Source organism: Gambusia affinis, linkage group LG15, assembly GCF_019740435.1.
Source record: "Gambusia affinis linkage group LG15, SWU_Gaff_1.0, whole genome shotgun sequence".
NCBI lineage: Eukaryota > Metazoa > Chordata > Actinopteri > Cyprinodontiformes > Poeciliidae > Gambusia > Gambusia affinis.
The window spans coordinates 15,295,695-15,417,590 of record NC_057882.1 but is presented as its reverse complement, the minus strand read 5'-3'; the positions used below and the strand labels follow the sequence as shown (position 1 = coordinate 15,417,590).

Below are 121,896 nucleotides of genomic sequence, written 5' to 3'. Positions count from 1 at the left end.
TGAGCTATTTTTCAAAAAACAATGACAAAACAGAAGCTGTAAAGAATGAATCAGAGGAGCTGAAAACAAATGCCTGCTATATTTTTATGACTTGTACCTTAAAAAAGAGAGAAAAACTAAATATAATTTTTTTTAAACTTGACATTCCTGCAGGTCTTTGTGCTGATCTGCCACATAAAATCTCAATAAAACACACTGAAGTTGGTGGTAGTAGCAGGGCAAAATTTGAAGAGATTTAAGGGGAGTAAATATTTTTGCAAAGCAAACGCACATTTGGAAGTGCAAATGTGGCCATGTCTGACTTTTTCTTTTTTCTTTTTTCCTTCTTTGTGATGAGTGTTTTCACCAAGGCACGTATATTATCTGTCGTTGAACATAATCAGCCAGTTAAAACAATAAGAGCCAGTGGACTAGAAAATGTACATGCAGCCCTTCGAGGCTGCATTGTGTGTGCTGAGCTTCAGCAGGAGCTGAAGGCCAGACTCTGACAATTATTAATGATGTTCCTATAAAACTATACAGGCTGCCCCAACCAACAGAAGCACAATAAAGCGGCCAGAGGATGGCTTTCCTCGTGTTTTCGGCGGTATCGGTGTGTGTCTGTGTGCGTGCGGCCTGTCGGCGCCTTATCACTGGTAATGAGTCGCGATGAGAACAGAAAACGCATGCGTGTGCTGACTTATTATAAGCAATGAAACACCAACAAAAAAACAAACAAACCCAAAACATGTCAAAACAGGGGGGCGCACAATTCGACTACTGTACGAAATGGCAAGCAATCGAGATACAGCAAGGGATTAAACCACAACAGGGAACAGGGCCAGAGCTGAGTGTGGGGTGGAGAAAAAGAAACGCCGCGCAAAACACAGACTGATGAGAAAATGTGCTTCCTCCGAGGCCCGCCGCCGCACGTGAGTTTAATGGAAACCAGATTTGCCTCCCAACAATAACAGCCGTGCAAAAAATATCAAACTTTAAGAAAAAAAAACCAAAAAAAAAAAACAGACACACGAGACATGCGCGCACACACACACCCACACACACGAACACACACGTTAAGATGCGATGGACTTGGCTTTTCCTGCACCTACCTACCTATCTATCTAGCTATCTGTCTTCCGAAAGCCAACAGTCGGTGAAATTCAGTTTAGGTTGTTTGCCTTCATGATCGCGGGCTTTCTGTTGACATACGTAGCCCAGTAGCCCAAGTTGAAAATGAAGAACAGCACTGGGAAGATGATGCGCGAGATCTTGTCCACTTTGCTGACGCGGTTGTAGGATTTCTTGGCCTCTGTGTAGGGGTCGTCCATTTTGTGCAGAAAGGAGTGTTTGATCGACGGTCCCGGGGCGCTTTTGGAAATGGTCGTCAAGCCTTGGTCTTTGGCTACGTTGATGCCGTAGGTGGTGCCGACAATGTTGAAGGTGTTGTTGGCCTTTTTAGTCAGCGTGGCCGACTCTCTTCTCTGGAAAGGAAGAAGGCAGTTAAGGTCGTGAGTCGCAGCAGGGCAGTGGACTAAACAATACTTCCATTTGAACTCATAAAGAGGAAATAGAAGCAACACCACGAGACACGAGACACACACAAGAACAAAACAAAAGCCTAACCATATCTTTAATCCTGGCCATGTTAGCCTGAAACGGTTCCTGAAAAGAAAAGTAGAAAAGAAAAAAAGTTTACCAATTATATTAGAATTACCCAACTTACAGAATCTATTCATCACTATCTAGCTGGAGGTGACTTTCTTTTTTATGTTATTTTACTACATTTTTACAGCTCTTATAATGTCAAATCAATAGTATATTACACAAATCTGGATTGCAAGAGGAAAATGTCATGAGTGAAAATATCATGACGAGAATATTGAGCTTGTGAGATAAAGAGTGCAGAAAATTGGAACAGTTCTCATGGTTTTATGTTATTTGTTTTTAGGGGGCCCGTGGGAGGGAGAACCAGGCTGGACTGGCGTCTGGTACTGCTAGCAGTAGCAGTAACAGCACAGAGCAGGATTAGAAACAAAGCAAAAAAATAAAAAAAACAAAAACAAAAAAACAAAACAAAACAAAACAAAAAAAAAAAAAAACAGCGCCTGAAAACATGTCTGACAAACTGCATCAATGAAGGCAGCCAGGCCTCTTCAGGCAAACAGCTAGTGATAAAGCAAACATGACAAAGGCTGTGTGCGATAGAGCAAGCTGGAGGGTCCGCCGTCTTCCTGCTTCTGGAGCCGTGCGATTGCGGCGCCTTTCACTTCGGAGAAGACACAGTTTTATTTGCCACATTGGCACTCTCACATAACCAAACTCGCATCTCTGGAGGATCCTGCCAGTCTGACGGCGCACAGTGCAACGAGCAATTTGGATGTGGGGAAAACAAGTAGGGCAGTAAGATGGATTACTGAGCTCACTTCTGGTTTCCTGTGTGGCTCGCGCTGTGGGTTTGTACTGCGATCATTTCCTGTGCACCAGTCATTCTCACTGCGACCTCTTTCAGATCAAGACTGGAAGAGTGCAGAGTTTCAGATCCAGTGCTCCTGTTTTGTGTGAAGCGATTTATTTTTCTAACTGCATCGTCTAAGACAAAGCTATTCGTACCGCTTAATGTTTCCACAAAATTTCGACGTACTTTCTTCGGTGACGGTGTAAAACAAAGTAGTGCATATTTGAAGACAATATGTACACTGTGTTTGGGGATATATCTAACAGGTGTGAACATACAGTCACTGAAGCTCATTCAGATTGGATGGAGAGCAGCAGCGGCATATGGACATAAAATTTAAGTTTTATTATGATATTTTGTAGTACTATTGTGACTTGTGTCGCAAGCAGCACACAGCAACTATAGTAAACATATTTTCAAATGTATTGATACTTCTTGATATTTTCATTGAACAAAAAATAGGAAAAACAAAAGTAAAACCAACAATCCTAGCAGCACTGACAGCCTTTGGAGGTTTTTAAACATCATTAATCAGGATTTATTGTGAGTATAATAAATCAGAATTCTTATCACGATAAGAAATTTATCGCAATAAATGATGAATGATACGATAAATGCCCACCACTAATGGAGAGCATGTGTAAGTGTAAATATTTTAGTTCGCAGTCTCGGTTATTTTATACACTCTAGCATGTGTAAAGGTAATAGCTCTTTCAACCTTGTTAGCATAACTCTGTTTCAGACAGATTAAAGGGGACCGAATACAACTGAAAGGATTCTCTGACTTCTATTTGCAAACAAAAGTGTAAAATCCAAGTTTCCTTTTATTCCTATTGCGATTATGCGCCACTCTTTGTTGGTTTATTAAACAGAATCCCTAATAAAACACATTGAAGCGTCAAAACGGTAGAAGGGTGTAAATACTTTGCAACTAACGTCCTCGTTTCCCTTCCAAACTTTCTGCACACAGTTCTTTAAAAAGTAAGCACAATACTGTTTTCATCTGGGACGTATGTTTAAGCAAAGTGCACGGGCAAATGTCAGTTATGACACAAATATGAGCAATTGTGGATCTGTTAAAAAAACACAGTTTTTGACGACACATTGACTTTAGCTGAGGAGGAAATGTGTGTGAAACAAGAAGAGCTACGAACAGAGAATGATCCCCGGTTTGCTTGGGCAGCAAATCTTGTTGAGGTCTAATGAAGCTAACAGGGTTGCAGTGATGCTCCCAGATAAATGGACGTTTTCCCATCTATCCCCCGACGAGGCCCCTTCATCACAGTGACAGCTTGGATCAGCAGGAAAAACTAATTACGACATTCAAGTGTCGTATGACCTTAATCAAAGATCATTCAGCTCCCTGGTCTTTAGCGTTAAGGATGTTCTGTGCAGCGCTAACCTGACAAATGAGCTGTACAGAGTTGTTTTCTGTTGCTTTTTAGCTGGGCTGTCATCTGCGCTAATTTATTGGGCCTAATTATTGGGGAAACCATCTGTGGCATTGGGCTGGATGCATTTTGTTATGAACCTAATGTGTCACAGCACATAATTTACTTCTGCTTAAAAGATCTGCATGCACTAGTCCAAGTAATTGGGCTGGCCGAAGGCAAGAAAACATCACAATGCATCCGTTGACCTTGTCCTCATAACTTTGGCAAATTGTTGCTTAAGAATTGAAATGTGTCTCAGGGTGATTAAGCGATTGTGCTGCCCTGTGCTTCACTGCTTGCAGCTGGGAGTGTGCTTGTGAGCAAACCTTGGGACAGTCGCCACCCCCTCTATGTTTGGAGATGAAATGTTGGCATGTCTAATAGCCTGAAGTGAGTAAGCATGTGGGGGAATGAGAGTGTGGGCAGCACATGGAGAGACATAATGACGTCGCTTGTGCCTGTGTGGTTCTGGAATGACTGTTTTTATTTAGATGTAGGTTCAATGGACGACCTCTATTAATCCTTTATCTGCATGTTTTATTGCATGTTTTGTCGCTTTGTTTTAAAACCTCCTTCCTGGTTCATTAGTTGGATATTAGGCGCCATATTAAGACAAAAAGACGTTTTGTTGGAGTAGCTTTAGTAAAAATCTTTTTTTTTTTTTGCATAAAAACTGTCACTATGTTTTCACATTATGATATGAGACAGATAATCTGTTGAAAAAACATCAAGATCCTCCTTCTTCTCCCTGTGCTATTGCTGCCATCTGCCAATCAGAGCCAGGAGGAGGGTCATAGCGCTGTCAATCACCCTCAGGCTAATTCCTGAGATGAGCCCACCTTCAGCTGTAAAGGGGAGAGCTAATTAGGCGCACGGCGTGGCAGACAGAAAATAAGGTGACGAGAAAGTAAGAAGCACAAAACGACATTAAAGTAAACCATTTCACATGGGTTTGATAACAGTCGGGGATGTGAAAACAAATATTAAAAATAATTGTCTGCTACTGGGTGTACGGCTCTTAGCCAAAGTATTCATGCCCCTGGATGTTTACTACATGTTGCAATGTTGCAGCCATGAGCCTCAACGTGTTTTTAACATCATTTACCATTCAAAAAATTCAAAATAACTGAGAGGTGCAAGGACTATAACAAGACGTTTTCAAAAAAGCATTCCTTGTCAAAGAAGAGTCTGGAATTAGCTCCAACCATTTTCCAATAAACTTTGCTGTTCCCACAGCATGATGCTGCCGCCAAACCACAGCAGATTGTGGCTTTCTTTATGTTTTCTTTTACATGAGTGTGAAGTAGTTCTGCCAGAAAACTGTCACACCTATCAGTGACTTTTCTGTCCAACACATTTTGCACTAAAAAAAAAAATAAATCCTACAAAGTATTTTAGGACTAATTTTTAATGCAAATATCATCATACTCTTAAAATAACACAAAACAAACTTACAAGTAACTTTTCAGCAAAGTATAGGAACTTTTATATCAACAATTCTTTAATATTGATTTTTTTTAAATCAATGTCAAGATAAAAAAAAAAAACATTTATCTTGACAAAGATAAATTTTCTGATCTAGTATTGTAAAGTGCAGTAGAGCTCCTGCACTTTACTGAAAAGTTACTTATAAGTTAGTTTTGTTGAATTTCAAGTAAATTGAGATTTTTGGACTAGAAACTACACAAAACAATATATGGTAAAATTATGTGGTTTTTTAATTTATTTTATTTTACTTTTTTTAGTGTAGCTGCAGTTTTTGCAGCTGTCGGTTTCTGTGAACGCTCACATCTTGGTAGGTTTATGGTATCCAAATTAAGGAGGCTAAATTCAAATGAAATACCACAATTCTCATGTTTTTACTTGTTAAGTCCTTCCACATCACAATTATGCACCATTTTGTTCACCTATTGCATAAAATCCCAATAAAACGCAGTTTTGGTCGTAATGACAAACGTTCAAGTTGAGGGTATACTTGTCGCTAGACGCCACGGAGCTTCAAAGTCCACACGACAACCTGACTCTAAACTCCATAGAGACGCTCTTTCGTCTGACGGTTTATTGCATTAGATCAAATCTTTTGCTCCATTTGTCATAAGGCTGCGCATTTAAACTCCGATGCCACTGCTTTCCAGTTGTTTATATCTGTAGGAAACGCGACGGCAGAGTCTTGTATGTCCGTGTGACCCCGTTCCGTTTTATCTATCATGACAACTGCGTGCTCAGCAGAGCCCCTGAGAACGCAGCCCAGGCTGTCGCCATTAAATTCAGCCTTCAGAGAGGAAGGAAACTCTCCCCGCTGACTAAAAAAGTTCCACTGCATTTCGGCCTGTCAGTCTCAGGGCCAGATGTCACGCTATAGAAAAAAAAAGGAAATAAATAAATAAAAGCGCAGAGGCGCCATTGATTGGGTCAAACACTTTGCACATATGCAGCAAAAATAGATTTGTGACAGTCTGTCGCAGCTGAAATGAGTTTCGTTGTGTTTCTGACTGATAAGTGTTTTGATGTGCTTTGTCAGCGACTCTTGAGACAGTTTCATGTTTACTGTGGGGTTTTTTTCTTTTTTGTTGGTTTTTACAAGCATTCTGTAAAGCCATTTTGTCAATACAGCTGTTAGTTATTTGCATATCTCAGGAGATTAATTGCTCTCATTAAAGCTAAAAAAAAAAAAAAGAAGAAAAGAAACAGAAACAGCTTCAAAATTTAGATGCCTGATCTATTTATTTTATTTTTCATGTGTTAAAGTATATATTCAGTGGTGTGTTAAAATGTGAATGACTTCAATCCTGCCTTGTTCAAGCTCCGTTAAATATAGTTTCAGGATCCAAGTTGACAATGTGAGAACAGCTTATGCTGGCATACATAAAAAATTTAAGGAAACCAGAAATAACACTGTAAATAAAGCATTAAGAGCAATTACATCGCAGAAAGCGTTACCACAGAAGTTTAATCATGGCTTTAAACACTAACCATGCAGTGTGTTTTGTGGGAACATTTGTTCATACAAGACAAAACATTTCACCGAAGTGAAAAGATAATCAAAGGAGGAGAAAATCTTTTTCCAAGTTCACATTTGTCAGCCTTTTCTGCCGTGTTATGCATCTGAATTTATTGTATTCTGACATCTCTCCGACGCTTTGCGTGGATCTGCTAGGAAGTGCCGACGCTGATCTGAAAGCCAAAATTAATTATACACTGGAGTATGTAGATCTAAATCCTGTTTTTGGGAGGAGGACGACGGTTTGTTTACATTCCGGATGAGATTTCAACGCTGCAAATTCAATCAAAGCGAATACTTGACATCTGACTCTTAACATGCTGAACCAGAGAAAACTGTCAAAGAAACATGTTTTATTTTTATTTTTTATGAAGCTCTCATTGATGGAGTTCCAAACTATGTAGGACTTTTTTTAAATTATTTTTTTTTATTTGGTTTGGCATTTTTCCACTGAAATTTCTTCCAGTTTGGCTTTTTTTTTCCCCACCTCACATGTTTCAAATAATCACACTCATTTTAAAATCAGACAAAAACACAAAATGCAGTTTTTAAATGATACTTATTGGAAGGGGAGGCTGTCCAAACCAACCTGGACCCGTGTCAAGAAACTGACCCCCATGTCCCTTGTTTTTGTGAAGCAACTAATTAACCACATTTAATGGAAAGCTAAATTCGTTTTCCCTCAACTAAATACAAAATAAATAAAACTTATCAAGCAGTTTGAAGTAGACTCAAAGAAATAAAAAAAAAAAAGGAAAGTTTTGGGTGCTACAAAAACCAAACAGAAAAACCCCACATTCATTTCTTCTTTTTTACATTTATGTTCAGATTGAAGAAGAGGTCTTTGCATGAACTGAGCGTGATTCAGCCAGAAATTGTCCATTCAAAGCCACTCCAAAAATGTACTTTTACGTAGAACCAGGTGGGTTTGGAAAGCACTTTTCCCCTTAATGAATAAAAGTGTCATTTGTTTCTCTGTGTCTCATATGAAAATAGATGTGATCATGTGAAACGGAGGTGAAATCTATTTAAGCAGGTTATGCTCATATTCATATTAAGCTGTATGCTCCGACTGCAACCAGTACTTTAAATGGGTCACATGCAGAAGAAAAAAGTACTAAAACACCAAAGTTATATTTTTGTGGCACAACTTTATCGGAAATGTACTCTTTGTTTTTTTGTATCTTTGTAAACAACGCACAAACGCCCCTGCTGTACCGGTGAATAGAAACTGTACAGGTTCTGATTTATCTTGCTTTCATACGGAGGGAAAGGGTAAAACCTGAGGTGATTCATTTGAAGTGAAGCACGCTCTCTCTCTGATCAGCATGCAAGATGTAAGGATGGAGTCTTTTTTCTTCTTCTTCTTTTTTTTTTTTTTTTTAGCGAGCGCGAACGCACGCTGCCTTTTTAAAATGAGCACTGAACATATGCTGCGATTGTAAATCAGGGCCAACGTCTCTGGGAGTTTACTCCTGCTTTTGCTCTCAGTGTTCCTGTTCCATTTGGCTGCTAATGAATAAATAAAAGGCCTCTTTAAAGTCTTTAAAGAACACTCAAGGCTGTGTTTTTTTATTTATTTAAAAAGGAACCTGCTATGTGTGGCCAAAACTCTGAAGATTATTTTTAACATCGAGGTCAAAATCCAAGTTAATGATATGTATTAAGTGCAAACCCCCCCTCCCACCCCGACTTATTTTTAAAAAGCATTCTCGGATTCCTCATGCTCTTGCAGTTGATAGATCCATGTATGCCGTGTCGATTGTTTCATCACTCACCCTTATTTCCATGCCCTCTCTTTTCCCATCCCACGCCCAGCTGCGTTTGGTGAAGTAGTTGACTGTCGCAAACTCTATCAGGGCAGAGAAGACAAAGGCATAGCACACTGCCATGAACCAGTCCATGGCAGTGGCATAGGCCACCTTAGGGAGGGAGTTTCTAGCACTGATGCTCAGAGTGGTCATGGTTAGGACCGTGGTGACCCCTGAGGACAGAAGGAAAACACAAACGAAGAGGTTCAGGGCAGCTAAGAGTTTTTCCTGTACAATATTTGTAACTTTTAATCGGTTCAGAGTAGGGCCGAAACGATTAGTCGTGATGAATCGATTAGTCAAATAGTCGTCAACTAATTTAGTAATCGATTGATCGTTAACTGGAGTATATAGACCTAAAAAAAAAGAAAAAAAAAAGGCAGCACTGACCCTGTGCACTGAAAAATCTATTCATTTTGCATTTAGAATAAAAAAACCAAACAAACAAAAAAACTACTTATTTGTTTGTAAATACGTTCAGAACTCCTCAAGAGCAATAATATCATGATTCATATTCTGCAAAAAAATAAACACAACAAAAAAACCCTAATAATAATAATAATAATAATAATAATAATAATAATAATAATAATAATAATAATAATAATAATAATAATAACAATAATAATAAAAATCTCCTATTAAGCACCCTTTGCATTACAATTGTGAATACAAAAAATGAAAAAAAATGTTCTCATTAAAAGAAGTAATGAAATTGTTTACTTGCATTTTCTAATACTGTGTAAAAAGCTTCAATGAAAACTCTGCCGAATGTGGCATTTTTAAAAATCCAATTAATCCAGAATAATCCACAGATTGATCGATAACTAGATTAGTTGCAGTCCGGGTTCAGAGTGTGCGTTTAAAATCAATGATCTAACTTGAATTTGGACTTTTAGATGAAATTGGAAGTCGAAGGTCTTACATAAGCGGCTTCATATAAATCAGAAATCAGATCGCAGCGCTTCGTAACGCTGACACAGTTCACTGACGTGTAAACATCACAAGTGCACAGGGTCAGTACATCGAGTTCAGACGACCAGAAACCAGCATTACACTGCACTACAGCATTACAAGGCATCTATTGTTCTGTGTTCCTGTCCCTTTTATTCTGTCTTAAACAAATCTGATGCAAGAATTGTTAAATTAATGATAAATGGATAAGTGGAGCCCTCTATGGCGGTGAGTGGAGAGGAATTTGAGAGAATAAACCATCTATTTGCAATAAATAATTAAAAGAAACAAAAACAGTGTTGTAGTACCATTATATAACCACATTTTATGTTGGCTTCCGTTGTTCAGAAAGAAGGGAGCTTTCTGCTGGTTTGGCTCAGAGCGATTCACTTCTCTGGTAGATTTAGCTTTAAAGGACTCTTTTACTTTTGTCAAATTGTTTATTCTGACTGGAAGTAATGTTGACGCTTTTGAGCGGCGCAGAGTTGTGACATGAATCTGATGTTGAATCTGTGGAGGGAGCTAAAGATTAAAAGGTCTTCCAACCTTAAAAACTGGTGAAATAGTGAAATATAAAAGCTGGTCAGAAATAACAAGCGCTTGATTGGTGTGATAACGTTTCCGTCTGACTTTCAACACGACATTTCTTTTCTTAAAATGTGAATAAAAAAAAAGAAGAATTTTCTTCCTCACATCGATTCCCCTTGTGTCATTTCCAATCAGAAACAAGATTCTTGGAAGAATAAAAATAAGACATGAGTCTAAATTTGATCGGGATGTGGGTAACGTCGAGCCCGACTGTACACTTGGTGCAAGCGGCGTCATTAACGGGCCCGTGTTATCGTCAGCAAAAAGTTTAGACTGTGAAAAGCGAACAGCAGATCTCTGTCTACTAAAATGACATTAATTGGGAAATGAATCCACTGAGGTGTAAGCTGAAAATTTCACAGATCATTTCGCATCCCAGCCTTTTCACTTAGCAGTGGCGGGAATGAGATTTGGCTCGGACAACGGCTGCCCATCCAACCACACAAAAACAATCCTGTCTCCGTTACAATCTATCTTATCTCATAAAAATGGACATGTATGGTTGAAAAAAGAGGCAGAGGGGATGATTGAAATCGAAGAGCAAGGGAGGTCAACCCGTTTCAGTGAGACACGACTGAGGAATCATAAAAAACTTCCAGATACAAAGAATTATATTAAGTTAGTTACGGTGTTTTGCTAAGAGGAAAATAGTTTTTGTGAGCAGAGTGATTATTCATTCTCAGAGCTATGTAATAATAAGAAATTCCTACATTGATTGAATCATACTTAATGATAAAAACCTGGTAAAAGCCCATAAGAGAAGATAAAAAGTAAATAAACGCCATATTCTTTAGGAAGACCACTTTTTAGTCGAATCAGTATGTGATGGTTGATTATAAGCCACTTGGAGGAATGCTGGATAGTGTGATTACAACTTTTATTTCATATTTTCCAATGCCTCTCCAATAAAAACAAACTGTAAATAAATATATGGTAATTCGTTTATGTTCTGATGGATTCAAGCTTGCTACCTCTGTCAAGAGTCATATTCAATTTTTTTTATGGCTATAGTTCTTGTATTTATATGTTTTCTGCAATAGAGGAAAAGTGGGAGAAATTAATTCAACCAACGTAACTGAACTGCTTCAAGTAATTCAATTAGGTTTATCCAACTCAATGAATTAGGTTATAAAAACTTAGTAAATTGAGTTGGAGAAACTTAATACAAGGTTTGCCTCAGAAAACTTGCTAAGCCCAGTGTTGGGAAGCTCAGCAGTTATTCACTTAGCGGCCAGCCGTGTTTTTTAGTTAAAAAAACATTTAAAGTTGACAGGAAATTTGAAAATATCACTTGATAATTACGTGTTATTGGAAGATTGGAAGATTAAAATGCAAGCGTTTTAAAAAAACTTAAATAAATAAGCAATGCTTAGCCTGGTGGGGGCACAAGTGAAGCCTGGTGGCCCGCCAGGCTTATAATACTGTTCACTGGGGGAAAACCTGTTAATGGACTGAGTTGGATGATCACAATATATTGATATATAGGATATGAAACTGGCATTGAACTCAATTGTTTTGAATAAAGTCAAAGTAAAAAGTACTTGTAAGTTAATTAAGGTCATTTTAGTAAGTTAGATCTGTAACTTTCAAGCTAATTGAACACAAAAAAGTAAGTTGTCATCACTGAACCAAATACAGAAAGTGAGATTAAAGTAAATAGGTCCATAAAATGAAATACAACTAAAAACACTTTTTAGAGTGCAGATTTTCTACAGGATTTACTCCTGGGAACTGAGATCCTCAGAAGAAGGCTGACTTTGTATCTATGAACCATTTTCTATTGATTTTACCACGTTTTGGTTTATTAGCATGCAAAACCGACCAATGCTAACCCACTTTTAGCTTACTGCCACCTACTGACTGTTTCAAATGTCCTGGTGAAACAGGACCACAGTATCACAGATCCTCCATGTCTGCATATTTTTTTAGTTTTTTTTTTTTTTTCATACTAAGCTCACCTCAAGGTTTTATAACCAAAACATTGTCTCGTTTGACCAAAGGATTCAGCTAAAGTCAAAATGTGGGTTCACATCTGCAGGACGGAAAAGCGTTTTTTCTTGGCATGCTTCCCTAGCAACCAGCTGGTTGGGTGTTAGGTAGCAGTAAATATCAGTAAAAACAGACTAACTAAACTGTAGGATAGATAGAAAATTAGTGCATATTGTTTTGTAAACCCAATAATTCGGTTTTTCCAACTTTTATTTTCATTCTTTTCCCCCATTTGTTCCTCATTTTGGGAAAAACTTTTACAATGTGGACATTTTTCTTTTCTTCAAATTTGAATCCCCTCCTATGATGCATTCCGTGCCACTTCCTATAATTTCTAACATCAAAACAATAATAAATATATTAATTACCTAATATTCTCATTGATATTAGTAAATGTCTTCTCATTTTCTGTTTAGTTGCTTGTAAAATAGCACATTTTCTCTCAAAAACACTGAACTTCATACTGAGAAAAGACAAGTTTCTGCAAGAAACGTCCCAAGTTTATTTTTCTCAGAAACTGAAAATATGCAATCTTGCCCTACGGGATTATTTTTGTTGTTAAAATGTATGTGCTCCGATTTATCTAAATTACCCAAAACTCACTTTAAGCAAGGGGAAGGAAGTCGTTGCATGTGGGTTTTTTTTTTTTTTTTTGCATTATATGGAAACTCAGTTTAATATTCTTAACTGATCAAGAAACCAAGCAGCAATTAGTGGCACTCACCAAACACAGTGCGGGCAGGAACCGATTCCCTGTTAAGCCAGAAGGAGACCTGAGACAGTATGACTGTCATGATGCACGGAAGGTAGGTTTGAATCACAAAATAGCCAATTTTCCTTTTCAAATGGAAATATGTCGTCATCACTACGTATTCTCCTGAGGGAAACAAAAACAGGGGCAGAGAGACAAAACAAGTTGTAAAGACCTTTCTTCAGACGTAGTTACAGCACAAAATTATTAGACTAAAATCTTTAAAATAAAAAAAAACAAACAGTAAAAAAGGATTTGAATACAACCCTAATTAAAGATCGAAATAACTTGTAAATTAAGCTCGCTTGTTGAAGATTTTGATGATTTCAGATGTGTTTAATTAGTCGCCATGGCCAAAAAAAAAAAAAAAAGAAGAAAAAATAGCCCCACAAAACAAACAAACCAAAAAAAACAAAAAAAGAAAACATGTGTGCCTTTCCATTTCAACGAGAGAAGTGCAATCAAGCATGAGTGGGGAAAAACATCCAGCCGAAGAAAGATGTTTTCATGGACTTTTCATTTTCTGCACATTAATTTGAATTTTAAAAGCCTCCTGGTACATTTGGGTAATATCAGAATGCAGCGTGCCGCATCTCAAGGAGATTCAAAACCACAAGTAAGTCAGTAGTTATTCAGGTGGCTTAACCCGTTTACAGAACATTGACATTTTCCTTTCTGCCACTCCTATCTGTAGATATATATTTGTATGGAGAGTGTGAGCCTGCATCGCTCTCCAGTGTTTGTATTTGCCACTGATGGCAGCAAACGGCCAGATTCACACTTTCCCTAAGCGTTGGCTCTCACTCCCGCTTTTGCAATCTGTGCTGCAGAGATACGAGAGGCTCCCGCTTCCCTGAGGTGGTTTCTCTGACCAGAATCCGACCACGGCTGAAGAGGCTCAAACTTCCCTCAGCCCCTCTCTACAGATCATTAGAAACTAACTCGAATAAAAATTAGCTTTTTTTTTTTATTTTATTTTTTTTAGACTAAACCAGTTCAACAAATGTAGTTTAGGCGTTCCTGAAAGTTCCTTGTGTTTTCGAAGCATTGAAGAGCCGCCGCGGTCAAATCGACTGCGCAGGACGTTGTCAGAAGTACGGTTATTTAAAAGTCTTGCTCTTGAAAGTGCGAGCGAAGCACGGGTGTGCTTTGTTTGTGTTCTGTCACACATGAAGTCGCAGCGAGTCGCCTCCTGAGAGCTACGTCACATGACAGCTGTGGTTATACGGGATGTCAAAATCCTGTATAAGTGTTATTAGATAGTTATAGCACATATTTAAGTGAAGTCTACAAAAAAAAGAGAGAAATAAAGTGCTCTCCACAATTTTAATTCCGTCCCCAGGGCACAACATGGAGGTGGCAGTATCATGCTGCGGGGAGATTTTTCTTCTCAATGCACAGGAAACGGCTTCAGAATTGATAGTGAGAGATCAAGCTAAATGCAGAGGGATTCTGGCAGCAAAGGCGTAAAAACCAGAACCAGGCATAGAGACATTCAGCTTCTATGCACCGTAGATCTGGAACAAACTTCCAGAAAATTGCAAAATGAGCTGAAACGCTGAGTTCCTTTAAGTCTAGACTGAAAACCCGCCTGTTTAGAGATGCTTCTGGAACCCAATCAATGAAACACTAATCAACAATCTGATGTGATTGACGGCACTTGACAAAATGTAATGTTTTAAGTGTTGACTCTGTTCTACGACTTTGTGTTTTTATGATAAAAATCATTTTGAAATGTCTTGTTGATGAAAGGTGCTATAAAAATAAAATGTGACTGATTGATTGATAAAGGTCATTTTGATTATTGGGTCATTTTTCCCCCCCTCGATTTTAATCTTCTGATTTTTTTGTTTTGTTTGATTCACCTTGGAGTGCGCATCTCCCCGCTTAATACAGCGGCCATAAAAACTGTGAAATGTGACGAAAACAGCAACTCATCTCAGATTGTTTTCTGGTTTCAAAGCCGCAGACTGCCACTCCAAACAGGGTGGAAATGTGCAGGTAGAATCCTCTCTTTCAGCTTTTCAGCTATCTGAAGACACAATTTATCAAGATTTCATGGTCTTTAAGCAAAGAAACTGAATAAAAACCGGTCTCAGCACTGAATAGGTAATTCTTTGAGATTTCCTGTAGGAGTTTCTTTCACATGCTGCTGCAGCTTGTGGGTGTCTCCAATCACACTTACAATCCTGGGGCATTGCAAAAATGCTAATCTTTATCTCAGAACATGAACACTTAAGAATATTTTAATGTTTCCTGTAAAATATCTTAAAAAGGCTTTTATGAGTTCATTATTCATCCTCTCTGTGTCCATGGAGATGAAATTGTTGTACGTCCAAACTCCCATAAGGATGAGTATTTTTCTAAATTTATTTAAATGCAAGCTGCTAAGAATCAAGATGATGTTTAATTGCAAACCATGATGTAAAACATTCTTGGCAGCCATTCTTAGATTTGTACCCACTTTTGTCTGATTCTAATTTGGTTTCCGCAGTGGAAATGAACCTTTAAGAGGCTGAAAATATAAACCAAGCAAAGTTTTAACTGAAGCTATTTTAAGAAAACGGGGTTAAAAAAAGGGTTTTGTGTCGAGAAGTATGGAGCTGTTAGAGGTACAGAATATCGACTCAGGTGGGCTGAATCCAAATACACCCCACACTTTTCAGATTTCCTTGCGTTGGTCTATCACATAAAATGTAAAATGCTGTAATTTGTTTATTAAACACTGGTGTTTGCTTGTGTACAGCTCTGACTGTATACAGATGTTAAGATGATTCCCTGAGAAACCTCACAGACCATCAGTAGACTCCAGGCTTTCATTGATCCCGGTTTTAACAAACAGCAGGTTCACCAGGTTGTTCGGCCTTCAGCTGCCTTACACTGCAAGCTAACCTCACAACACAAGGAAGAATCTATTTCTATACCCACGAGTGTTGACCAATATCACACTGAGTCATTGACTATTGCCTCAAGACTTAACGTTTTCTAAGGGTTGCATTACATCCCGGGTTCCTTCAGGTCTCTTCCCTTAAGCAGGATTAAGATGCAGACATACAGAAAACACAGAGATTTCCATGCCAACCGTGGAAATATAATCACAGCAAACATTTTTAAACACAGCAGAAGACATGATTAAAATTGCATGTTGTTTACTTTTGGGAGTGTGGGGGAAAAAAAGCGGCATATTTTCAAAAGGCACTTTTGAACAGATCCACACCAATTATGTATATTTCATAAACCTTGACATCGGCATCACTGTTGGCACAGCTAATTCGATACCTTTGCCTTAATTTGCTGTAATAAACTTTATGTCCTCTAGTGTTAGAATAAAAGCGTTTGTGTGTGAAAGATAAAATGACCCCCGTAGTGTGATGAAGAGATACACATTTATACACCAACGAGCTTAGGCTAGAAGATATTTACATTTAATTTGAGCAATTATTAAAGCTGACTCTGGACTACGGGCCTCAACACATTTGAGCAAACCTTCACCTCTGGCACACTTTCTCATATTATCTTTGCAAATATGCTGAGCAGTTCGCCTGGGAACCCCCCCCTCACCCCACAAAAAACTGGTAACAGTCATCATTTTCACAGTATACCCAAACAATTTAAATAATTCAGAAATAACAGAAGAAAATAGCAGAGCGTTCGGTGGAAATAGTGCCGGCCGAAGCTGACATCAATGAAACGGTTGAAATTACGGCAGAACGAAAGCAGAAAAACAAAACTTTTCTTTTTTTTTTTTTTTCTCGACGGAAGCGTCTTACTGTGACTCATCCAGTGTTTTTAACCTTTTCACCTCATCAAAACGTGGAATCGTGTGATGAACTAGTTTGAAATTCTACCTGACCTGCCTGCAAAACGCTAATGCTTTGCACAAAATACCAAAAAAAAAAAGAAAAAAGATTTTCATTTAGTCTGTTACAGTGTGGCGTGGTGTGGTATATACCTGTGCTGGAACTGATGGTTTCTTTGCCAATGACGTGACCCAGTAAGTCATACTGGTTGAGCCGTGAGCCGTCCTCTGCCACAGCGACAGATCTCTCGTCTCCCTGAGTCCACAGGTAGATCACCTCACTGTTGGTGTACGCATCTGAGTCGAAACGAAAGGATAAAAAAACCCCAGCAAAGATGAATTAGACGTCAAAATCTAATTGTAGCAGTCTATAGATAACTATAGTTACTACATATTACCACATTGATGGCCATATGTTATAATATGTTTGCACATATTTCCACACGTGTGATAATATGTGCAAACATATTACCATATATTCAACACATATTGCCTATGTGGTGACTATGTGGTAATATTTGTGTAATTAAGATTTCTACCTCTTTCGTAATCAGTTATGATCATGTGTTTTATTTAATCAGATATCCAGGATGAAAGATATTTTTCTTTACCGGTATTTGCTATCTAGCTAGCTTTAGCCATTTATTTATTTTTTTGCTAATTTTGAGAAATCTATTCCCCATTTTAGCCGTGCTTGCACAGCTTTTTCACTCTACTGTGAAACATTTTGTCAAAGTTTCCAAAATGCAAACGAAACGGCAATTTGATTTCCCCCCCCCCTTTCTTAATCAGAACTTTTAATTGACAGCCCAAAGTGCAAGAGAAACTCTTCACTTACAAGCTCCTTTGCGAGTGTAAGAAACAAATCGTTACATAAAACAAGGTATAACAGACTTTTTTCTCTCTTGTCTAATTTTTCTCTCGGTGATAAGACACATTTTTAACTGGAGACATATCGGGATTGCAAGAAAGTCGCTCAACGCAAACGATGCAAACGATATCATGTTCTATTTAAGTCATGCACAGCTTCTCTGATAAAAGCCTGGTTGGTCTTTCCTAACCATCATATCTTGTAACGAAAAGCAAGCAGAAATGTGAACCACAGGAAGCGTGTTAGCCGTCTTTCTGTCCATCTTAGATAAACTCGGTCAGAGCGGGCTGGACTGAGCTTCGCTGCTGCACGGCACCCTTCCCCAGTAATACGGATTTATGGTAAATTTCCTGACTCAGGGGGCAGACTGTGTTGAGTGACAATTGTTCTCTAAGGCACCACTGAGCCCATGTGGCTATAATGATCACAGTGATTGTTTCTCACGCGGCGCAGCCTGAGGACTCAAAGGTCACGCGTGTCCAGCAGCGGGTTTCGTCTCAGCTGGGATGAGCTGAGAATGCACAGGCTTTCCTGCGGCCGATGAAGCGTTAGGCTATCCAGAACTACAAGAACTTATTTTTTGTTTTACATTTTGATACCTTACTAACACAATCTTTACATATTAGTTGAATTTTATGTGATAATAGTAGCAGTGAAGTGGAAGAAACAGCTTAAATAATGTAGAGTAGATGCATAGTTGTCTTAATTCAATTGAATGCTTTGGTTTTCCCCACAATCACCAATGATTCTCACTAGAATTTAGGTGAGGACTTTGACTGGGCCGTTCTAAAACACTGAATGTGCTTCGATGTAAACAGTTTCACGTCATATGTTGGGGGGTTTCTCTGCTGTAAGGTGTCACATCTTTAGACAGGTTACCTTCCACTGCCCTCTCCCTCCTGAAGGAAAGCTTTGCCACAGCATGCTGCTGCCACCACTAAGTCTCACAGTAGGAACGATGTGCTCAGGTTTTTCTTAATGAAATCCAGTACATGATGACACTCATCATGTACTGGATTTCATTAAGAAAAATTTAAATGAAAGAAGCTTAATGCCACGATGTCACGTATTAAAGATTTAATTTGCAAAAGCAACATGTCCTTCAACTTCCACTTCACAGTTATGCACTACTAATAAAATACAAAGACATTTATGGTTGTAATGTGAAAATGGACAAGGCCTAAAATGCTCTGGAAATATCTTTACTTTCTTACTAATTTAAAAACAAAATCTGACTTTGTTTGCATTATGAAACTAGTTGATTATGTGTTTTGATATTAATTTGAACATAAGTGGATGGGGTGGAAGTAAAATTTTCCAATCCAAAGTAACTGGATTTAAGACCGCGCAGATAAACCCACCCCACTGCAGCGATTCTCTTCTTCTGCTTCTAATCCTGCCAGCGGGTTAGACGTTGCAATTAGAGAGAGAGAGAAAAAAGACCTTAATTATGGCCGTGTAGACCTGCTGCTGTGACTCCAGTCTTGATTTGCAGCGGCGCATGCATGCATTTATGAATCCAACACGCTGCCAGACGGTGATTTGAACAGGTTTATGGTGAATTTCTTGCTCTGAAATTTAACCTGCAGATTTTTCAGTGGGCCAATGCCCGGAGAATGTGTTAACATTAACCTACCTCTTCTATTGCTGTGCTGAACTACAATAAAGCTTGACATCTGTTCTACGGTAAAGAAATATCTGGAATAAGCTGCTTGCTGCTTGGCTAATGTTTGCCCAGGCACTTTAACTCTATTATGCATTAGAGTAATATTCCCTCTTTAATGGCGTTTAAATCTCGGTCCTTATGTCGTAAACCTTTGGCTAGGCAGCGGCCGGGTTAAATACATGGGTATTTTTCCAGCTCCTCACAGCATATATTTCATTACAAACAATAGTGGCTCGAAGTAGTTTGTTATGCAAACAGTTCTGAAGAACAAAAGGTAATCAATATCTCCTGAGGACAATAAGTTTTGTCTGTTTGCTGTGATTTTTTTCTCTCCACTGAGCTCTGGACTCGAACACGCGGGGCTGACTTACAACTTCCGAACTTCAAAGGACAGGCGTGTGCATCCATCGGGAAGTCCTCCAGGTGCATGGGGCACTCTGCATGGATGGTCAACCTGAAAGAGCAGAGACACGTTTCACACCTAACGGGCAGGGTGGATGCGGCAAACCCTGCAACAAGAGTGGAAGCCCGCGGCTGCAAACGCAGTGGGGAGAGTAAGTGTTTGATACAATGCCGATATTGCAATTTCTCCACTTGCAAAGAGTGAGGAGATCTGGAATTTGCATTGAGACGCAATATCTAGAGATACAAATAATAGGGTTTGATTGTCTTTTAATAATTAGTTCACAATTTGTTGTTTCCTGTAATTCTTGACCAGGTTTTCACTCACTGGGGCTTCAGCCCACTCCTCCACGACACATTAAATGAGCATAATCAAATACTTCTGTTCCCCACTGTACGTCATGACAGGTTTCACTTTTCGGATAGAGAGATATTGTGTCATTAAGTCCCCCGGCCGAAAGAGAAGCGTCAAAGTCCGAGCTTCAAAAACGCCCCCTGAGCAAAGAGAGAAACAGCTCATATTGTCTTATTCATGAATGTTTAATCACAAATCAAATCCAAGTGATTCAGAGACTCATAAAACCATTCCTCAGCTGACTGGGTTGGCCATAAATGGACCCAGAATTAGGTTATTCTAACTGAGTTACAGCATTTGTAGTCCATACATCAACTCAGGATTGGGTTACTTGAGAAAAAAAGGAAAAGAACTGTAAAAAATTACAGTGTGAGTAAATGCTGCATTTTAAGCACATTTCTTATTCCTTAGCCATGCTGGAACTGTTGCAGAGGAAACGCTTTGCACTGTAAGGATTCAGTGCGAAATGTTTTGCTTGTTTAATCTTTATACGTGAACAGATACATTTTTAATTTCTTTGTGGAACTTAATAAAACAAGTCAGGCAATGAGAAGGTTACAGTAATTTGGTGGGTTTACTGCGGCACACCGTTCCACACGTGAAGTTCATTGTGGCCTGAGATAAAGAACTTCCACCTTTACTGCAAACTTTATGTTTCTCATTAGATCCCCATGTTGCCTTAACAACAACCCTGTGGCCTCAATTTTCCTCTCACCCCACTGGCTGCTATCTGGCACTACCTCACTCACTGATAAGCGTCTCAACAACTACCCCCAAATTAACTCGACAGAGCATAAATCAGAAGAAAGAATCGCACCATTGCATATCGCCCAGCTCTTACATCAGCGTCTAATTGATGTCATTCATCCTGCGCCTGATCGCAGTTCATATTCTCCCAGAAACAAAGGTGGTGGCAACGCCAGAGTTACTTTGATCGCAAACAAATAAACGAGATCTCTGCGAAACATAACTTCACGCAAAGGTACTAAAAGGAACATCGCCGGCGAGCTCAGAGAGACTCGCTGAGATCACAGCTGCTCCTCCAGCTAAACGTAACAGCTGACTGCTGACGTCTGGTTTTAACTTTTTTCAAGGTATCAAGTACAGCACATCTAATGAACGTCTGGGTGTGCTTGTCTCAAACCTCAAAATTAAATTCAGAGAACACAAACATGCACAACACAATGCCCTTCAGTGCATTAATCCTCTGTAATTAATCATGGCAGTCAAGGCGGATTGGCTCCTTTAACAGTGTAGGAATATTCTTCTGTACAATTCGTTGGATATAACAGACAGACCACTCATTTGCGTTTTCCACATTTTACTTTTTAATTTTTTTAAGTAATCTTGCTTGCGCAGCTACGCAGCAGTGAGTTTACGGCTGGGACTCTTTGGGTCATTGGTGTACTGAAATTCAACAAAGTACCTCTCAGACGTCTAATTCGGTGCCTTGCGGAGGTACTCGTCTACCTTGAATATTTTCACATTAACCTCATCAGACAAGGGCAATCCCTCCATGTGAGGGGCTACATCCCAGACAGAGCTCAGTCCGGACTCTGTGACCCACTGTCAAAGCCCAGAGAACCGTAGGTGGCCAGCCAAGAACCCATCATGCTGAAATGTGGCCCAAGCCCCTCCACTGGGGAAACTGCCACAGTTCCCAGGATAATCCCAGCACCACCAGTTCCAACTGAACAGACAGGGACACAGAGGCAGGGGCAATAGTGGAACATTGCTTTGCCACCTCTGCCCAGGTCTTCCCTTTGGTGTGTCCATCCATGACTATAATAATGCAGCATGGTGCAACAGTCTAATGCACCATACAGGTAAATCCTTAGAAAAACTGTTTAACCTTTCCAGACCAAATGGAGCGCTGGTGATACAGGCAAATTTTTAGTACTGTAATAATTCTGCCACACTTTGAGCTATCTGAAAAATTTAAATGGTTTCTGAAAAGGGGAGACGTTGCGCTTTCTAGCCAATATCGGGTCATTACGGTAATTTCACTCCCCGCCGTAGCAGGGAGTGAAATTAATCTGAGTGGCGCTTAAAATAGACGGTACATTGTCAAAATAACTTGCTAGACATTGAAAGTTCCAGTTTTTATGGACAAATGGACAAATATATATCTACTCACAGGACATTTAAAGAACTGCGTACATTTAAAATAAGCAAGAATGTCCAGGCGAAGATTTTAAATTTTAGGTCATAAAGAGTTAAGACTGCGAAAGACTCAACATCCCTGCACACGCAAGCAGAGCTGCAACAAGACGGTTTAGATCGAAGCGGAGTGGCTCAGTCAAAGTTCAGACCTAACTCCAACTGAGAATACATGGAAAGACCAGCGAAAGGCGGCTGTGCAGACACCCTCTCTTCAATCCGACAGAACCTGAGCTATTTTACTGACGTGTGAAGGCAAACCCTTTGACACTTGCTGCTACAATTGGAAAGAAAGAGGGTGGCTTTAAAAATTGATTAATGGGGTTTGAATGCAACTCAAAATTTCCACATGGGAAGAAACTTATGTTGGTCTATTACATAAAATACACTGAAGTGTGTGTGCATAACATGACAAAATGTTAAAAAGCTGCTTGATCGCATTTGCAACACATTGTTCCTACACTGTTAGCCTTTGCTGTATTTTCTACAGCTAAATACCGCAAAATGCCCAGTAAAACTAACATAAAACATCTTTACAATTAGTTACTGTAATTTGCATTGCATTATGGGTAAAGGACATAGTATTACAGTAACTTACTGTATGTTTTGAAGTTGCAGTAATTTACTGTTTACACATTGCAGTAGTGGTACTGTATTTATAATATCTTGCACTGTTAGCCTTTACTGTATTTTTTTACAGCTAAATACCGCAAAATGCCCAGTAAACTAACATAAAACATCTTTACAATTAGTTACTGTAATTTGCATTGCATTATGGGTATAGTACATAGCATTACAGTAACTTACTGTATGTTTTGAAGTTGTAATTTACTGTTTACACATTGCAGTAGTGGTACTGTACTAATAATGTCTTTGCGCTGGCCATGTAAGAATTCTATTTGATTTCCAACGGTCATCATAGATGTTTCATCGTGGTTCCCTGTTTCTGTATTTTTACTCCTTTAGTGGTTAACATATTTTAAGGCAGAAAGAGAGCATGTATTTTTGTTTTTTTCACATCCTAGCTAACATTAATATGCAGTTTATCTAGCTACGTCATCAAGGGTGGCTTCGCTTCCAACGTTTTTCTGATGACGTTTGTTTTAAACTCCGAAGCTTTTTCCGTCCAAGTGCAAGTGCAGCTCTGTCGCTGTGGGCTCACACTGCTTCAGCTCTTCGCAAGACAGGTAAAAAAAACACTTAGAAAACTGTTTGAAGCCAATGTATATTTTAGATGGAGCTAACGTAACTTATAGCATCATGCTATAATGCTATAACTTAGCATGAGGTGAAAGATAGAAAAATATGATGGTGTTATTTTTTGAGCTGGTTCGGAATTAACGTTAGCTAAGGTGCTAATTTTACCGAAGGTTTTAGCTTGGCTTTTGCCGCTAAATCTTCCTCGGCGACTAACGACTAGCTTTGGGTTGAGATAAGCTCAGTGTTGAGTGTCTGTTAGCATTGTTGTTACATCCTTTGTCGAACAATATAACGTTAACTGATAATTGATCCCCCCCCCCCTTTTTTTTAAAATACATCTAATAACTGTTCATTTGTTTAAACCATGACCTTGCAAATGTTAAGAGTGCAGATTAGCTAGGTCAACAAGGATGAATTCTAACGTTGTTCTTTTTTTTCTTTTTGTCAGATGACTTTTTTTTAACTCCCAAGCTTTTTCCCTCCAAGTGGCTGTGCAGTTTTGTCCTGCTGAGTGCTAACATAGTTTCAACTCTTGAAAAGACAAGACAACAGGTAAAAAGACAGCTCTTCAAACATATTTGAAGCCACAAAATAATCTGGAAATTTAGAGGAGCAGCTAACCTAATCTATAACTTTGAGCTTGCTACAGCTAGTTAGCCTGCTAAAGTATCATTACATCTCCAACATAGTGTATAAGAGTCTGTAAATGAGGACAAAGGTGGAAAACATTCAAGTGGTTTCTGTTATTTTTTGAGTTGGTTCAGCCACAGTGGCAGGTGGACAAAAAAGTTAATTTCCAACCTGGTTCCATATAAGGACTGTTCACCTGTTTAAACCATGCTCTTGCAAATTTAAAGTTAAGTCAGTACTAACAGGTGCAACTATGTACAGGTGTAAATTCTGCAGCATTTGTACTTCAGAATTTAGAGAATTTTGTACTCATGTGAAGAAACATCAACACACAGCTAATTATCGGTTTCGTTGTGGAATAGAGCAATGTCCTACTTCCGTCAGAGAAAAATAAAACATTTAGAAGAAAAAGAGGACTCAATCTTCATCTTGGTTGATGTAATTTTATATCGACTCTTAACTTAAAACACACATCTTAAATCAGAATTGTTCAATTAATTTGTTAAAGGGATCAATTCACCCAAATTACAAACATTTTGTTAACCCATATTGTACTTAGCCATTCAGATACTGTATTTGTGGAATGTAATGCTTTAAAAAATCCGTTTAGCCTCACAAACTGTCATTCACATCCGCTGTTTCAGAGTGGTAGCAGGATGTAGGGGTAAAGTCTAGTCTAGTCTCTGGGGTGAGGTTCTCAAAAACCTGTTGTAATCTGGGTGAACTGGCCCTTTAAATATAAATTACTACCAGTAATTCATATTTAAGAGTTTTCCTTTTATGTTTCAAAGGTATCTTCCACCAAGATGTCTGTTGAGATGGAAATGACCGTACCTACTACACCAAGGGTAATCATGCTTGGTAAGAGGAATATTTTCTATCACTATAATTTTTTGTAGCAATGTATGTAATAGTTATGGTAGTCTGTACTTTTACTCACTAGCGTTAGCCTGACAAGGGTTTGTCTATTTTAGGAAATAGCTTGATGTCTGCAACCCGGTGGATGGTCAGTATGGAGGAGAAGGTATTTTTCGAACCTGAGCAACTACATGACTTTGCGTCCTTGCTGTCTTTTTTGGGTCATATTATGACTTCAATCTGGAGTATCAGGAGTCAGCATCCACCACGCTGGAGATGATACAACGGTAAGTACTCTACACCAAGCCATTTATGAATTAAATTTAATGACAGTTTGACTGATGATGAAGAACCATAGCTGATTGCTGTATTGTATGTCTTCATTTTAAAAAATACAATTAATATATTTTATTTCTGTTAAAAGATTTTTTGTGAGGATCAATCCAGATGTTGGTACCAAATGCACAGCCAAAGTCAGTACAAGCTGCAAGACGGGAAGTCAAGAGGAAAGTAGTCAGTGTCAACTCCCGGATCAACACCTTCCTCAAATGACTCGCTGAATTTGAATGGAGGACTTCCAACTAGGTAAGCATTTTACCAAATGTTTATTATTTTATTGTCTTTTCCTCCTATCTTGCATGTTCTGACTTTACTTTAGGCTTTTTAATATAATTTTAATGATTATTTATAAATGGCATGTGATTCCTACACAATAGCCCTTTAGAGTAGCCTGCATCTTTTCTGTGTCCGTGGTAAAAAGTGGATGTCGCTGCATCTCTTACTAAATCACAGAAATGTATAAGTGTGTAGTCGTTTAATTGAGGTGTTTTTTTTTTATATTATGCAGTTTTCAGTTTATTAGGCACACCTTTGCAGTAATCCGTCAGCACCAACAAAATGACTGAAAAGATTGTTATGACATGTTGTATTTCATCGTCTCCTTGGGGACATTTGCAGGGTCTCAATACAGCATAATCGTTTGAATTAGTGAAGACTGACTGACTGCTTTTGCCATAAACAATCCAAAAACCTGAAGTGAAGCCAGTCCTGCTCATTCTTTATGCAGCTTCTATTATCACTTCAGTGTAATTGATTTTTTTTTTAAAGAAATTATCAACTTAATGCTGCTTTATGCCAATGATTTTATGCATTTGGACATTGTCAGTCAGCTTAATTTGTCAGCCTTCCTGTCGATTTGAAAATGTAGATAACTTCCTGACCATCTCATGACCTCCCACATCGTCTGTCTTATTCTTTACAGTTCAGCTTCCACAAGATGGATCCCACTGATTTTGTTTGACAAATGGAATAAAAGTTCTTCTGATGTAGGAAATGCATCTGATATAACAATATTTATTGATATGAATGCCTACCATATAGTACATTATCGCACTTGCACTGTTTTTGTGATGTATTGTGTAACAGAGCACATTTAAGCTACTGTTTTCTGACAATGCAGCCTCTGCTGGTTTTTTAAATGAAGTATATTCTATATATTTTTTAAAAGTCAGTCTTTAATAGTTTATGGCTGGTACTTGATGCACACGTTCATGTTGCTACATACATGTGCCATAAAAAATATTGACATGACCTGTAGTGTGTTCTATGGTTTTGTTGTTTTATAGCACATTATATTGTATTGTGACATTGTTCTTTATGACATTGCGAATATATAAATGGATTTTATTTCAACAAATCTGCTGAAAATAAATACCTGTTTTTATTCACAGTACTTGGACTAAAATTTCTTTTGTGAAACTTTTCGGTTTATGGTAAAATATTCTTGTATTAAAAAATGTAAACTTTAATTTACAGTAAAACTGACATTATGTTGTGAAACAAGTTTACAGTAGACCAGCTTTACTATAAAATACATTTACAGTTTTATGCTATAAACTACATTTACAGTAAAGCAGTTATAACTGCAAAGCACACTCACAGTAAAAATTAACTGTGAAATATCATGACAGTAAAGGTACTGTGGAATGGTAATTACAGTAACCTACTGGCAACACTGTTGCCAGTAAGGTACTGTAGAATGTCAATTACAGTAACTTACAGGCAACACTGTTGCCAGTAAGTTACTGTAGAATGGTGATTACAGTAACTTACTGGCAACACTGTTGCCAGTAAGTCGCCAGTAAGTTACTGTAGAATGGTGATTACAGTACCTTACTGGCAACACTGTTGCCAGTAAGTTACTGTAGAATGGTGATTACAGTACCTTACTGGCAATACTGTTGCCAGTAAGGTACTGTAGAATGGTAATTACAGTACCTTGCTGGCAACTTACTGGCAACACTGTTGCCAGTAAGTTACTGTAATTACCATTCTACAGTAACTTACTGGCAACAGTGTTGCCAGTAAGTTACTGTAAAATTACAATGAAAAGTCTAACAGTGTATGTAGGTTGTGCTGGTATTCATAAGATGCCGAATTTAGTTCATTGCCACTCATTTACGTCTCATTTATTAATTTACTTTAACCGCAATCGCGCGCGTTTGTGTTAACGAAGACGATTTAATTCATTCAAAATTCACATTCACTCTCAGGGACAAAGTTTGTTGTAGAAAAACCACAGCTCGAGTTGTACTGTTGCGAGCTGACAGTGAGTGATAAATGCTCTCCGACAAAAAAAATAAGACTGCAGCAGCAGCTCTGGCAGACAATAGCAGCTCCCCTCCATTCAAAATAACGACGCAAGCCAGCAGAGCCGAGGCCTTCTGAGCCGCTGCAGACGTGCTGATTAACTGGATTTAAGCGGTTGTCTAGTGAGAAGTGCCAATCAACACCGAGTGCCAAGTCAAAGCACTCCACATTTTATATACGATGGATTTGCATTCTAAAGCCTAACACTGTACCTGCGCTGTGAGCAAAAAGTGATACGAGTCTCTACTTTGGAGTGTTACACACTGGGGTTAAACGGGGATTTGCGATGCGTACGGGCTCTGTTGGGTTTGGGTTGCAGCAGGTAAATCCTCTTTGAGTGTATAAACAACAAAATCCAAGTGTCATTATCTGACAAACCGATCTGCACCAACAAAATCCAGCGATGAGCAACATGAAGAGCCTCAGTGGAAATTGTGCAGTAGTTTAGCACAGATAGGCTACGATCACTCAGCAGGGAAACGCAAACCAAATCCGCTGGGTTTTTTTGTGTTTTTGTTTTTTTTTTTTTGCACAAATGCGACCGATATCAATCTATCCAAAAAATAAATCCACTTCCATAACGTGGTACTAAATCTGACATGTATTACAGTTTTATTCAATTCTGAGAAAAAAAAAAGAAAATAAATTTTCTCATTGTTATTCCATTTTATTTCCTTTCAAAATACCAAAATAAAATACCAAAGTACGTGCAAACTCATGCAGCTACACCACTGCCGATTTTATATTTGCTTACTTTTTATATCAACCCCGAAAGTTTTTTTTTTGTTTGTTTTGATTTTTAATCAAAACACATTAGACACATTTCAACTTCCTGTTGGGAAAAGTTTGGAAATGTTATGTAACTCTAAGTTTCTCCAGGAGTGTGTAGACTTTTGAGACATTATTTGGGAAATGATTTGTATCTTACTTTACTATAAAACATGTTTTGTTTTCTTGTTTTAACAACAACAACAAAAAACTTTACAAAGCTAGGTGTGTGAAAAAAAACTATACAATATGATTCAAAAGTATAAGAGCATTTTTCACTTATTTACATAAACACATTCTAATTCTATTAATGTTATTGTTAAAAGCTGACCATGCTTGAATATATAATGCTTAGGAATTTTTGAAGTTAATTTAATTTATACTTTATTGTGAACCTGAATGCAGCACGGGGTTTTAAGTGGTTAATAGAGGAAAATAGAAAAAGTCTAAAGATTTTTTTTATTTATTTTATTTTCTCCTATTCTCTTTCTGTTTCGTTGTTCGGTAGTGGGGATGCAGAAAAAGGGCATAAAGTGTAAGTAGTCCAAAACTTTGGCTTTTTCACTTGTTCTGACAGAAGCTGGTAACAGAAGTTTTCAGAGAAGTTATTGTTGTTTCTCTGAGCCTGCTGAACTCCTCTGTCCAAGGACACAGGTGCAGCCGGAGTTGTGAGAGAACTGTGTCTTCTTTGTTATGAGCTGGTGGGAAGTCCCATCGGCTCACAAAACTGGTGAATATTAAAGAGTGATGCATCTTTTCTTTCTTTACTCTTGGATTTGCATACAGTCTCCACAGTCATGTTGTTTTCTTTGACTCTTGATTAAAATAATGACAGAATGCATTCTGGGTGTTATGCTTGATTCATTCTTATTAATTGAACTAAGATTAATTCATTTATCTCCTTTAACATATTATCAAACTTTGCTTCATCACTTGATTATGAAACCATGTCGATGCTTGTTTTTTTTTGTTTTTTTTTTTCACAATCAAAGCACACATTTCTTTGCTGGTGTTGACAAAACAGTCACCACATGTGAGATCACAGAACTAAACTCCACTTCATCTCGACTGAAACTTAACAGAGAACAAAGGGATAACAGTGAGCATTATAAGAACCGTTTCTTCTAGACGGTCTCATGGAAAGTTGCCTCAAAGATTGAACGCTAGGATTAGATGGTATCAATTAATTCTTCCTGGTACGGTACGGTTCTACTCAGTACGGGTGTTCCCTGCCTCATTTTCCACTGCAAACAACACCCGCTCAACACTGGCGGCGTCAGATGTTTATCGTTGCAGTGCGTGAGGCTTCCGAGAAACACACCCCCACACTCCCCATCCTTCTCTGTGTGCTTGAGTTAGGCTGCACTACGCTGAATATACAAATACTTTTACAAATACTTTAAAAAAAATAAAACCATGATACTCTGCACTAATACCCCTGTGGAAGTATGACTAGCGAGTGTTGTTTCTCTCCTTTTGCTGAATTTTTTTTTGATATATTGTAGTCTTTTGTTCAAAATGTATGTTAATGCCATGACATCAGCGTTGCACAAACAGAGAAACAATATGGCAATATAATTCCTTCATTTTGAAAATATGCAATTCATTCATTTGTGAGCTTTACCGTCGTAGCCACATAAAATATACATCAAGTTGTCAAAACCTGGGCTGTTTTGGGGTTTGATTTTGTTATTATTCTGTGTTCTTTAGTGTCTTTCTTTGATTAGATCAGCTTTGTTTTTGCTTTATCTTAGTTTAGTCCTTTAGTTTTATTAATTCTAGTCACCCAGTTTGTATTTTCTCTCTCTCTCCCCTCACACCTGCAGCTCGTTTCTAATCAGCCATCTGTTCCTTGTTCAGTAACCCAGTATACATGCAACTCCTTCTCAGTCACTCCTTGCTGGTTCCTCCTGGTATCTCCCACCTACTTCCATGTTAATGCCCTGCTGTGCTTTTCTGTTTGTGCTCTGTTTTTGCTCACTGTGATGTTTGCAAGTTTTATTCTTAGTTTTTCATTAAAACATTCATCATCTACTCAACGCTGCTCTGCTTTTGGGTCCACCATAGTTGCCACAAATCACCACAAGTGTGGCCATCAGAGAGAATGGAAGTTTATCCAACAAGTCAAATTCAACATTGGCTACAATATTTGCATGTGTGGCTCTTGAAATAAGGTATCCTGCTAAATATTCATTCCAAGATGTCCTTGATTGCAGTATTGCACCTGCTGATGCTGTTATGATGGTCATAATTAATAAATTGTGCAGCTCAGAGGGATAATGAGGAAATTTATTCAAGGTCTTCATAAATAGAGATATTGCAAGGAATCAGATGTCGTTTATGTTTTTAAATTGTAGTAAGTGATTTTATGGTTTACAGTTCAGTTTTCAAATAGACTTATGACAACAAATTATTTTTAGAGATTATTTCCTCTTACTGACTGACTATAACTGACTGTGTGCAGTTATAGATTTTAAAACAAAAAGACAGAGTTTTTTTATCTTCATTGAAACAAATACCAGAAAATATTGAGAGAATTGTAAGTTCATATTCTCCGTCCTTAATCAACATTCTCAAAAATAAACACACAGACTAAATGTACTTATAAACACAAGCAGTGCGATTCCATCCATCTGTCAAACTTCACACACTCACCGATGTTTAAACACACAGTCTCACCTCATTGTATAGAGAAGCGTGCCGTTGTCAACTAGTCGTAGTAGTTTGTTTGGAGTTGTCATGTTGTGGGCCACAGATTTCTTCCCGTTGTGAAAGAAGGTATCGGGCGTCCAGATCTTACTGGCCAGTAGGTTGTTAAGCGGCAAAACTTGCATTGGACCGTCAAACTTAAGCCTCTCGTCCCTCCAGCTTTGACGGAAGAAGACATCAATGGTATACTCCTACATGGAGGACATCGGAAACAAAATAGTTAAGAGAAATGTCTACAGAGCTGGAGTATAAAGCTGATTACCGCAATTACATGGAGCAGTTAAACCACAGTGTAATTAAGGCTAAATTACACTTTGACTAGAATGGACTGGGCCTACGGCATCGTGTGTTCAGTGGCATATAGTTCTTTCATCTGGTTATTATGCTTATATTGGGATAGCAATCTGTTTTTCTTTCAACAAAAAGGCCTATCTTATCTGTAAAAACATCTGCCTCTAATCCAACAGAATACATTAGAAACTAGATTTGTAGTGATGAACTCTCTGAACCTTCAGAGACACATAAAGACAATTACACCGTCAGTCTTCTATCAAGAGCCTTTCTGAAATTAAGGGACTAATGTCAATAATGTCAGAAACTCAAACGTGTTTGTCTTTAGTTGAATTAATTACTTCAACGGTCTTCACGGATTCTTCTGAACAGTCAACTGGACAGCTGCTAGCATTTTCACTAAAACTAGAGTCAAAATGGTAAAACTGCTGAAATGCTAAGTTCTTTTAAATCATCCCCCTTTGTTCAGGGTTTGCCTTTGATTAATAACAACTGGAATGTCGATTATTTCTAGTCTGGATGGTAACTTTTTATTACTTCTCTTTATGTCCCCACTGTGATGTAATGTTTTGCACTTTGAACTGCCTTGTTGCTGAGACGTGCCATACATATAAACTGAGTTTATTGCATAGCCATAGACATAAATAAATAGCCTTTTTAGTGCTCATTTTGCATAAAATTACCATATTATAAGGACTGTAATATTAGGCACTGATTAAATTCTCTAAAACACGGTTTTGGATTTGCGAAAACTAAATTGCTTCATTAACTTTGCTTTCATAACGACATACTGCAGAGAAATACATTTAAAAGAGAAATAATTGATTGATTATTTGAAGACTTGTGCAACAAAATATCTTTACTGCTGCCTCCACGGAAAACAAGATTATGAGGAGAAACTGCAAGATGTCAGTAGTCGTAAATTTATTTCTTATTAATTACAAAGGCTTAGTGTCCTAGTAAACAGCTGTGCAGCTTGGACCGATTGTTTCAACACTTGTTTCTCTCTAATTATCTGAGCATTTCTTATATATATATATATTTTTTTATTTATTTATTTTTTTACTCACAACAGTAGCAAACTTCACACTGCGCAGAATTTAATCGTCTATCCCCTTGGTGAAAAATCTAATAAATTAATTTCTCAATGGCTTTAACGACAGGAAGTAATCACGCACAGCAGGAGGGCAGTACCACTTCCACTCAACACATCAACGGGGGCTCCTCTAAACAACGCTAATTGATTTCAATAACCTCTTGACGGCATGACAACCTAGAGCACAACCAGACAGACTGCATCAGAAGGACCTTTTATAACAGGGCTACAGAGAGCGTCACTGAAACAAAAAACCAAGAAGCTGACAAACATCCCCCCCCTCTACTACTTCCATCTGTTTGTCTTGGATTTTTCGGCTTAATTCTGTTCTAAACACACAATTCTGTAAGATACTCAAACAAATCCAGAAAGGAAATAAGCAATGCTTTTGATTGTTTGTTTAGTCATGTTTCACGGAGAAAACAAAGAATTAACACAGGCTGAGATGACAATGAAATAATAATAATTTTAAAAAATCCCAACCCTTGATTGCTTTCTGATCTGCACAGAACAATTTGACCAGAACTTTCCAGCAGCACCAGGTAATTTCCTGTGACCACGGGTATTCTCATGTTGTTCATTTTCCATGAAATGGCTGCTGGTGAATAAACATAAAAGGAATGTATTTGACGAGGATGAAGCCATTATTTGCTTTGTCCCCCGTGGTCAAAAAATCTCCTGTAAGCACTGAGAAATAATTTAAAGATTGAAAGGCAGGAATGAGGAAAAATGTAGCCAATCTCCACAGGGCCAAATGGCACAGCCGGTTCAGAAGCCAGCTGGTGTTCTGCAGGGACTGAGTGATTGATTTCCCCTTGACGGAGGAGACGGCAGGAGCCTTCTATCCCACCATCATTTTTAAATCTCTCTTCTTTTACAGGGAAGAAAATCGGGAATGGATTCGCCCCCATAAACATCGGTATTCTAGGCTGCATTTAAGAAAAGAAAAATCTTCCCTTTTTTATCGGCGTAATATGTTTACAGTTTTACAGAACCTATTTAACCCTTCACAGATGTCTTTGTTGTTTCTTAATGCATAACAATGCCATGCAATAAATAAAAAAAAATAAAAAAAGTTAAATTTCATAAATGCTTGTGCCGCCTTTAGCACTAACGACTGACATCAAGCATTTGCAGCAACTGGCAATACTTGTTTTTCATCTCTGTTGAGGAAATTTGGCACCAGTTTTCTTTTCCACAACTGGCTTTTCTGCAGCCACATCGTCATCAGGATGATGATTTACCTTAAAACTGTCCTCCTGATGCAATTTTTATCCAGTCTGTTTCTTATTGATGAAACCTGAACACTGACTTTAACTGAGGTAGATGTGCGCTTTAGAAGTTGTTGTGGGTGAGTAATTTTTGCAGGCTGGTCACTCCTGGTAAGCCTCCCCGCTGCTCCACGCTTCTCCGTTTGAGGATGAGGATTCATCTTGGTTTACTGGCGTCTTAAAAGCCCAAAGCATTTGTAACCTTTTCCACACCAAGAGATGTTTTCTCGATTTTTGTTTTGGAAATTGTTTAGCCTACTTCAAGCTGTCAGACAGGTTTGTATTTAGGTGATTTTGTGATCACACAGATCTGAGAGTGATTTGTTAATTGTGCTTTCATATAGAGCCAGTTTGGTTTGGGTGTCTTTTGTTCCTTAATTTAACTTGCGTGGATATATATATATATATATATATATATATATATATATATATATATATTTTTATATTTATATATATATATATATATATATATATATATATATGTATGTATGTATATCAGTGACGTGCGGTGAGGTTCATAGCTGGTGAGGCACTGACGTCATCAGAATCAGATTTGCAAATAGATGCATAGATTGACAGCAGTTTACAGGTTATGTTTCACTTCTGCATCCTTACACATACAAACTGTAGCTCACAAAACACACATATTATCTCCTGCTTCGATTGAAAGTCCACTTGAGAAAACTTTTTGGTGTTGTAATGTAGTCATCCATGTCGAAAGTCGGGATAAGCGAGAGGAAAAAATCACTATCTCTATTATAATCTATCGCTGCACTTGACTTGCTTCGAATCGTTTAGCCTAGCTCGCTGTCACTTACTCGGCAGTTGAGGAGTGAACAAGGCGAACGTCTGGAATCTTGAGCGCCCCTGCCATGAGGCAAGAGAACTGCCTGCCTCACCTCGAACCTGTTCTCTGCCGTTTATAATCGCTCATTACGAAACACGTTACACAAACACAGTTGGTGACAAAAAGCACTGTACATTATATACATAAGCTAAATTATTGGAAATAAGTTCACATATTAAATTTGTTTAAACCATTTTATTGACGCCGTACAGCAACATGCTCTCTCGCTTAGCAGCCAGCAGAGCCAGGGGTTGCGCAATCCAAGGTGAGGCAGCTGCTGCCTCACCGGCATCTCGAGCATTTGAATGGGAAAATAAGAAAATTCAGCGATTTTGAACAAATAAAAATCGAAATTGGTGAAGCTACATGAAAAATAAATATTTTTTAGTACAAACGACCGGATGAATATAACAATTTAAATTACTTTATGATTATATATTTTCTTTCTTTCCATGATGGCTGGTGAGGCACTGCCTCACCTGCCTCCCCTGACCGCACGTCACTGATGTATGTATATCTATGCTAACTGTAATAATAAAACTACTTACATGATGTGAAGTCTTTAAAATGAAAAAAAAGAGCAACAAGAGAATACTGGAAGGGAGCATAATTTTTTCATATCACTCATTATGAGAGTTTATTATGAAGAATAGAGGAGATTTGAAGGGGATTTTACATTTAGAAACCAGCAAAGTAGAAAGTAAAGAAGATAAATAATATATACTATATGTTTACATACATCCATAGGCTACCGAGTCAGCCAGGTTTCATCTGACAGAATATGATTTATACCCCCAGATGCCCTGAATGCAATAACAACGCGTTTGTTTTTAATCATTTTTATGATGCGTAGCTCGGAAGTAACATCTGTTTGTTCACAACTTCAACCCTGATTTCATTTAGTATGATAATGACTCCCAGATACGTTCCCCTTATATGCAGTTTCAGGATCCCACCTTCTTAGTCACTGCATACAAACATAACACTTCAAATGATTCTCATTTAATTAGAATACAATGCTTCCATTTACAGTGGGCAGCCAAATGAGCTGAAATGAATAATAATAAAACATACAGTGGAACAATATTGCTTTTCTCTTGACTGGAGGATGTTTTAGGTGTCAGACATCAAGCAGCACTCAGTAACAGTGACATCCACAAAGAACTGGGTTGTCTAAAAAAAAAAAAAAAAAACTATGTCAGTGAAGAAGTTTGTATCCAGGCAGGACAACTTGAACAGTGACATTGGGTTTTAAATTGAACATTTACCACAGAATCATCCGAATATCTCACATTGTATGTATTGCTTTGTCATCTGGGCAAAAGGATGTTAGCTGGAGCTTACTTCCTGTTGGAATTAGCAACATGGCTGTCGAGTCGGTCAAAAACAAAAACACAGCCGTCTTTAACGTGTGGTTGTAGGCACTGCGGTGTGGACTGGCTGTAAATGATCCAATCCACAATTTTCATGATAAACATTTGCAAGTTAGTACAGAGGTGCAGCTTTAACCCTCAGTCTGACGATAACTTTTGACCCCATGAGATATAATGGAAGGTTTTTCCGCCCCCAAACAGAGGCTGTTCTTTTTCTACATCCTGCAGACAAGAGGATATATGTTCAGCTGTGGAGTCAGCCGTCTTCCACAAGCTGTCTACTATCGTCCGTACGTCGACCAAAAATTTACCGAAGCACGACAAAGGCCCGCAACCATTCTCCAGTATGTATCACAAAGAAGTATAAATCTTTAGTCTTGAACAGGCCTTTCATGTCTGCAAGTTGGGATTATCCTCTGAACACTGTCCGCAGACGCTGCTGGACCGTTATCGCAGCGTCTTGCATGAACAAAAGTGCAGATGGAAAAAAAGAAATTAAAAATCAAAGGAAAAAGATGTGAATATCACACATCTATAAACGCCTCCTTTATAGATCCTGGTCAAAGTTGGAAAGCAGCCGCTGGTGGCGAGGCCGAAACTAATGAGGATGAAAGGAAATGATGAAAACGACTGAAAGGCCTGATAAGATGGCAGTTAAGGTAGGATGTACAGCAGACTCCACCAAAAGAGTCTGCACATTAAACAAATGACAGCGGCCGATTATGGCAGGAAGGTTGTGTCTGATAGAATATTAAAGGAGCTTTTTATCTGGAATAAAGGAGTTCATGAAGTTTAACTGTTACATCTCATTTAAATAATGCCACCATCTCTCTGCTTTAATGCTCTCTGTAGATCTGAAAGTTGTTTCTACAGCTTGGGGTTGTTTTTTTAAAAAAAAACATTTCAAATTATGCACCAAAGTTCTAGCTTGTTTTATTTATTTATTCATTTATTTTTGGAATCTATTTTTGAAACCGCTGAAGTTTAGGAGCAATTTAAAAAAAAAACAAAAAACATTTTATTTTACACCTTGCAGATTTGACGCATCGCTCTTGACGACGTATTGTGTGGAGGAAAAGAAACCTTCCAGCTGTTTTTCCACGGAAATAGTTTGGGTGACAAACGATGCCTTGTTTGTATCTGCACACAGCAGGCCAGGGTTACCATTGCGGCTCGATTGTGCGGTAATGACACACATCACTTCAGGGGAGCCTGCACGTCTATCGGACCTGGCTCTGCCGGGTTTCGCACTCTGGGTATTGCAATCATCAGTCAGACTTTATCAATGTTTTAATTACAACTCCTCCTCATTCCCCCGGCTGTAAATCATCCTCCCTCGCTCCACTTCTCGTGTGCCGTTCGCTTTTCCCTGCTGGGAGAGCAACCTGTGTGAGATTCGCAATGAGCTGTGAATCCCACAACTCCAATTATTTTCACATGCATCCCAGCGCTCTAAGGTTCGAGTTTGTTTATCGTTTTGCCGTGCTGCACGTCACACGCGATGCATCTATGTGCAAAATGTTCAAGAAAATGGAAAAGCTCACAGTGAAATGGAGATGTTTTGAATTAGTCATAAGTCTCAAATTAATAAAAGAATGAGAAACAGAAGAAAATATATATTTAATCATTTACATAAATCTATTTGGTTATTCTTCTCCGTAAAACTTTTTCTTCCACTTTGACCATTTCCATTTGTCTTTCACGTTTTCTTACCTAGCAAATTATTTTTGACCTTTTCTCCCATAATCTTCTTTCAGCATTAAAGTGAGGTTGTCAGATAATGAGCTTTTCAGTCTCTACCTCTAAAAATCCAGATTATACCTACCAGCCAATTGTAAAACCCTGCATGTGTAAAAAATGACTTCACAGCTCAACTCTTTTTCTTCCTCTGGCAAAAAAAATAAAATAAAATTTAACACAAGGATAATAAAGTAGGGGACAGTGGTTTAACGTGATATCGTTAGTGCTATCAAAATCTTTCCACAGGAAGGAAGAAAGCGTTTGAACCTACACTGATGTGATACTCGTCCTAAGTGAACGGCTTTTAAGGTAGACATAGTTTAGCGATCAGCCTCATTGGCTGGAAAATGAGACGTTTCAGATTTGTGCCTTGGATCTTATTTAGTCTAGCTCTTATACAAGAGTAGAGCGAGCAGCATGCAGGAGGGAGGTTGAAATACAGAACAGCAAAACGCTAGCGTACAGAAAGGAAGACATAGGGAAGCAACAGAAACGTAATCAAATAAATTATCTCTTGTCTGTTGCCTAATGGGATATACACAAGCACACCAAGCGCCTACACGTTGAGTTGTAGAAAAAAATGGATAGAAGGGCACATAACACAAAAGAAATCATGAATATTAAACAAATATTTCTAGACGTATTTAGAAATGTGCGCTTATTTCTTGTGTTTACACCAGTAAAACAGTAGAGATGTACTCAGAGTAATAACAAAAGATTTCTAAGTGTGACAACTTCTGGACCTACAATTTAAACAATCAACGAACACGCCGTTATATTTCGGGAGTGCAAACAGAAGTGTATAAGTTACACAAATTACATCATAAAGAATCGGCACAACGGAAAAACATGACTCTTATTGACTTGGAAAACTCACATTCTCAGAGTTAATGGAGCAAATAATCCATCAGTGCAGTCAGTCCACTGCCTGCTGATTGCCTGCTCAGTTTCTACGTCCTACCAAGTATCAGCCAGCACAAAGTGGAGTCACTGTTTGGTGTTTTTAGCTGTGGTCAAACATTCCAGCCTGGTGTCAAAGAGGTGAGAATAACAAACATAGACGGTGCACCACTCAGCATATTTCTAGTACTTGTCTGTTTTGGTAAGCATGAAGGTTAAAGTTCGCCCTCCTTCAGTTTTAGGTTTTATTTTTCCCGACATAAAGCTCACCTAGATATTTCCAGGCTCTAAAGTTACTTCTATTTGACCTACAGTGGCTAGATTACATACTGTCATTATTTATTTAAAATTTTTAATTTTTTTCTCCGAAGAGCTTTTACGGCGCTCGTGGCTCGTATTTTTTGCGACAGTAGGCAGGGTGAGGAGAGGGGGGAAGACATGTGGCAAAGGTCGCCGGGACCGGGAGTCGAACCCGCGGCCTCCAAATGCTAACCCCCTGTGCCACCACAGCACGCCCCAATCATTTTAAAAATTAGCCTAAGCATACCTCACGTTTCGTTAGCTTGTAGAATCAAAGTGTAGCTAGCTAATCAAAGCTACAAATCGGCCAAGATCATCGTCCCTCCACCACCATGTTGGTTCAACATGTTTGTGAGGTAATATTGTGATCTACTTTGGTTCCATCTTGTTCACTCTGATGTCTCTTTGCAAGCCGTGCCAGATCCTGATAAAGTAATCCTTCTCTATGGAGAAGTGGTTTTCTTTTGGCCACCCAAGACAAACCTGTTCATACATTCTCTCGCTTTATGACAGAAATAATGTCAGTCATTTTATCAATCTGTTTGATAATGGTGACCGTACTTATATCTAAGTTTCAGCATAAGTTTGAAGTAGGACGTCAGAGTTGACATTTCCTTGAAAAAGACATTTGCTGACGTCAATTACTCCTGGATTATCCCTTCTCCATAACTGCTTAGCCTTCAATCTCTGACCTCATCAGTGAACAGCTGAATGTGATTGGTTAAAACTGGCTTGCCCAGTGGAAATCTGTAGCTACAATTTTAAGAGTAAATGGCAGACTTTAGTTTTCAAAACAGGTTAAAATCTAAATGACGACCAAACTCGCAGTTTCTTCTACACATTTGGAGAAGTCAAGAAAAAGGGAAATTTTGTTGGTTATGTCCCTACGAAACAAAGATTAAGCTTCCATTAGAATGAAACACATTAAAAGTTAACACTTTATGTCTTGTTTCATTGTTTTATATTAATTAAGTCTGTAAGGTGTAATTTGAAGTTAACGTCTTGGTCCTTAGCTACTCAGTGACTTTGCGTGAAGTCCTATTAGTCCTATTAGCTGCTGTTTTCCAGAAACTACTCTGCTTTCAACTTGTTTGTAATCGCACATAAATCACTCTCAGACATCGGGGGAAACTATTACTTCCATTGTGGATGATAAAAACAAACAAATCTAACCCTACATTAACTTGTGTATTGTATGGGAAAGGGCGTAATTGCTCTTACCAGCCTTTGAACAAGGACAACATGATTGATATGGAAACCTGGAGTTCACCTCCAAACGTAAGTGGCAGAAATATCCATCTTCTCGGTAAACACCTGGAGCGGAGCAGGGATCCTGAATTTTGGGCATACAAATGTATCATGAGCGTCTCATTTCTCAGGGGTGTTTGCACCCAGAAAATGCGCACACCTGGGGAGATTAGGCCATCGCTGACATCTTGTCAAAACAAGCTGGAGCGCGGCACACGTGACAGCCTGAACTGCTTCATATCAGCGCAGGCCTGTCAATGCCCGCCATGAGACAGGTACATGTGCTGCAACGCTGCACGCATGCGAATGAGACGCGACTCTGCAGGCTTGCAGAAGATGAAGAGAAACACGTTCAGCTTTTAAAAAAAAATTCTTTACCAAAGAAGGGGATGTAGGTTTAAAAATGTGGATATTTTTGTCCAAGACAGCCACATAGTAAAGCGTAGCTCCTGTTGCCTTATGGGATACTAAAGGAAGACATGATATATTGAAGCCAGAGTGAAGACTCGATGAGAGGCCCCAGGGCTGAGAGAAGAGCAGACATTTCTGGGACACTTGATGTTACAGTGAGGGGTAATTGAACCATTGGACGTACACAACATAAAAGTTTGACATGCCGAGGGTATAGCATGTGCACTGTCTGGGAACATTTCAGCTTTAATATTCTCTTCCAGCGTTGCAGTTTTTTATGGACACGCTAGCAGCATGACTCCCGGGATACGAAGATCCCCCAGCTCCATCCTTTGGGCCACCATGAAAAATCTCACTGTGCCCTGAAAGGATCACCATTAAAATCTGATGTATGCTCCTTTTTCTCTGACTGTGGAACCCGCTTGACTTTAGTTTTCTTCTAACTCTCTTCTGTCGTCTAACATGTTGGACCATATTACGGATTGTCTCGCTTTCCCCCTCTAGTATTGCGTTTGCGGTTATTCTCAGTGTATCTTCACGTATCAGAATTGCAACAAATTTGCATAAATATGCATGCACTCTTTCTAAAAGCCTCCGATTATCCTCCGAAATACAGTTTGGATTGTCCATTTTCTCTCCGTTCAGCTGATCGACAAAGAGCCTTTACGTCCCAGAACAGAGCAGTAATCTGTGCTGCTTCCTACTCAGGCACTGCAACGGTCCACGTTTATGTAGCCTGAAAACCCGTGATCTAGAAAACACATTAACATGCCCTGTGCACGACCCGCTGTAGATATGCTTTTATCAGCTCTGAGTAGGAGGTTGTTCCCGTAGGCACATCGAATTTCTTTCTTCCCCTAATATGTACCAATAAACGTGGTCCAATTCATGCGGCAGTCTTTTCAAATTATTCTCTACAAAACTCTTATTCAGAAGGAGCCCAACTGGTTTGTAGACAGTTACTGATGTCAGTGTTTCAAATCTTTAAGTCTGGGGTCAAGACTCACTTTTTGGTGTTTACACTATTCACTTTTGCTACTTTTACCACTGGCTTTGCCTTCCCTTCCCTTATTTAACTGACCAAGAGGTCATGCAATCGTGTGCAATGGCCTCAGATTTAACTGCTAAAAAGGAAAACAAAAGCAAATTCAGTGGGAGGAGTTATTAGAGAGCAAAAGTAAAGACAAACACATATTCTTACATATACATCTATTAATTAAGTTAGTAAAATGTTTACTGGAAAGTTGCACAAAATGTAAAATGTGTCCTTCTGTTTTTGAAAATCTTCAAAACAATTTTCCCAAAAATATTTCATTGAATACATAAGCTGATATATATTGGAGGGTAATTATAAGCACTGAGATCAGATGGAAACGTGATACTAAATCTAAAGTTAGTTTAGCGCACATGGGATTCAATGATACCTTAACACCTACTTTATAAGAAAAGACCACAAAGCAGACATTTTGTATGTGTGTGCGTGGGTGCGTGTGCGTGTGTGTGTGTGTGTTTGAGTGCAGTTCTTGTTTTGCCTTTGACGACCGATAGGACATACCTGCGCCGACCTCGCAATCTTTTTATCTGGCCAAAACATTATCACAAGTGAGACTCTGTGTCCCAAGCTGTTTCCACTTGATTCATGCTCCTGCCAAGTGAAGCATGTGAAAAAAAAAGATAAATAAAAAATTCTAGATCCATAACAGAGCTTTGAGAGACCCCAAAGGTGATATGTCCTGAAAAAGATAAAGGACTGTCTATTAAAATAACTCAAGTGAGCCAACATTCTTTCACAAAGCAAGTTGGGAATAGAGTGTTTCACATATGGAGTCTTCCCAGCGGCGGGGACTGGCTCAAACCGAGGATTCCTGTAATGAGGACAGATGAAAAATATGATACAACACTCCTGGACGAAGTACTGTTTCACTTTAAGTTAGATGTTCTTTACTTTTTCTGTAAAGAATATGTATGATGTGGCCAAAAATGCTGCAGGAGGATTGTAAATGTCTTTTTAGAGGTATTTTTCAGGAGGGAATAAATAAAGATAAAATATTATAAGTTGATGGAGTATTTTTTTTTCTATAGGAGAGAATCCCGAAAGTTAGCACTAGAGTGTCAGTTTTGCACTGCAGATTTCCACATAATTAAATTCCTCATATACGGTAATGAATAGCTACATTATTGTTTGCTAATAATATGCCAATTGTTGTCTTGGTCATGTGCAAATATAAAAAGAAACAACCAATCATTTCTTAGTTTACAGATGGTGTGTATTTAGGACATGAATACAGGTAAGAAGTGCTACATGACAGCAGCAAGGATTGCTTTCTGTCAGATTAAGTGTTATCCAGTGGCAGGTTGTACGTAAAATAAATAAGATGTCGTAAAATTGTGTACTCCAACGAGCTGCCTGATTCTGGACAGATGCTCCAGCCAGATAATTTGTTAAAAAAAATCAGTCCTGAGAGAGATTTATAAAACACTATCAGGAAAGAAATTCCACTGAAAAAAAACATAAAACTAACAGATTAGGTAAAATAAAAAACAAAGAAATCTGTAAGAGACATTTCTTTTAGACATGTTACTTTTGTCATATTTTCAATTTTGCCATGTAATTTGGTGTATTAAATAACATGTCATAAAAATCTAAACATGACTAAATGAACATACTTTTTTGGAAAGTCAAATCCTGTATTTTACTGAATTGTACTTTCATTTAGGTTTTCCACAGCTTTTTTCCCCACTGTTTCTAGTTTTCTATCTTTCTGGTCATGTTCTTAAAGCATGTTTTTATGAACTGCTATTTTGTAAAGTGAATGTTTACTGAAATGGAGTGTGTAGGATTCAGTGTACCACAGTGTCAGGACAGAGAACGTTACTTTGCAGTGACTTTACCATGAGGACACACTGGCATTCTGGAAATTGAGATTAAATGTTGCAAGTGTTGCACCCTTAAAAAGAACTAAAAAACTCAAATAGATTTTTGCTTTTATGCAACTTTACTGAACAAAATCCACGGTTTGAGCATACAGCGTGTGTAGTTTTCTCTCTTTCCGTATATATTCACAGGTCATGAACTTTCAACTCCCATTATGCATTGTGTCCTTCTTAAAGGGGAATTATCATGACAGAAATATCTGAACTAAAAAAGTAAAGTAGTTTGAACATATATTTAGCCATAAACCCAATGAATTGTTCAAACTAACTACTAAATCAAATAAATGATTGCCCAATAAGATAATTATACCTATTAATTTAACATTATCACGTTCCTAACATATTTTCAGGGCTCTACACAAATGCCCCATAATAGGATACTAGTAAGGCATAATTACCAAACAGATTATTTTGCCATCTGTTCAAAAGTCAAGTGTGGAGGTGAGTAAATCTTCACTGGTGCAGACAGAGAATCTGCATAATGCCGCATGAGAGTAACATTTTCTGTATGCATGTGTCTCTGAATTGTGACTATGACCTGGATTAGCTACTGATCAAACATTGTTTGCTACAGTGACAAATCAAGGTGATGCTAAAATGTCATTGTTCTGAACCTCTGTCTCGCTCTACTCTGTTCAAACACAAAGCATAAAGATGAATAGAGTGCCTCCTAAAACGATAGCCATGTTTTATTTGCTTCTGTTCTCCCTCTCATTACAGTCTTTGGTTTTCATTTTAAGTTTAACAGAAACAGAGTCGGGAGGAAGTGAGGCAGATGTTGAGTAACCCATTAAAACGGCTCTGCTGTTGTTGTGGTCTCTAGCATGGAAAACAACAGTGTGTATGCGCAAATTGGGCCTCTGTGTCATTATTTTTAATAATCGCCTTATCTTCAGTCTACAAATGGCGTTTAAAAAAAAAACTTCATTCTGGAAAGCATTATTACAAATCCCAGTGCTCCTCATGAAAAAAACTCTTTGTGTGGACGAGAAATGGAAAGAGAGCAGAAAAGCAGAAGGTCTCCGTTTTGTGAAACATGTTCGTGAAGACGAGGCCTCAACCTGGAGTAGGTATCTTGAAATGAAGATCACCTGGCTGCATGATGTAAGCATCGGCAGAATGAAGAAAGATAGATGCACTGAGTGTTGCGAAGCTCAGCTAAGCTAGATTTTTTTTTTAACAACCTTGGCCTAGCATAACGTTATGTAAGCTGGCATAAAGCAAATGTGGTCAATTTTAACGATAACACAAAAAGACAGCTACGGTGGTGTTAACATAAGTCGGTGAGATCCTCAGGAGATCCTTGCCGGCTCAAGGAAATCACAGTCTGACAGAGTGAACGCGACCTGCTCCAAAGAAACCAAGAGCTGAACCACTGTACATGAACGAGCTGCGTAGTGAAACCACAATGTTCCTATCTTGCTGTGTCACTCAGGCTGACAGAGCAGCTCAGAAGCAGGCAAAAGAAACAACCTGAAGCCCACAGTGGGCAATTAGAGCTGCATGATCAAATGTGTCAAAAGCTGCAGGGGGTCCCAAGATTAAACAGAGGTCATCCGGACTGGCTTGAAAGGAGCTTTTGACTCTATTACACATTCTTTGGTGCTATATTGTGCAGCAGCAGAACTGTCATCATCATTTAAAGATAAAAAAAAAAAATCAGCAAAAAAAGGGGAAAGGTTTCTCTTTTTTGAGGTACTTTGTGTCAAACGTCAAGTCCGCTTTAATCCAACTTTTAGTTGTTTGGTCTAGAAAGTCCATCTCAAAGAATTGAACTCTGGTCCGTCTCTGCTCGGTTCAACAGAAGCAAATTATAACGCGTGGCATTCTGGGTAAACGCAGCCTAAACAAACATGTGAGTCTAACGATAGCGCGGGGAAACGGCTTGTGGTTTTCTACCAAAGAGAAGCGAAATCCTACAACCACTAAAATCTAATGCCACTCCATTTTTGTTTACATTTTGTGAAGAACTAAGTTTTGCTCAGTGTCTTCAGAGGCTTTTCAAATGGTTCGGATTGTTTGACAGAATGCAGTGTGAAGACAAACAGCACCAGCTGACAATGTAACAAATATTGCAACTTTGGTCCCCTATTGAATACAATCTACTGGACTACAAGATGTAAAAACACCCTTAAACTTCACTGCATTAGCATGTTTTAAAATATGCTTTTTCATACATAGTTTATATTTTGACCAATGAGCTCGGACATTGATTACTGGATAAAGAAAACTAAAGTAAAGCCAAGTAAATTACCATTGTTTTTTTTCAGCTGCTGTTTCAATCCAAACTACTTTGGCTTATGGAGAACTTTCTTTAATTTGTCCATTTAGAGTTGAAACTAGAGATGGAAGATGAAAAGAAGAAGGAAACGCTCACCATGTCTGTGTCCGACACCGGCCCAAAACTGGTCACGTAGATGTTTGTCCTCACTTCTGTCACGCTCTCTGAGAACAGAGACAAAAACAACAGCACATCGCTATTCAAGTTCAGGTTTTGAAAATAAAGATTCCTCGCACCATAAATGAATCATGTCCAGCTCTGGTTATATTTGCCTAAAGCTGGCAAAAATAGTTATTTGAATTTTCATTTGAAGGAATGTATTTTTTTTTCTTTAGTTTAGTGCTGAAAAGGAGTTTGCTGCTAAAACACCGGAGCAATATTTAAGTCAGCGATAGGACTATGGACAGCCTAATAATGTACTCTAACAAAAGCAAAGAGTTTACCATAAATGAAAAGTTGGTCATATTATAATCTTCACAAATCATTGTAATGCCTCAGATAGTCGGCAGAAGCAAACTTTCAAATCATTTCTTTAGTAGGATTAACTTATAATTTATCTAAAGTAATAAGGACCTCAAAACCTTCCAATAAATGAAACCAACAAAAGGGTTTATCAAATAGCTTCTAGTTCAAGATGAAAAAAAAAAAATCACAAGCTTTTGCATATCTGCTGGTGAAGTTACAGACAAAAGTCTGTGAGAAAAGAAAAATCTCCTTCATCTCTCCAAGACAACTGGACCCACTATGTTTACTTCCTGGTTACTCAGTGCGATTGATGAGCGTTTGTGTCTGACTGTATCCTGGTTGATCCTCAGCCTTAGACGCGACTTTTGCACTTTTCTTCTTTTGGTACTGGAAACAAGAGTGTTCAGATCCAGAGATCTCTGTAAATATATTCAGTACTTAAAAACATTGCACTATTTTAAGCAATAATCCGGGGCCTTAACAGACTTTGACTTATGTATGTAATATTGGCTCACATGGTGCAGAAAGGCAAAGGAAAGCTGTGCAAAGCCTACTGAGTTATCGGCGTAAGTATGCTCTGTGAATACTTTGGGTATTTCTCTGCAGCTTAATCCATGGATTCAAAGTGTCTTTGTTCCTAATCTTGTCCGATCCATATCTTTCTTGTTAAGCTACACAATGCAAGTTTCGGAACATAATGTTGGCTTAATAGTATTGCAGATTTGCTCGTATGCATCCTCCAGTGGTGCTAAACAGCATTGGTTATAACAAAAATACTTGACAAAAAATGTTTAAAAAATAAAAAAAAATAATAAATAAATAATAATAATAAAATATATATACCCTGACCTCAATTCATATGCAAGATGTTGCTTTGAGCAACTTCTTAGGCTGCTGCTGAGTAAAACGACCATTTGTTTGACTGAAGCTCATCCACCAAAGCATAAAAAAAACAAAGAAAAAAAAACAACCCGCTCTGGGCTACTCTGGAGCCTTTGGAAAGACGTCTTTGGAAAGAAGACATCCCTTTTGACCCAAATTAATTTGAGCTAGCTTGCCCCAAAAACATTTAGCAGTACCTAAGGGACTGGTGATTCAGGAAGCGAATGCAGCTGCTCGGCATCCAGCATATGTCAGAGTGTACGCTTTGTTCCAAGCACTTTGCACATCTTTTCACTCATGTTATCCACATTAGAATTTGATTGGAGGACTTTTTCTCTGTCTTGCAGTCACTTTTTAAGTTGTTTTTTAAGCCATAATAGAGCTATTGCACGTTGTGTTAAAACAGTATCCTGCAAAAGTATTCACACCCACACAACGTTTTTCACTTAATTTATCGGGTTACGGTTAAAGACTGCACAGCGGCACATTTGATAGCGCAGTTGCCTTTCTGCATGGAGTTTCCATTTATTCGTTGTAAAAGAATTTCAAAGACAAATATTTCATTGCATCCACTACCCAGTTACATTTTACTTTGCGTGTTACTTTATTGCAGCAACAAAAAGCCTCCAACGCCAGCATAATCCACTGAGTACTACAAACATGAAAACGTTCTGGGTGCTTCTGCAAAGTACAGTGAATTTATGTGATGATGTGTAATTTATGTGGTCTGATGAAACAAAAATGTAACATGGACATCAAAATGCATCAGCACACGACTAATAGGACACCGTAACCCACTGTGAAGTAGGGTGGTGGCACTGTCATGCTGCGGTCACTTTTGTATAGATGGCACTAACGTATTTGCTAAAATGGATAAAATCTTTAGCAAATTTAAACACAATTCGCTTTGCCTCAAAATTTTCACATCTCTGTCATTTTAAAAAAAGAAAAAAGATGAAATTTAAATTATTTTTCATTTTAATCAGCCTGACTCCAAATCTATGCAGATTCATCACCAAAAGAAAAATTCAGCTCAGAATTAAATCTGACTGAATATTTGTGGAGAACAGATGCTCTCACAAATTTCTCTCGTTTAACAAATGATTGAATTAAACAAGAGGTTCTCACAAATAATCAGTCCAAAGGTGCGAACTCTTACGCAGTCAGGCTTCTGCTGCTGCTTCTTCTTTCCCTCTGACGGATTTGTCCATTTTTAGACGTCACGTCAAAGGTCGAAAAGGTTTCGAAGTGATTCGTCAAGGCGTTACATTTTAAAACACAGGAACATTTTAACAGGGCGGCAAGCGCTGTATAAATGACCCAGTAGTGAGGGACGTTTTCTGAACATTTAATAATTCCTCTAAATGCAGCAGTAAGTAGGACATGCGATAACAATCACAGCAGTCAAAAAGTCGCCCTCTTCAGTGTGGGCTGAATCAGCTCCTCTGGGGCAATCATGCCAAGCAGACTCTTGGGCCACTGGCGAGACAAATTGCTGTTCCCAGTGGAGCAGCAACAACCAGAGATAGATGAGCCCTTTCTCCAGAAGTGAATGGATCCTCAGCTCTAGCTGTGTCCCAGATCTGAGCGACCACCCACAGGTAAGTCTCTAATCCTTTAGCAAAGGGCCCCACTGTGAGAAAGGACCCACTGCCACATTAATCATTTCTGCAACACAAATGGCTCTTCCAAATATGTGATTATCGCAACACAAAGTCAGCAGTTTGCATGGCAGGTTTAGGCATTAGCAGAACAAGTCGCCCTCTTTCTGTTCATGCCGGAGCCGGGCAGCTGAACAACAGATGCAGACGCTCCTGAAAACAAAATGAGATTGCGTTTTCTAGTTTTATGTTTTTTTTTTGTTGTTGTTTTTTTTTAAGAACCTACGACAGACATAAACTCTGGACAGCAACGGAAGTAATCTGTAGCTATTCTTTCTTTCGTTTCAGAGAAAAGCTGATTTAAATTATGTGTGGACATCCTCACAGAGAAATACCAGATGTATTTATATAAGCAATGGTTTATACTGGAGAAAAAGATTCATTTATGCAATTATTGTTGAAGATCTGTTTTAGTGTTCTTCATTTGAAACTATGTGTGTGTATGTTTTTAAATGTCAACTTTCCTTAAAAAAAATAAGCAGGAATAAAAGTAAGAGTAAATATTCAATCAGACGTGGTAAGAATATGTAAAAATTTGAAGTCTTTAATATAAGTACAATTACTTAGTGGGAAAAAGAAATCAGTGAGATTATAATTGGTGACCTTAACATTTACTGTGAAATCATTTTAATTCCAGGAAATCCAACGAATACATATATTAAACAAAATGTTGAATTTCCACCCATGGGTGCCAACAAATGCGGCAGACACTTATTGACTCTAGAAAGAAGAATAAAATGACTTTAATAGGCAGGAAAAACAACATTGGCCTTAATATTTGTAGATTTGTTCCCTTAACTCTGCTTATTTCCAGAAAACACATCAGGTGAGAACAGATCATTCACATAATTCTAGCGAGAAACGGTAATGACCTGCATGTTCACAGAGACCAGGTTATCCAGCCTGGTGACTGGATAACAGGCAGGCTTTGGGCTTGAGCGACAAGCAATAGAGCAGAAATAGACATTCCAGCTGGCTGGTCGAGAAATGATGAAGCCCGCTTGATGAGCATGTGGGCTCACTGTTATGCAGTGTGTTGTCCCTGGAGGGATGAATATTTGGATCAAATGGCCTCAATTAGTGGGACTTTCACTGACATATATGCTTATTTGCCATTTGGGTGCGACTGAAGAAAGACTTTCACCCAGAGGAAAATAAATTTCCATAGCGGAGCCGCACAGAGTGACCTGACTTCATCATTGTCTCTCCCAGCTAAAGCGCCCCGGATAGAGGGAGACGCTTCGGATTGATGGGAAACAAAAAAAACAAAACAAAAAACCCCCCAAAATTACAAAAAGACTAATCTGTAAGGTACAGCCAAAAATTAAATGGACCTTTATGGAAGACAGAAGTTAAATGTTTCAGCGTACATTCAAAAGGCTGCATTTGGCAGTATCATGCTGTGGTGGAGGTCCTTCTTTAGCAGGGTCAGAGAAGCTTGGTGAGAACAAAATATAGGATGAAACTGAAAAAATAAGAATCCAGACTTAGTAAGACGACCGTGCAACCAGAGCTCAAAGGGAATGGGTTTAGAGCAAAGCATATTTTATGTTTTAGAACGGTCTAGTTAAAGTCCAGAGCAGAATTCATTTGAGAATGTGTACAAATGCATGCCACACCATGGTCGACCCTCGGCTTAGGCAGTATAAACAAATGTTAAAGGTGTCCTAAAAACGGGGATAAAACTTTAAAACAAAAAACTAATCGATAATAACATGATTTCCTAATACGAAGTATACTGCACCAATCCAAAAAAAATATTCTATACTCCATCTAAAATGAATCAAACTTTGCTTAGCTCTGAAACTCCACATTTTCTCCACACGGTAAACACACAGACAGCGTCCTCCATGGTCAAGGCGACACATTTTGTTTGCATTAGGCTGCAGTTGTGCCAAAACATTTACAACGTGAAAAAATAAATTAGTAAAAAAAAACTTTGCCTTCGAACAACAAAACTTACAAAGATTAGACAACAAAATGCAGCATTCAGTGCACCAACGCTGCTTGTCGTTGTAGTTTATCACATCGCTTTCATGCCAGTGCCACTTGTTGTCTTCCTAGGCTGAGCCACATTTTCCTACTTCCAAAAAAATTGGATCCAGAATCAGAAATGCTTTGATGCAAGTTCTGTTGATGTCATTGCATTTTTGTAAACAGTGGCAATATTGTGAACATTACCTAATGCTGTAAAAACCTACCAGAGGATGAGAATTAGAATCACGCAAAATTCTGCAAAGGATGCCAAAGTGGCTCGGGCCAGCCCTGTTTCGTCCTTTCTGATTTGTACTAATAAAGAATTATTTAGTATTATTTGATTACAATATTATATTAGTATTTTAGATCACATGCTGTCTGAATTTTTACTATGCTATTTCGATTTGCTTAATTTACCAGTTGTGATTAATAAAGAGCAGTGAGCCTAAACATATAGCTGTAACGCTCACCATGTGAAATCCATGAGTGCTAAACTGGATTTCGGAGCGGCATCACTCTTTTAAACATGGCCCCATATTCGTGAAAAATTACAAAACGGGTGGTGACGAATTTTGGGGGGATTTGTGTAAAATATCACACTATAGAGCAACAAACCAGCACAAATAAACACACGTTTCCAGTGATATAAAAATAGATGCGTCATAGAAAATATTGTTTTGCTGTAACACAGACAGACGGTGTGGTGAAAATTAAAAGTCCTGTTTGGACTCTGCATGTGCCTTCATACAGCATGGGAGATCACGCTGCAGCCGCCTGAGGCTTTAAAGTACCTTCAAACCTATATAACCTTCACAAGCTTTGCCAAACTCGACTGCGGTATCTGCTGACTGCGTCTGAGCGAGAGCAACACGCCAACCTCAACTTACTTCCTCATGTTTTAAGGACATCTGCGTTCACATGTAACTGACCTTGAGAGTCCAATCGCTCCCTCCACCCCCGTTGCTACTGCAGCTGATTTTTTATTTTTTATTAAAATGAATGGAATTAAATCAGAAATGATCTAAATCATCTAAATCACAGGTGTCCAAAGTGATTTGGACACCTGCAAATGTCCCGGGGGCCATTTGCCGACCCCGGACTGATTTTTGTGCGTCCCCTGATTTTGCAAATTTAGCCCTGGTGGTTGATGCTGATGGAACGTTTTTAATTTTTAATTGGGACAAATAATTATTATAGAAATTTGAAATGCAAAGTAACCACATAGTTTTGCATTCTTTTGCAAGAATGAAGTGACTTCTTATTTATTTATTTATTTTGCCATTTTCTCTCAATAAACACTTGAAAAATATTTCTTTTACGAGGACAAACCCACAAAACTCTTTGTGTTTGCTCTCCAGTAGTAGACTACTTTATTTGTTTAGTAAAACTATTTAGGGTTGAAATTATTAATCACATTAATTCTTATTAATCAATTACTCAAGTAATTGATTAATTAGTAGTCGATTAATCATTAACTTGAGCATAGATTCTCCAAAAAAGGCCATTTCCTGAAGGAACACACAAAAACTCAAATACTATTAAACCAAAAATGCACAAAATATATACAAACTTTGCATTTAATTTCTTATTTTTAAAAGGAATTAAATTTTTTGCTTCTATGTATCAGATAATGTTTTTCTAATATTTTATGAAAAGGCCAAAGAGGTTAATTTAAAAATCGGAAGAATGTGCCAGGTTTGTTTTTAACCGATTAATTGATCGGTTAAAAACAATAAACAATAGATTAATTGATTAGCAAAATAATTGTTGGTTGTAGCCTTAAACTACTACATTGTGGAGTAGATAAAAACAGTATGACGGTTTTTTTGAATACATTTTGTGCTAAAGAAATATTCCTTTCTTTTTGCCCCACGAGTCCATTTGACTTGACATTTTTAGTCCAAGTGCCAAAAAATTTAGACCCAGCGAAGAACAGCAACTTTAAAGCATCTCACGGTGCTAATATTCTTTTAGGAGAGCAATAAATGAAGAGTAACATCTCAGACACCACAAACTAAACGTACATGAATATGCATCACCTCTTATAATGCCTGACAATCGTGTTTGTGAGCCACGTTATCTTCATGCTTGTTTCTCAGTCTGAAGCCGTCAACATCATGGCTGAAAGCGCTTGTCTGTGTGTGTGATTTATCTAACAAATATCACCGGTTACCTCCGAGCCCGGGACGTAGTCTGTTGTCGTACCCATCCAACAGCCTGTCGAGGATCCGGGTGAAAATGGTAATGTTGTCTTTGCTGTCATCAGGCAGCGGCTCTCTGTGTCCAACGACTGCCCTGCTTGGGAGACAGAAAAGACAGAGGTGGAGTCGCAAAAGTGAAGCAATAAAAGACGCAACAATTACCAACGAGGGCAGATATCTGGAGCGTTAGTCTTTAGTTTTGACGGGAAGCCTCCCGCTTGCCTCGCTTTCTGTTTTCGAGGCCGTGCAGATTAAATAACCGTTACACAAACAAACGGCATCTATTTATTCACATGTTCTGGGTAGAGATCGGTCAGTTTGTTAAGGATGTTTTTGTACGTCACTGAGATTATCTTGGATCAACAACGACTTTCCCCACCAGCGATAATCAGTATTTGATTATCGGTGCCATTTTGTTTTTGTAACGTTTTCACATGGCTGGCGTTATTGTCAAAACGCAGAACTCGTGGTGAGGAAATGCTTCATAAAAAAAAGAAAAGAAAATCAAGAGTTTTTTCATTAGAATATGTTTCATCCAGTTGTAGCTCTAATCGTGTATTTAGTGTTATTTTCCAAGAAGAAGGTGAAGCGGTTTTTAATTTATTATTATTATTATTTTTAACTTTAACCATCTCATTGGTTCCCTGTCTAAGCTGAAGAAAAGCATCTCCACTACATCCACTTTCATACCTCTGGTTTTGGTCGTTCTGGACCTGATGTTTTCTAGGGTGAAATGTGGATGTCTTCCAGGTGACGTTTCACACCAGACCTGCTTCCAATCCCCACCTGTCAGGCTCAGGGTTATTTATTTTAGGAGCGCCTCCGGTCCGACAAAGCAAATTCAAATGATTCATGTCATAGGGTCAGAACCAGAACCAGAGTACACTGAAATGGGGTGTATTACAACTTTTTCTGAAAATAATGCGCGCTTAAAATAAGTAATTTCCTGTAAGATTTAACAATAAACTGATACACGATGCTTCAAGTACACAGGTGTGAAATTGTTTCTTCGTAGGTACCAAACGGATTTAGGATACAATGAAATGAAAAGGTATGTCCATGGCATTTCGCAGTGCTGGTGTGGCGTTCGATGTGATTTCCAGTGTACCTGTACTGCACATCTTGGCAAAAGAAAAATATTAAAAAAATAAAAAATTAAATTTTAGTCTCAACCTGTGAAAACCTTCAGTAGCAATTCTTCCTGCCACTCTTCTATCACAGCTAGAAGAGTGATGGTCTGTGCACGACGGTTCTATCGACACCCCGGACTTCTTACGGATTTTATTTCATTTTTTTTTTTTTTCAAATCACGGCTTTCCTTCCTGCCACTCTTCCACAACAAAGTCCAGGTCTGAGCAGTGCTTTTATTAGCGAACCCATCACATGCCATAAACCACTCTTAATAATTTATATCGCACCAAATCTCCAGCAGAACAATAATGAGTCAAAATGAAAAGGCGAGTATAATGCAGGTGGAACACTGATGACTTAATGAGTACCATCTTTAATTAAACCAAAATGCCCCAAGGAGCTGACCTATAATATCCCGGTAATCCTCGTGGAGAGCAGCGCGATGCGCCGCCGCTCTCTCCCAGATCCGGCCTTACATCATCTCCTATCGAAGGAGCTTTAAAGGAGTTTAGGAATTGAAGAGCAGCCTATGTACGTTTCCTCAATTCTGCAAAAGTGAACCGCCACTCACAACAAATCTGTCCTTTCCTGTTACGAAGGCTTTCTGTAACTTAACAAGCCCAATAATAACAGTGAGAATCCACCCAAGCCGTAGCCATGCACACACACTGGCTGCTGATCCTATTACTTACAGGCAGCGTCCATTGTAATCAGCTCAGTGTGTTCGAAATGACAACAGAGTGCCCGCGGCGTCTGGGCAAGGACTTCAGCTGAAAAACAGTCTTTTTATTGATTTCTAAAAGATGTTGACAGACGCAGTGCAAAAAAAAAAAGAAAAAAAAAAAGGAAAAACATGTACCAAAATCAAATTTTAAGTTTTTAACTTGTCCCCAAGTCCCCAAACAGAAGACACCCTCACACAAAACTAAACCGAGGAAAAATAAATGACTTGGACAAAGTAGAAATAAGATACAACAAATAAAAATGCATGAAAACAAAAAAGTGCTGGGTTGCGTTAATCGCACATTAATGACTGATGTTTTCAGACTTTCCTATAAAGTTGTAACCGGTTCTTATCTGTACAAGTAACACAATCTACTATGTGTTTGAAAATTGAGTATTAGGGGTGGTGGAGGCAAACAAGCTGTCCAGATGTAAGTTGTACCAATCTCTGCTATCAACTGATTTGGGGAACCAGCTGATTGCAAGTCCCTTGAGCTTGTGGCATGTTCCCAAACCAAGGAAACACACCATACATCACCATTCATGCTTAGGTATGTTCCCAAGGAATGGGAACATCCCTTGTTTGGTGCTGATGGACAACTAATCCAATACAAAACTCAGGTAGAAACCAACCTGAATGAAAGCCAGTTCATCTCTGTAAAAAACAAAAAAAAAACATGGTTCATAATTTTCTTTTGGTCAAGTTGAATCAGCAACTCCAACACTTTTTAATGTGTTCATTAAAAGTGTTTTAACGAACTCATTAAAACACTTTTAACGAACAAATTACTGTCCCCAGTGTGTTCATTAAACACATTGGGGACTTTGTGTTAGTTAGTATCCCCACCCAGATGGGTGGAGATACTGGGTTCACTATCTCCACCCAGGTGGCATGCACCTTTAGAAGAATCAAGTGCACCCATACCTTTCACTGCTCAAGCTCAGCAGCCACATTTACAAGCTAACCTGGTTCACCTGTGCTCACACCATGACCTCTCCTCAGACAGAGAACCTCAACTGAAAGCTTCCTCAAAGACACCACTGGTAGGAAATGGACAATTTTCACACTTTACATGATTCAGATTGAATTCGGAAGACTAAAATAGATTTACTGTTTGATGCAATTTTTTTCCCCCATGTGTTTGAAAACAGATTAGCTGCACTGTTTGGAACATAGTTTGCTCATTTATTAATTTAACTTAAAGGTAAATTATAAAATCCTTACTTGTGAAACTAGTTGATTAGCTAAAGGTAAAATGAACTTATCTGTAATTAATATTTCTCCTGTTTGTAGGTTTTCAACCTACTCATATGAACGATACATGTTGCCTGTTCATATGCTGCTGCTGCTAAGATTAATCTGAAAAGGAAAAGATGTCACTAAGATGAGCTGTTCCTTCATCTCTTTGAAGTAAGCAAGCCTTTTTCAACTTGAGGTGGTTTAAGAGGGTAAAAACCTTGACACTTTTGAATATCATTTTCAAAATTGTTCCATTTTCTGGCTTTGTTTCGAGCTAACAAACTCTTCCTCACTCAGTAACAACTCTCACGCTGAAGGGTGTTGTGCTCAAGGGGGCAAAATGGTGCGTCTTAAGAGTAACATGCTTCATTTTAAATAAGCAATGAAGAAAAACAAGTTGTTACCATTACAAATGTCTGAATAAAAACCATGATCTCTGGCATATTTTGCATCAGTTTGACGTAGTGAAGAAAGCAGCAGAGCTGCGATGGAGGCTGCTGGGAGAAAAGCAGCAGGGTGCACAGACTGCACACCTGCACTAGGTATGCAGACAAAGCTGACAATTATTTTTGATTGACTTCTTGAAACATGTTTTGTTCAGACGCAGAGCCAAGACGCACCAGTTTTCAAGCTGGAGTTCTGACAAAGAAGCCCAGAGTGCCATTGGTTTGGTATCGAGCTCTTCAGAGCAACGCAGACAGTCGGATGCTGCTGAATCAGGCAGGACTTCACTCTTTCTAGCAGTAATCAGCCAGATATCAGCGACGCCACTTAAAATAAGCCTTTTAACACCACTTTTATCTCTTTGACCAACGCATTCTACGAAAGCGGCTCAAAAAAAAGGCTTCAGAAATGTCAAGTTAATATCCCACTCGCCATGAATCATGTGTCAAACCAAAACCTCTCTGACCTCCCAGTCAGTCCCTGCGCAAATTCAAAAATTAATGAGAAACCTTCAGTCCCTGCGAAACCTTTTCAGCTATGCCTGCTCTTCACTAGAATATGCATTTCGGAAAAACAAAACACTCATGTATTGAGTAGCATCTGCGTGTTTTCACTGGAGTGATATATACACACACACACACACACACGATATTTTCCAGTAGGAACCAGATGTTAAAATTCACAGATGAGCACAGAAAAAAAATAAATAAAAATGGGACACTCTCTGAATTGGTCTTCATTTCTGTTCTAACACAGGGAGTTTATGCTTCTTCCAGCTGCTAGTTTTACTTTTCTTGGTTCTATTCGAGACGCATCAATTTATTCTGTCTGCGGCTGACATTTTGAAATGTCTGAAAACTGCCAACGAGTACTGGAGAAGATTCAGGCACCCACGTGACCACCGCGGCTCGAGAAAGACGTACACACGTTTCCTCCGAGGTGATTTGTCTCATTTAATTGTGACGACAGGTCTTAGATCTTATTAAACGTTTTTACGGATTACGTATTTTGCACATGAATGGTCTTCATTGTTAATAAGTGCTAGGCTCTCTAACTGCACATTCTGCTCTCACAGAAGCTATATTGTCAAAGCTAAGAAGTGAATAGTGGGGGATTTGATCATTAGTGATACGCTTGACTGTGGCTGTTAACGCCCGAGGAAGAAAAGATGGTGAAATCCGCCTGTTTACTTTTAGCAATTCAACACCGTTTGATGTGGAGCAAAAATGGTGGAAGCCCACAATATGGTGATTAAAATACAAATCACTGCAAATTTAATAGACAAACATGTGGAGAGTTAAAACAATGTTAATGAATTGTTAATAAATCCATTTTTTTTTATTGCAGTAGCTTTATTTCACACAGAAAAAGTGAGAAAAAAAATCCCTGCTGCAGAAATAATTACTTTCCAGATTATGCGTCTTGTGTTTGCTTCTCTTCAGTTCACACCAAGAGTTATCTGCAGGATCAATGGTCTGGATCTGGGATTTTCACGCTCCACAGCGTGAGAAAGGGGGAGAGAAAAAGGAAAACAAAGTAACTGTGGACGTTTGGTCGACTTCACCGACCAGTTCTTTCATCCAGCCCCTGGTGGCGCCGTTTAAAAGTTAGCTGGAGTGGAGGTGGTTCTTTCATCCCAAAATTAGCTGAAAACTTAATACGGAGTTACAAAATTCAGCAGTGAGTTGCTTGACATTCATATTGTTTTCATGCTTTTGACAAGGGTTGCTAATTTTACCTGTATAAACCTAATTTTAGCCTGAGGTTTATACAGGTTCTGTTTTTACATCTTTTTGTCTGTTTTACCACTTCTGCATGTGGAATGGAACTCCATTGTGAAGTTTGGTCATTTTTTGATAAGTTTGTGTATAAAACTATGTAAGGTACTAAAATGGGACTACAGATTATTTGTTCTAAGGCTCCTTAGCAATTCAGATAAACTGGCCATGACCCAATTATTTACTTTTATGGTGGTTTTGACATCTTTTGAAATGCTTGGGGGCATTATTTCGGTCATTGGTATAAGTTTTTTTTATGCGACGTTCATTTATTAAACTATTTCTTGAATATATTTTTCTCAATTTAGAGTTTATTGATTTGTCTTTTCATTCCCAAGTAGTTAATAATACAAATCTAAAGCAGGTTTACTCCACAACATCAGTGAAACATCAAACTTAGGGACACGGAAACGTTTAATCAAGTCGATTTGTTCCATAAACGTGGAGTAGCTCTACCAAATATTGAAGTTATGGAAGAAGATTGATTTTTCATTCTTTTCCACCATTTTTGTGTAAATTTAGCCTTGGGTTTGTACTGCTATAAAACAAAAAAGGCCCAATTATCATACATTTTCAGAAGATTTTAATTTAATATCAAAGGGTTTATGACTCAGTCTAGTGTCTTACATCATCATCAAGTTCAAAAAGTCTACATTAAAAACACCCAAAACCTTTCAGTTAGATTAATTTCAAGGAGATTGCTAAAGATACCAATAACTGTGCCACGTCAGCCAATGTTGCAAATTAACTCTTGGCACAAAATTGCCAGTTGCCATAGGCTGCAAACAAGGTTGTAGAGATTTTCCCACACTTACAAGAAAAACAAAACAAAAAAACGCTCGAATGAGACATTTGGCAGCAGTGAAACTGTCAATCCAATCCTCAGCTTAGTAAAACATTGATTAATATTCTGAATAATTTATTTGCTATTTTGAGATAGCTGTCATCGCTCAGCTGTTGATTCATGAAGCTGGAAAGTAAAATAGAAAAAAAGAGACAAATATAGATGCAGGTAGTTTAGTTGGGGCGGAATAATACAAGCCTGCAGCCACCCTCAGCTCTAAGTAGTTTGCGCTGGCAGCAGCAGCAGCAGCTGTTAAGAGAAAAGCAAACAAATAGTCGACTTCTTTGGCATTTGTGACACAAAAATGACCACTTCCAACAACAGCATGGCCTTAATGAAGCAGGAAATAGTCAATGTTAACCCGATGATCTCTCAATCATCTCTCTTTGATTGAGAGATGATGAAAAACAGATCTGAGTAAAACCTGCAACACACACTCGTTCCCATTCCCTAACACACTGGCGTTGCGCTGGGTTTCAGCTGCATCTTGAAGGCAAATCGCTTTTAGCTCAGCTTCATCTGTTTGCTAGCAGTCTAATATATATTCAAACATTTAGCCCCCCTTAATGTAACAGTTAGGCTTTAATTTTGCATTCAAATGTGCAGGTTTGTTATGCTCAGAAGGCAGCAGAAATTAGGCACAATAAACACCTTCACAATCCCCTGATGGTTTAATTAGACAGGTTATATATTAAGTCAGGGATAAATGTCCCAGGACACAATTATGCAACCTAATAAAGTAAGCTCAAACTTTGCATGAAATTTCTCCCCTCTGATGAAGACGCTGTGTGAAATGTGATATTACCTTGTGAAAATGAAGTTGCCTAATTAGCTGTATTCTCTCAACATCACAGCTTTAATTAATTATTCCTTGCTTGTTTTACTGAAAGGATCCTGTGCAAGTTTATTCTTTTTTTAATTTTTTTTTTTAGATTTTCGGATCAATATTTAACAGATGGTGTCAAAGGCCCTTTGATCCCGACTTCAACAAACAACTGCTCCCTGTGCCTTTATGCCGCTGGATGGATTTGGTGATGTCGATTGATGCTGTGGCATGCATTGCGAACAGGAAACGCTAAACCTGTGGCAACAAATGTGTGCGTGTGCGTGCGTGTGTGTGTGTGGTCTGAGGACCCCAGCGGGCCGAGTTAGCGGACCGGGCTTGCTCTGAGTGAGTGGTCTGGCACCGATCCAGGGTTAGTGCGCTGAACCGATCTGACAGGTGAAGGATTGCAGGCTTGGGAGGTTGTAGGTAGCGGAGGTCCGTCAGGGCACGCAGGTGCCAACAAGGAGGTGCGGACTGAGCCGGAGGAAAAGTGAGCAGTAATGAAAGCTGCTTTGGTGGCAGTGGGAGGCGAGCGTGCTTTTTATGAGCTGACAGCGTGACGGCAAGTGGAACTGAGCGAAGAGGGGTAATTATGCAGACGAAAGTTCAAATGCAAATCACTGTTTCATTCAGTAACTGATCTGTCTTGTTACATAAGGGAAGTTATGTCATCCGACAACCTGCGTGTTGAATATCTAATGCCGTTAAGGGCAATCTGATTTCACCGCCATATTTTATTTCCAGTTTTTCGCCTGGAGGTAAAGATGATCTAGTGAGATCTTATAGAGAAAAATTGCTGCCAATATGGTGAATAAAGCTATAATCAACCTGTGGGTGCCATGAAACACCAATATGTTCTTCAAATGGGAAGCATTTCCTTGGAAAACAGGTTCTCTAAGCAGTTGGGAATATTTAAGTGCTACAGAATGGGCTCTGGAAGCAGGAAGCCCATTCTGTAGGGCTACAGTGTTCAAAGCTAAAGTATTCCAACCCCGTGAGGTTACAACCACAGGCTTCCATGATTTTATGTGAGAAATCAACACAATTTAGTTAAAGATGATGATTTTTGACAAAAATCTGAAAGTGTGGCAGGTATTTGTATTTACTGCTCTCTGAGTGAACTTTTTTTTTTTTTAACCGGTGAAATACTTTTCAGGCTGCATCTTGGCATATCTGGATACTTCATTTGTTGTTTATGCTAATTGACTTAAGCTCAGTCAGATTGGATGAAGACTTCATGTGAACAATTTCAGGTCTTTCCACAAATATTCAATTGAATTTGGCTCTCGACTTTGACTAGGCCATTGTGTCATTTCATCATAGCCCTGACCTTTAGCGTTGTTTCTTTCAGGAACTTCCTGAATTCACCTTCATCTTTCTTTCCATGAACTCATACCAGTTTGTCTTCCACTGCTATAAAAACAAAGCATCCCAAGTGCATGATGCTGTCACTCTCATCCATCTCCGTGGTAACGGTGCGTTTAGTATAAAGTTCAGTGTTCCTTTTCCACCAGAACATATTTTTTATTTAAGCTAGAAAGTTGAACTTTTTCCCCTTCTGAGCTGAGTACCTTCTTTAATAAGTTAGATGTTTTTTTTCTGTATGGCTTGGTTCAACTGTTTCATTTTGAATATAAATGCACACCACACTTTTAAAATTTTTATTAAAAAAAAAAATAATAAAAATCTAACTCATGTCTGTTTATTTCCACTATTATTCACCGTGTTGTAAAGTCTCAAAATGTAGAAAGCTTCAACTGGTAGAAAGCACTGTGAGGACGGTACTGAAACACTGTCGTTCACAATGCCACATCGCCTCTTATACATTCATGAACACTGTCCAAAAAACAATAAATTGTAGTTCTTTTAATCGCCAACACTGAAATGTTAACTAAGAACCACAAGAGAAGATTCAAACTGAACAACTTTGGGGATTACTTTTTACCCAAACAACTCAAAATGGCTGCCTCAGGAACCAGCCTGGTCTCCTTTACCTCGTCTGAGGTGAAATTACAGCGAAAACATGAAATCGCACCACTGCTAACGACCCTGATCATGCAGTCAAATGCTCAAATGGAAGCGACACACCGCTCTGAGTGTTCACATTTAGATGCTTGTTGGTTTCTACTCCAAGTTACAGACAAACCGCTTTATTTACCCAAGTAAAAAAAAAAAAAAAACCCAAAAACTTTCCGTATTCCCAAAATCTAAATCCCACAAAGGAGAAGAAGCCAGAAAGCGTGGAATTTCTAATTAGCATTCTGTTGATTAGATGGTAAATTTGGAGCTTGTATTTATTCATGAGGTAACCTTTGCATCACAACTAATCTTCCTTATACCAGATCCTCCCACTCGTCGCTCGAAAATTCCTCCAACAATATATTGATAATGCTGTGCAGCGGGGCGTTTTTGCGGCAGATTGTTTCCTACCAGAGGATGCCTTGTATCGCTCACAGGCCTTACAATGTGACTGATTTTTCTTTGTGAGCCTCTTTGTTCTGTCTTCCACTTGTCTGTTTGTTGGCAGATAATGTGCACAGGAGTGAAGCCGGAGCGAGCGGGCGGAGGCGATGGGGAGACGGCGGGGGTTTGCTGTTAGCAGGAAATCTCCCAGAACGCGTTCCTCAGGCAAAAAATAAAATAAAATAAAATTCCCGTGTCTTTCTTCTGCTTTGATAGATGCGTTCAGCAGGACCTGCTCTGGATTGAGAATCTGTGGAAACATCGGCGGTGAGAGGATTGATGCAGGAGTTGGTTTCAGCAGAAATGGGTTTCGCATTTCCTCCCTAAGGATGAACTTTTACAACTCTTTGCGGTTTCCTCCTCTACGCTGGGCGCGACATGGATTGGCTTTGCTTTTATTCCCAATTGTTTGACAAATCAATGCTTTATTTTGTCTTTGTTAATTAAAAACACTAGCATTTAATTCACAAGGGACAGGTATTGATCTACTTTGTAGCAGGGCTGTGCAATATGCCTTGAAAATAAAATCTGATATGTTTCAAGCTAGATGCATCACTTTCTTTTCTTAAAAATAATTTTAAAAAAATCACAAAATATTTTACAAAAATGTTTGTAAAAAAAAAAAAAAAGTATTTTAATCATACAGAGAATTAGGGTCAGGCTATGAGAATTTCTGTTTGATTACGAGAATATAGTAAGAATATTGGCCTTAAAAAAAGATGCAATGTGACCAGAAAAAAGAAATTAAAATGACCAGAAAAAAGCTTTATCAGGAATTGATGTGAGCAACTCGCTTCATGTGGTTCTTTCCTCAAAATAGAAAATTGTTTACACAATCGTTTGAAATCCCCTCATTGGATGAAGCCACATAAAGTTGATCTGAATCCAAAGTTAAAATAAGTAGAAGCTGCAGAAAATGCTTGCTGACATAACTCTGAATTATGAAAACTATAGAAATGAATTGGTTAAATAAAAACCCAACTAATTTCCAAAAAATGTAATCTTAAAACACCAAAATTTGATTATTCCATAAAATTGATCACCCAGCCCTGTGCCAGGTTTTTATTTTTATTTTTATTTTTTACAGTTTTTGGTTTTAACCTGTGAAAATACTCAGTGAATAACAGTAAGCTTACACAGGCATTTTGTTGAAACCCTCACAAAAGGAACATTTCAAAATAAGAGCCCCACAGCATGCGAGGTTATGCAGATTAGTTGTCCTGAACTGCTGCATGACCTTTGGGTGATATCTTGACTCATTCTTACTCAGAGAGGCAAACCGGGCCGATGCACGTGTAACATTTTCACTGGAGCAGAGATTTCCATGGGATGATAAATATTTATCACTGCAGCTCTGTTAAAAAGTTAGGTTCTGCTTCCCTGCGGCAGGTCGATCTCACACCTAGCTGAGCCCCACAGCTCAGAACCTGGGTCTGGATGCCAGTGACCCAGATTCAGTTCAGTAAGGTTAACTTTTTTTTTTTTTCCAGGCACACATTTCTTTTTTTGATACAAAGTCTCTGACTGTATTGAATTAGATTGTAATTAGTTTGAGTTGAAATGCAGGGAATTGGAATGAATAGACTTGAATTGTAATTGTATAACTTCATGAAACTCTAAATGTGTAATTTGTTTAAAAAATAATAATTTGAGTGAACCGGATTGAAACTTACATGCATATCAGATTATTGTGTTTTGGATGCAACAGTTTACTGTTTTTCTGAAGACTTTGTTTGTAAATCCGTCTCTTTAAATGGTCTCACACTTTGTCAAATTACAGATTGAATCAGCAATTTTCAGGTGATATCACAGATTTCTAATTGGCTGGAATTTGACTGGTCCACTGTAACACTTTGAAGTTCTAGTTGTGTGTTTAGGACGGACCAGACAGACGTCTGTTGAATGTCAAAACCAGAATTACTCAACTCTGCCTTAAACTTCTCCACAACTTTTTACCTGGCCTGATATCTGCTGCTCCTTGGACTTCATGATGTTCACTAATGTTCTCAAATAAATGTTAGTTTTATGTTATTTGGGGAGCAACTCATTAAAATGCCTGTTGGTCTTTACAGATCCATATTTGTGAGGATCTTTTCACACCTAACAGTCCGATAGACTCTGTTCAGTTGAGGACCAAAATTTCACCATTTGTTAGATTTTCAGCTGGTGCGGTTCGCTTTCACACTGCACTGTGTCAAACCATCCAAACTGATTCAAAAATCCCCCCCCCCCCCTACTCTTCTGCTCCGCCCCAAACAAACTAGAGTTGGATCAAAGCAGACTAAGCAGGGCTGGCGTGAATGCACCCAAACTATGGAACACATAAAATGTAATTAAAATATATTAAAGTTTGGACTTTCTACTTGACAGTATGAAGACTTCAAAGAGACGAATACTTTTGCACATCGATCCATGCATCCTGTCAGAACCTGAGATATTCCCCTGTTAATGCTGCTGGAACGTTTCCAGTTTCATATCTGGCTCTCTTCATAAGGCAAACACCTGAGGGACATTTTTAGTGAATCTTTAAGCCACCTTCCACTGGATACACTCTGCAGTGTTTACACACTACATGCCAAGTTAGGTTATCATTTGCCTTTTGGGAAAAAAAAAAAAATGTCCTTAGAAGTTATGAACCTGAAAGAGTTCATAACTTCATGGAGCGCAGACAATTTATGATACAGTTTCTGCTGGGATGAGAGGAATGCTCGGGCAATTTTAACCTGGGGAAAGATTATCAATAGTTGTTTGGTAACCGTCACGATACGAACAGTTCCTTCCAGGAATCTGTTTTAAACACTTCCAGATCAAACACGAAGCCGGCGCCACTTCAGGGCTCGCTTCACTCATTGATTACCATTAGCTGCAGCGGTTCAGCAGCTGCTGCACACTAAAGTAAAATGACCTTATCTAACACTTTGTGGAAGCTGGTTCAATAGTTGCTTGTAAAACACCGCAGTCTGAGATTTAAACATAAATTTTAAACATAGATCCACCTGCAGTGCGAAACAGAAAATTTTACAAAGCATTTTTTTGGTTTTGTTTCTAGAGCAGATCTTGGCGTGCTTGAGGTAAGATAAAACTAACTTATTTGCACTAGAAATTAAACAGAAATTCTTAATTTTGTGTTTGTGCTGCGTGAAACATTGTGCTACTTCAGTCGTCCGACTGTAGAACGAGGCAAAAAAATTGATGTAATTAATGACGAGAAATTTTCAGGATGTTTCCAACTTGCCTAGTAAAACTCTTCGTAGCTCCATGCCCCTAAACATATTCCGTGTTTTCAACCCACACACAATCTCCATTCCCCCAGTACGTTACAGTAAAAGCGTTCTGCCTTTCTTGATCTGTGAATTTAACAATTTTCACCTGGCTTGTTGTCCTTGATCTTAAAGCGGCTTTAATCGACTGCCATGACAACCAAGGTCAGAAGGGGCTGACAGACGCTTGTCTTTTTTCCCCTCTGCGGCTGACTAGTCGTTGAGAGTATGTGATCATTTTAAGAGTTTCTCCTTTTTTCTTCTAAAATGAATGAGTGGCTGTGAGCAGTTGGCTGCCATGTCTGTTACGTCGGGGTTTTAATCAGCTGGGCTCTGTGTGTCATTCCACAGCTTGGCGTTACTGCAAACAATTAATCTTGTGGGTAAAAAAAATAAACAATTTTAAAAGCAGAGGACTTATTACATGAGGATTTCTATCTTGCAGTCCCTCCAGGCTCCATAAGGACTGTCCCTGCAGCAGCAGCAAGTGATATTGAACACGAGGCTTGATGTAAGATGTGTGATATCAACAATTGTGATATCAGCCTGGTTTGGGGGTATTCAGAGGTAAACTACGACTCTCTGTGTCACATGCGGCCCCCGATATCTATGGGGATTACACCCCCCCCCCCAAAAAAAACCCGCCATCAGCTGCAGCGAAGATATCATTTATAACCCTAACCGCGCTCCACAGAGCAGCTTCACAGCCGTAAAAACCCGACTCTTCAAATGATGCGGTCGTTTTTCACAGCGGACAGAATCACCAGCCTATTTCCAATTGTGACTGCTTCCGTACGAGGCAAAGGAAAGAGAGAGATTACAATCAGCTCCACTGCTGATGGCGTTTGAATGTTTTCCACATTCAAAGTCTAATTATGCCGCTGGAATTATGGCAGTGTTTCTTATTTTTCTTTAACAGATGTAGAGGGAAATCAAATGAAATCTAAGGGGTCAGATTGAACCATGACGACACATCCTGTTGCAGTTTCGCTCATTAATCCTTGCTACACAGGTGACGTACAACACTCCGTGTAATTTCCAACCGTGGAATGGGTCCATATTTCTTGTTACTCTGCTTGAATGGCTGTGATTTAGAGATGCCGTGGGTGAGGGCGGCACATTTTACAACCAACCTCTGTTTTCTCCCCATCTGGCCGAGAAGTGGTGGATTCTCTGTGAAAATATTGGAACCCATCCTTCTCGCATCCCGACATCAGTGTTATCCTTTCCTTGCTCTGTCGTCTCACTAACACATGTTTTCTCTCCTCTCTCTGCTTTCAAGATGATTTCTCTCACCGTTTCATTTTCTTTTCACATTCGGCTGACTGCAGCAGAAACAAATATTTCCCATCTGTAAAGCAAAGTGAATGTTACTCATGTAAAGCAAAGTGAATGTTACTCACACAATTTCATTTTCTGTCTGAAATGGCCTCCAATAATATGAATTGGTCCAATGGTAAAGTTGTTTTAAAGTATTTGGGATGGTAGCCTTTCCAGGGAAAAAAAGGCATGACACAGCACTTTACAGCAGGAATCTGTGCTATAATTAGGCAAGGGCGAGTAGGAGACTCCCACTTTATGATGCCCTTCAGTAAAAATAGCACATTTTCAAATGGTACTGCAGAAACAAGATGGAATGTAGTTTATTTTTAACAGCAATGTAGCGTTTACTCGTACTGCTGCTCACTCGGCTCTTCCAGAAGTGTTGGACATCAGGAAGTGTTGCCATCACACTAAAGAAGTATGATGGTAGAACTAAATCAGTTCCCAAAAAATGGCATCCGGAGTCATTCGAACCTTCTGATAACAAGCGTCTCATCAGAGCATCTGATGGCAAGAAGAAAATTAGCACAGTGGTCAGCACCAAAGAAGTAATCAAGTTTTGAACATAAGAGTTTTTCCCATGTATGTTCAATACATGGGAAGAACTCGGAAACTCCATATAGAAACCAGTTGTGACACCATGCCGCCCTTATGCCACCTAAAACATATTTACTATTTGAATGGGAATAAAAGCCACTTTTCAGTGCATGCAGATGTAAACACCATTCACTGCAAAACATTCAAGTCGCATTTAGCCGATATTTTCTACTCTTTAAGTCAAATCAATTTAGCGAGTTTTAGATTTATAACCCAAATGTGAGTTTGTGAAAGATAAACCTACAGTAGTAAGTTGTGTTAGCTTTTATTAATTTTGTCAAACCTCCAAGAGTTGAATAAACTGGAGTTTTTATGTTGGCACTTGAGGTGAAAGAAGAAAGACAGGAGTGGGAGCTGTTTCCCAGAATGCTTAGCGGCATGTTTTTGTATCCTGTGTTGCACCGTGAGTGACATGGAAGTGTTTTACATTAATATGACTCTTATGTTAAGAAAAATGTTTATTTTAATTGGGTTCTTACTCTGCAAATCAGAATTGTTCACATTAAATGCTTTTGAGCTGAATTCATTACCAGATCAGACAGTTTGTTCAAGCCTTTCTGAAACAAGAAATTGAAGTAAACTTGATAATAATAGAGAAATGTGTCCTCTTCAAATAGGTGAGGGCTGTTATTTTTCTTGCATATTATGAGATAATTTGGTTTAAATTACAGCATTAAGTTAAAACTCACAATTCAAGATTAGTGAACTGAAAAAAAAACAATGTTCAGACAACTTACCTCTTGTTAAATCAAATTCATGAACCTTAATTTGTGAGTTAAGACCAAAACAATTTTCTTGTTGACTTAAATAGCATTTTCAAGTTAAACCACCTTTAAAGGATTTATGGTGCTGATTTGAAGAATTATTTACTATAATAGTTAGAATAACATGTAATATTTAAGATTGAGTTGGTCTTATTTTGATTCTGATTAACAGGCTTAAGCAAAAGTAGAGAAGAAGTAAATTTTTCCATGTAAACATACAGACTCAATCCTGACTAAATCTGACAGGGGTATGAATACATATTTTTAGCTTGATTATGTCTGTATATGTACTTGGGAAAGTAATTTTTCTTGCAATTAACTCAAACAAGTTAAATATTTATTAGGTAAGACGCTGACTCCCCGGTTTCCTCGATGTGCACACGTAGGAATGTGAATGTGTGCATTTTTGTGTTCGAATGGCTGACTGCGAGTTGCATTGTAAAAACGGTCAATGAAACCAGGAAAAAAGAAAACCTATCAATACAATCTGTTTGAAACAGGCAGCTTGTTTATCCCTATAAAAGAGTTTACTGTCACATTTGAAAGTCACAAGAGCCGAAATGAGATTAATAAACCACATGAACGTCATAGATTCATCAGAGTGTTATCCTCCTGGAGTACTTGGCATCAGGGTGAAAATTTTACAGCAACCGTTGGCAGAGGTGGCGAAGGAGGATGTGCAGTGGACTCGTTAATTCCTTCCAGTATTTCGCCTCCTTTATGGTAACGCCTGCTCTTGCGACACATTCCTAAAATCACATCCATTCATCCAAGGCATAACTTCATGTTGGTTATTGGCAACACATAAGTCTTTAATTTGTCAAGTATTTAAAGCAATCATCAAAAAAAACAAAAAAGAAAAAAAAAACTTTTCACTTTTATGAGAAAATTTGAGACGGTTAAAAAATAAAAAGCAAAAAAAAAAAAGACCTTGCTCTAAATATTCAATTTGTTTTCCATTTAAAAGAGTGATCCAGTTTTTAGGTTTCCTCTCAGGTTGGCAGCGTTGAGGTGGTGGGTGGCATAATGACTAACTTATTTTTACTCCGGCGCTCAACACAGGAAGCGGAGGACAGAAATTAACACTAACAAGTAACAGCAGACGCTCTGACACTGCGATCGGATGCAACAAGGGCACCCGAATGGATGGTTGTATAAAACATATTACTTTTGCTTTATGACATAGTAAAAGGCTCAGAAATGCCAATTAAAATCCTAAGTTCGTCCTGCTGGAATAACGCCTTCTGCGAGGAATTTCAATTATGATCACCACTGACAAACGGTGGTGATAGGCTGAAGGTTCACAACTGATATACAAGTACAGCAACAACAAAAAGAAAAGAAAAATTATGAGAAACCTAAATCTTCTGTCTTTTACAGTCAGTAACGACTTCTACAGTGAAGAGTGTTGTGAGCTTGACATAAATGTCATTTAGTCATGACATTTAGTTTCCAACCAGTCAATCACATGTAAAATGTTCTGATTCTGGTCACTTTCTACACTTTCGAAACATCTCTAATACACAATTTCTATGTATTCTGGAAACCGCAGAATTTCACCGTATAAATATGGAATTTATTGTATTTATATGGTAAAATACCAGCAACTACAACTGCTGGTATTTTACTGTAAACTATATATATATATATATATATATATATATATATATATATATATATATATATATATATATAAAAAATTCTTCTTCCTCTTAGCTCGGGTCCTCTACCAGAGGCCTGGGAGCTTGAGGGTTCTGCGCAGTATCTTGGCTGTGCCTAGGACTGCACATTTCTGGACTGAGGTGTCTGATGTTGTTCCTGGGATCTGTTGTAGCCACTGTTCCAGTTTGGGGGTGACTGCCCCGAGGGTCCCGATGACCACAGGCACCACTGTGGTCTTCACCTTCCAGGCCCTCTCCAGTTCCTCCCTTAGGCCCTGGTATTTCTCTAGTTTCTCATGCTCCTTTTTCCTGATGTTGCAGTCACTTGGTATTGCCACATCCACCACAACGGCTTTCCTCTGTTGTTTATCCATCACGACTATGTCTGGTTGGTTCTCACCATTTTGTCTGTCTGGATCTGGAAGTCCACAGGATCTTAGCTCGGTCATTCTCCACTACCTTCGGGGTGTTTCCCACTTTGATCTTGGGGGTTCCAGTCCATATTCTGCACAGATATTTCTGTACACTATGCCTGCCACTTGGTTGTGTCGTTCCATGTATTCTTTCCCTGCCAGTATCTTGCACCCTGCTGTTATGTGTTGGACTGTCTCAGGGGCCTCCTTGCACAACCTACACCTTGGGTCTTGTCTGGTGTGGTAGATCTGGGCCTCAATTGCTCTGGTGTTTATCCCTATATATGCCAAATGTGGCATATATATATATATATATATATATATATGTATATATATATATATATATATTTGTTTGTTTTACAGTGTACATGAGAGGCTGTCACTTTGAAAATCAAACTAACGTGAGAATAAAATGACTCCAGCTTTTATATATCTGTTCTGCTGGATTCTTTTCTGCATGTAGTTTGAAACAAATCTTTCCTCAGTCTAAAATCATAATTGAGCTAATGTGACATGACAAAACTGGATTTCACCTGATTGAACTGGCAAGGTAATGTTTCAGAGCAAATGTTTAGGGAACTGAATATCACTGACTGTTTTGAATATGTAGTTTAGCTCTCGGTTTCATCTGTGGCAGCGGTACTTTGGATACAAAAAACCCCCCAAAAAAACATTGATTGGTGAAGCCTGATAAAAGATAAAACTCAGTCCAATTATAATTCACTTAGTGCTGGTTCAGCAAACACTGCACTGAGATGTATTATCTGTCTAAGTGCGGTTTTTTTAGATTCGATTTTTCCCAGTTTGTTTGTTTTTATTTCTTTTTACTAACTTAGCCACTAAAAATACAAAATACATCCTATAAAAACATCAGAAAGGTGCTCTGCATTTCAAAACAAGCGAGTCATGAAACGATTGAGCTAAACTTTTTTTTATTGTCAACAATTTAAGTGAGCCCACATGATATTTCTAGAGACATTGATGGGTTTAGGGATCCTAATCTGCACTGAATAGCTTTCTTGTCTTAAGCTTCCCCACATCTGACTAGTTCAGAGGGATTTGGGGGTGGATGTTGCTGCTGGGGGACAGATACAGATGGATTGCAGTGGTTGTCTCATATGTTGCGCTTTCATGGGAGGTGACTCAGAGCCCGCAGAGATCCTGCATACCTTATGTTAGATCAACAAAAACAGAATTTGCAGCAGAGGCTTTATTGCCCGACTGTCAAGTGTAGGAATTCATAAACGTGTCAAATAAATGTTCAGCACCGGCTTTTGCAAGGCATTCATAGAGAAACTGCTCAGACTATGGCTGAGAAATCCCCTTCCTGCTTTGTTTTGATGCACAACTGCGGGGGTTGACTGATGATTGGCAACGTAGAACCTCATTGATCAGATCCTCGCTGTATCAATAGAAAATTGACTGGAAGTCTGAAGTAATTAGAATTTAGATGAGTGAAACTGGAAGGCATCCCAGCGTGGTCAGCTGTCCAAAATGAGAACAAACACTTACCGGGTACTTTGTTAGGCACAGCCGTTCAATTGCTTGCTAACCCAAACAGTGGCTCAGTCAATCAAATGTCAGTAACATTCAGACATCTCGATATCGCAAAAGTCAAACTGAGTATCAGAATAGTCAAAAAGGGAATTTAAGCGACTGAACGTAGCATGACTGTGACATACCTGATCCACATTGGAAAGTGAGTAGAAAATCTGTCCAGCACTGCATTATGGGAAAAGTGTAGCATTTCAGTGTGCACAGAAAGCAGATATCGCTTGATCATCCAGGGTCTGTGTGAATTGAGAAATGCCTTGAACACCAGAACCTAATGAAGATGACGACTTGGGAAGGCTGGTGTTCAACGATTGTCTTTTGTATTTAGAGCACTAAATGCTGCTAGGCAGCATGGGTATGGACTGCGACAGAGTCTAGATTTCAGGAAATCACCTGCTTGGATGATATCTCTGAGTTTAGTTCTCGAGAAGCACTAAGAGAAGCTGAAGTTCTCTGCTGCTCTGCTGGAAAGATGTAGCAGATCATTCCAGCTACATGATCTGAAAGGAGATCGCCTCGTATGATGTGAAAGGGAAATGTGACCCAAATATGAGAGGTTTGTGGTAACTATGATGTAAAAGCAGAGCTAGAGCAGTAGAAGGCCACATCTCGTCAGGCTACAGGTGGCACAGGCTATACAACTGTGGACAACACAATATTGGAAAAATGTTACCTTGTCCAATGAAGCAGTTGCAGGATTCAAAAGGTATAGGGATTCAAGAGTCCAAACTGGTTGTAAACGGCATGAAGGCTTAAGTCCATCTTGTCTTGTTTTAACTTTTCAAACTGCTGTTGTAATGGATATTTTCACTTTGGGCCCCCTTAGTACCAATCAAGCATATTACCACTGACCCCTGCTCATCTCTTTATGACCACAATGTCATAATCTCATCTTGTGATGGCTACTTCCAGCAGGATGATGCACCATGCTACAAAGCTGAAATCATTCATTCTTCAACGTGACAATGAAGTTACCTGTACTCCATTGACAGCCGCAGTTCGCAGACTTCAGCCCAGTAAAGCACTTTTAGGATCTGGTGTATCAGAGATTTGCATTATGGATGCACAGCAAACAAATCAGCTGCAATTATGATTATGACTCTTAAAATGGAAGGCAATTTACAAGAAAAATTTTGACAAAAATGATAAATTAGGTGCAAATATGTAAGTCTAAAACTATAAAAGTCCCTTTTAAATGAATGGTTGGGTTTAGATTTCCACTTAAAAAGTCACCTTTGTAAGTAACTCCTAAATGCAAACAGGAAAAAGGCTGAATAGATGTTTCCGATCATTTATTTCAAGCATGCATATTGCAGAGAGCCAGTGTTCCTCTTTGACCAAATGACCCACATTAATGCAGTTCCCAAATCCTTCCAATAAATATAACACGCACTTGACCTCTCTCGCAGTTGTAGAAATGAATGGAGCAGAGGCTAATCCTCCCCTGCGACCCCCGCGTGTTCAATGAAATATCCCAAACGTCACCTTAAGGTCTGACCAATAACAACAAAATGTAATCAAATACAAAAAGCTACCAGCAGCAGATCAACTTGACCGGTGCGCTGTCATTTGACCCGGTTTTCGTTCTTTTTGTTTTCCTGCTCGTTCGTTCGGCGGAGCAGCTCGGCTATGAATGCATTACCCTTGTCTGGTCCAGTGACACATTAACCTTGACAACACCCGCCGAAACAAAATGTTATCTGTTGACCGGGTCGCATCTCAAAGCGATGCCCCGCCCCCCCCTCACCCCTCGCTACCTTGTCGTCAATAATTTATGTGAGACGGGTGGAGAAAGACAACGGAGACCAGGCGAGTTCGGAGCCAGTCATCGGGGGAGAAGTGTACATACAACTCTTTCATGCATAGAGCTATTGATTATGTGCCACGTTAGCCAGAAGCCTGGCAATAGATTGCAAACAAAATAGACAACAAGACTGTCCGCACATTTTAAGGGTCTGTCCTACTAGAGGAAACGGTGGGGTTAGATTGATGGGACAGCGTTCTCATGCATGCGCTATACATGAACCGCATAGATTAATGCCTAATTATTCTCTATCTTCCCATGTAGGAGAAATGCAGAAATGTAGGATTGGCAGACTGACAGTCTTTTTAAATAGAGGATTTGTCTGTTACACCTTAATCCGTTAAGAAACTCTTCTGCAGCAACTGTAGCAAAGCCGATTTCAAGTCTGCAGATAACATCAGTGAGCATCAGGGAGATGGCAGCTCTTGGGGAGAGACTGCTTTGCTGATATGCAGATATTCTGAGTGTGTGCACACTGAGGATTACTTCTAAACTTTGATGAATATGGAAGAAATACTTTACCAAATCCCATTTTAATGCTGGCTCTAGGCGCATGCATATATTTTTTTTTTTTGCCCTCACGAGAGTTTAAATAGTAGTTTAGTACAGTTTTACTTGAACAAAAGGTTTTAAGTAATGATTGGTGACTTTGAATGTGTGCCCCGCATAATAAGTACAATAGTGAGACATAAAATGCTAATAAAGGATGAGGATTTTGTCTGCTGTGGATTCTGTTTCATTGTAGCAGCCGTATTTGCATCTGTTGAAATTTTTGGAAAATAGGATCTAGGGATGGGGCTCGGAGAGATCCTCATGGTGTAATGCCATCCATCCATTTTCTGTTCACCCTTGTCCCTTAGAGGGGTCAGGAGGGTTGCTGGTGTTTATCTCCAGCTATGTCCAGGGTTTACCCTGGACAGGTCGCCAGTCTGTCGCAGTGGTGTAATGCCCTTTAAATAAATTACATGGAAACCTCCAAATACAACAACACAAGAATTAGGCCTGTCATGATAACAAATTTTGCTGAGCGATTAATTGTCTCAAAAATTATTGCGATAAACGATAATATTATTTGAAGACCTTTTTACATTGATTTAATGGAAATGACGTAATAATGCATGGGATTCCTTGCCAAAGATAGATACACTTTATTTTCAGAAGAACACTCAACACTGGAACTGATGAAATAAACAAAACAACCAAAAACAAAAATAAAATGTATTCTCAGTGTCCATTAACAAAAATGTACTTGAATAAAAACACCAAAGTGGAAATAAATACTGCATTCAACCAAAAGAGTGCAGATTATGAAGTCTGTATACCATATTGCCCTTCAGTAATCATTAGATTTAAATAGAGAAGATGGGCACATCGACTACCTGATGCAATAGTTCACACTACAGGATTGTCTTGAGATTTCGTAACCGATCATCCTGTAGAGTGTGGTGTGTTATGGTAGATCATGGCCGCTCTGATCTAAATCAGGGTCTGATCGACAGAATGCACGGATTCTCCTCCGTGTTTTCTGAGGGGAAATTACCGAGGGGAATCCCAAACAGCTGACAAGGCTCAACCCAAGTCCTGCGGACATTGGAGATGACATTTTGAAACAACATTAATGTTTCTGAAACATTTCGTGCAAAGAATATATAAATGACAAGAGGAGGAGTTGCAGCGAAATCGCTACGCAGTTGATGAACCAGGTAACTTTTCAGCTGTTCTTTGTGACATAAATAGGTTGTAATGATTTTCATTCAGTCAGGATGTTACCCTGACACTAGAGCCACATGCATCACAGGTAGATTGTAGTAAAGCATTGATTAATGCCTGGTTTTAAAATTAGTTAACTGGACTTGTAGCCATTATTTTGTGTCCATTGTTGGACGCCACACGGCAGGATTGAACCTGATCAAACCGTTATACCTAGGATTTCTGTCGGCTAATGTGTGATCGCTCAGGTTTTGAAAATGGGCCGACAATCGGCCGACAGCTCTAAGATGGTGTAGTGTGCGCTGGAAATTACACTAAGGAAATGAGGAAGGGAGGGTCAGTGGAGAGCAGCAGAGTTTTGCCTTTTTTCATTCAGTGTCATCAACAGGAAGAGAAAAAGGCCGGAAGAGACGATAAAGCCGATAATTAAAATGAGGTCTACAGTTTTAATTTATTATGCAATTAATTGATTTACTGTTTATCGCGACAGGCCTAACAAGAATACAAATTTCTCCAAATGAGAATACCCAACAAAGACCACAAACGGTACTTTTTTTTTTTTTTTTTAACAATGGCGAGCTCACAAACAAGCCTGCTGCGTTCTGCTTTGTTTTTCCACTGGACTCCACGTGTGGCAGCTAAATGTCCGCTGTGTCTCCTGCGCTGCATCTTGCCAACTTTTCATCTGAAAGCTGTGATCTCGGCAAAAAAGGGCGATGGTGGTCTAGAGGCGCTCTCTTCCAGAGCCTTCAAAGTGCAAAGCTGCTGTGTGCAGCCTCACCCCAGCAAACCTTTAGTCTCTGGCAGCGTGAGTCAATAACTGTAAGCACCTTATGGCACTTTTCCTGACATTTTCAGAGAGTGTCTATGGGAGCAATTTCCTCTTAATTGCTGGAGACGGCGACACGGATGCTGCAGATGTTTCTAAAGACTGACGTGAGGGAGACCAGTGCTGGCGATATCGACATATGACGCTTCTACGTAGCTTCAATCATGCGTAACATTATTATCTTGAGTTTTGTGCAGGATTTAATTTCCACATTCAAACTGTCGAGATATAAGTTGGTTGTTTTAACAAATACAATTTGCATTTTTAATGTCCCACTGCGTTCACCCAGCGACTGCTGGTGTGGATCGGAACCAAGACGGTTTGGCTGTTCCACAACTTCATTTTATCAAGGCATTCACTGAACATAATATGCGATGGTAGTGACTTTTAGTTGATAAAAAAAAAACAAAAACAAATCTCGTTCGTTACTGCTGTAATAAGAAAACATTTTAGGCGTGGTCATCATAATAGTATCGATATTTGATTTTAGTTCGTAGTCAACCGTTCGAAGAGTGAAATTACTCTTTTCAGGCGGAGTCGATGAAGTTTTTGCAATCTGAACCACCCACGTTATATACTGATGGTAATAAATTACTACTAAAATATATTTTGAAAGAGGAGGATTAAGTATTAAGTCGCACTACTTTAGTTGCAATTTAAATGGTGCGGTGAAACCAATGGGTAATTTTTGCGGTGTCAGTTTCCGCTTCACAGTGGGACACATGGGAAGTGAGCTTTAGCTGCAGTGACACAAACAAATGTACCATCCTCAATAGAGAGATAAAAATAAATGAACAGATTTTGAATTTATTCAGCTCTATGAAACAGTGTTGTCTCTGTCTCACTTTCCCTTTAGCCTAGCCTCATGAGGCAGATGGCAGGCGTCCCTAAGCGGGTCTCTGCACAACTTTATTCTGCCCAACACTTCTCTTTTGTTTCCAATTTAAAAGAAAAAGGTGCTACAAAGACAAACTGGAATATGTACATATTTTTAATGCCGGATTCGTATAATTATTTCTTTAATAAATAAATTATTTTTCTACATATTGCGTAGATTGTATTGGGCTTGTGTCTGTAATACTTTGTGGCTATTTAAGATATGCATGCCTCCTGTAGAAAAATACGTGGGGTAAATATTATTTTTAGAAACAGCTGACCTTATATTTATATGTATTATGTGCATTTGCAGTAACCTGAGCTCCAAGTGAGCAAGCGGAGCCAAGTGGCACAAATAATGAAGCAATGTGGGCTAATCCCTCGCAGATTTCCTGCCAGGGTATCCATTCTTCTGCATTTTGCCAAGGCGTTCGCATCGTGCAAATATGAAAGCGATTTGAACGTCACGTCTGCCGCGGCGGTTTACCTTATCAGCAAAGCTAACGCGGCGACCAGCGAGATCTTCTCGTTTTAAATTATGAAATGACTCCTCCACTGTTTCTTTCTGCTGACTCAGATACGGGCCATAACATGTGCACAAGACGCAGGATCTGCACCACAATGCAAATTATTTCAAAATTCAGCAAAAATGTGGATTGGTGGAGAGGAGTGCGCAAGCTTTGCAGAAACTTTAGGTTTGCTTTCGAGGACAAAGTGGAACAACTTGCATTTTAACCTAAAGATTTGAAGGGTGCATTTCTCTTAACAGAGGACATAAATAGCGAAAAATCAAAAGTACTGGAGTAAAGAAGAAAAGAAAAATGCTCCTTTGAATTGCTGAATGGTTTTATTTAGCCCCTAATCCAGTCTTGAACTGTTTATTTCATTTGAGTAAATGACAGTGACAGCTGAGAACATTTACTCCCAGTGGTGTTTATTAAATCATCACTTATGCTGCAGTGGTAAGCCTGGCTGCTAATTATTCTATAAAAGACTGGAGCAGCAGATGCTGAGTCTGACCGAAAGGTTGTGTTTAAAGAAAGGATGACAGTAAAACAAACAAACAAGAAAAAAACAAACAAAAAAAAAACAATAGAGCTTTAAGGAATATCTTTGTACCTGGCTTCAGGAAGAAGGCTTAGGGAAAGGAGGAAGATCCACAAGTTCTGCTGTGGCGGTTTTGCCTTCCACTGTAGGGCAGCCATGTTGGTTCAGAACAGACGCTCCTTTACAGAAAAGAGAAGAAGATGAGGAACAAATTGAAAACTGACAGAAAGCTGCAGTGTTTAAGTGTGTTAATATAACCGTACTTAACTGAACACATTCACAGGTACAATTTATGCTGTAGTGCCACATTTCTAACCTTTGAATTTATGTAAATATGTACTTTCTTCTATTGCAGATTATATTAAAAGGTGATTTAGGCCCATTTAATGCATTTTGCTTTACAGTGGTGCTAAGGAAATCATTTTCTTAATGTGAGATGGAGAACAACAATCTCCTCTAATTGCGATATAACAAGTTGCTTCTTATTTTACAAACCCCGGAGTAAAGATAAATGTGTAAATAATGTCTGCCTGTAATGAGCTGATTGTCCTCATTTTTCTGCAATAGTCAAGTCATTTGAAGGCATTTAGTTTGAAAATACACAAAGAAAATACAGGGATTTCTGCCGGTAAAAACAACTCGTGAAGCGCTTTGCAAAACTTCGTCCTTTTCTAACAATTTTTCTTTCTGGTTTGCATAGCACAATGCCAATGTTAAGGGTGACGGCTGCATCCTTGGCATATGTGTGAGGCACAATTCAGGATTCAAGGCAAAGAAAGAACTGATGAAAATCCTTCTACCTGGAAATGCAAGGTTTTTGTACCAAGAAATCTTGGTCATCCCCAAACTCCTGTTCTTCTCCTAATTCTTGGACTCCGGCAGCATCAGTGCATCCATCATGCAGTATTATGCAGGCATGTCACTGCAATTTTTTTTTTCTGTTAGTATTCCACTTGCTCAGCAGGTGTTTGACAAATTGCTTGCACTGTCTGTGTTATTTTCAGATTTCGTTGCACTTGCTTGTCCATATCTCACCCGGCTGCTCTGTGCTTGTGTGTGGGAGGAGCTAAAGCCAGCACTAAGGCATTATAACACGCACACACACACACACACACGCACACGCACTCACATTTCAAGATGCATCTTTGACCTTTACAGCCAGGATCTCTGTTATTGGACTTCACTTTTGGAAAAATCATCATTATAACACTTTTGGTTTATCAACCAGAAGCATATAAGTCATCTATACATTGTGCTTCCCTACCAAAGATAATCATCATTTTTTTGACTGATACACAAACTAATATTATCACAAGACTACCTGAGCTCACTCCTTTCTTCAGTGCTCATTTTTTGCTGCTTTTTACGGCTAAAAAAAATTATTTTACATGCAGCATATTTACACACATTTAGTGAAAACGTGTAACGTTACTTTGCTATGCATATTGTTGTTCCAGCACATTGCATATTTACACAGCAATCTGAGTCCAGGACACGATTGTAGCTGCCGAACATTAAAACCCACGTCAGTCACATCAACACAGAAACGGAGCAACAGGAGCCTTTCTTGTTTCCCCCTCCACCTTCACTTCCTCTCGTGTTGCACGGCGACTGCCTTTCTCAGACATGAATTATTATTAATTATTACAAGAAGGTTGCAGCCCAGCAATTTACCGAAAAACTAAATGACCCCCTCATTAAAAAAATAAATGGGCTCAGAAATTGCTCTACCTAATTTCGGATGCAGCTTAGAAACAATGAGGGAGTGAAGGCACAACCGACTGAGAACTGCACAAAACACACACGCGTGCACGCACACGTGTAGCAGCTGTGTCATACTTAAAAGGCTTCCATTGTGTGTTCCAGATCCTGCTCTCTCCCCCCATTTTGGCCGCTGCATTAAAAAAGAGGATCAAACAGTTTCCACAGGGGGATCGGTGACCCCTGTGTTGCAGCAGGGGACTCCAATCGTCAGAGGAGAAATAAACAAATGAACGGCTATAAATCTACCATTCGAGGATGTATGTAACATTAATGCTGCGACCGGCTCCTACTTGTCACTGAACTGATGAGTGTTTATTTTAAAAGAGCTTTCTAAGCCCCCTGTTTCGCGAAACGCCGCTTTTATGAAATCTTTGCAATGAAATTAATGGATGTGAAACAGAATAGATTATTTTTCATTGAAATATGAAAAAAGGCCCTTTACAACTCACACATAAGAGTGTAATGAGATCTCAAAGCACAAGATGCATTTCTGGTGAAGTTAATATCACGGGCACCGAGATATGAAAGTATCCCTTCAGTCTGACGGGTGAAGACTTTTATTTTAAAGCAAGACGTTTATGAGCTTCTTTGAAGAAGCCTTCACCGTTTTTAAATTGTCCTCCATTTTCTGAAGCTGGTAGGGAAAAAGAAATGACACGTGATGTGAATGATTCAGAAAAACTGTAAGAAAATGACTAGCCAAAAGCTACCAACGCAAAAGTTAGAATTGGGTTTGAAGGCTTTTATCAATGCTAAGCTAAAGGTCAGTTTCATATAGGACTGCATTGGATCATCTTTGGGTCATAATCTAAAAATACTAAATGTTTTTTTTTTTTTGTGTGTCATTAGCTTCACTTAATTACTATACGATCACAACTCAGATACCATCATCAGATCTTAAAAGCTGCATATACCATTGCATCTCTACTCACGAAATGCATAAATTAGCTGCAATGACCAAAACAGGCTTGCAAAATAACTAAATTTTTTTTATATTTACCATTACTTGTTTACTGTTTCAGTTTCCTTAGGACTTTCTGAAGGTAAAGACGTCAAATGTCCAATTTTCTAAACACTGTGTCCACTGGAGTTCATCATTTTTGACCTCCAATCACCATAATCCAAATGTGGATGTAGAGACCAAGGCATTTCAAAATGCTACAGTGCAACTTCTTTCTGTGGGAGTGAATGCACTCCCACAGAAAGTGTATTCTCTTTCCATCACACCACACACATACAGCAAATCCCTTCCTTTGTACCGCTAACCTTAATCGAGCCGTGTCAGCTCTTATGGTGCTTGATGGGGCTCGAAGTTACACAAGTAAATTCAGCTGAATTAAAAATCCGCTTCCTGTGGAGACAAAAAGCCCAACACTTAGAACCTGTCATCTTATCCATACAGATTCAAACACCAGCCTCAGTCTGAGATCTACAATCACCAAACCTCTTCTGCTGCTTTCTGGTTATTTCTGGAAAGTGCCTCAGCAGGAGCCCTATAGCATATAGCAACTGAACTGCTGAGTACCACCCACTGAGTCTCCTCTGATTCAATCAAGCAGACCGTTCGGCATTGGCTCCTGCCTCATGCACCTCAAACCTTCACCTTGTGAGTCAATTTGAACAGCTGTGACAACCTTGTGCTCAAACGACTGGAAAAAAGGAAAAACTTGATTCAAAAAAAGAGGAAAATTTCAAAAGAGTCAAAGCCAGAGTGCCCAGATTGTATTGACAGAAAGCATAAATCAGTAAATGAACAAAAGAAAAACCACAAAATAAATTTTGTTCTGACTGGACACATGGACACTGGGTAAATGCTCATAAAATATGGTGGCATTAACTGAATTTGAGATTAAGTTAGCCAGGAGTCACTCAATATGTTTCCTGATCAGCTGCATTTCACAAAACGTCTACAAATTTAAATGAGCTAAAATAAAACAAACAGCAGACAAAATAACCGTTTCTTTTTTAATTTCATACCATATTAACCAATTATATGTTATGACTTCTATATTTAACCTCATTAGTTGGTGCAAGTAAGCTAATTTCAAGTCCTCAGCAAATCCTTTCTACAACACACAGCTGTTATTTCAGACGTACAGATAATATAAAACATTGTTTAAAGCAATAATCATTCATTTATAGTGACGTTGTGTTCATGATTAGCTGTATGTGGAGCTTCTTCATTCTTCCCTTTCTTGTCTATGACTATGAGGATTCCAGCTCTATGTGACCTTTGACCTTTCTTTACCAGCATCGTCTGTGTCATGTGTGAGACGTCTAACAGACTGCAGGTCTTATTGGCGCGGAAAGTGTGAATTTCTGACCGTTTATTTGGTATAAAAGCTCACCATACACATTCCAAACAGTCCTTAGCGATTTGCACACAAAGTGATGTCACAGTGGCGATGAAGTTGAAGAAGCGCAGTACCAATTTCAACTTTATACAATCTGACTGGTTTTACCTGAACTTCATTGGTCTCTACCAATAAAAAAATAGGATAAACCCAACAAAGAAACCGGAATGAGATTTGTTGACCAAATTTATATTCATCCACACAGAATGAACAATAGCCTACTATACAAAACAAAGTAAAAATGCTCCTTTTGGTTGATGTAATCAATGACATCATGAACCCATGCAAACAGGAAGTGCCAGTCTGGCCCCTTCCATACACTTGTTGTGGATGTAGGACCTGAATAAAGGGACAAACAACAGTGAGTATAACTAAAACAAAACATTAACAAATGTAATTCACCACACATTTACAATTTAACAAAAGTAAAATCCAAATTACGTGATGGCTCATAAGTGTTCGCTTTAAAAACATATGCATGGATGTAAACTAATATAATGTTACCTTAAATAATCCTGGGTTTTTATGTAAAGAAAAGCAACATTTAAACTGCACCATTATGGCAAACCATAAAACAAACAGGAATAAATTATGAGTACATTTCTCAATCACTTTTCATAGAACATAAAACAGACACGTTCTCAAAGTTTAAATGGCAGCAGGATTTAGCCAGTGATCCTCCGTGTGTCAAACTTAATTGCATAAAGAATCACCATTGATGTAGAGCTAGCATAATCATAAAAGACTGTTCAAGTACAGAAATATACCAAGTTAGTTACAAAAGCAAGATAAAAAACACCGTGATGTAAAAATTCAAAAAGGATTTTACGAATTCAGTTCAAAGACGACTTTGACTTCTCTGGGATTAAAGACATCTGGGGCGGGCATCGCACAGTGTCCAGAGATGAAAAGGGCCACCCTGACTGTTATCGGTCCAAAAGCCAATCTGTGTGATGGTATAGGAATGGATGAGTGCCCTTGGCAAAGGACACTTGCCTCTTCTGTGACGGCAGCATTAATTCCGAAAAGCTCGCTGAGATTTTGCAGCAACATGTGCTGCTTTCCAGACGACATCTTTTCCCGAGGCATCGATGCCTTTTTCTAAAAGACGTTGTCGTATCACGGGCTGCACATTCTGCAGAGGCTTTGCTGTGAAAGACAAAGGGGGCAGGTACCGCGCTGATCTGCCTGCAAATGAAAAACGTGAAATGGAAAAATAAGAAGGGGAAAAGGTGGCAATGACCCGGCGCTGCTCCACAGCTCAGCAGCCAAGGAAAACCCTTCATTCCCCTTGTCACATCAACACGAGATCACTTTTAAAAGTTAGGAGAAAGTACGGCAACGGCTTAAGAATATCAATGCGAAGCATAATAAAAGATAAAAAAACGAAAAGAAAACTTAAATTGGGTTCACTAAACATGAAAGATGTTAAAGTAAATTACAACATCACAGTCTAGAGTTGTTCTTTGTTTCAGAACACAAGATTTTTCAGCGTGGTGATAACGAGGATTCAGATGTATTCTCACTCATTTGTTCACTTCAATTCCCTCAAAACTAGGCTGTTTAAATTAAAGAGCAAAACGACAGAACATGCAAATTAGACAAAATGTTACATTTTGTAACTTCCGCCTTCATCTCTCTTTCAACAGATGTCACACTTAAGAGTAAGTCAAGTCCCAGACATTAAATTACACCAATCATGTGCTGCCTAACAAGTGCTAGTAAACAGATAGCTTCATGTTTTATTTGCTCCCTTTTCTCTGTTCCCTTTGTTCTTTATTTCGCAGTACTTCACGTTGTTTAAGCTAATTCTCCGTCAGCAACCATTAAAGAAAGGGATTTGCCTTTATGTTTCCCATAAAGCTGCAAAATGTCACAGGGATAATTTTCTTCCCGATTCTTTGTTTGACAGTTGCGTTTTCAATTTCTAGATATTTCACTTGCCATCATTCTTCTCGTTGACTATGTGACTTTTAAAAAGTCTTTAAATGACCAGAGCAAATATTTACAGAGTAAAAACACTGAAGTAGATTTTTTTTTATTTAGCTCTTTATGTAACATAAAAAAAATAAAATTGTAAACATGTGTGTACTTTAATCTCAGTTTTAATCTGAGAGACTTGACAGGTTTATTAGAGAACATTAGCGAAGAAACGGCCTCATGAAGATGAAGAAATGCAGCAGATTCACCGTGGAAGTGAAAGAGAAGTGTTAGGTTTGGTTATAAAACAATATATCATGCTTTCAACATCCTGCGGAGAAATTTTAATCTTTCCATTATCTGAAAATTACATAAAAAAAAGCGAACTGCACATCTCAAGATACGGCTATCTTCCTAAACGGACAGGAAGAGTCTTACTCTGAGAAGCAAACGATAAGTCTGCAATTATTCTGAATGAAACCTAAATAAAAGTGCCTGCCACACTTTTCAGATTATAATTGCTAAATTTTCTTTCCGTTTCACAATAAGCACTCCTCCGTGTTGATCTGTGACATGACATCCTAACCTCGTTCACTAAAGTTTGTGATTCAACTGTGACAGACTGTGAAAAGGGTCAAGAGGTATGAATAACTTAAATGGTTTCCCATGACCTGGAAGCAGATAAAATTGGCTGGTGTGTAAATGGAAACCGGTGTTTCAGAGGGACAAATAAAGTAAAGATTTATGTGTTTTCTTAAGCCCTCTGTAAACTCAATAATCTCATTTCCTGTAGGACTTCTGTTCAGATGTTGTTTCACTTCATGTTTTGCCAACAAGCTCGATCAGAGCTGCTGTACAAAACGCCGCGTAATGCTGTTACCAAGCACTTTCTTTTCTTTCTTGTATATTAAAAACATAGGCAGAGCAAGCGGACTCTGTACAATGGACCTAATTTAACCATTCTTGTCATGTAAATGAGGGGCTCAGTGATCCCTGGGGCTCCTCGGATTGCGCTTGAAACAGAGAAAACGAAACTAGAGAGTTAAAGTAAAAAAAAAAAACAATAAAAAAACCCAAACCACAAAAGCCTGACGCTTTTGTTTGGAAATTATAAATAGCTTGCCTCTGGGGACAGCAGACCTAAAGCCTGCTCCATTTCCAGTTCTAACATTTGTTTTCAATTCAGCTGTCAGTTCATTTTCTGTGTGTGTGTGTGGGGGGGGGGACAAAAAAATCTGCAATGAGTGATGTAATCACTTGTGACAGAATTAAAAGCTCTGAAGGGATTTAGTACAAGTTATACTATTAGACTTGTTGTATGACAACGCAGAAATTAAAACTATATAAAACAATGAGGGGTAAAATAGGAAGTGTTAGGCCCAAGTCAGCTGGGATACATTGTGTTTTCCTTTTAATATTTAAATTACAGTCACAGCAGACAGAAATTTAAACTGCGATATACTTTAAGAGATAGCTGAGCGTCTCCAAACGAGACTTCTTCATCAGACAGAAAACACTGTCAACCACGGTAATTGTTGAATTTAGGACAGAGCTTTATGACCATGTAATCCAAGTGGCTGTTCTCTAAAAATAGCTCCAGATCTTGTCATATTCAGTTTGATGAAGCGGTCACGGACTGAATATCAACAGTAATCTGCGCCACGTTATACATGTAAAATGCCTTCGATTGTTTTCGCCACTCGGAGACATTACGACAGACAGGAGGCCCGGTAGGTGTGCTGTTTTTTAAATAAGTTTCAGGAAGATTGGCATGTTTATTACCCCGCTGCAGCTCGGGCAAAGAACATATTCGTTATGGCTGGGGATCTCAATGCAGCTCGTATCCTAAACCCCCTGGAATGAAGCGAATGGCTCAATCACACCGCAGACTGGGCTCGACTGGAGACCAAAAATTGCAACGTTTGTTACGTTTTCACCTGGTGTGGTTCTCCTTCACACTGCACTGTCAAACAAACCAAACTCTTTGAAAAACCTCTTCCCCCTCTTGCCTGTGGTGGCGCCGCACCAAAAACTACTGAAGGAAACGGCATGAAAACCTGTGAAGAAGACAAACTTCCTCCTTCACAAAATGTAAACAGAATGATGGTTCACAAACCATCGATTAATGTTGTAATTGAATGAATCTATGCATGTAAAGATGGATTAACTCATAGATACAAACAGATGGTCAGCTGATGAAGGGAGAGACAAATGGATGGATGATATACTATCAGTTGGGCAGATAGGGAAGAAATAGACAGTAGAGTTGGGACTAAAGTCTGGAAATTTTTCTCCAGGCCAAATTCAAAACAGAAGAACATAAAGCAAAGTCCCACACTTCTCCATGCTTTTCCTGACCTGTGTAGGAAGGCCAACTTATCACAAAATGGAGCAAAGGCTGGTTTCCATTCAGCACTGAGAAACGCAGTGACTAAACGTAACATTTAAAGACAGACAGGCTGTAGCTTGCATGTGAACCTTCTTATGGAGGACATTTTTCTCTCAGCTTTGGGACTGGGAGGATGCGTGAAATTATGAGCATCAGGCTGCATCACAAGCCAGTGATCAATGCATCAGGGCTGCCAGGCAAAACAGCCTCTGCTGGGGCTCATCGTGATTATGTTACGCCAGAGATAATTTGTCAGGATTTCAGTTTTCCCCCTCACAGACATGTAATGAGAGCAAAGCGGATCCATTATTAACGTGGCACCAAATGACAATGACCCTCTGTTGCCGTTTTCGGCGGGGGCCAGAGGAGCGATGCATTGTGTTGTCACTTTCATCTCGCCACGCCAACGCTTTGTTGACTAATCGTCAGAGGGAGTTGTTAAGGTGTTGAAAAGAACAATGGAACCGAGGAATAAAGCGGGCTAATGCTCCAGTTTTAATTTGAGTTAAATGGACATAATCTGCTTTGAATTTATGGAGAAGTGACTTTACAAATCTTTCACAGCTAAACTTGGCAACAATCGGTCTCTCGCCGGCTGCTTTTGCCAAGATCTGCTTCGGGACAGTTTACTCTCCTGATTACACACCAGAACGGGGAAATGCCTGCGTGACCTCTTAAGTTTCATTTGCAGAAAAAAAAAAAAATATATATATATATATATATATATGTATATATATATATATATATATATATATATATGTATATATATATAAACATACCAGAAGGAGTGTTATTCTTTTTTAAACTAAGACAGATTTCCACGGCAGTAGCAAGGGCAGAGAAGAAATGTGGTTTCAGAAATTAGGCTAAAAGCAAAACAATGTCTCTGTCAGACATTAAACATTTGGGTTTGGTGTTCTGGGGGAACTTTATAAGGAGGAGATCCCTGTATTGTCACAGTGCTGGCCCGCACGGTGACAGCTGATAAAACATTCAGATTACTCTCGATGAGAACCTTATGTTTAAACGCATTTTCATGTCAGACGCTGGAACGCTGCTCCCCGGACAGCGCAACCTGTTGCAGCTCCAGGTCTTCCAGGATAGCAGGATGTACACTCCTGTGTGTGTGTGTGTGAGTGTGAGTGAAAAGTCTGACACTCCACTGCAACAGAGTTTAATTAATTGAAAAACCGTGTAATTTTCCTTCCACTTCACAAACAATGCGCGGCTTAGCGCATTGGATCACATAAAATCTCAATAAAACACATTGAAAGTCTGCGTGGCAAAATGTTAAAAAGTCTGCAATTAGATACTTTTATGAGCCATCACAGTCATCTGTCAGGCTACAAATGGCTGGGATGTGTAACGCTTACGCCAGTTGAGCACATTTGCACAACGAACAGCTGGTTAATTCTCTACAGATGCTGCTGAAGGTAAAATGTTTGATATCCCTTTATCAAAGCTGCAAATCAGACACAATGAAATGACCTCGGGTGTGATTCAGTCAAAGCATGTTGGAACATGCTCCAATCAATCCAGTAACTGTTTGAGAAAGACAATAATTAAAACCATTTCTATTAATCAACCGGTCACAATTGTCAAGATGTCTACTTTAAATCACTTCTATCCCTCCCCCCCCAAAAGAACCCCCAAAAAACCCCATCTAGCTTTGTAATTTCCCTTCTGAATTGAAATGATCATGGAGAATATCTAATAGGAAAACAGTGCCTGCTTTGAAATTAATTAAGCTGCTGGAAGAGATTGGATCTGATAGCATAAGGAGAGTAAGCATTTAAACCGGTGTGGCTCGTTTAATTAGTACGGCTGCACCCTGTGTCTGAGCACAAGTCAGGGCAGCTGTGGTTTTAAAACAGCGGAAAGCAGCTGGGACAGGAGGCCTGCCTCGTAGGTGAAAAGTGTCAGAGTTCATCAGGGATCCCCGCTGAAGAGCAATACCTTTTCTAGCACAAACCACCTGTGCTCATGTCTTACCTCCGGCCTCGTTGAGCTGCTTGGAGCACAACGCAGACCGCAGCAGACCATCGCGCCGGCTAGTTTGCAGCTTATAAGCAACCTAATGGCTTGTTTAGTACAACTTCATATTACGATCAGCGAAACAGGAGGAAAGGCAAAGCGCCACATGTCAGCTAAACACGCGGAGCTGCAAACAGATTTTGCTTCCTAACAAATTTTCGCTTAATTTTTTTTCACACATTCAAGACTTTCATGATTGACGAACAAAATCAGAATAAAACCATTAAAAATTTATTAAATTTACTATGAAATTAAATTAATCCAAAATACAGTTAACTGCGGTTAGCCACATTTTTTTTTTTTTGACAGATAATAAATGGAACTTCTCAACATAACATCAGTTAGGCAAAAAGAAACAAGAAAAAATCATATTATTCCCCTAATTAAAAAACAACAAAGAAACAAAATTTGATGAGAATCAAAGAACCTGACATCTACCCTTTTTGGAATAGGTTGCAAAGTCTTTTATAAGATTGGAAATAGGAGACATTGTTGTTGTTATACACAAAGCAAGGAACAGCTGTGACTCTTCCCAGGAGAGGTGGCTCTGCTGCTTTTACTCCCAGAATGCATCAGCAAACAGAGGAATCCAGCACAACGCCTGAACAACTGCAGAAACCTCCTTCTATCGGTTCAGATCAGATGATCCAACAATATTCAAAAGACTGGGTGAAAACAGCATCCATGGGGAGAGTTTTAGAGCCAACACTACTGCGGAAGGACAAACAAAACACAAAGTTTCATATTTTCCCCCAAAACCTCTTGGAAATTCCCAAGATTTTTAAAAAATTACTGTATTTGTTTGGGCTGATTTGACAAAAGTAGAACTTTCTGGAAGGTGTTTGTCACATTAGATCTGGCTTAATCAAACACAACATTTTAGAAAAGGACGACCATGCTGACAGTCAAACATGGAAGTGGTAAAATGTGATGGCCTGGACCTGCTTTGCTGCTTCAGTACCAAATTGTGGTAATTAATGGAGCCATCAGTTCTCTACCAGAAAACTCCACAGGAAAATGTTGGATCAAGCGTAAACACTCCTTGAGGACGTAGCAGAACCTTCATTCAAAGAAAACCAGCTAAAGAGACCCCCTCAAAATATAAATAATTTTTATTGGCCTAGTCAAAGTCCAGAATTGCTTGATCTATATATATTTTTTCATAACTAGAAACCTTTTTGTTTCAGAAAACAGAAGAAATTTGTGAAGAGGGAACTACTACATGGCTCTGTAAGTCTAATTTTATTATATAATTGACGATGCAAATCATTTGCTTGAACGGGAGCAAAACCTTGATAGAGGGGGGGAAACAAAGCAATTGTCAGCCTGCGCAACATTATAATTATTTAGACGGAGCAAAACAGAAACATCGGCAGAAGTGCTTCTAAGGAACAAACATATTGTACGCTTCAGAGCTAACAGGAAAACAAAATAAGTCACTATCTGCTCAAGGCCAGAGGAGACGAGGAAAACATGAAAAATCCTAAATTAGACTTGATGTTTATGCAAGCTATAAAAACACAACTCTCTTATTCTGAAGGAAATAGCTCGTCTCACACAATGAATGTAAACAAATTCCTGACCAAGAAAATATATGTCACACAGAGCTCTTCAGAAAACAAGAATCCACTTCAAGCAGATATCATTGCCCGTTCAGTGGCTGGATGGGGGAAGTAATAATGTCAGTTCAGATGAGGGCAACTTCGGCATCTTTACAATGGCCTGTGATTAAAGCTGGAAGATGCAGTGAGCCCAGCAGGAGGCTGGCAATCATCAGAAAAGTGGACCGCAGTGATGGGATTGAGAGATGAGATAAACAGTTTACAGTGCAGACTGGTCCAGCATCAATACCAGCTTCTAGGAGGCTGGAGGCTCTTTGATCTGAGCCGGTGATGTCAAGCATATCACAGATATACACAGGATACATTTATATGTATCCTTTTCATCATTACGCTCTTTTTCTGCTCTGTACTCGCTCCAGAAGCGATCCGCTGACAAGCGGCACCACAAAAAGAATTTTCACAGCTGGCTGTGAATTGGACCACATTCAAATCCAAATTTTATTTGTATAGCACATTTCAGCAGCAAGGCATTTCAAAGTGCTTTACAACATAACAAACACAAAGTCATGCAACATAGAACCAACAATCAAAACACGACATTTAGTCAAGTCGTCATTAAATTTGTAATTGACTAAGTTTCAAATACAATTCTAAGCAGGTGGGTTTTTAGTCTAGATTTAAAGGAAGTCAATGTTTCAGCTGTTTTATAGTTTTCTGGAAGTTTCCTCCAGATATGTGGTGAATAGAAGCTGAATGCTGCTTCTCCTCGTTTGGTTCTGGTTCTTGGGATGCAGAGCAGAACCAGAAGACCTGAGAGGTTCTGGAAGGTTGATACAACAATAGCAGATCTTTAATGTATTGTGGTGCTAAACCATTCAGTGATTTATAAACTAACAACAGTATTTAAAAGTCTATTCTTTGAGCTACAGGGAGCCAGTGGAGGGACTTTAAAACTGGTGTTATGTGCTCTATCTTCCTGGTTTTAGTGAGAACATGAGCAGCAGCATTCTGGACCAGCTGCAGCTGTTTGATCAAACATTGTGTCCATAACACAACCACATGATTGATGTTCGTCAGTTCCCCCAGCTGACAGTTCTTTTTAGAAGCTATTTATTTTGCTGTGATTAAGGTCGCAGTGGATTGGGTTTGTCTCTCCTAGTTTTCTGCCTGTAGAAAATGCTAGCCTAGCCATTGTCTTCCTGGCTTCACAGAATTTCTACTGGGCCAATCAGGGAACAGACAGAAGTTGTGAACGCAGAACGAGGTTGCAGTTTTACCATATTCTTCATCCTTGGATGATAGACTGGATGGTGATCTGTTGGATATTAAAAGATGTGTGTATTGTTTTGTGACACAATCCTGCTTTGTGGGAGTCAAATAATGCTTTATTGAATTTAGATTATGCTACAATAAAGCAGACTCTTTCTACTAATAAGCAGACTTGGAACATGAAGGCATCCTAGAGTTAAAGCGGTGTTAATGTGCTTGAAAGTTCAACTTCTGCCATCACTGTTTCCACATTAAAATCTACCTTGCAGTTCTGAGTTTGCGTTAACACGTCATTATCAGCCAGAAAGTGAATCAGAGGAGAGTTCATTACGGAAAAAAGAATTACATTTCCGAGTTAAGGAATGATCAAATTAGATTAAATGTTATCTGAGAGACGGAGACTCCCACAGACACAGGACTGATACTTCGGCACAAACTCCAGCTGAACATATTGAGTCATTTTTCACCAAATCACTTCAGTGACGCGGACACATCTCGGCGGTTGTGGCGGTCAGCAAAGATGCATGCCGGTGTCATGATGTGACGGGAATACAAATGAAGGCGGCCAAGCAGAGCCTGCAATGGAGACAACAGGCGGCGCCTTTGTCAGTGAGGAGAGGACAGTTTCTTCTAAAACTAATAAAACAACAGGGTCTGCTCATTTGCTCTCTTATTTCAGTCGTGTGCATAAAATATCACTATGACAATATTATGGCTACAGCAAAGTGAGGTGCACCAAAATAGGATTTAAGTCAGTAACATTCCTTTGGCCAAATTAAAACCTTCCCACTTCGTCTTCCTGATAGCCGCCTCAGTCGCTATGGAAACAGAGACTACCAGTCAATTACATGCATCAGTAATTCCACCTACTACTAAAGCTTGGTTTCACACAAAAGTTAATATCTCCGGTGATTTGTCCAGATATGCAGCAGATGTGGGACGTATGTGAAGCAGCTTAAACGCTGACCTCTTCTCTTTCAGAGCCACGCTCGGATAATTCTGCTGGTCCAACGGTTTTGAAGAAAGCAGAATGAGTTGAGGTAACTTGACACGGGGTAAACCCGCTACAGAGCCATCGATCAGACACAGAGATCCACTGAGAAATGTGCTGTTAACGGGAATGGATAGTTTTCTGCCTGATTGGTGACCAGCTGGATGGAAACTCGAAAATCTTTTTTATTTTTTATTTTTACCCCAATCAGTGAACACGCTACATTCTATCGACAATGGCGCTAACTCAAAGTTAGCTAAGACGAAGGCATTGTACTGCCAAATTGCTCTGTTTAATCAAGTTGAACTTTCATCATCATTAAACATCATTGCTTTTGTCCATCAGATGGTCGTATGAAATCTGTTATGGTGAGGCTCTACATCTTCTAAGACACGGGTGTCAAACTCAAATCAATAGGTACATAGCTTTTATTTAACTATATGAGTAGTTAAATAAGAAATACATCCGTGGCACCAGCAGGGCGTTTACTGTTGAGCCGTTATTTATAGACATTCCTAATTATCTCGGGGCCAAATGTAATTACACTGCAGGTTCATTTGGCTGCTGGAAATGAATTCGACACTTGCGCTCAAGGGAATATCCACAGAGATTCTGTTTCAGTATTGCTAGCTGCACCTGCTGCGCTAACCGCTAATATAAGATCCTAAGGTCAGGTTATAAAAATTCTCTTTGTTTTAAGACCTTAAACCCTGCTTTTACAGTGGCTGTGTTTATGACTGCTCAAGACAGAAAAGGTGGAAAATCAAAAACTTGTGTTTGGAAACAGACTTCCATGTCTCCAGTCCTACCAGATCACCAATGAGCTTCAGCTTAAAGTTTAGCTAATGATGTATGATTTCAGTCTAAAACCGCAGTAGATGTTCACGTGGTTTCAAAATTAAGTCGTTTGTACTTAACTGGTCACCTGAAGGGCAATGTGGGACGACAATACCCTACTGGTATCTGAATTATTCATGTAGCAACACGTTGCTATTTATTTTTTTACACGCCAGTAATTTGTTCACGCTTAACCTTCTGACTTGATGTATTTGTTGAGCTCACAAGTAAACTCAACAACTGCACAAGCTTGTTAAAAGTAAACTTTTCTTCTTAGGTTGTGACAAAACTTTGAACTTCATGGTGATGTAATCCACGAAGACAAATTGTCATTTACTCGGAGTATATCCATCACTCAACTACAAACCGACTGTTCTGACATGAAGCCGCCACTCCATCAGATTGATCCCTCAGCTTCCCGCGGCTTCAAGAAAATCTAAAACGCAGAATCCCTTCGTACTGTAACTTACCTTTTTCATTTCACGTTTCATATTCTGTGGGATACATTTCTAACCAGATATTTTAAAGTGAGCCCAGAAGCAACACAAGCGCAGATATTTAAACTTTCACACTCGCTTTTTAATGAGCTAAAACCTCCATCCCATGTTTTCAGACAAAGGTTCTCTGCCCAAGAGCTCCGCCAACCTACTGCAAACCCTATATCTCCCTAATGAACCATTTATTGAATTCACTGTACAGGCGATATCATGTCAGAAGGCTCTGCGGGGGTTCCTTTAACACAGACTGTGAATTAACTCAGCTGACTGGTGCGAGGCCGAGTGGCACACAAAGCCTACTTGATTCCAAAAAGCCCCGAAAAGTGTTTAATTGCGCCCCAAATTAGAACCTAAATACACCCCCAGCACCGCTTAATTGTTCGTCCATTTTGACTTAAATCACAGCTTTCCGGGTCATAAAGCGATCATGAAATATTCAGCAGCATCAATATTTCAGTGTAACAGTCCCTTAGCAGGACCGACAGGCGGTCATCCAAAGTCATTAGCGACGCGTAGCGGAGGATAAATGGAAGGCAAATATTTGTCAAACTTTATTTTGTCCTTCGAGTCTCAGCCTTCACCGCCATTTGAGACGTGCCGGAGCAAAAGCATGACATGGACTGTTTGTTCTCCACGGGTCCTTGGATGTTGCGGCCATCAATCAAACGCTCCGCATGTGCCACTTTTTATCAGCACGGGAACAAAGAGGGGTTTGTACACGAGCATGTCAGGTGTTCCCCATTATCTAAGTGACAAACCCACAGAAAGTTCTTCGACACAGAGAAATCACTCTGTCAGCAGATTTACTGCCTCTGTCCAGAATGAAATATCTCAGAAAACTGACTGGGATGACTGGCATAAAAAACTCACAGAGACGTTAACGGCTACTGACTGATGTCGGCGGAAAGTTTCTGGGAAGCGAAATGAAGTAAATATGTGAATAAAAATGGGGGAAAAAAAAATCCTGTAGTTTTGCAATATCTTGGGGGTCAATGTTAGTTCATGACTTCATCATGACGCTGGGATTTATTCTTCCACAGATTCCCAGTTTAGACATCTCAATTAACTAGAATGTCATTGACAAGTCCGTTTTCTTTCAGCAAGTAAGTTAAAAAATGTTAAAACTCAAAATTCATTGCTGCAAGAGGTGGATAGCAAACTAGAACTGGAGAAAAGCATTCAAGACATTTAATGTCCTCTCATTCAGACTCGCGTCAACATAAGGAACGGTGTAGCAGATTCCTCAAGTTTTTGCTTTTTTGTTATATCTAAGTGAATAAATGTGAACTACAGTTCTCCTATCATGACTTCATTTATTAATGAAAAGCCATGTTGGCCTTGACAAAACACCAGCTGTTGTCATGACTCTCCAGATCATCACTGAATGTGGAAATGTCCCACTGCAGCTTAAGCAACTTGGTTTCTTTTCCTCCCTTCTCCTTCTCCAGAATTTCCAAACGAAGAAAAAGTTCTTTAACTACTGAGCAACTCTCCAGTCCTGTTTTTTTTTTTTCTTAGCCCTGGTAAGACGCTTCTGGTGTTGCCTCTGGTTCAGAAGTGACTTAACATAAGGAATGTGAGAGTTGTGGATCATGTCCTGGATACGACACACACACAGACACACACGTCTCTGTGTGTCGTGGCTCTTGAAGCAACGTCTCCAGCCACAGACCATGCCTTATTAATTTCCCTCAAGCCTTTGGATAAACTTTGCTTCTCTCAATCTTCTCAATGCAGCAGGGATGCTGTGTTGTGTATCAACTTGCCATGATAGATCACTTGTTGAAAACTCAACTTCTTTCACTTTTTGTGGCTTTCCTCTTTGTGGACTGTTTGTCATAATCTTTGTCATTATTTACTGTTAATGTAAAATCTTCATATATCTATTTAATATTAAAGTAATTTAGGGTGTCCATCAGCTGTATACCCTAATTATAAAAAACTAACAGAAATTCACTCTATATGTATCTCTGTATCAAATTTGTCATGGATGTCCAAAGTGCAGCCTGGGGCTATTTATGACCTCTGGACTGATTTTTGTGTGATGACTGATGATGAATGTGTGTTGGGTGTCGTGGATGATATACGATCAATCCAAGGCATGAGAAAATGATGACGAGTGGCTGTTCTCATTATACCACCAGCACTCTTAATCAATTCGTCTGTAAAAACCTATTAATCACCTGATAATTTATCTTTCCAGATTTTACTTTAATTTGGTTTCACCGCTCCATATTCCAACTCACGTGAATTTTCTTTATGACGTCCGTCTTTGTCACTTGAATGCACAAGAATAGATTTCATTTGAACACCATCGATTTTTAGAGCATTGGTTTAACTAAGGCCTGTATGGATTCACAACAACCAGCAGCAATCAGGTGACTACATGAACCCAAATCTGTTTTCACAAACATTTCTCAATCAGCAACGTAAAGTCCTGCTAAAAGTTTCTGATGCGGTGGATATTCCTTTTTGATCACATATAGTGGCGAAGCTTTCGAAGTTCATTATCTAGTAGGATTATGTAATGACGAGCCAGGCAGGTTGTACAACCCAAGATTAAATCCCAAAGCAGCTTGAACTGCGACAACGGATCACTCTTCAACACGCAGCGCTAATGAGCGCGATTGGTATTCAGCGTGAGGAGAAGTTGTAGCCATTACTAACATGAACGACGTCTATATAGTTTAACTGTAATTGGAATTCAAGGTTCCACTCTCTCATAATAGCCATACGAAAAGCAGTGGAGTTCAACCCACACACTAGACTGTCCCAACAGAATCATTTAAACCATAAATCAAACATCCACTCTGGTTTTCACCTTGAAGCTCCTCCACAGGCCTCTCTTTGCCACTTAGTCAGAAATTGTGTTAAGTCTAAACGCGGGATGCAGTTCAGGGGCTCAACGATGTATCGTGCAACGATGGAAGGTACTGGGTTCAGCTTTGTGATGAATGAGGGTAAGTTTAGAAAGCCACAAGCCAGTTTCACCTCAGGAAATAAATTTAATCTGATCGGCTGCTACAGTACAGCTGACGATACGGAGAAAATCTATCCTCCATCACAGTAGATTGAAACGGCTGCAGCTCATCCAGAATAACTGCTGAAACTAAGAGAAATGTATAGAAATAAGATTTATTTTAATAGCTTTAATAGTGCTATAACATATAATTGGCATTTTTTTCATTTTGAGTTTGGTGTTTTTTCATGTTATGTCGATGAAAATAACTTCATTGATTATGATATGCTTGATGCTTCCTGGGTGAGTCTTACCTAAACTTCAGACTTGGACATATTTGGGTATTTCAACATGGCAGTGATCCCAAACAAACATCAAAGGTGTTTTTTAAAAAAAAAACAGATTAAGTAAAATAACCTTAAAGAGACGGGCTTATGTTTTTTGCAGGCACATTATTTGTTGTGCCATTTTATAGTAAAATAAAGTAACAATTCTGCCTTCAGTTGTTGTATATCAAACATAACTTTAAAGTAAATTGACTTTATCTGTGAGGCAGAAACTCAGGCTGAAGGCTGCAGCTCCAAAGAGGAGCTTTAGGTAAATATTTGTATGACCGAGCATTTAGGCACCCCTGAATGGTTGCCATGGGAGATTAAAGGATTTCTTCAACTAAGAAGCAATCAAAGCAACACTCCAAGTATGTCATTGATGAGGCCATAACTTCAGAACATGGCACAAAGTTCAAAAAAGTTGATTTTGCATAATATCTTCCCATTAAAATTCTTGACTTTGCTGAAAAATGTATGAAGAAACATCCAGAAAAAACACCATTTTAAATGTCTACAGTAATCCCAATATTAGTGGGTTTACTGTACCGATTACAACATTCATGCCGATAAGTTCATAAACTTTTAATAGACTCTGGTCTCTGAAAATAACGCAAAAATCAGGTTTATCACTTTTAAAATTCAACAACCTTCTATTGTGCTTTTTAAATAATTTCACTGACTGACTTATAAATAAATTACACTTCAACGTTTTGTCATTCAGCCAGAACTGCGAGCTCTGGCTCTGCTTTAGGAACAGGTGGTGATATTTTGAGAGAGTGATACTAGTGATGGCGTCCCACTCTGCAGCCGCGCCCAGATGTGCTGCATCCAGAGAGAACATAGATGCCCTCAGGTTCCAACACCTATCCTGCTGATGAGCAGAGGACAAATTAGAATTTCATTCATAAATATTGCTACTAAAATCTTCCCCAGGTATTTTCACCATTGCCGGACACCGTTCCTTGGCGTCTGAATAAGAGGCTGATCTTCCTTAAGTGGGACAAGGTGCCAGAATCAGCTTTAGGTTCTGCTGGGAGTCTCTGGGGGTCAATATGTTGTGTGGTCACTATCCCGTTCAGTGTGAGTGATGGCAGCTGTGAGGGCGCCTCTGGCAATATTGACTTCAACTACGGCTGCTTGGTCTCATGTAGAGCGCCAGGTACTCGGGCTGTGCGGCACTCCATCGAGCATGCATGACTGTGGCTGAGGAGAACGATGCCGAAAGCCGAGTACAGCTCTGGTTCTGATTCTGGAAAACGTCAGCTCCGAGTTTATCTGGCCCCGCTCGGATCGTCCTTGCCTTAACCCGACTAATGAAAGCATGGCTGACTTTCTCTGACGGCATGGTTCTGGAGGCTCTGCGCGGGGCCGCCGCGGCTGTATGGAGGGACAGAGCGGGGAAGAGCGATCCCGGTGTTGAAGGCAGCTTTGACTGCTGGTGCAGCAAGTTATCACTCTGGTGGAAACTGCTGGTTGGGCAGGAAGGGGTTGTGATGAACACAACAACAAGTGTGACTGTCTGCAGCTGTGGTGAGCAACACTCAGCACTGCATTGTTCACGCTACTTGTTACAAGCACGCCTGGAGTGCGAGGCCAATGAGCACTCCAGCATCCCGGATAGACACTGCTGAGCGTGATTTCACTTCCAAACATAGCCAACGTTCAGCATTCCAAAGCATTTGTTTTCGTTTTGATGATGCAATTAGATAGAAATAAAACTCGGCTTGGCTAACGCAAGACACTTTTATTCCTATAACACCATTAAATGGTCACAAGATTACATATTGAGAATGTAAGAGTGTGCAATGTGAAGAGAGACGATTTGGATTGTAATGTCAGACAAGCCTGAGGGAAACGACCACGGTTACCGCATGTATGCATGGACGTTTCAAATATGTGAAAATATTCAGTTTTACTGAAAAATAAGGAAAGTAAAAAAATATAAGTACATACAGCTCTGGAAAAAATGAAGACCACTTAAAATGATCAGTTTGTCATTGTTTTATTCAATGAGCTGACAACACGTCTTCAAAGTTCTAAGCAAAAATTTAGCATTTATTTGCAGAAAACGAGAAATGGTCAAAATAGCGAAAAAGATGCAGTGCTTTTAGATCTCAAATAATGCAAAGAAAACAAGTTCATATACATCAAGAAAAAACAATACTAATGCTTTAACTCAGGAGGAGTTCAGACATCAAAATTTGGTGGCATAACCAGGAGGTTTATCAATGGGATTCAGTGTAGTGGTCTCTCAATTTATTCCAGCGCTATATATATATATATATATATGTATGTATGTATGTATGTATGTATGTATGTATGTATGCCCTTCAGATTTTAAAAAAGAAACAACCTAAATCTCTTCTCATGGTATGCTATGCAGACACTCTCTCTCCCCTGATATAGATTCATTCATCTCTGCATGGTCCCGAATAATTGAAATGGCTTCAACTGTAGGGCAATATGACCTATGTTTTGACAAAGTTAGCTAATAATTATTTGACCACTCAAAAAAATACACATTTAACGCTTCCTAAATGGTTAATAACTTGCTGTTTGTCTCATCACAGGAAGCAGACCTTGCATCTTACACTCTTCATCCAAACACACATGCAAACTATGAATGCATCATCACCTACTTCAACTTATGTTTAGCACTATTACTAATCAAATTAGTGAATAAACATGTTGTGATGGCAAAATTTGACTCCTGGACAAAGTTGGCAATGAAACGAACAAAACTATAAAAGATACAAAAGCGGCAATGGGGAGAAATGAGCACATGCCGCTGCAGAAGCAATTAGGGAACAAAAAAGCAGTCGGTTCATTTGTGTGGGATCACAACAGGCGAATTAATGAAAATTTTCTGATATGCTTATGCCCACAAACACAAGTTTAATAAAGAAAGTGACAAATGTGTTGATTATATCCAGCCAATACTGGAATCAAATGTATGAAAGCATCTTTTACCTGTTTGTGTGAAAATGTGTGTTTGTCTGAAGTAACTTGGCTCAGTTATTATTAGTGGCATAGCTTTTTAATTTTTTTATTTTGCATTATATGAATTGCTGTTATTTTTATGTTCAATGTCTGTTAAAATGCATAAAACCAGAAATTATTTTTTTATTAAAATAATATTCTTAATCTTTTGCCTGTTACCTTAATTCAAGACAAAAAAAAAAATCATGATTTGAACACTAACCAAAATAATGAAGATTTTCTGCTTGCTTATGCCCACGTAAAATGCATTTATATAAGCTGCATAAGCCTGTGATTAATAAGAACAAAGAGGCCATGATTAAAGAGTCTGAGGGAGAATATTGTTTTTCCAAAAACATAAGAGTTAAGCCTTTTATAATCAAATTTTTCGTGCATAGAAAAAAAAAAGAACTTGGGGGGAGTCTGTTCATATCTAACCGTTATACTTTTATTTTATTTATTTATCTATTTTTTAAAGTTGTTCTCCAGCTTTTGGATTGCAGCCCTCAAGACGCCCACATTAAACCCTCCATCCCACTCAGACAATGTTGCTTTTCTCTGTCTGCTTACAGTTTTCTTTTGGGACCTGCAGTAACATTATTAGAAAGAGAAATGGTTGCACTCTTGCCAGAAGAAGCCCTCTTTTTATTAGCCGGAAAACCTGATGCTTCCTTACAGATCAGCTAGTGTGCTCCCAGACATTTTTTTTCCTCCCATCATATACAGTTTAAGATTTATTAACTCGTTTAATTAAACCTGTTATTTTTCTTCTCTTAGACCAGTAAACACCAGTTTCTAGCTGAATTCCTGTGGAGCACCGTTTGCCTTCATTCATTTTCTTTGATAAGAGTTCAGGGCCAGTAAAACCCCCCAACAATAGCTTCCACGGGCGCTCAGTTCAATAAAGCTGCCTGGCTTTTTTATCTCTTTCTTTTCTCATCCATAATTGAAAGCTGGCAAATCTACTTCGGGAAAAACTCAGCCTATAAGTCGACACAACACCAAACACAGACCGCTGGGTCATTTTAGTTCAGTGTGTAAGTGCCTCATAGCCAGAAACCTGCAGGCATGTGAAGAACCAAACAGACTTTACAATATGAGCTGTTTTTTTTTTTTTTTCCCCCCACAGTAGTAGAGCATTGACATCATGGTTGATCTGATTTTTATAAGACTGCTTTATAATAACTCAAATAATGTGTAGATTAAAAGTTCTAACAGCAATATGAGCAAGCAAATTACCAGTTTAATTGGATGTTTCTGATAAAGCCTTACGCAGAAACTGTAAAATACCAAACTAGTTTATTCTGAAGTGGTGTTAATGTGAGGGTGTGCGAGCCAAGCCCAGTGACTGAGACCAATTATTAATTGGACTAAATAATTACTGAATGATTTACAGACAAAGGAAAGCAGTGTCTAGAGCACAGTAGCATATCTGGCAAAGGTAAAGGGAAAATGGAGATGATTATGGAAAAAAATAAACAATTTTGGTTAAATATTCAGTGTTTCCAGGGTAACGGTAGAGTGTTAATCCTCTAGTGATTCGATTCCTGACCTCAGGACCTTTGCTGCATCCGTTTCCCTTTCCTTTACATTCTGGCCATTTCCTGTCAGATAGTATGATCGTTCCTTTAAAAGTAAATAAACTTTATAACATAAAGCAGATCGCGTGTGTTTTGCATTCCTGTGATTGTCCGTATTAGAGGTGGCTGACATGGCATCAAAATTACAGGATTTCAAGAGACATTTGTGCTAAAGATATTTAAAAGATGATATTTCAAAAAGCTGAAGAGGGGCTGCAATAATAATTAAATGGAAGAGAATAATAATAAAAAAGTGAAAGAATTACTCCTGCTGGCAGCAGTAGGGACATTTGCTAATTCAAGAAAATTATTGCCACATGAGGAGTTAGCTTAGCTTTATTGCATCCCAAGTGAAAGGATAATGTTAAGCCCACATTACCACTTAAACCCCTGGTAGTTAAAATTAATATCTTTTACTTTTATCAGCATTTATTTTGACTAGAATTATAATTAAGTTTGATGGTCTGTGAGAGGAGTTAAATATTCAGAGGATGGGAAGGAGGCCTTACAACTTTAATTACTATATATATATATATATATATAGGTGTGTGTGTGTGTGTGTGTGTGTGTGTGTGTGTACTAGATGATGCATGGATGGATATTGTATACTGAAATACTGTAACATTTAGAGCCTTAGCTAATTTGCAATGCAAGTATCCCCAAATGGGCCTTTAGCAACATAAATATTCCTCTTTAGAATTTTTCATTTTTTGAGAAGTGCCTGTTTTTTTTTCTTTCAGAAATAAAGATAAATTTAGATCTAAATATGCTAAAAAAAAACTTTACAGGGATTATTGCCAAAACAATATCACTCTGCTGTTGTTGAGCTGACTGACCAGAGATGTTCAAACATTAATCTTCCGTTCACTCCAGCATACACATATAAACAATATTTGGTATTTTGTAACCATGCGTTTCCTTCTCTGCTCCAACATGGGGTGTAAGGTGGGTTTCAGAAAGCTGTCACAACATTCTGGCAGCACTTCACCCAAACCACTTTAAGCTTTATCATTTATTTAAAGGACTATCTGACTCAGTGCAGACGGCTGCAAAAACGTCAAGAAACTTGCATCTCTCTCCTACTGAGGATCTTTGCATCAGAAGGAGTTTACTGATGTGGCAGGCTAACTCTAGCTAGCTCTCTGTTTTAATGGTTGACAACTCATACCGAAACATGTCTGTGGGGAAAATAAATGCACTGCACTAGATCCACGCTTCATAGATGTTGTGCTTTTTTTTATTTTTTATTTTGTTTTTAAGGAATATTGTTTTCATGCTGTGCCCTGTGCTGCCCCACCTGACAGATCTGACTCTCAGCTCGTTGAGGACGGCACACAGGAAGTGTTCTTTTTTTGTTGTTGTTGTTGTGAATGCTACGTTATTTGGCTTTACGGGAGATTCCTCCACCCATATAGAGAAGTCTAAGAAGAAGCAGACTGTGCTCAACAAATTGTTTGTGATCTTTTGGAGAAGAAACTAAATTAAATGAGAACAACAACAACAACAAAATTCAATTAATTGCATGGCCCTAATAGGCCTCATTTGCATCAGATGCTATGATTGAGGATCAGCTTTTACTACCTGGAAACCAAACTCCTAAGAGAAACATTCATAGAACACCAGAACAGCTGGTTACAAAAGATTTCTCTGCTTCTTATTTATGTTATTGAGCTGCAAAATAAAGACAAGTAGTTGTTAAGAAGCTAAGGGATGGAAAGGTACAGCATGACAACAGAGGGAGGCTAAAGGCTCACATCAATACAACCATGGAGATCCTCTCTGCCAGATGTTTATCTCCATCTGGAACGAGGAGAATGTTTCTCCGTATTTTTCACGCATCCGCTCCTGTAGGCAACATTTGTTTTTGTCATTTACTTTAAACTGAAGGTATGATATTTTTTCCCCTCTTTTTTCAGTTTTGTTTATCACTAGCAATATGCCGAAGCTCACGGCGTGTTGACCGTAACATATTCGTGCGGGCGGCACGCGCGACAGTTGGTTTATTTCCTGAATATCCCTTCGTCTTTTAATTCATCAGCAGTTGTTTGTGAGATGAGCTCTAGAATCAGCCACCTCTCTCTGCTCACACCTCCTCATTTAAGCCATCAGCTGCTGGTATAAACCACTACATCACTAGAAGATGCTTTCAGCTAAATGGATTTTACCCCTGCTTTTTTCAGCTCCGTGTGATCCCTTTTCAACCAGATGCAAAGATCAGCGAGGGCTTTGTCAAACCAGACATTTTTATTACTGTAAATATTTTGAATTTTACTGATAGTTATGTTAGTCTGGTGTCCTTTTATGCAAATATGACAACTACTCGACCATAAGCCATTTCAAAATAAAGACAAAATGGGTGCTGACTGATGTAAGAAAACATCTGCAACTCATAAGATGAACTCTGAATATCATCAGCTTTTTGTATAATGACACTCCCCTTCTTCACTACACCAGCTTCACTGCAAAACGGCTTGGCTGGCGTCATCCATTCAAAGATACCACCTTCTAAAAGGCTAAAGCAGCCATTGCGTCTGCCACCATGATGAAAGGTGAAGTTTAATAGTAGTTCTTACCTTGGCAGCATTGTCAACAAGCAAGGTGCTGACAAACAAATATGGAAAAGAAAAGCTTCGTCAGCTCTCCCACAGAACCTTCACAACTGCAAACCAGACACAATCTGTAAGCTTGTACGTGTGCCAGCAAGTGGAACCACAGCCTGAAACCTGCAGATGCTCCAGAGAGGTTTTGGGGAAAGTGGGTAAGCCAGCGACAACCTCGGAAAAGTTTGCAAAAAATGTATCATGGATGATATTCTCTGGTTTCATGCAGGGAAACAGAGTAGATATATCCAACCGTCTTTACTGATTGGAAAATTTCATAAGTGAGTCATCAGAGACGCACACCAACAATCGTCATCAGAGTCTGCAATATCCACAATGGATGGATTTTTTTTGGTAAACTATAGTATTTGTGATGCTGTGATCAAAAAATTCTATTTAGATTATGTTTCTGGCCACTTGGATGGACTTTCACAATTTTTTGTGCCAATAATTGACACAGATGTTGCTGACAAAGATTAGAAAGCTAAACAAAAGTGGAGGGGAAATCATGGGTCAATCATTACCTACGTCATGGAGAGGCGGGTCTGGCAACCCCGGAGAGGTCACCAGACCATCAAAGGGTAAACACAAGCTGGGCTTCCATGACAGAGGAGCACAAAGCTTTGTCAATATGCCGCTAATGCAATTACAATTAATAACAATTTTGCAATTGTGGTGTTTCTATCAAGTAAGGAACACAATTAAAATCACAGGTGAATAAATTTGTTCACACAATAAGTCATTAAAAACAGGCCGTGCCGCGATGCTCCAACTACTCCCTGTTGCCTTTTCTTGTGGTTTGCGGCAACAGCAACATCCAGTTGCCGCAAACCTAATTTTAACGCAGAAACTTTTTTTTGTTTCCATCTAGCAAATTAATTTTTCAATGTCAAATTGCACAATTACATGGTTAAAGGAAATGCAGCTACAGAGACAGAGACGCACACAACTACACCGAAAGACAATTTATAAAGACCAGTCAACCCAACAGTTATGTTTTCAGTCAGGGTGAGGAACCCAGACAGAACCCACACAGCTGTGAGAACAAGCAAAATGCAGACACCCCACGTCCTCCTTCTGTGATTTAGAAATGTTTGGCTTCCCTTACGTCATCCAGGCGTACTAACTGTGTTTGTCGTGAAGTTGAGGTGAATAACACCAGTGATATGGGTAGAGGCAAACTTAGTTTTGGGGAACGTGAAGTAGGGTGTTGTGCTTGGTCAATTCTTTCCCCGCTCAACACCTCAAACTTTCAGTTAACAGGCCTGAGGAGACATAATGTTTAGGTTCTTGCTGTCAGATCCTTTATATATATATATATAAATGTTCTAATCATAATTTACCTTTAATGTAACTGGCCTTTCTGTACAAATAGTTGCTCTGACAAGAATTACTTTCCCTCTCACAGCCTGCAGGGTATGAAATGTGTGCATGTAGCAGAAGTGAGACATGGACGTATTCTCTGAGGGTGAGCTGACAGTTCTTTACCAAGAGGACAGAATCAGGGCTACAACTCATCCTGTCCTCCAAAAGGACTACCTTCCCCATTCTTGGCATGAGTTCAAGCTCACTCAAAGTGGATGATAGAGTCCAACACAGTTGTCACTTTGTCTTTTCCTGCAGCTCATGGATATGCATCAGTGCAATGCCAAGGTCTGACTGAGCACACTGAGTGTAGCCGGGATGTCGCTAAAGCTGGTGATGGAGAAAAAGTGATGCAAAGAGCTGAAAATCAAAATTTCTTATTGAACATGAAAACGAAGTTTCCTTGTGAAAGTACTTAAAACAGCCAGCTTCAGTGTATTTTATATAGATTTCACAAAGTAGAATCATTTTGTGCATCTGTGTGTTCAGTTTTCTTTACTCTGTTGCTCCTTAGTGAACGTCCAGCCGTGACCCTATACCATGATGACCAAACATGTGGAGAAAATGAGACTAGTCCATGACTGTGTCTCGTTTGAGTAGTCTCATTTTTACCTTTCAATTTTTAAAAGGAACATTTAATTCCATTAAATTTTTATCCGGTTTAAATAATCAGTCTGAATAAGCTGAACAGAGAAGTCATCAACTTTTTCTCCACAGTAAGAAAAACCACTTACTGTTGCCCCAGTAACATACATGAATGTATAAACGATGGATTTAAATGACTTTTGAACATTTTGTCTGCACGGACCTGAACGTGCAGTCTCACAACTTCCTCCTGGTCCTCATGGACCTCAACTGCACCCCAGTTTGTGTGTAAACAAGTGTTTCAAGGTTTTGATGTCAGTTTGGAGGATGAATCCATGTTCTGCTGCCACATTTTAGACTTTAGACCGGAATTACAAGCAACACTTCAGCCAAAGTTTTGGAAACGAAGAAACGAGACGATGCTCTGAAGGGAATTTACTTCTTGATTCATTTGGTTTCTTCCATGATGTACTTGTAAAGTTGAAAATGTCTACACATGTGCATCAAGCGGTCCGGTGTGGGAAGTGTAATCTGTCAAACTGGCAGATGACCGTCAGATTTTTAACAACTTTGTTTAAAAAGAATGAGCAGAAATTTTCATCTCTACATTTGCAATTCTGGCAGAGAAACAACAAATTTACAATTTTCACCTGTATCTACAGTGAAAGGTAGTTGTGCAAAGTATTGACCCACTGTTGCTATTGAAGGCAAACTTTAACACTTTTCAGCTTTTTAAATATTATTTTTTTTTAAAGTAAAATTTCTTCCACATAATAGTTATTTGCTGTTTTGCCTCAATTTAAGTAGCTTAAGGAATATACTGATTTAGAAATACTTTTGCAAATGAACAGCAGTTATTTCCTGTATTGTAGTGTGGTGTTTTTTTATATATATATAACAGCATTCATATGTCCCTTGGCTGTGGTAAGAATTTATTCAAGTCTTATTCAGTTTTTATCGAAGAGGAAAGTTCATGGTTTTTCATCCGGGACAAAGGATCATCCACGGTAAAAGCTCTCCTGGCAAATCCTTGATGAAATTGGAATTTTGTGGAGACGCGCTGTGTTTAGAAGTACCAAAATACAAAACACCAAATGCAATAAAGTAGACCTGTCAGGATAAAATTGCTGGTGGCCTCTGTAGTCTCTTAGTCTGTTATTGTACTTACTTTAATACAACAGTTCCTGCTTTATCAAAGCTGCTGTGATGCTTTTCTTTACTTTCTTTCTACAATCTTCTCCCAGCATTACAAAACCTTGAACTAACCAAAAAACCTGTGTGGAATATTTACACATGAAGCTGAAAGCACTCATTAAATCCACCTTCAAAGCTAAAAATGACCTCCGTCTCTTCATTAGAACTTGGAAGCACACAAACCACCGTCTACCATATGTGGCATCACACATTTTAATGCGTTTAAACCATGAACAACAAATTTCCTGAATCAAATGCTACACAATCCCGATGTGCTCGTTAAAATGAAATAAATTCAGTCTAATTCGAGCCGTAAAATCTCCTTGTGCACATAAAAGGTTTATTTGAATGACTCTGACGACACTTACACAAGGTTCGATCATGTCAGTGCAGCATAGTGGATGGAAAATAATCTCTGTGAAATAAATGTCTCTGTGCTATACCTCGAGTAATAAGGTGTAGGCTGAGACAGCAGGAAGGTGTCCAGAAGCTGCTCACATTAAAATACCTGCAATCCTCTGGGACTGTCTGATAAAATAACTATAAATACTGCCATCTCCGAGGGGAGGGGGAATTTACTTATGAAGGAAGGAGCTGCTGGTTCTGTGCAGAAATGGGCTGTTAATTTAAAAAGATTGCAGTCCACTCTGCTGGGTATACAGAATGACTGTCACGAAAACTGAATTAGCCCTGTTAACTTTTTACTTCGCACCACTATCCACAACCACTACTGGAACTCATTTTGCAGCTTACTAAACAAAAAAAAAATAAAAAATTCACAAAGAATATTGAAATAACTTCTCATGAATCGTTAAAGAGAAAATCTACTAACCTGCTTAACAGATCTACATTTTTTTTTTTTTTAAACAATACAGTTCTTCAACTATATCTTCATGTTTGAAGTGTTAAGGTGAAATCTTGTCAGTTTTGCTTTAACATCATATTTTGTTTACAATATATTCAGAACTTTTAACTTGTTTAATTACTAACTTTTTGCAAAATCTGAGTAAAATTAAACAAATTCTTTAAGTTTTTCTGTCATTTAGAGTAGGAAAAAAAACCATATAGTTGGTATTATTTATTGAATTTCCCTTTGGGATCAATACATTTTCTTTAAATTTGTGTCGTGCAAATTATGCTTCTCTGGATATATTTGATTATTGGAAAAAAGAAATCAGAGAGTCTGAAGGGAAAAACAAAACAATGGTGAAAAGGAGGACTATACGGAAAAAAGAAGAATCTGACAGGAAAGTAATAAAAACTGTCTGGCTTTTCTCTGTGTGGGAGGAAATTAAATTACTTGAAAACCAGGTGAAATGAACTCAAGGGAAGGAACTACTGACTGATTAACACAAATGAAGGAACAACACATTTGTGTATTGTTCCTATTTGGTTCAGAAAGCAATCTTATATATATATATATATATATATATATATATATATATATATATATATATATATATATATATATATATATATATATATATATATATATATATATATATACTCCCGACCCATTTAGGAAGAAGGGTGTAAAGAAAATGGATGGATGGATATATATATATATATATATATATATATATATATATATATATATATATATATATATATATATATATATATATATAAAATGTGGTTTATTTTTTCCAAAATTTTATTTTTCCACTTGAAAAATATATGAAGCTGCTAATCAGACGCCAACTTTTGAGCTGTGACTGACAGTAGCGACTGCATTGAAAGCCATTAATATTTAACATTACGCCTTAAATACTGCTACAGGTACTTAAAAGCAAATCAGGGGTTTCTTCAGGACTAACGTCTTCAGACCAAATCATGCTGAATACAGGTGGAGCGACTTCCTCTAGATGAGAAAGTGACTGAAGGCTGATAAAGAGAGAGCAGGAAAGAACAGGCTTCTCATGATTTACATTAAATACTCTGCGTATATTATCCTTTCCTTTGCTACTTTTACAGGACATTGTGAAAGGCATGTCTGCAGATCACATTTAAAAAATATGCTTCTTCTTTGTTGGCGTTCTTTACCTTTGCTACATTTGCCACCTTCTTGTCTCTCTGGTTTCAATTTAGATATAAATCTTAAGCAATCTCCACTGTTGTCTATGGAAGCTGCCTTTTCTCTATACTGCCTAGAGGATTGAGCCTTTAAAGCCAGTTGACTTGGCAACCTCCGCTGTGATATTACGTTACAATCTGAGCTTGGAAAAGATGGATCACTTCTAATTGTGCAAAAAAAAAGACATCTCAAGTCTTTTAAATGTCACATTCGTCAGCCAGTGCCAATATAAATCGGACAATAGCTGGTCTTGTTGAACCATCAGCCCAGAGCGCAAAATGTTTTATTCACGACCACATAACAGGCAAAAGAAATAATTGAGATGCTAAAACAAATATTGACGTGTACAGCCAACTGCAAATTTTTTGCTTTTTACATAACTGGAACATTTACAACCCAGCGATGAGAAGTAATTTAAACATGCCTGCAGGATACTTGCATCTGTGTTTCCTTTCCAAATTACTTTAAAAAGGAAACTCTGGAGGGGAGGGGAGGATGAGGGGAGGGGGGTGGGGGGGGGACAATGTTATTATTTTACTCTGATGAAAAGATATGTCCTGTAAGGACAGAGAAGCCAACGTCTACAGGAATTCTGCTCACACTGCTAAACCACGATCACACACAAAGCCCAATGATGTTTTCTGCCTTTTTATTTTAATTTTTTTATTTTAATTTTTTTAACCAGCTCAGGAACTCCAGGTCACAGAATAACAAAAAAAAAAAACACATTAGTCGGTTTGACAGACACACAGTTTTCCCGCTCAAGAAGAAGTGAAAATAATTGCATTGCTCACGCTGCAGATTGTGACACCCTCAGGAGCCAGTGACACACACAATTTACTCAGCTGCAATACAAAATTAAATAAAGACAGCTAAAGTTTCTCTTCTCTTACAGAAACCCTTCAGGACTTCCAAATAACCTCCACTATCTTTGGCCCAAGAAGAAGAAGAAGAAGAAAAAAAAAAGAAAACTCACCAGGTTACCAAGGCAACAGCTTGGTGAATGATGTTTTGCCCACAGTGTCTTACGAAAGGACGAGCATCATCACACTTATGAAAGTCACCAAGGAGCGGTGAATTATCGCCCTCATTTGCACTCGTTACCTTTTCCATGGTCAGAACAGTAAACAAAATGTCATCTTCAAGACGTGGAGTGGCTGTGGAAAGCGCTAATTACCGATATGTGCTTGCACCAAAAAACCCATTAGCGCTCCACCCTTTCATCCACACGACTCGCAAATGAACCAAGCATGCCGAGTCACGAAAAGTGCATCCGCCGTCCAGCAGAATACTCTTTAAGTCTATCTTTTCCAGCTTATCTGCATCCACGGCAAAGAATACAGCCAAGCGCCGTCTTTTCTCGAGAAACTAAAATTGCTTCTAGTCCTCTGCCAGCTTTAATCGTAAGTCATATATCAAATATTTGTATTCCGTTTTCACAGCCCAAAAAAAAAAAAAAAATCAAGTTAGGGAAAGGCAGCGACGATTCCTCACTGGACAAACAACCTTTAAATATGTTTTACGGTTTTAAATACGGCATTCATCATTGACACCGTTTCGGGGCTCGGATGTCTGACATTTGCAAAGTGTCTCATGACCTGCAGACATTCTGTCTCTGGTGTGCGGCTGGACCTAAAATTAAGATGTAGTCTCCTTGGAAAGGCTGACATTTGGAAGCTTTTCCGTTCGCCTTAAGCTCAGACAGTACAAAAGTGTCAGGCAGTGTCTTGTGAAAGAACGCATAACCCTTGAGTTTTTGTTTTTTTTATCTCCAAATTTGTCACATTACAACCCTCAAATTCAATCATTTTCATGAGATTTTATGTGAAAGACTAAAAACAAGAAGCACAAGACTGTGACGTGGAAGAAAAAGAGGTATCAAGCATATTTACCCCCCTTTACTCTGTTATTGATAAATAAATCGAAATGTAACAAGTTGCCTTACAAAAGTACACTTTTCAGATTTTATCTGTAAAACAATTTGCACCATTATGCATCACTGGTTGTTGTTTGAGAAAGTGTAAAAAAGTTCAAGAAGAATTAATGCAGGGCAAGAAAAATGCAATATCATGTTCCCTCAGCCTGCAGTGTAGTATGTATTTAACTTGGAGAAAAAAGGCTGCCCACACAAATCAATACATAATGAGATCAATCCCTACTGTAACTACAGCGCAGACGTGCAGGTTTCTAAAGTTACTCTAAAAATACAGGCGTAAAGGATTTGACTGTGGATTTATTATTTTTAGAGAGTCATTATGCGATTGTGATTTCTCACTGCCTTCCTTCTAAAGAACCGCGCAGCGTGAGGCTCTGGATGCGGTGACAATGGCTTCTAAGAACGCTTAATATTAGTGAGGGAGGGCTCATGAATTCATTTAAAAGCTAGGGCGCTAAATCCCCAAAAATGTTCCTCAAATTTACATTCCTTTCATCATGTTCTGAAGAATGCAATCCCACTACCGTGAAAAAGGTCCAAATCTCAGTACAGAAAAGGGGGGGGGGGTAAAAATGACAAGAATATGTTAAACTGTGCCGCTGGGGAACAAGACGATGATATTTCTGCTCGTGTTTGTTTTCATCCCTCCTCTAATTTTTTGAGATGTGCATCTTTAAAAAAAAAATCCTCCAGATCAAGACTCTTCTGTTTCTGTACAAACTACAGAAATTATAGTCCTGGAAGAATATTTGTCCAGGAATAAAGCAACTACTGTGTCAAGACAACACTAACCAGCTTGCATACAGAGCTAATTCTTCCTATGTGGAAAGAGATTGAAAGATTTGTTTAACATAAATGCTGAAAGCAATGAGACCGGAGCCCGATGGAGAATAAATGAAGAAGGGAAAAGTTATTGAAATTTCAACAATAATCTTAGACAACACAAGTAAACACAAAGTTCAGTTTTTAAATGAAGGTCTTTGCTATTAAGGGGAAAAATCCAAACCTAATGGTTGGGTCGCCCTTAGCAACAACTGCAATCCAATGTTTTGCAATAACTTGCGTTTTACAGCTGTGGAGGAATTCTTGCCCACTCCATCTTCACAGAATTGTTGTAATTTAGCCACGTCGGGGGAGTTTTCCAGCATCAACTGCCTTTTTAACGTCGTTCTGCAGCATCTCAAAAGGATTCAGGTCAGTACTTTGACTAGGCTACTCCAAAGTCATTTTGTTTTGCTTCAGCCATTGAGAGGCTGGTGTGTTTTGGATCATTGTCCTGCTGCAGAACCCACGTCAGTTTCATCTTGAGGTCATGAACAGATGGTCAGAAGTTCTTCTTCATGATGTTTTGGTCCTCAGTGGAATTCATGGCTCCATTTTCTTCCAGGACCGGAATCATCAAAACAGTCCCACTCCCACTACTATGTTTTATTGCTGGTATGATGTTTCTTGGTTTTACACCAGATGTAATGCAAGACATGCCTTCCAAAGGTCTTTGTCCCATTAGTCCAGTGAACGTTTTACCAAAAGTCTTGGGGATTATCAAGATGTGTTCACGAAAAATGAAAACAATGTTCTTTTTGCAGTGGTTTTGGAACTGTCATGCAGCGTTCCAAAACCCAGTCTCTTTCTTATGGTGGAGGCATGACCCCTGACCTTAACCGAGGCCAGTGAGGCTGGCAGTACTTTAGATGTTATTGTTGAGCCTTTAGTAACCTTTTTGATGAGGTTACTGCGATTGTACTTGGGTGTTAGAGAGGCAAACCCTTTGGGAGCGGCCACAAATGTGGCATATGGGTTAAACACTTTTGAATGACACACAACGTTTTATGAACTGTGCCATGCTGGAGCCAGCTGCAAACTGTTCAAAGAAACATAAACAAACCGTCATCCTCCTCCTACTACTTCCTCTCGTCGTCTTCAGCGTTTTTGACAGTAGCATTTAGTCAGGCAGGTCCTATTGAAATGATGTCTCAATTAAGCGCAGGTGTGGCGTCTGACAGTGAATGTAGGTGTGATAAACCTACAGTTACGTTTTAACATGGAGGGGCAAACACTTTTTAACACAGGGCTACATAGGTTTAGATTTTTTTTCTCTCTAAATAGTAGACACCTTCATGTAAAAGCTGCAGTTTGTGCTTACTTTTCTTGTCTATGACTGATGTTTACATTGGCTATCAGTCAAACACTTAAGTGAGACAAACATGCAAAAATGAGGAAATCAGGAATGGGGCTAATACTGCCTCTGTATCTCCACTTCTTTGTCTGCACAAACTCTGCATAGCTTTCGTTTGAACATGGTTTGTTCCACCTCTCATCATCTGTTATCTCCCCTCAGAGCTCAGTGTTCAATGACTGACGTGATTGTGGTTCAGTATATGCAGGGCCTCTCATAATTACATACTGTTATCATAATCATTTAAAGGCTGCTGCTGCTGCTAATTTAGCCCAGCGCCTGCTTTACCAGAACGACAGAGACGCATACAGAGACTTCCAAGCTAGCCTCTTCTCTTCTCGCCTTTTTTCAGCATAAACATGAGACATTTGCGGAGTGAATGGTAATAACATCGTCTTGCTCTCAGAGCCAAAAGTGCACACCCGATGCACAAAGAAGCAACAAAGACAGTTTTTTTTGTTTTGTTTTGTTTTTTTTCCCCCAAACACAAAGCAAGATATTACTCTCATTTATTTTGTAATCACTTGAGATGCTTTGGTTTTTACTGCATCATGCTGCCACGTGCCTGAAGGAACAATAATGCAAATGCAAACCCCGGCAACAATCTGCCTCCGTCTTTGCCACATTTCGTTTGACTGCACGTGCACACCGACTTCAAAGAAAAGAGATGACAGTGGCTGGGAAAAAAAATTTAAAAAAGTATTCATTCTCCTTAAAACATGAATGCATTTTGTCCTGTAGGAACCACAAACTGCGTTGTATTTTAATTGGATTTTATGTTATAGACCAAGACAAAGTACAAAGTGAATTGTTAATGGCTTTTCAGGTTGTTATGAAAATTAAAAACATCTGAAAGATAATGCTCTCTCCCCTGAGTCGACACATAATAGAGCCTCCCTTTGTCTTTAAGCTCCCAGGTTTGTCCATCTCAAAAACATCTCTGATTATTCTTTATTGCAGAATAGCATAAGCTTGAAGAGTCATAATTTCATTCAGATCTCGGCCTGGCCTGTTCTAACATGTGACCACACGTTTACCTAAATCTTTCTTATCAATAACTTCCTACCTATGGAAGTTTTGTTTCGTCAAAGATTAAGGTAAGCTTTATTTAATTTATTTTATTTAGACCTGGCTTTATAACCCTGTCCCTATACTTTTAAATATTTTAGTTTACTAACACTCTTTTTTTTTTTTACTAATCCGTGCTAAATAGAGCATGTTGGTAGCGATGTGAGATTGAAGCTGTGTCTATGGTGAAATATTAGTGTATATTAAGCATATCCTATCATTTCAGATGCACAGTGACCTGTGCAATCCGGTGGACATGTTGTGGCTGTGCTGCATTTGATAAAGTCATATAATGTATTGATGCGCAAAAAGAAGTTGTAGTGAACTGTATTTGTAGACGTCTGTGTTTAATTTGATTTCAGTGAAATCCTGTTTCCCCTGTGTGATGCTGTTTTATTCTTACAAACACCTCCGTACTTAAAATATTTTTTTCTAAAAGGTAGGATATTATCATAAAACGATTAGTGCAAACATCTGCGATAGCTTTTCATTTTAAGCAGGTAGGGTATTCTGATGATGGAGTGATATTTTTGTGTTTTTGTTGTGCATGTAAAGAGTTCTAATGATATGAAAAAGCATAACTCCTAAGCTTCCACTTCAGGCCCGTCACTCAAATACTGTTATTAACAAAGCCTGCTGTAGTTTTCGGTTTGTTAACATGACGGTAGCAGTTTTGGACGCGTAGCACCGACAGGTAGATACAGCTATCTATCCGTGCTACAGTAGGAAAATCTGACGAGGTAGCACTGATAGTCAGAACACCGGCTTCTCTTCACCATTATGGACCACATTGTGCCGGTCTATCACATAAAATCACCATAAGACACATTGATGTTGTTTTTCTTGTGACTCGTCGATAAATGCTAAAACTTCAAGAGATATAGATACTTTTTTTTTTTATCTTCCTGAAAGCCTTCCATGTTTTTAATAGAGTGATGTTGCAGCTTCAGAAAGATCTGCTCAGTCTGCTAGCTTGCTTACAGTGGGCAAGAAATCAGAACAGCATTTTGTTCCCCACACAACAATTTAGTGTGAAGGAAAACATGGTGGTAGTTTGGGGAAGGATGGGGGTGGGGTGGGTGGGGGCTCCATATGTCCAAACTGGCTAAGCCATTTAGTTGTGGTCACACTCATGAGTCCAGGATCATCATGTTTCGTGCAGACTGAGAGCTGACCGTGCGGAACGCCATACGGCTGTGTGTTCTGTCACACTGAAAGGTGTGGTGACAACAATGGAGAGTTGCAGAAGGGAAAAAAAACTGCCTAAAACATTTGCAAGTGGAAAACGTGGGAAAACGCGGTGGAATTCTCCCATAACCTCAAACTGGACGGTGTCCAGTAATTGAGAACATGGCCTCTGACTCTGGCTGGTTGAAAATCAGGAAAAAGATTAAGCTGAAACTCGATGTGCCTCTGATGTGCGGGCTACATTTTAACCTCTGTGCACTTCAGACTGAAATTAGGTGATGATTAAAAGCCACCGTGACGTCACCCACAGCCTGAAGGACTTAACGACCTATTTTGAAACCTCTGCATGTAGCATTCTTGGATATTTTTCAGACAGAAGATGTTCAGGGGGCAGAACTATCTGAATACCTGAAAACCCCTTTAGAAAGTGGCAATGACTCTTATGAGGAAAGAGTTAAGTGCTCCTGCCAATAATAATATTACATTTTGAGCTGTAGTACAATTTGATTATATTTACTTGGCTTGGAAAGAGAACCTGTAGAAACTGCTTTAACAAAACCAGTGTGACAGTCATTGGGAAACTTTACTAATATTTTTTACATCCCTTTTAGCCAACAGAGAGCTTTTAGTCAACTTTTGTAACTTTTCCAAAGGTAAGGACAAAAACAGAGACGAATCATTGACGGTTTCTTTCTGCACAGTCACTTTATATGTCCTGGGTTTTCTCTGATGCTTCTCTCTCTGTAGTTCACCATACTGACTTTCTACTGGAATTTAGTTTATGTCCTCTGAATAATTTCTATCTTGCTGTGGTTCAATAATTTGTCATACTAGTAGAGTTCACCAGATTATTATGATTTTTTTTATTAAAAATCTCTGGCTAATTCAAAAAGTTTGCAAACAGGCCCACAGCATCACAGGCTCTCTACCGTATTTAACAGTAGACACCAGGTGCTTTTCCACGGATTCGTCCATTGTTTGACGTCAAACCCACTTGCAGAGTTTATGACCAAAACACTCAATCATTCCAATCTGACCAAAGCGCACTCTGAACAGAAAAATGTATCTTCTTACATCACTCTCAAAGAACATAGTGTCTAATGACGGGTATGGAGACTTTGTGACCTCTCTTTGCTGGAGGGCTATAACAGTGAGCTATAACAGATATATTTTACCTCCCTTACCAAACTCTGTGTGATAGAAATATATGGTTCCACTACCAGCCTGTGACCAGTGCCTAGAAAAGTGGGCCTCTTTGTAATATCGTGTTTGTACCCCAGGGGAGAAAGAAAGCAATGAATCACCAACAGGAAGATTCTAAAATTCCTAATCAACTTTAAATATGTACATATGAATAAAACATGATACAGTTCCATTTATTTTAATGGATCTCTTTGAGGGAATACAAGTGACTTTGTTGATAATATTAATTCTTTAATGTTTTCCCCACTGGGAAAAAGTGCAGTTAATTAATGCTTAGCATTTTCTTAATCTTTGATTATGAGCTGCTAATTAAAGACGAGTCTATTTAAAGATTTTCTTTATGGAGCTTATGGAAAACATTAAAATCTTTTATCACAAACAGCTTGAAACAGTAAGATGGACATTTAACCATGTATATGATTCAGTTGGCAAATCAAGACTGCTTCAACAGCAGGAAGAGAGTCTTAATGTTATGAGTACATGTTCTTTGTTTTCATTGTCTTTGCTGACCCATTTTCTACATACTTTTCATGAGGGGAGGGTGGTGGGGGGCGACTTCTGCCATCAACTGGATGTTAAAGGCAGATCTTAATGTTACAAATACATAATTGTAGCAGGGCACCGTGCTGCTTCTGTGTCCAGTGACAACACACAACATGCAGGGGCAGCAATGAAGGAAAGGCACCCAAAGAGGTAAAGAAGGGAGCAGACATGTCTCTTGTCATTATGCCTTTAAGTATATCAATAAGAAGTGCTTGAGATTCTCTTTAAGGTGTCTTTTGTTATTAAAAAACAAACAAACTTGTGAGCACAGAAACGTCGGAAGTACGCTATTGAGCTAAAGAGAGGTGGTGTTTCAAGGTTGGGGGGGCAGACAGCTTTAACGAGGGGTGGGGAGGTTTATTCCAAGGTTAACTTAGCCTCCGCTCAATAGTCTTCTCTCATGTTGCGGCATCTCCTCTCTGACTGGCTGTATGGCACGCGGGGGTCAAAGCACGAGACCGGAGTTGGGACGAACGCGCTCATGTTTTATTATTTTCTGTCAACATTAAAGCCAAAAAAGAGAGAGCGAGAGAGAGAGAGGGGGGGAAAAAGAACGTCACGCGCGCTACGTTAATTGCCTATTAACAGAAAGTAATAATTACCCGCACGAGCCACAGTGTCGCATTCCGCTGCCACACAAGCAAAACAACAAAACAAACAGATGAAACAATTATTCAACATATATATAAAAAAGACACGTTTTCTAACAACACTACTTGTTTCCCGAGCGCAAACGAAACGCAGCAGGCAGGGTACGCATGCAGCGCCGCATCCTCGGTCCAGCATCATCTCCACTTTAGCCACGGAGACCTGTTAAGCCATCAATTATACTGCGGTAGCTCCATAAACAGCAGTTGTTGCATGTTGAATGAAACATCGCTGCCGAGGACGTCAGAAAGCGTCTCCCGCTGTCATTCGGACCTGAACGTTAACGAAACTCTTTTTTAAAAAAAAAGAAGAAAAAAAAAAAAGAAAATACACGAGACATTCAGCGGCACAGGTAAAGACGAGCGTTAAAACAAATAAATAAATAAATAAAATAATTGATTAAAAAAATCTGAATCTCACCCGCAGCACTGAGGGTTGCGTTCCTGCCGTTTCTTCTGCCTCCTTGGAGTTAATGAGGTTCTGACGCTTAGTCCGTCTGATTTCACCCTCAACTGTTATCATCCACTGGGTATGGATCTTTTTTTTTCTTTTCCCTTTTTTTATTTCTTTCCAGCGGTGAAATAGGGGATAATTTGGCGTGCTTTCGCAAAGCTCTGCCCTCTTCAAACTAACCTTCCCGCCCCCCTCCTCCTTCGCTGCTCAGATTGGTGCTGGACAGGAGGGGCAAACCCTGGACCCGGGGGCTGGTTTAGAGGCGCTGATTTGTCAAAGCGATCAGAACCCACATGGACACGGTAGTGGACCGTCTGCGAGAGGGTTTAACCGAGCAGCTTGTCACTGATGCTCCCGACAACTAGAGGACCCTTAACCCCCCTCATCCACCATCCCTCCTCCTTGTTGTGCGCCTGTGCGCAGCAGCAGCCTCTCAGACGTGAAACGGCGGTGAGTGGGCCCACTTACTCCGTGGGCTTTGGCGGTCTGAGCTCTGACGCAGGTGCCCAAAGGTTCAGCCTGGACTGACAGAGATGCCCAGCCTTAGAGCTGCTGCTGACAGTGATAAAGTAATCTCATCTGAGTCAGTGCAGCAGCAGGAAATGGGAGCTGATTATCCCCCCACTTTGTGACCTTGGGGTGCTGCTGTCTCATCAGAGATCCTGGCACCAAAAAAAAAAAAAAAAAAAAAAAAAAAATGGGGACAGCAAGGAGAGGGGAAATATGAGAGACACCTCACTTTTGTTTCCCTGTGCCCAAGGTGCCCTCATGAGGGAGGAGGTAACAGCACCTCTAACCTGCTGCTCACACAGCAGCAAATGGCAAGAAGCTGTGTTTGCTCTGTTCCAAGTCCCAGGTGTGTTTGTGCAAGCAGCAGACCCTGACCTGATTTTGTTCTACGCTATGAACACAGATATGTCACAACTGTCAAGAGAAGCAACAACTGATCCACATGACCTCTCAGCCAGATTTCAGCTGGCAATAAAATGGCTGTGTGGTTACAGGAGGGGGATTTCTGCAAACTGCTGCAAGAGTCCTCAGAGAGGTTATGTAGATAAACTGATGCTCCAATAGAAATATGAATGTACCTTTGTTGATCTTTATTATATGTTCGAATTAACTTCCTAACAGCAAAATGACACCATAGTAATATCTTTGTGATGTGGCTTATATCAGCTCCAATGTCTACATATTTTCTTTAGATTAGAAATTTGGTGTAGATACAATGACTGATAAATGCTTTAAGATTAAATATTAGCAAGACAGATGCAGAAAAGTTCAAATGTGTCCTTGTGGCTGATTTTATGATTGTTTCTCTTGGAGGACTAGTCTAAATATGATCATTATTTAGATGCAATAGAGTAAAGTATAGGATATTCAGGTATATTTACGCTGGACTCATCAGACCACATAACCCTTTTTTGTTGTTCTGGAGTCCAGTCTTTATTCTCCCTTACAAATCAAAGCCCTTTTCTCTGGTTAGCCTCACTGATTAGTGGTTTTCTTAAGGGACTGAACGCAGCTGCTCAGTCCCAATCCCTTGAGTTCCTTTCACACTGCGCATGCGGAAATGTTGCTACTTTTCCTGTTAAACGTAGCTCTGAGGTTGACTATTGCGGTAGGAGGTCGTCTTAATCAGTGGGTTTCCAGTTTGAGCTTCCCTCTGCCCCAGGGCTTTTGCACAGCCCTGGGGCAGCAGCTGTGGCTACAATCCAGTAGCCTGCCGCCATTTTCGTGTGAATGGCGCCAAGCACGCTAATGATGCTTGCCACCATTCACTGAATGACTGAATGTGGTGTGAAGCGCTATCGTGGTCCTCTGGACTTGATAAAGCTCCAAACAAGTGTAGACCATTTACCATTCTTTGATTCAATCTTGCCGCGTTAAAGTTATTGCTGATTTAAATCATTTAGGGGTTTCATTTTCCAACCACATCTCTTCTTCAAAGATCTTTCTTCCCAGGTTTTAATTATAAATTGGGTAATTCTCGACCCAATATTAGAAGTTTGTGGGATCTGCTTAGACTTTCCCTCTGCCTGATGCATGCCATAGATTTCACCCTTCTTATGAACATTAACATCTTTTTTGAATATCACCAGATGTTTCTTTCTACAAAGTTGAATATATATTATTCATTATATAAGTTGGAGTAAATAACCTGTTGCTAGCTGAAAGAAAATTGCCAATGCAGCAATTTTCATAGTACTCAGATAAATACATGGCTTGTACCTATTTTTTTCTTAGTTAAATTGAGTTGGTGATGTTTTGATTTTGGCCAGGATGTGCAGATACATTCATCTCCATTGACCTTTGGTTGAATGTCCCTGAGCAAAACACTTCTACCGCACACCTTTTTGTGGTCATCAACATGGTATGAGTCTATTCTGATGTTTAACAATGCCACTTGAAATAATTAGTGTAATTCCTTTAAACTGGTTACTGTTCTGCCAGCGACCAAACCATTGGATCATACATTTTAAACATAGCCAGGGTTCGGGCCATTCCAGAATCTTAATCGTAGTAGTTTTTATTCATTCCAAAATGTGTTCAGGATTCTGCATGGTTCTGTTACAACACGTAGCCGTGCCCAAGTTTTACCTCCTGACCCAATCTGTCACTGTCAAATGAAAAGAAATTGGTTAGGATGTCCAGAAACAACTCAAGTGCCACCATTGCTCAGGGAGATAATGGCATGGACGCTGCTGGAACACCATAGTTACTCTAGTGAGTTCAACATTGACATGTGAGGGTGAAGCCACCCGCCTCTACCGTTGTGTCCTTAAGCAAGACGCTTCACTGCCTTGCCTCCTGTTGGTGGTCAGAAGGTCCAGTGGTGTCGATTGTATGGCCGCTTTGCTCCTGTCAACCTTCTCCAGGTCAGATGTCGCTAAAGTGTAGCTCCACACCATCAGTGTGTGAAGGCGTGCATGAGTGAATGTAAGGTAAAGCACTTTGGAGTCCTTGTACTTTATAAAGCTCTATAGAAATCCAAGCCGTTTACTACTTAAAATGACCTCTACAATTTCTGATAAAAGGAGTAATCAAAATTCCTTCCAGAATTGTGTTTGGGCCGCGTTAATGGGTACAGAAACCACGCGGTTTTCATCCGTTTCCACCACAATCCGCATTGCTTTTTCCTCCTGGTGAGTTTCTCTGCTGGGTTTCCTGCTATTTGTCCCTGATTAAGTTTTCTTGATAGGCTG

The 121,896-nt window shown here is 39.0% G+C and overlaps 1 protein-coding gene and 1 long non-coding RNA gene across 11 annotated transcripts; one reads left to right on the top strand and one right to left on the bottom strand.

Moving 5' to 3' along the window:
• Positions 1–687: 687 nt before the first annotated feature.
• On the bottom strand, positions 688–119,292 carry gabra3 (gamma-aminobutyric acid type A receptor subunit alpha3). Of its 5 annotated transcripts, none has more exons than XM_044139668.1 (11): positions 118,661–119,292; positions 78,269–78,375; positions 52,882–53,006; positions 45,820–45,887; positions 31,002–31,222; positions 19,672–19,754; positions 16,917–17,060; positions 12,938–13,090; positions 8,650–8,855; positions 1,606–1,644; positions 688–1,463 (listed from the first exon to the last, which is right to left on the bottom strand). In XM_044139668.1, exons 2-11 carry the CDS (start codon positions 78,352–78,354, stop codon positions 1,143–1,145), a joined length of 1,446 nt encoding a protein of 481 aa, XP_043995603.1. In that variant the 5' UTR covers positions 78,355–78,375; positions 118,661–119,292; the 3' UTR covers positions 688–1,142. The 5 variants fall into 5 exon arrangements, with proteins under 5 accessions (XP_043995603.1, XP_043995604.1, XP_043995605.1 ...); XM_044139669.1 differs by having other exon boundaries at positions 52,882–53,003; XM_044139670.1 differs by lacking the exon at positions 1,606–1,644.
• Positions 55,584–62,900, top strand: LOC122844358. 6 transcript variants are annotated; one of them, XR_006372868.1, is made up of 6 exons: positions 55,584–55,807; positions 55,916–55,968; positions 56,058–56,212; positions 56,301–56,346; positions 56,459–56,545; positions 56,605–56,718. It is a non-coding gene; the product is annotated as an uncharacterized LOC122844358 (long non-coding RNA). The 6 variants fall into 6 exon arrangements; XR_006372867.1 differs by lacking the exon at positions 56,605–56,718 and adding an exon at positions 62,575–62,900 and having other exon boundaries at positions 55,586–55,807; XR_006372869.1 differs by lacking the exon at positions 56,605–56,718 and adding an exon at positions 62,575–62,900 and having other exon boundaries at positions 55,587–55,807; positions 56,058–56,174.
• Positions 119,293–121,896: the final 2,604 nt, after the last annotated feature.

What these genes read in the sequence shown, in the direction of transcription:
- gabra3 (XM_044139668.1), bottom strand. Translation starts at nt 78,354, where the DNA reads ATGGCTGCCCTACAGTGGAAGGCAAAACCGCCACAGCAGAACTTGTGG. An exon ending in ACGCTTCTCTATACAATGAG is followed by an intron (nt 19,755 to 31,001) that starts GTGAGACTGTGT and finishes CTGCTCTTTCAG; the next exon opens with GTTGACCATCCATGCAGAGT. An exon ending in TCCTGCCCGCACTGTGTTTG is followed by an intron (nt 8,856 to 12,937) that starts GTGAGTGCCACT and finishes TTCTGTCCTCAG; the next exon opens with GGGTCACCACGGTCCTAACC.